This window comes from Perna viridis, chromosome 4, assembly GCF_037379345.1.
Source record: "Perna viridis isolate PV_CMFRI_1.1 ecotype Kerala chromosome 4, ASM3737934v1, whole genome shotgun sequence".
Taxonomy (NCBI): domain Eukaryota; kingdom Metazoa; phylum Mollusca; class Bivalvia; order Mytilida; family Mytilidae; genus Perna; species Perna viridis.
Window position 1 is genome coordinate 40,737,705 of NC_142448.1, and position 144,179 is coordinate 40,881,883.

Below are 144,179 nucleotides of genomic sequence, written 5' to 3' on the forward strand. Positions count from 1 at the left end.
GGTGAATTCTTATTATTCATTCTCTAACGCGCACTCTTCTTCTGGCTTTCAAACTGTGAACACTGAGATATTTCACGCTGAAACTAATTTCTTTGGTGGATAACTATTTTATAAATACAGGTTAGTTTGTTCTGTTTCTTCTTTTATAATCTGCTGAGTAATTTTTTATCCGGTATTAGTAAGTGTGCGTTTTTGTGTCGCATGACGACTGAAGGATGTGTGTTGAATGAATGGTTAAAAATGTTCAACTACTCTAGTATAAGATATATTAGCTTTCAGCTAAAACATACTATTTTTGCATATCTATTTAAATAGGCTATAAATAATTTGGCGAATGAATGAGTAGGTAATCGAGCGCACCGGGATGTATGTGTTAAATAGTTTAAAAGTTCAGAGTCTTATAACAACATTTGTGTCATTGTAGTCAATGAGATTTTTAACTATGAGTACAAATCAATTGCTATGGTGATTTCAAGGTTTCATTTACTCACAACCAATTATCTTGTTATACAGGTGTAATTAGCCAAATGTGAGGTACCCCAAGAAATATTTAGCCTTTTGAACCTTGATGCATGTAAGCTAGGTTGCTATGGTTTTAACTATTTTTTTGTTATTTTGTTTAGCTATAATGTTTACCCTTGTCTAATATTGTATGTAGTATATCTTTTGGTTAAGTAAGTTACTGATATTGCGGAGTTTTGCATTTCTATCGTGATTGTAAGTGAAGTAGCTTCCAATCAGTATTTTATTCTTATTTTAATAATATTTCATACATGTAGACAATGTACGAGTTACAGCTTCTGAAACAGGGTCATGTTGCTACAAGATTGAAGTCATCACTACAGAAGTTTAATGGTCGTCATCATGAACTCGTGGATCGTTATGGTGTATCCATCAACACCATGAAAACTGATTTATTCAACGGGTCATAGTTTTCCTTTCCTCGTTTGTCTACCCTGGACTTGACTTTTTATGAGCAACTCGGTGGGTGTTTCTAGAAAAGCAGAGGATGCTTACCCTACCGGTGCACCTGGTCCATGCTCCCAGTTTTGAGTGGAGTCCGAGTTGCTCATTTACATTTGTCACTTTGCATGTATGATTTTAGTTACTTTATGTTCTTTGTTGTGTATGTCTCTTTTCCATGTCTGGTCTTTGTCCCTGGATTACATTCTTTGATTACCGCTATAACCTTGGTTCCCTTGATTACTCTTACGAATAATCATACAGAACATGTAAACATACATACTTTGTTTTTATGTGAGCTAACTAGTATCACTTTATTATGCGAAACACAATTTGTAAACATAGTTATTAATGAAATGTAGATATTTGACATATGGTTACCAGATATCTTATGATTGTACTTATTTTATAGAGCTTTCTTCTTTGAAAAAATATTGTGAATGATTCTGTCATAAATTGTCGTCTTATGAAAAAAAGCTCTGAACTTTAGTGTGTTTGATTGATCAGCCCTCAGATGAAGTACTGCTACATATATAGAATGTGACATTCGATGACATTCCTTCAAACAAAATAAGGCATGACAAATGTTATTGTTGGACTCATACAAGTAAACAACACCTTACGTTCTTTGTTGTGATTGTCTATTTCCCATGTCTGGTCTTTGTCCCTGGATTACATTCTTTTGATTTCCGCTAGAATCTCAGTTCCTTGATTAATCTTCAATCTCAATCAAAGTTTCATTATCAATTAAATTGTAAAAATCAATCGAAGAAAAACTACTTTTTTGGGTACAGGTCCAAACGAATTGAAATATTAATCAAGGGAACCAAAGTTATAGCGGTAATCAAAAGAATGTAATCCAGGGACAAAGACCAGACATGGAAAACAGTCATACACAACAAAGAACATAAAGTAACTAATATATCTAATACCTTACAACATTGGTCGTCTTGCATTTTATGCAGAAAGATCGGAAACTCCATCGTATTCATTCTTATTTCAAAATACAGCATAATTTTGGCGTGATACAGAATCGACAAAAAAATCGAGTGAGAACAAATCTAAAGATATGTAATATAGCCGTTTGTAAGTTAGGTACATTAAAAACCTCAAAATCCCATGTTCGGTACAAATATCGCTTTCTGCATATAGACAATTTATTCAAATACGCGTCTTTTAGACTTCAAATCTTTCTTATTCTATAAATATTTCAGGGACAACATAATTATTCTACCTTTCGATTACAGCAATGATAATTTTTAAGCGTTATTTTAGCTTGTATAGATTTTTTGATTATCAATGGCAAGTCGTATGAAAATTGTCTTTTATTTTTCGGAAACTTGGCACACAGCCATTTTCACATAAGGCTAAATGAGTGACTATTTTCCACTTCAATAAATACGAATTGAAAAACTTCACATACAATTTTGTCACTTTACATAACAAAGCAAACATAAATAACCGATGAATGTGGTCCAAATTTGACCATGAAATCCGGCACATCATTAAAGAAATGCCCCTAATACTCAAAAACGGCTGCTATTAAAAATAAAATAAAGTCTGGTCATTATCAAATGCATTTATGGGAATCTCTTATGACCTTCTTTCATTAATAATATAAAATTTACGGCAATTCCAAAATGACTTTCGATTTTTTTTCAGTTTTGCATGGTTTTCTCATGGACAAGCTCTTAATTAAGGGAACTTGCTGTTAGATTATTTATCCTATAATGATGTGTGAAGGGAGTAATCGTTTACCTTTTTCCTGTTGACTCTTTTTACGACAGAGCAGAGACATATGAAGATAAAATAATGATAGAAATCTCACTTTTTAAAGTTGAACCGGGAACGAATTTTCCCATATCCAGGGGTCGACAAGCTGAGATGTTGGTTTTACGAAACTAAACAAATCTCATCTGAATTTGTGGTGATCACAAAAACTGTGCTCTGTACACAACCTATTGCCGATCTTTTTAAAAGCAAAGTGTTTTCGATTTCTCATGTTTCTCTAATATAATCGTGTGTACAATGAACTCAAAGAAGCTAAGAGTTCCTATTTTATCAGCAAGGTCTTATTTTGAAAGAATACTCAACAGAACCAAGGTTATAGCGGTAATCAAACGAATGTAATCCAGGGACATGGAAAACAGACATACACAACAAAGAACATGAAGTGACTAAAATCATACATACAAAGTAACGAAAGCAAATGAGCAACTCAGACGCCAATAAAAACTGGGAGCATGAACCAGGTGCACCAAAAGGGAAAGCGTCCTCTGCTTTTCTAGAAACACCCGCCGAGTTGCTCGAAAGAGGAGCGGAAAACTATGACACGTTGAGTAAATCAGTTTTCATGGGGCAGATGGATACAAAAAATACCAATGATGAAGCAAAATGCTTGTAGGACATAAGAAATTTTTGAAAGCTAGTTCTTTTATTTCTTCTTTTTTAATAATTATTTTGGGCGAAAGAATGACACCCACCCTTAACCACTAAAATCTGCCCCAATGTGAAAGAAAATAATCGTTTATGGCATACACGAACTTTACACAATGTATATCTGGAATTTCCTATGAGGAAACTGTAAATCGGTTATCAAATCTTGATGTCGACTGTAAAACATCCGCAGTAGTGATATTGATACTAATTAGGGGTTATGTCAGTAGGTTTGTAATGAAGGGATTTTTTTATTACCACACGAGTTTTTGTTGTTGTTCGTCCGTCTGTTTGAAATCATACGCAATATGGACAATTTACGCATATTTAGATGATTGTATTTGTATTATTGTATAATGAATGTCTTTATAACGGTTAAGACATATGTTGATGTTCTCACCCATTGCGTAATGGTTAGTCCAAAGCATTTCTCAAATTTACAGCTTTATTTATTCGTACTCAACATCTTTTTTTATTGTTGATATATTCCTGCTTAGGGATATGATTGTTATAGACTTGCTCCCCAGTTATAGCATTTTCCCCTTGATGTTAACCACGTTTATATTTGGTAGACCGGAAGTAATTAGTAAGGAAAATAAAGACTTCCGTGCAAATGCAAAGATTTCTGAAGCAATCACCGTTAAGAGGTCCACAACTTCAATACAGTATTATTAACAGAATCCCAACATACCTGAAAATGGGTATAAAATTCTAAGAAGTTGGGCAGTTACAGATAAACTGAAAGCTTCTGTCATCAAATTGATCTTTTTTAAATCATTCCAGTTATTGTCAGCAGACCACTGTGCGCCACCAGTTCGAAAGTAGACAAAAACACCCCTGGCCATCACCTGTATTTTCAGAGGTAAATATTATACTAAGACCGAACTTGGCGTAACCTATATAAACTAAGACGACAATTTTATGTTGAAAGACTTCCCTTATACTTTTGCACTCAGTGGTACTTTTTGTTTTACAGTTTGAACATTTAATATTGTATACTATATAGTGGCTGCTTGAAACACTTCCGGTTAATGGGGCCAAAAGTCGTTAAAATATACAAGTCTTGTGTGAAAACCGCCTACTTTTCAGCTCCGTTGATCGATATCCGAATATTGATCTGTAATCTTTTAGAACTTTTATTTTAACTATAAAATTACAAATTATATCTAAATTGGAAATTATGAAAATGAAATTATTATCAATCGAATGTGAAATAGAAATCAAATGAATATAAAAACGAATGTGGAATAGAAATCAAATGAATATCAAACGAATGCAAATTGAATATCAAACGAATTTTAAACGAATGTCGAATAAGTAACCAGTTTCACACTGCTGAAAATAAGCACTTTGATATACAAATCAATCGTCTCTTATTAAAACAAAATCATACAGTTCCATATAGGTGAATACGATTTGAATTACATTATTAACGATTACTTATTTCTTAAATCAATACGAAATAGTAAAATTATTGCTTAACTATCGTCTGAATATAGCCGAAATATTGCTGCTCGGACGTTAAACCCCAACAATCAATCATTCAATCAGCTTAATTCTGTCGGAAAGATTTCGGAAATGTATGTCATGTGAAATTAACTAAAACCCCGTTATCGATGGGATAACACTGTTATCTATGGGTTCACGGGCCGTTTCCTATCTGTTAACAGATTGTAGCTCTCAATATCAACTGTGATGGATAATTAAATTCCGCTATCTATGGGTTAACAATCCGCTAACCCATAGATAATGCTCGCAAACCCATAGATAACGCCTGCTAACCCATAGATAACGGAATATTGATTATAATTATCGTTTGCTTTTGATAATGAATTATATTTAATACCTTAAAAACACCGTTACATATGAACTAATTTACGAAATTTTCCTTATCTATGGGTTAGCAGGTGCTAACTATCGGATACCGAAGCTAATTCATATATAGGGCAATAAATTCATTGATAACACTTTGACAAATCAAATCAGTTGTAACATATCTATTTGGAGTGCTGAGTATTTATTATTGCTTGCTTCGCCGGACCTGATTACAAAGCAAAATCTTAGCATTCTTTAAATATTCATTTAATAAACGAAATAAAATATATATATATATAGTCGTTATTGTTTTTTTTAATTGTTATAATGTCTCTGTGAAGATGTAGATCTTCGATGTAATTTAGGATTGTTGATGCATTGCTGTCCCGTTTTGTGGGAAAGTATGGGTGGAAAGAGTAAGTTTCTTGTATTCTGGGAAAATAAAACTTGGTGAAGTACTTCACGTTTGGCCGACTTTTCTAATGGCCAATTCATCTTGTTCCTAAACCGGCTGATCAATAGGAGTGTTTTCACACATCGCTGATAAGTTCTAGATTGGCGTAGATCATGTATATTTGAGATGACGAGTACAGCGTACATATAGCTTAATCGAAAAATATAGGTATGACATTCTTTTTTTTTAGATCTTTTGTCAGATTAATGTTTACTCCTTAACGACAAGAGTGGTCATACGAAAAAGAATCCGGAAGCGTCAGAGTAGGATAAAAAGCGCTCGGAGATTTTCGGGTCACAAATTCAATAAAAGTAATGTACATTTTTTAAAAATAAACAACGAAACTTATACAGTACGATCATACAAACATTTGATAAAAAAAAATCATGACTATTTACTTGAAATAGAATAGGGACCATAATATTAAATTTGCTACTATAAATGAAAAACTCTTAGATTCTCAACCCAAATTGACCCTGTTTTCATGCTCCCCCTGATTTTGTCAACTCAAATTTTTGGAAATATTTTGTCTTGTCGTGACCCAGTTTGTTAATCGTTATTCAATAACTTCTGGTTTTTATAAAAAATAAAGAAAAAAAGGTTCTTATTTTATTATTTCTTTGAAACATTGATCCAAATTTAGGAAATGTAGCATAAGAGGCACGTATACATTGATAGAAATGTAACCAGACTTGTGGTGGTAACATCTATTATAAAGATGATGATAACAATGCTGGGGCGGACCAACGATTTCAGTATATGGGTTTGATGCCGAGTAAAGGGAGTCAATGAAATAGCGGGATATAGAATTTTGCAAGAAATCAAGATAAATGCTTACAAAAATTATGTCCCAATTTTAGCCGGTTGAACGTCCCTCAGCTCTTCACTGGAAAAAGGGATCTGGATATTTTGCCCGTCTTTCCATATTTTTTTAAGTCTTCAAAGAAGCAAGCATTAAAAAAGTTTTGTGAATGGTTTGCTTTTTCACCCAAGGCATTTACTAAGCAGGACCTAGCTTTGGGGCTGTATATTGAACATATCTGGTTTCATGATGTTTCATATCAATTTTCAAAAAAAATATTTCTTCCATCTTTCTTAATAAAGTTACCGTCATTGTAATTAAATGATATTTTTTAATGGTACTATATAAAATCGATGGTAAGGGAAAACTATTGACCAAACTTTACAACAAACGTGATGACTTTTCATTCAGAATTGTAAACTTTCCTTTCATCTGTGGCAACATCCCTTCGGCTCCTGCGTATTCCCCATACTCAGTTAAAATCCCGACTTAAAAACATTATACATCGCTGTTTTTCCAAAAAAAGATGGTACACCTAGATACAAATATGTAGTTCTTGGTAGAGATTCCTCATACTTCGTAAGAAATAATTCCAAATCATCTTCAAAATATACAGAGGAAGATGTTTACAAAATGCTTGAATTTTTAATCGACAACATATTTGTCCAGTGTGGTGGACTTGTTTTTCAACAAACGGTCGGCATTCCAATGGGAAAAAATTGTGCTCCTTTACTAGCTGACCTATTACTTCACTCTTATGAGGCTGACTTTATAGCTGATCTGATCAGAAAGAAAGAATATTGTTTGACTAGATCCTTCATTCTCAGTTTCCGCTATATAGATGACGTGTTATCTTCAAACAATCCTAATTTCAGGAATTTGATACATCGCATCTACCCAAAAAAAACTTGAGATAAAAGATACTACAGACACTGTGAAGTCAGCCTCATATCTTGACCTACACTTAGAAATCGATGGTAAAGGAAAACTATTGACCAAACTTTACGACAAACGTGATGACTTTTCATTCAGAATTCTCAACTTTCCTTTCATCTGCAGCAACATCCCTTCGGCTCCTGCATATTGAGTGTTAATATCACAACTCATACGTTATGCCAGAGCTTGCCGGGACTACGCGGACATTTTGTATCGCGCTAGAACTCTGACAAATAGGCTTCTGGATCAGGGTTATGTTGCTACAAGATTGAAGTCATCACTACAGAAGTTTTATGGTTGTCATCATGAACTCGTGGATCGTTATGGTGTATCCATCAGCACCATGAAAACTGAAAACTGATTTATTCAACGGGTCATAGTTTTCCTTTTCTCGTATGTCTACCCCGGATTTGACTTTTAATGGGCAACTCGGCGGGTGTTTCTAGAAAAGCAGAGGACGCTTACCCTACGGTGCACCTGGTCCATGCTCCCAGTTTTTTGTGGAGTCCGAGTTGCTCATTTACTTTTGTTGCTTTGTATGTATGATTTTAGTTACTTTATGTTCTTTGTTGTGTATGTCTGTTTTCCATGTCTGGTCTTTGTCCCTAGATTACATTTGATTACCGCTATAACCTTGGTTCCCTTGATTACTCTTTCTTACATTTAGGGCTCCGTAAGAGGGTTATGTTTCTACCAGATTGAGTAATCACTATATAAAATTTATGGTTGTCATCGTGAACACGAGGAGCTATACGGTGTATCCATAAGCACTATGCAAACTGATTTGTTCATTGTGTCATTGTTTTCCTTTCGTCTTTCGTCTATAATGGGCTTGACTTTTTATGAGCAACTCTGCATAAGCCAAAATTTTACAGAAACGGCAAAAATGCTCTGAATATACACTAGTTTTATGAACAAAAATATGTTCCGTGTTATCTAGTGTCCAATGCAAATTCAGTGCGTTTTACTCAAATGTGTTCATTGTTATCAGTAAAGCGTCTAGTATGTTCAGTTTTCCACTTGAAAGTCAATTCAGTGCGTTCAGTGGCTGTAAGGTAATTTTCAGTGATTGACAATTACGTGTGTTAAGTAGAAAAAATAGAGTTTGTTCAGTATGACAGAGTTTACAGTTGAAAATTAAATGATTTATCTGGCCAAGGTTTCCCCTATAGTGATCCCATGACTGAGATTGTTGGTCATTTTGTTGGTTGACCAATAAGAAAAATTGGAAGTCTGATTTTATTACTCGTGAATTTTAAACATTTTTTGTTTTGCTTATCATTTTGTATATTTATGACATCGTATGTGTTAATTGTGTGTATTTATATAGTTGATTTTATTTAGATAACCTCTCAGTCGTTACATCATTGCGTAAACGTTTTTAAATGAGTGGTTTGTCTCGAAGCGACAGCGACAGAAAAAGGACGGTGCGCAGGTGCTAAAGGTGGGGTTATGCGGATATATAATGTTTGACGATATGAAGACGTTATGTTACAATTAGAAACAAAACGAAATACACTTTGATAAATAGCAAAATCTTCTTGATTTTGTACACGTCGTTATAAGTCACTAAACTTTATATTTCCAGATGAATATTGTAGTTTCAAGGTTGCAAGAATTGAAAGCTCAACGTTAAAAAACAAATGCAATAACGTCAATCATGTTCATTGCGTCATTATTTACAATGTACAATGTACTGTTGATACCGGAAAAAATGAAAGCGATTGCGTGCTTCAAAGACAAATCAATATCAAATATTTCATATTCTATACATCACCTTTTGCAACAAAAACAACATTAAGTAGCTTTCCAGCTAAGGATCATGCAAAATGTGATTCATGGGTTAAACGCCTACATATTTTTGTTTTTTTATATTTTGTTTGTAATGTCATAGTAAACAGAAATAAGCATGTGGTTTTTCATGTAACACTGTACACTGTAGATTTCCAAATTAAGGCAGATAACTCTGTAAATGGTGCTCAAATACAATAGAATCTACTGTATTTTCAGTGTTGATTATCTCCTAAGAGCAGGCATATTGAATGAATAATTACACATTTCATAGTAAAGACCCATAGAACAACTTAATTACAAAGTTAAAAAATATGTAGCCTTTTTTGGGGTGTATCATATTTTGCATGATTCTTACAAAGATAGCTACTTAATTATTAAAGGCAGAACCTCGAGATTGAGGACGTCAAGGCTAAATTACCTGATTGTTCATGTTAAAATCTCCATTCAAATATATAACTACCGCTCAGGTCATTACCGTAGATCATTACATAATCAAAAACTAATTTCTCCGTAAGACCTTTCTAAATGTTCCAAGTACCCTGTATACATTGAAATAATAACTTTACAGTTCTTATGGATGCCGTGGTATACGTAAGAAAATGGATGAAACTAGACCAAGAAGACCCCGATGAAGCAAAATATTGTCTACTATACATGATAGATATGTTGCCGGACCAGCAATTAAACAAATATTGTTTTTGTCTGCAAAACATTTTACATTCGATGTTTATTATCAGAAGTAGACGTAGAAAATATTACCAGTAATAAGATATACACGGCCACCACACTCTCCAAAACAGAGATAGTGAACTACCATAAATCTGTGCTATCTTAATTTAGTCTCTATACCAATGACAATGATGTCTATGTACTATAATTCATACAAACATCGCTACATAGCTGGATCTGCAAAATGTACCACCAAACCTCTTTCAAACCTTTTAACGTCTATACTCACAGCTGTTAAAGATGGCCTCCAGTCCTACCTCAACACTTGTAACTCCCGTATTAGTCGTACTTGTCCAATTTGGTGGACGCGTCTTTCAACAAACGGGCCCCGTACAGGCCCGGTGTTTAAAGAATAGGCCTGTAGCAGCACTAAGCTTGTCGTAAAGGGCGACTAACTAGTGCTCAGAAACCTAGTCGGGGGCTAGGCGCTCTGCCAACAGAGCAACTGGGATGTGTGCCCCAGGTGGTGGAATGGGGTACCCCTGGCGTGTTACATGCTGGGGTTGTCAGGCTATAATACGGAAAAACTGACCTCAAACCAAAGTGGTCCACCGTGTTGGGGAAAAATGCAATGTTCCTTGTACGTTAAAGAACCCTGCTGTGGTATTCGATAGGAGTAGGAACCTTTGCGCTCCGCCACAGGAGGCTAAATTGCCCGACCATAGCCATCCCCCCTTTTTCTAGTGGCAATCTAAATTTGTCGACCCTATTATCCTTGTGTCCTATCCCTTTTTTAATCATCATTCATGTTCATTTTATTACCCATTTCAAGTTCATTGTCTGAATATAGCTGAAATATTGCTGCTCGGACATTTAACAACAACAAACAAACAGACATTCAAAAAACGGTCGGCATTCAAATGGGAACAGATTGTGCTCCCCACATGTTGACCTGTTTGGTCACTTTTGTGAGGCTGACTTTAAAGCTAATCTGATCCAAAAGTAGGAACATCGTTTATGTAGATCATTCATTCGATGGTAAAGGAAAACTATTGACCAAACTTTACGACCAATGCGATGGTTTTTTCGTTCCGTATTTTAGACTTTCCTATCATCTGTTGCAACATCCTTTCAGCACCTGCGTATGGAGTTTCATGTCACAACTCATACATTATACCAGAGCTTGCCGTAATTACGCAGATTTTTTTTATATCGCGATAGACGTCTTACAATTAGGCCTCTGTAACAGGGTTTTGTTGCTACAAAACTGAAATCATAACTACTGAAGTTTTATTGTCGTCATCATGATCTCGTGGATCGTTACGGTGTACTTTTCTGCATCATGAATGAAAATTTGTTCAGCATGTCATAGTTTTCCTCTCCTCTTTTGTTTACCCTGCACTTGACTTTTTATGAGCAATTCGGTGGATCCTTTTGAAAAGCAGGAAACGCTTACCCTACCAGTGCACCTGATCCATGCTCCTAGGTTTTTGTGGAGTTCGATTTGTTCATTTACTTTTGTTACTTTTATGTATGAATTTGTTTTATAATTTTTTTTTTTGTGTTTGTTTTTCGTCTCTGGTCTTTGTCCCTGGATTATATTCTTTGGATTTCCGCTAGCTTCTTGGTTACCTTGATTACTCTTTTTAAACTGATTTTCTTGAAACCATAGTTCACAAATGGAGCCTAAATAAAATGTTTCACATAATTGAATGCTTTAAACGGATTTCTTTTGAAATATCAAACGAAATTGATATACAAGAATGTTTTGCCTAATTTGTCTATTATGATTATGTACATAGTGGTTTATTTATACCAGTAACAACAGAAACGTGTTAAAATCAAATTCAATTAAATGTTGTTAACATCGACATGATCAATTACTTTTTGTAAGACTAGTTCAAAAAATTGTGCAGGTTTTTAAGAAATGACGAAAGGATAGAGGATGGATTGTCCGCGGAAAACCCTAATGCGGGATAGGAAGTAGCAGTTCATGTTGCGTATGGAAGTTCGAAAGGACACAGTTCACAGTTCATTTTAACTTGTAGTTCTCGAAATGCCGTTGATAACTTTTGTATCTGAAATTAAAAAATTCTCATAAATATGGCAACAAAGATATTGTAGAAATCGACGTCAAAAGTTTGCCAGAAGATGTTCAAATTATAGACTTAACGGAAACTTTTCTGTGACAAGGGTTTGAAATAGGAAAGGATAAAATCAATGAACGATTTCACAACTTTGCACAGCGCCACTCTGAAGTGTTACTCAAAGGCAATGTACCTCGTCATGATGATGAAGATCTATATGTTGAAGAGAATGAGTATGCCGATCATTGAACGTATGTGTACCCATCATTAGTATTGCTCCATTGTGACATTTGGATATTTTTTTGCAGTTTTAGATGGCGTATTGTCTATTGCCGTGCTACAGTTGTTGGCCGTGTTTTTTTTCTACACCTCATCCGATACATCTATTTTGCTGATATATTAATTCATACAATATACAAATTTGGACAAAAATTACATGTATATGTGGCTTAATCCGATTATGATTATATATTGGCTGAGGGTTATGAATAAATATTATATGTATTTTTTATTACATTAAATATATTGAAATTGAGTTCGTTCACGGCAGTTCTTTGAATTTTCTTTCATTGATAGAATCGCTGCTTATATTACAAGTGACATTTCAACCTCCAATACAAACAGGCATAAATCTTAACTTACATAATACCAAACTGACAAGTATCAATGTACATATATCTTATAAATAACATGATGTAGGCCCACATAGAAACTAAGACCACTAGCCATGTTAAGTCTTGTTTGTGCGCTGCTTTTTTGTTTTGTATTTTTTGTTTTGTTTTGTTTTTGTGTCACCGTATAGATTGTAAAGGGGGGATGTATTTGATATAGTTATTATGTAGATCGTATGCATATATGATCCGTACTTGAATTTGATAGATTATTAGTTGTTTATAATCTAGAAGGGGGATGTTTTGTTTATATGTTATCAATCACTCATCATATCATTCGTCATTCATTCATATTCATCATGACGTACATGTATTTGTAATCATCATGACGTACATTTAATCAATACGACATGAACTATATTTTGACTTTATACAGTATCGACATTCCCGCGCCACGGGCACTGCATGTCTTACTAACAAAATATTATAAAATCAATAACAATTGAAAATTTGCTCACTCCACAATAGTCGACGGAGGACGCAAGTCGCCGTTCAGGTACGAATATTTATTGATTAAGAAATTTATTTCATTTCTAAAATATTTTATTTGGAAACTTTATTATTCAATGAGATAAAGTTTAATAAGATTGATAGTAAGTAAATTGGATAAACGTTTTAGCTATTTGGAATTCATATAGTTTCAATTTGACAATAATCATTATTCTTTAGTTTAATAATATTTCATTTCAATTTCCGTAATTCATTTTCACAAATTTATGCAAAGTTAAAATTCGTATAGTTCATTCATTTCATGTTAGTTTATCATTCAATATCGGCAAATGATAGTTTTTGTGCATCGATACTCCGTAAATACACATTTATGGAATGTGTAGATCTTGTGCATTATTTTCAGGTTACGCTGTATTTGGCAAACATGTATATGTTTATTTTCAGACGAATAAAGTTAAATTACCAGGACGACTTTTTATGCAGCCATAATACAAATATTTTGCCGATGTCCCGGCCCTTGTATTTTGACCTGCGACAAATGGAGGTTCCACCTCTTGTGGGCCGGATATAACCGTTCTGGACCACGTAAACTACGACTAGCGTATGCAATGACCCTCTCTTTACCTTCTCTTCTCTGATACAATATAGCACCAAGACCAGTTCCAGATGCGTCTATATTAAGAATAAAAGGCAACGAGAAGTCTGCAAAAGCAAGAACAGGTGGATTTATAAGCTTGCTAATGATTGCATCCATCGCATTTTGCTCATTGGTACCCCACTGCCAGGGAGTTGGCTTTGCTTTCTTCTTAGGCTTAGCCCTTTTTTTGTTAGTGTGGTGACCAATTAACAAATCATTTAATGGCTTTGCAATCTTAGCATAGTCCTTGATAAACTTTCTGTAGTATGATGTAAAACCAAGAAATTTTCTAAGATCTTTGACACCACTTACTTTAGGCCAGCTTTTTACGGCGGATACTTTATCGGGATCGGTCTTAATACCGTCGGCAGATACAATAACCCCAAGGTACTTAATCTCACTCTTGAAAAACGCACATTTATCGCCGCGAAGTTTTAAACCATTCTCTTCAAGACGCTTAAACACAGATTCCAAACGTTCGAAATGTTGTTCGATCGTACTCGAGAACACGACTATATCATCTAGAAAAACTAGACATTGTCTTAAATGAGCCTCGCCCATGCATCGTTCCATTAACCTTTGAAACGTCGCACCGGAATTTGTCAATCCAAAAGGGAGACGATTCCACTCGTAAAATCCCAAAGGGCCTAAATTGAAAGCGGTCATAAATTTATCAGATTCCTTGATTCCACAATTCCAATACGCCGAACGGAGATCTAGGCGGGAAAAGAACTTAGAACCCGACAGACAATCAATCGTCTCGTCTATCCGCGGTAGAGCGTACGCGTCTTTCACGGTACGTTTGTTTAACTTTCTAAAATCGATACAGAAACGAAGACTACCGTCTTTCTTTCGTACAAGTACAACGTTACTCGAGAACGGACTATTCGATTCGCGAATACAACCCGCTTCTAGCATTTCCCGAACATGTTCGCGAACTTCATCAAACAACGCCGGTGGTATACGTCTATACGGCTCTTTAAATGGTTTATCGTCGGTCAATTTAATTTCGTGTTCTAACAATTTTGTATACCCTATATCAGAAGAACCTTTGGAAAATACTGACTTCCATTTTCCAAGCAAACCTCGCAATCTATCCTTTACCTCATAATCTAAACTATCAGATATTTTAATACCAAGTTCCTCTAAAGGCATATCTTTCGTAACATTTTTCTCATTCGAATCTAAGTCTATGTGACGCATGACCTTGACCTCGTTCAGACTACATATAGTTGTTTTAGGTTTAATGGCAACTGTTCTCGCTGTCATATTAAATATTCTGACTGGAACTCTACAAGTTTTACCCTTCAGATTAACAACTCTGGGGCAAACTGCTAAAGAATCAGAGTTATCGCCCTCTAAATTCTCTGTTACAACAGTTGTATCACATGAAACCTTGGATTTAGCTAATCCATTAATCGTCATGACTGACATGGGTTTTAGCCTTAAGGGCTTTCTGTTTGTAGATTTAACTTTACCTACAATTGATTCGGTCAGAGTACTAAATGCTAAATTCCATTCTTTCGGAATACCTTGAGTATTATCCTCAGACATACACATATGGAAAAGCTTGATTATATTTGTCCCTACTACAATGGGAACATTCTGATTGTATTCAGTCGGAGAAACAACTAATAGAGGTACATAAACCTCATCTTGTGACATAAAACTGACCTTAACTTTGGCCTCGATATAACCTTGGTATGGCAAAACAGCGCCACCTGCTACATTGACAGTTAGACATAATTCACTCAGATCCCGTAATTCAGGTACTGGTTTCAATTTATTCAACATTGAGCTTGAAATTGTTGAAATCATTGAACCACTATCGATCAATGCCCTACATTTAACATTATTGACAATGATATTTGCCTCATTAGCTTTTCCAACCATTCTATCTAACAGACTTTGTTGATCTTTATCATAACTTTCTTTAGGACTAAAGGTTTCTGAAACCTTTTGTGTAAAGTCACGTGTTCGTCCTTCAACCGAGACCTTTATCCGTTTAAATTATCGGATTTATTCTGACCTTGGTTGTTGTAACTATTATTATAGTTTCCTCTACCTCCGAAACTACCTCTCTGACCTCTATTCGTACCTCTACTATTATAACCTCTATAACTTCTATAACCCTGTCCTGACCCTTTTCCATTTTGATTTTGTTTTTCATTTCTATTCGACTCTTTCAACTTTTTAAGTTCATCTTCAATAGATTCTATTTTCTTGTTCAGAGATTTCAACGATTTCGATACTTCATCTAGTTTATCTGATTGAGTAATCGAAGCTTGTTGTTGTATCTTTTTCTCAGTACTTTTAGACCTTTGATAATTAGATAAGTCAAGTTCTATTGATCTTATTTCTTTTCTTAACTGATCAAAATCCATTACAGTATCATACTTATATCTACTAGCATTTTTCAATGATGGATCTCTCAAACCAGACCAAAATTTTGACCGAAGCATCTCATTCTTAGCTGCAGGATTTATTTGACCCTTTTCAACAGCCAATTGTATCAAACCCTCTAATTGCATACCATATTCAGCAACTGATTGATTTGGTTGTTGATTTTCACTATAAAATCTCTGCAGTAATGCTTCACTACTAAACACATTCCCATAGACCCCTTCAAGTTTATCTATAATCTGGGACGGTGTAGCGTCATCGGACAATGAAAGTAGCAAACTTCTTGCTTTCCCCTTCAAAGACCCACGTATACTCTGTCGCAAAATAATATCGCTATAATTCCCTTCTCTAATAATACATCTGACTTCGTATTTCCATACGTCAAAATTCACTTCGCTTTTCTCTTCCCCAGAAAATATTGGTATTCTAGGTTTAGCTTGAGACACACCAGGATTATCATGTGCCATTGTGGCATGAAAATCATGAATAGGGGGTGGGGTATGTGTAGGCGTTTGCCTGCTCCTTACTGCTGGGTTACTAGTTACAAATGCAGAAGGAATATGTTTCATTCTATCGAACTCTTCAGATGTAACAACTTTGTAATCTGAATGTCGATTAATAATATCGATCATAAGAGCTATTTTCTCTTCACTAATACTTTCAATACTACTCTTTTGCTCTTCCTTGTGTGTCTCTTTGCCACCCGATGCCATAATAACTAATAGAGTTACTAAACTCAAATATAAATTCAACATGCAAAATGATCAATGAAAATGAAATGAACAATGATGATACTTACCAATAATCAGTCAATGTCAGTCGAAACTGTCGCGGCAGACATGCTTGAGAGTGATTACATCTACAGTGCTCAGTGTGCAGATTAATTCATAAATCTGATAAATATAATTAAAATATCAATATTCATAAAACATCAATACATAAACACATGTACACAATATAAATGAATAAAATTGTAAATATTTATGTTTCGGCAAAATGTCCTCAGTTGACCTGTCGCTGGCGTCTATACATCATATCATGTAACGCAAATTGCTTATCGGCAAATTAAAAGGAACTGCACATCGTTCGACTCCTATTACGGTATCGGACTGACTCCAGTTGCATACTGTTTGTAATTTCTTTCAATGTTACGAAACTATGTTTTGTTGAAATAAAGTCTGCGCAAATACATAAATGGTTTGTAATTATGTTGACTTTCCCACAATTAATCTAATTTTAATACTTTAACCATGTCTTCTCATAATTATACGGACGGCTAATTTGCTGGAATTCTTGTATGGATCCCAACCATTTTACCAATACCGTTTGTCGTGGTTCCGGAACATATGTGGTTAAAGTTGAAATTTGGTAATTTTAAGTTGTACCAATAAAGTTGTACCATTAAAGTAGTACCATTAATAAAGTTGTACCATTAAAGTAGTACCATTAATAAAGTTGTACCATTATAAAGTAGTACCATTAATAAAGTTGTACCATTATTACCATGGACTATAGCTGATCTCGGTGGAACCTCCATTTGTCGCAGGTCAAAATACAAGGGCCGGGACATCGGCAAAATATTTGTATTATGGCTGCATAAAAAGTCGTCCTGGTAATTTAACTTTATTCGTCTGAAAATAAACATATACATGTTTGCCAAATACAGCGTAACCTGAAAATAATGCACAAGATCTACACATTCCATAAATGTGTATTTACGGAGTATCGATGCACAAAAACTATCATTTGCCGATATTGAATGATAAACTAACATGAAATGAATGAACTATACGAATTTTAACTTTGCATAAATTTGTGAAAATGAATTACGGAAATTGAAATGAAATATTATTAAACTAAAGAATAATGATTATTGTCAAATTGAAACTATATGAATTCCAAATAGCTAAAACGTTTATCCAATTTACTTACTATCAATCTTATTAAACTTTATCTCATTGAATAATAAAGTTTCCAAATAAAATATTTTAGAAATGAAATAAATTTCTTAATCAATAAATATTCGTACCTGAACGGCGACTTGCGTCCTCCGTCGACTATTGTGGAGTGCGCAAATTTTCAATTGTTATTGATTTTATAATATTTTGTTAGTAAGACATGCAGTGCCCGTGGCGCGGGAATGTCGATACTGTATAAAGTCAAAATATAGTTCATGTCGTATTGATTAAATGTACGTCATGATGATTACAAATACATGTACGTCATGATGAATATGAATGAATGACGAATGATATGATGAGTGATTGATAACATATAAACAAAACATCCCCCTTCTAGATTATAAACAACTAATAATCTATCAAATTCAAGTACGGATCATATATGCATACGATCTACATAATAACTATATCAAATACATCCCCCCTTTACAATCTATACGGTGACATTTGTTTTTTGTTTTGTTTTGTTTTGTTTTGTTTATGGATTTGGCCTATAAAATTGGATCATTTCGCCTTGAAGAAACCACGTATTAGAAAGTCACATTTATCTTTAACAGTTTTAACTACGTTTTGTAGTTCTATATAATTTTAAAGCTTTTCATAAAATTGAAGAAAACATGTTTTGTATTAATTACTAGAGTAATCAAGGGAACCAAAGTTATAACGGTAATCAAAAGAATGCAATCCAGGGACAAAGACCAGACATGGAAAACAGACATACACAACAAAGAACACAAGGCAACCAAAATTACACATACAAAGTAACAAAAGTAAATGAGCAACTCGGACTCAACTTCAATAAAAACTGGGAGCATGGACCAGGTGCACCGGTAGGGTAAGCGTCCTCTGCGTTCTATAATCATGAAATGATATCTATAGCTCACAAGCAAGAAGGCTAGGTGAGCTCTTGCCATCACTTGCATCCATCGTAGTCGTCGTTAACAATTTTTCAAAACTCATCTACTCTGACACTACTAGACCAATTGGAACAACAGTTAGTTTGAATGTTCCATGGAGTACAACTTAAAACTTCCATATGTTTCAAAATTAAAGACCTCACAGGCTTTACCCAATCTGACAGAGAACAAATGTCTTTTTGTTCTCGTTTTATCCAATTCTTTTTTTTCCACGCTGTTTAAATCTCTTGTAATGACGCAACTGAAACGGACTATATTTGCATGTTATAATATTATACAAATGCATCTATGCATTTGTTGACAAATGGTACTGGATGAAATGAACGTTTTTCATGACCTTTAAACCCACACTGGCCGGGGCGACGTCCAAACCAGTTTTTGTTTTTTTCTTTTACTCCTCTTGTTAAAAACATAAATTATTTTACGGGGATAAAATCCACCAGCAGAGTTATGAACACAGTTGTGTGAAAGAGTAATCAAGGAAACCAAGATTCTAGTGGAAATCAGAATAATGATTACCCGCAGGTACAAAAACAAGACAGGGAAAACGGACACACACAATAAAGAACATAAAATAACCAAAATAATACGTTCAAAGCAATAAAAGTAAATAACAGTTCGGACTCAACAAAATACTAAGAGCATGGACCAGGTGAATTGGTATGGTAAACATTAGCTGAGTTGCCCATAAAAAGCTAAGTCCGGGGTAGACGAAAGAGGAATGGATCGCGACAAAGAACTAAAATTATCTGCAGAATTTACCTTTTCATACTATGAACATCGGTATCGGATTTACGATCCGGACTTATTTTGATTAACTTTAATTACTAAACGGAAAGCAAGAGGGTCTGTAATGATGAAAGTTTAAATCTGCATCAATGTTTCTTATTTGTCATATATAAAATTTAATTATTGAATTTGTTAGTAAAACATCAGGCCTTCAAATAAAACCGAGGCCTAAACTTTAAGACCTTTAAGCACTGATTTGGTACTGAAACGACATGCCACTTAAATAAGGCAAAGCCCCTAACTTTACATCAGTAGAAGAAGTATTTACTATTAATTCTTGTCATAAGTACATTTTATTTTAATTGCACACAAATTTAGTGTACCATTTCAATTAAGTTTCTTGTAAAGGAAAAAAACTTAGAATAGTAATATGTTGTTCAATGTAACAGTGCAAATATAAGATGTGTGAACAAAAAGAAAATAAAGATAAAAAAAATAAATAATTTATCCGCAAAAATTACCTAAAACATGTAATATGAAAACCGATTTATGATCCGGACTTGTCAATAAATGATGAAATTTAAATCTGTATACAGGTTTATCAATTTCCATATATGAAGTTAAAATTTTTAATTTGTTGTTAAAATGTTCTGCCGTCTGATAAAAAGGAGGCCGTATTTTTAAGGTAAAGTAGACATTTAAACACTTGATTTGTTTGCGGAAACGCACTGCCTGGTGATGAAAGGCATTTACTTCTGTTAGTGCACAAATAAGTTTTTGTCATCGTACATCTTGTGAAAAACGATTTAATTCATTAGTCATTCTAAAGGCTTCTGTTTATCTCATTCTTGTTTTAACTAATTCATTAATGAATAGCATATTTTTTACGTTGGTGAATAAATGAACTATGTTTCATTATGTGATAATATGTTTTATTGATCAATTTCTTGTGTAAACCATTATTGATTTCAAACCGAAACTAAAACTAAAAATTTTTGTTTTTGGAAAATCGTAAGTCAACACACAGTGTAATTTCTATATGATATATAGGACTATAAACAGAAGAAGACTATTGATTTTCTTGACACTTTATAGCATTGATAAAATACAGTCATAAGTATCTTCATAATGGTTTTATTTTTCCAACATTACTGCTTTATTAGTATTTCAATTACATTTTTAAACGAAAGTGACTTTTTGATAATTCATAGTGCTTTTTATATTATGTTTTGGTTGACCAAGTTACTGTGTATGTTCGCTGTAGCTTTCCATGAAGTATTCAGAGTAACAAGTAGAGTGACCAACTGTATTTAGCAGAAAAGTGTATTCAAAGAATAATCAAGGGAATCAAGGTTATAGCGGTAACAAAAAAAATGTAATCCAGGGACAAAAAACAGATATGGAAAACAGACACACACAACAAAGTACAACGAGTAAATAAAATCATACATACAAAGTAACAAAAGCAAATGAGCAACTCGGACTCAACTAAAAACTGGGATCATGGACTATGTGCATCGGTAGGATAAGCGTCCTCTCTGTGGCAAGGAGTCCTTCTAGTTTCATTTTTACTCAGACTTAGCACCGTAAGAAAAATCTTAGTACGATACAAAGCTTTCGTATTACCTTCAGATGAAAACAAAAGGACTGTATCACATTTTCAAGTATCAGTTAAGATATTAACTTTATGAAATGTTCCGTTGTTATATGCTAACCAATATCAGAAGAAATAATTTCCATCAGCTCAAAATGTAAAACCAGAAATATAATGAACAAAATATTTGGTGTAAATGAAGCAGATGATTATTGTAATGTATATCACTAATGAATACATAGAAATATCTGTTCATGAAGTTTACTTGATGTTTCATTACTCACGTAGCAGTAAATCCCACCTCTATATGCAAATACGTACGGTAAACATTTCACAGTTTAGTATGTGTAACGATCTTTATTCTGAGTATTAGGTTTGTTTGCCACGAGGTAAAAATATGTTGTTTTTTTTTCTTTTGGAACGATGTAAAATGTATGAAGAAATTGCTATCAACATAGAAATGTTGACATCAATCAAAATGCTCATGTACTGTTACACTTAAGACAGTCGTTAACTTAATACGTAATAAAACACAGAAAATGGGCCCATAATTTCGACCTTCGAGCAAAAAGTACTGAATAAACGAGAGACACCTGTCAACCCATAATATACTGTCATCTTCAGAACGCTCTTGATCACTTATTATTTTTTATCAACGTAAGTAACATTATTAGGAGCTAAATGGGATACCATTTGCATGCATTAACTCTGTTGTTGATTTCTTTGAGTTTCAAGGATTGTCCAAGGATTTCCTGGCATTTAGGCTACATCATATTTAAATCATCAAGTAGATAGATTTCTTTCTTCGAAGACAACTTTGAACGAAAATCTTAAAGAACAAAATATATAGGGCACAGAACTTCGAGATAATTTAGCCGTAATAAAAGAGATTTTTTATAGCATATTAAATATAGATTTTGTTGGGGATTTTCACAGCTTTGCTTGCTAAAAACAACTGGAGAAATAAATTTCTTAAAGTTTTTGCAATGAATACTTATTTAACATTATTTCATATTTCAAAATAAATGGGGCTGGGGGTCACCGAACTTCTTCCTTGTATTGTAAAGAACATAAAGTAACTAAAATTCTACATTTATTTCTCTTCGCCTTGCATATTGTTTAACTTTACATCAGATCATACACGACATACACCACTTTTAAAATTGATGTGAACAAGCCATATCCCGAATTCAAATTCCTTTCTACAAACGAAATTATCATTCTGTATCCCGTATATTATATCTTACGTAGTAAAATGCCAAAAACATTATAAACTATCAATCTTCCATTGAGTGGTAATAGCTGAAATCACATTTTGTAGTATTGATTAATTCCTATGTTAACACGAATCGTGAACAAATCTAAAAGAGCATTTTTCATTGATTTTAGATACAATTTTCAAGGAGAGACAGTAGTTAAATGAGTAGATGCACATTCGTAAATCGGTGTAAGTACTCTTTTCAGTTTCGAATGCTCTTTGTATTGCTTTTTGTGTCTTTGTAAACTGGTATTTGTTTTGCCTTTTTAAGTGAGGTGTTTGATATTTAAATCTATGTGGTCAATTTGTGTTTGCTTCTTATTTCACAACAGCTTATCAAGTGGTCGAGTAAGAAAGTTGTATTGTTGAGAAATTAAAAGTGAAACATAAATTCTTTATTCGTTACATCTGTTAGAATGGATAATGTTGGTTTTGAAAGTGTATGTATATATATATCGTTTTCCTGATTAGTCTTTTTGTTAATTTCAAGATTATTTACAAGGTCAATTATCCTATGAAAGGGCAATATAATTCAAACTATTAAATCAAACAAAACAAAAAAAAGAACAACGAGTCTACTGAAATGTGGCAATAAATTGTCCCTTTCAGGCAATATACCTAGATCTATGAATCTCATTGATTTCAGTTATATGCAATAAGCAAAATCATCCACGATGACTTGAACGATTCAAGTTCTTTTTCTAATTTTTCCATGAAAATGTTGGCATCAGATGGAGCCATTTAGGTGCTCATAGCTTTGCCATTCATTTTTAAATAATTGTCTCCTTTAAAAGTAGAATTGTTTATTTAGAACCGTTGAGAACAATGTGACTAGGAGGTCACTAGGTGGACGTTTAAACTTCCGAAGATCCAACCCTTCTCTGTCATCAGAATGAGGATTATTTGTACATAGTGAGGTAACTTCAATAGTGTCTTAGGTCGTTTTTGGAGGTAGAGGATTCAAAGCCTGTATTTTATTTTATGATTATTTGTTTTAATAATCGGTTGTATATTTTATGAAGGAAGTGTATTATGCAACATGTTTGTGTGGATGGAAGTCCACGAATTCCGAACTCTTTTCTGTAGAGCATACCTAGATTGTATAGAAGTTGGGCTTTTGAAGTAGAAATAATCGTCCATGGTTTCATATAGTAAAGTTAATGTGTTCATGTTCGTACAATCAGTTTTAATTTCGTCAGCAAATATTGAGTGAGGACTATGATTTGTTTAGTATCAAAACGATCGCCTTTCAGTTAATTCTCCTCCTTCTGAAGGTCAGCCGATCTGTCTTTGCAGTGTCTTTTTCTGAAGGCTTTATTGTATTTTCTTTAGTGGTATAGGTCTGGCAAATCCGTGAGCTCACTTGTTGTCAAAATTTCATGACTGTCCATGTTCTCTCTAATAGTTCTAATCATGTCAGATTTTCAATAATCTGTATAAATTCTAAAGTTACGTTCTTGCTCTTTTGGGATACCCACCTACGTTTCCTCCTAAATCATTCTCTGAATTGCGCTCATTTTCCTCTCATTCACTCACCGTAAAGCCGACGACTTCGTGATCCTCAAATTTCTGTCAAAGTTGTCGAGTTCCTCAATCAAGTTGGTATCATTGGCAGATTTAAGGCCCTTATATAGTAAAGATGCCTCTTTCTTAGATAGTGGAAAGAAAGATTTATAACCCTATCAGATGTTTGACGTTTCAGTATGAATTATGTGTTGCATATTTTGCTTTGCTAGAGATGTTCTTTACATTTTTGTCTCAGTAGGAACAATAGGTATTTTTAACAGGGCGAAAGTGTCTGATTCACCTACGAAATATGGTATCAGAAACCTATTCAAAGTAAATTTGAATCCAAGTATATCCATTATGGTCAGTGAATCCCACATTGAATGATAATAACTCATTCCAAATGTTAATTTACGACCTGAATACAACGCGAAGGTATATTCCCAAACAATAAAACTTCGTTAAACTGGTTCGCATACCGATGGAACTTGTGAACAGTATTCATGCCATAATAACTTTTAATGTATTTCTGTCGTTTTCTGAGTGATGTCAAGTCAATTATTCTTAAGTAAATAAAAGTAATTCCTACATCAAAAGCGACTATTTGATCTTTTAATTATTCTTTAAAGCATATATGTTTGTTTGTTTGTTTGTTGGGGTTTAACGTCCGAGCAGCAATATTTCAGCTATATTCCGACAATGAACATGAAATGGATGATAAAATGAACATGAAATGGTAAAAAAAAGGATGGGTCACAAGGATAATAGAGTCGACAAATTTTGATTGCCACTAGAAAAAGGGGGGATGGGTAAGGTCGGGCAATTTAGCCTCCTGCGGCGGAGCGCAAAGGTTCATACTCCTATCGAATACCACAGCAGGGTTCTTTAACGTGCGAGGAACATGGCATCTTTCCCAACACGGTGCACCACTATCGTTTGCGGTCAGGTTTTCCGTATTATAGCCTGACAACCCCAGCATGTAACATGCCAGGGGTACCCCATTCCACCACCTGGGGCACACATCCCAGTTGCTCTGTGGGCAGAGTGCCTAGTCCCCGGCTAGGTTTCTGAGCACTATTTAGTCGCCTTTTACGACAAGCTTAGCGCTGCTGCAGGCCTATTCTTTTGACACCCGGACCTGCACGGGGTTCAAGCATATAAATCTACTCATTCAATTTGCTCAAATTTTCCCCGTTGTTCTACGTAGAATTCCACGGCTTAGACAAAGGCTGCATATGAACTTGGACAAGAATATGTTGTCAATATTGTTAAGGCAGTCATTCCTAATGTTCTTATATTGTCACAATTGATATGTATCCAGGGTTCATTTTAAATTTAACACCATCAGTCATAGATATTCTTCTTCTTCCACTGGACTTCAAATATGAATTACTAGTATCGGCCCGACGGGGTATAAAACATATTAGGAACTGCTGCATCCTCCAAGTCATCATAAACGTAATCAAACGACGGTTATCATAAATGTTTGTTTCTGTCATTTTTCTGTATACCTTTTAGTTCTTTGTGGCGTTAGTTTATTCATGTTGTTATTTGCGTATTTGGCTTTGATTTACCAGAAATTACCGCTCTGTGACATCTTCGGTTTTGGTAATGTAACGTTTCGACTAATGTGTTTAATTTTATGCTTCTCTGAAATATTTAGTTCCTTTTAAATTCACTTATTTATTGTTCTTATCATCTTTATAGTTTTGACTACTGAATTGACAGATTTTGGCTGGTGGCAATTTGATGCCACCAATTTGTGTTGAAATATACCAGAAATAATGATCCGTAATAGATGTTAAGCGCTATAAAACCTGGTTTAACCCTCCTTTTATTCTGAAATGCCTGTACCAAATCAGGACCATCGCAGTGGTTTTCCAGATGTCCAGTTTTTACCCTGATATTGCCATTTGTTATACTGATTTTAAATGTGTACATTATTGATTTTTAATATTTGAAATAAGGTATTTACCTGTTCCTCTGATCTCTCATCTAGAGAATCGTCATCTGAAAAGTTATCAGAATCTTCAGATCGGTTAACTTTATAGCTGTAAACATCATATAGATAACTGACCCGTTATCTTTTTTTTGTTTTGTTTGTTGTCACGATAGCAACATGGAAATAAGAATCGAAACAATTTAGCCATTTCGAATAAGTTAATTATTACTATAGTCCACAGGATACACGGATATATATATACGAATCCTTTATGTTTGTGCAAGAATGACTCAATTTGAAAATTTTAAAACACAACAAACACACTCTTGAATGAAATCATATATTGATGTTCTCTACAAATTATGTAATCCATACAAATATGTCTAATTTTAGACGAATGTTCTGTTCATACAGACTCTCTTATTCCATACCTATAATATTGATTGAAACCTATAGAGTATAAAGTATAGAGGGTGAATAAAATTCGATTAGAGTTATTATAGTGCACATTTTAAACATTTATCTAATTGAAAAGTATTGAAAAAAAAAATAAAAACGTATAATAGAAAAATAAGTTTCGATAACTTGCGCCTGTATTTTGAATCGTGTGTATTTATCGAGTGCAGCAGTTCATTAATTTGCTAGAAAGAGTAATCCAGGGAACCAAGGTTATAGCGGTAATCAAAAGAATGTAATCCAGGGACAAAACACAGACATGGAAACAAACATACACAACAAAGAACATAAAGTAACTAAAATCAAAGTAACAAAGCAAATGAGCAACTCGGACTCAACTAAAAACTGGAAGTATGGTCCAGGTGCGCCGGTAGGGTAATGGCCCTCTGCTTTTCTAGAAACAATCGCCGGGTTGCTCATAAAAAAAGTAAAATCCGGGGTAGATGAAATAAGAAAGGAAATCTATGACACGTTGAACAAATCAGTTTTCATGGAGCAGATGGATACACCGTAACGATTGACGAGTTCAGAGTTCATGATGACGACCATAAAACTTCTGTAGTGATGACTTCAATCTTGCAGCAACATAATCCCGATCCAGAAGCCAATTTGTTATAATTCTAGCGCGATACAAAAAGTTTCTATAAGCTCTACAAAAGGGTTCAAAACCCTATTTGATAATGGGACAATTCATGATCTAACTACACTCCTGGAAACGTTCACGTTTACCATTTTAGCGTTCTTTCATCGTTTATCGTTCGTTTATACAGCGTTTTGCATTCGTTGAAACGCACGATAAACGCACGATTGAAGCTTTTGTTTAAACGCACATGAGGCGCTTTGGTTTAAACGCATGATGTGAGGGTTCGTGTATCGCGCGATTAAACACACTCTACGAGCGTTCTTTTTTCTTGCGTTTATACGCACGCTGGGAGAGTTTGTTTATCGTGCGTTTTGGACAGCGTTTATGTATCGTGCGTGCAGGAAACCTTAACGTCTCAAGGAATTTATAATTAGAAAAGATAATTAAGAGAACCAAGATTCTAGCGGAAACACAGTTTTTAGTTTTTGGTTTACCTAAGTTCGTGAATGCTCGATGATTAGATACTCACTGATTGACTATTATTGTAAACGAAACATCCCATTTAGTTGGTAAATCGGGCCTATATATGTACCTTTATTTGGAAGAGTAATCAAGGAAACCAATATTCCAGCGAAAATCATAAGAATAATACATGTTTGAAGGTAAAAAGACAGACATGGAAAAACTCAGCGAAAAAAAATAATAATAAACAAACAAACATACATACAAAGAACGACAACAAAAAAACAAAAACAAACGAAAACAAAAAACAAAAAAAACAACACGCTATAATCAATATAATGCATACCAAGTAACAAAAGTACATGACCAACTTGGACTCCACTAAAAACTGGGAGCATGGACCAAGTGTAACAGTAGGGTCAACGTCCTCGGCTTCTCTAGAAACACCCGCCGAGTTGTTCATAAAAATTCAGTCCGGGGTAAACAAAAGAGGAAAGGAAAGTATGACACATTGAACATATCAGTTTTTATGGTGCAGAGAGATACACCATAACGATTCACGAGTTCATGTTGTCGACATTACACCCCTGTTATGGTGACGTCAATCTTCTAGCAACATAACTCTGTTCAAAAAGCCTTAGTGTAAATAGTCTAGCAGGATATAAAAGGTCTGCGTACTAACGGCATTCTCTGGCACAACGTATGGGTTGTGATACGCATGAGCTATAGGGATGTTGCCATAGATAAAAGCAAGGTTGAACAAATTTGAATGAAAATTCATTGCGTTCTCCTATAGTTTGGTATATAGTTTTCCTTTAGCACAGATCTCTAAGTGTAGGTCAAGATATGAGGCTGACTTCACTGTGTCTGTAGTATCCTTTTTCTCAAATTCGTTGGAGGCAGATGCGACGTATCAAATGCCCGAAACAACTAGGATTGTTTAAGGATAATACGTCATCTATATAGCGGAAACTTAAATTAAAAGATCTAGCTAAACGATGTTCCTTCTTTTTGATCAAATCAACTATAAAGTCAGCCTTATAAGAGTTAAGGAATAGGCCAGCAAGTAGAGAAGCACAATTTGTTCCTATTGTACCCTCGGAATCAAGTCTCTAACACACAGTGATTTTGAACCAGTCTTTGAAGATCTTGTTAAGTTAAACGAAATAACTGAATAGCATTATACGTATGATATATTTATTTATTTTGATAGGTTTTTAACATCGTTTGATAAAAAAATAACAAATATGATATTAGTACTCTGTACGGATTGTAGTACCTTAATCAAATGAATAAACAACACAGATGCTTCGTTACATTTTTTTTGAAATTTCCTATGAGGTATAGAAGAATTCGATCATTTGAATAGATCATAACATGTGCTTTACATAAAGAGAGTGTTTTAAGACAAATCCCACAAATCTTGATTTATTGCTACAAATTTTTTGTCTTCTCTTCTCGCGCATGCCTATCATTTCAGTTTCAATATTGGAGTCAATAATACGTATAAACGTGTTGAAAGTATCTCCTGAAAACATTCACTTTCCAAAAAAATATACATCAAAAACACCCTATTTTTTCCATAAAATGTTCTCAGTTTACAGGTCGAATGCAGTTTGATGGCACGGAACCTACAAGTAAAACCTCGCCAAACTGACTTGCAAAACGATGAAATTTATTAATAGTATCATAGTCATGATAATATTGAATGTGTGTCTGTCGCTTCTCACGTGATGTCAAGTCAATAAGGTCAACCGAATATGGCAATTTTCGCACATTTATCTCTACAATTTGATGCGTTCCATATCTCTGCATACTCCTCTTTTTCAAACTGAGTAGATTCTGAGCTGAGTATACATTTGTGCATGTTGAAATGTATTTAGACTCCACTCCTCTACTTCCTCTGGCGACATGGTTGACAACATCAACGCTTGAATAGGGATTTTTTGGTTGTAAGTCACTGTGTAGTGATTCATTTTCTCGCAATAATCTGTAAAGTTTTTCATATTCCAATTTTCCCTGTAAATAAAAAATTACGTATGTATGTAAATGAAATACTCTACATTAAAAAAAATACTTTGAAGAAATTTGCAAAAAAACTAAGGTATATTATACTTGAATTGTTCTGTTGTAAGCAGCTATGTATTATATTATCAAAGTGTATGTGTTTTTTGTGTATTTACCCTACCGTTGCACCAGGTTCATGTTCACCAGTTTTTAGTGGAGTCCGAGTTGTTCATTTATTTTTTGTACTTTGTATGTATTATTTTAGTTACTTTATGTTATTTGTTGTGTTTTTATTTTTTCCCTGTTTGGTCTTTGTCCCCGGATTACATTCTTTTGATTTACACTGGAATCGTGGTTCCTTGATTACTCTGTCTACTTTTTTTAATGTAAATGTGTACCGTCAAAAGCTAAAAACTAACCTATCTAGGTTGATTTTTAGGTAACAATAAACTTTAATATATTGATAACGAATAGCAGCAACGTATATTTTTATCAGAATATGTATTTGTATAGAACATATTTCGATTTGTTTCTTTTTAAGTACATTTAAAAGTGCACAAATAAAGCCATTTATTTTACCTGTCGGCTAAACTCAACTACTGCGTTTACGATTTCGTCATTATCATTGCCTAAGCTTTCATCAGAAGTCTCTTCATCATCGGATTCATAAGAGTGATATCTTTTTATGCTTGTATCAAGTGTAGCTTTATGCAATCGCTAGAAATAAATATATATATATACGTTAACATTCTTGGTCAAGATTTCTATTCAAACGTTTAAATCGCTAAGGGTTTTGTAATTTAATGTCCTTGAATTTTACAAGTACACGCCTACAAAGTGACACGAAAATGTATTAGAAATTTTCTAAAAGATAAAAATATATTAGAATAAAAAAATGTAGATTTTGAAGCTAACGGAAAACTGTTACAACATCCTTGTTATTGTTAGATGCATGTGGATAATGTTATTTATTTAGACGTTATATACCGCTAGATTACAAATTATGTACTGTATTTTAATAAGCAAGTCAATTCGTTCGTAACATTATCTTTTGTTGCTTTTTTAGGTAATGAAAAATGTTTTTTTAATACGTCTTTGGTAAAGTTGTTACAAGGTCACGCATTTGTGAACAAATCAATTTGTTTTGATTTTGTTACACAAATGATTTATTCAATCTGAAAGTACCTAAGTTATGCCAAACGTTTTTTTGTAGTTTTAAGAAGGTTCATGAGAGTCAATGCTACGCCAGTTTCCACAGATTCCGACATAGGTTAAACATTGTCTACTATACATGACAGGTATTTTGTTGTACCAGCAGATTTAGTACAAAACATTGTAGAAAAAAATGCGTAATACTTGGTAGAGATTATCGATAATTTGTAAAACGATTCTGCATCGTCTTTATCCCGAAATTGATGTTGTAAAAAAAAATAGTTTTCAGATCGACAATATATTTTTCAGTGTGGCCCGTGGGGGTCCGTGTAACAAAAAGAAAAGACCCACAGCAGCGCTTAACTTGACGTAAAAGGCGACTAAATATTCCTCAGAACCCTGGCCGGGGGTTTGGGCCCTCTGTCTACAGATCAACTGGGTTGTATGGGTGGAATAGATAACACTGGCATATTCCATGCTGCCGGTCGTCAGGCCAAATCTGAGTGCAAACCATAGTTGTGCAACGTGTTGGGACGGTTGCCACGTACGTTCCTCACACGTTAAAGAACCCTTCTTGGGTATTTTATCGGAGTAGGAACACGAGGGTAAATTGCCAACCTCTCCCTATTTCCTGTGGCAATCAAATTTGTCGACTTCATTTCCTTGTGTCCCATTCCATTTTTTTTTTAATTTCATCATCATTCCATGTTCATTTTATCACACATTCCATGTTCATCTCCAGCGTATAGCTGAAATATTGCTGCGCGGCCGTTAAATCTCAACAATCCATCAATCATATTTTTTCAGGGTAGTGTACGTTTGTCATCGGACAGACGGCATTGTTGTAGGAACAAAGTGTCTTACTTGCTGAGCTATACTTTCAAACAACATATATTTGTTCTAATAAAATAACGTTTTTTTTTCTATAAAAATTCCTACATTTTGGGATTTAATACATCACAACTACCCAGAAAAAGTTGAGATACACTACATTCACTATTTACTCAGCATCATTGCTCGATCCACTCTTAGCGATGGATTAAAAAAAAAAGATCATGAAAAATATAAATACACGACAAACGCTATGATTTGTCCTTCCGTAATGTCAACCTTCCTTTTATTAGTAGCAAAATCCTTTCAGCACTTGTGTTTGGATTTCTAAAATCACAACACATTAGTTATGTCATAGGGTAACGAAACGGTGATTTTTTTTCTGTCGTGCTGGACATTATACACTTTAATTTAGTTTCGGTTTGAAATCAATTATGTTTAACATAGAAATTGATTAAAAAACATATCGTCACATAATGAAATATAGGTCATTCAATCAGCAATGTTAAAGATATGTAATTTATTAATGAATTAGTAAGAACAAGAATGAGATAAACGGAAACCTTCATAATGATAAATCGTTTTTGACAAGGTGTATATTGACAAAACTTATATTAAAGACTTATTTGTGCACTCACGGAAGTAAAGTTAAGGCCTTTATTTTGCCGGCATTGCGTTTTGGGAAAGAGAAAACAATTGTGTAATAGTCTATTTAACTATAGTTAATGTCTTTAATTATTAAAAGGCATGACATTCTAACTTCATTAAATCAATTAAGTCCGGATCATAAATCCGGTATCGGCTTCCATAGGACAGTTTTGCGGTTATTTTGAATTTTATCTAGGTTTTATTATTATTCAAATATGTTACATTTGCACTGATATTGAACAATGCATTACTAGAAATAGTATATACAACGTCTCAGAATGTGAATATTCGCTACACTGCTCCATCGGATCAAATTGATACAGGGAAGATATGTAAACGTATAGATAGGTCTGAAAACATCCCAACGATGTTAGAACAGTCAAAATTGGCGATACAAATTATTGGTCGTTCTTTCCGCGGGACTCGAACTTGTACCGCTGTGACATCTATGGCTACATCGCGTGCACAAGTCTTTAGAGAACTAAAGAATAAATCAGATACGAAATATGTACAATCTTATTTGGAAAAAGTATGGTCAAGTGTTTTTTAACTGGGCTTAGGATATAATTTGAACGCCTTTTCAACACACCATGTCGTTACTGTTCTTTTTTTTTAAAATTTATCAGTAAAGAAAAATTACAACAGAGAGTGAGGTATCAGCAATTTCATGACACGCGAATATGTATCTTGTGGTCATTGGTACGATGCCATGTATATGTATTCGAGTTGAATGCAACCTTCGAACGTATAATGAACAAGTCTATATATGTTTTCAATGGTCTATGAAGTAACACCTACTAGTCCAATTCAGATAAACAACTCGGGAAATATGTCTTGACCAATAACGAACGTCAAAAACAATAGCTATTCTAAAGCAATACTGCTTCTGAATCGCTGCATTCATTAATTCACAGATACATGAATTTGAAGACTACATCCCTTCAACAGACATTGTAATATAGACTTGTGTATAGGTGCTAATATATAGTTGACAAAACCACCAACGGCTTAGAACTGAATGCAAATGATATATTTTTTTTCTGGGATATAATATTTATATATTATCAATCAGTTTTGTGACAAAATGTGAACATTATGTTAGCATTTTTATTTCTTTGGGTTTATTTTGTTTGATTTTTTTTGTTTTTGTCTATGTTTTGTATTGTTTTGTTTTGTCTTTTTGTATTTGTTTGGTTTTTTTTTTGTTTGTTTGTTTTCTTTTTTTGGGGGGAGAGATTCTTATGTCACACTTCTCTTACCTGTTTCAACACGGCTGTTCTTAACTTCAATATATATATAATCGTCTCAATAATAGTCAAACTAATAGTCAACATTACTCTTACGGGGTGATGGATCGTTAAAACTATGCGAAACATAACAATAAATTAAATAAACGTCTAAATATGTTTAACATCACCAGAAGATGGTAAAATGTTAATAGAATATTTCGCATAACTGATATCCTTTCTCAGCATAAAACTCATAAAACTATATGAGTTATACGGCCGAGTAGGAATATATGATTTTCCGTAAGTAAAGCTGTATCAAAGTAAAACGCGTACGTTCTTATAGGTTTCCGAACATATACCATTAAATATGAGGAAAATGACACCTTTAACGCTCCGAAGAAATACCTTTTAGAATTCTTGTCAGTCCTGTCACAAATTAACTTCCAAAATTATAAATTTGTTAAGATACACAGTTTATGTTGTCCTACATGTTACATGTTGTAATGCATTATCATAATTGTCATGGTCGGAAATACATATAGTCATGGGTTGTGATGGTCCAAAATGTACTTAAGTGGAATCGTCCGGTACCGGTAAGCTGGTTTGGTTATTTTTGTAAGCATTTGTGGTTTGACCATCCCATCTTGGGAAAACCTAACAGTCAATGTGTGTTGACTGACGATTTTAATTGTACATTTGACCTTAAATTTGATATAATCCCTATTTCGGTGCGCAGTTAACCAGGTACTAATAATAAAACTATCGACACTTTCAGGAAGAGATAATCCGATCAAAGGAAATATACATTTAGTAGGGGTATTTCGAAGTATGTACTCGATTACATGTTTGTAAGTAGTGAACATTTACTTATTATTTTACTTGCAAAAACGTACACTTTCCCTTTAGTGACCATGATTTAATTACAATACAAATGAAGCCTGAACAGAATATGGAAAATAAATACTCCAATGATAATTACGGAGATGTGTAGAAATATTCTTGTGACTTTCTTGGGTACCTGGAAAGGGGATTATGTGAACATTTCAGAGTTGTGGGAGGCTTCACTATCCAGATTAAAAGTGTTCCTATTGTAGTCTAAAGAATAAAAATAAGAAAAAAAATAATTAGATATGGAAAAAAGAAGTTAGACGACGAGAATATTGAAATGTCATAAAATCGAAGTAAAATTCCCAAACTTTCAACTGATAAAGTTTTTTTTTCACAATACCATCATTTCGGTTATAATATGAAATAAATACTATTTTTTATGTGAAAAATATTCACTTTTGTTTAATTTGGATCATTGTGAACATATTTTCCATGTTCCAGGAGAATAAGAATGTTAAAATTTAAGAAAGTATTGATAAAAAATACTATATTTTTAAGTAATTATGCTATTTTTTGCCAATGCGATTCCGTCTAATTGTCTAAAGCAGAAAAAAAAAATATTGCATTGTGATATGAAAAATGTTCATTTGTATTATACGTGGTACATTGCATTATTATTTTTACTACACTGTGATTTTATAAATTTAGGGTTAAAGATACTCAATTCTTAGATTGTACCTCATGCGATACGATCTTATTTGTGTAAAAACGTAAATTTAGCATTTGCATTATATATGGTAAATTGCATAATTAATTTTACTCGTGAAGAAGTATGAAAATATTGAAATTTCATGAATTTTGGGTAAAAGATACTTAATTCTTAAAGAATATAGAACTTTTGAATTATGCGATACCAAATTATTGCTCTGAATATGACAAGAAAGTGATATTTGTATTAAAATGTCATTATTTGTCGCATATGGATCATTGGAAACATATTTTCTTCATTGCCCGAAGACCATCTAATTGGGAAAACATTTTCACTGGTCTGGATGTATGAAAATTTTGAAATTTCATAATCTCCGTGTAAAAGATACTCAATTCTTAGATAATAGTGTACATTGTATTTGTGACTTATGCGATACCAAATATTTGCTCTGAATATGAAAGGAAAGTTTTTTTGTATGTAAAAAAATGTCCATAGTTGTTGTATAATAATTATTGGGAACACATTTTCTTCATTCTCCAAGAATGAAATACCAACATTTGATAAAGTATTTGTAAAATATTTTATTTTGAAATAATTTAACTATAATAACTAATGTGATACCATTTTATTTGTCTAAAAAATATTACATTGCTGATAAGAAAAATGTCCATTTTAATTATTCATGGTACATTGCAAAAACATTTTCTCTGATTTGGATTTTAAAGTTCATGAAATTAGGGTTATTTATGCTAAATTTTTAGACAAAAGAGAATATTTGTCTCGTGCGAGACCATTTAATTGCTCTGAATATTAAAAGAGAGTAATTTATATCTGGAAAATGACCATAGTTGTTGTATATTGATCATTTAGATTACATTTTCTTCATTCCAAGAGAACAAAAATATATCAAATTCTCAGAAAGTATTGCTTAAACATACACTATTGAGAAGTAATTTAGCCATTTTATGTAATACGACACCACTTTTTTTCTCTACAAAAGTAAATGTTGCATTTTTTTATATGGAAAATGTCCATGTTGTATTGCGTATATTATACATGGTACATTGCGAAAACATCTTCATTGATCTGGGAGTTTAAAAGTATTGAAATGTCATAATATTGGGGTAACATATACTCAATTTTAAGATAATAAAGTAATCTTGACTAATGTGACACTGCTCTGAATATGAAAAGAAAAAAAAATAAGTGAAAAATGTCCATATTTGTTGTATATGGATCACTGAGAACATTTTTTTCTCCATTCAAGAAGAATAAAAATGCCAAAATTATTGGTAAAAATACTTTATTTTGAAATAATTTTATCGGTTTTAATTGATGCGATACCATTTTATTTGTCTAAACAAACGGAAGAAAATATTGCATTGTTTATATGGAAACAATGTCCGTTTTTATCGTACATGGTAAATTGCGAAAACATTTACAGTGGTCTGGGAGTACGAAAATATTGAAATTTTATCAAAGTGGAGTAATACAGTGTATATACTCAATTTGAATTTGTTGTGGTAGGACTGCAGACCCTCTTTGACAGTTGTGGGTATAGAAGTTAAAAGTTTTGAAAGAGGTTTGAAGGTACATTTTGCAGATCCAGCTATGAAACGTTGTTTGTATGGATTCTTGTGATTTAAGGAATCCAGTACATAGACGGTAAATCATAGTCATCGTGTTTGGTAGATAGACCAAAAAAGGATAGCACAAATTTATGGTTTTCCACAATCTCTTCTTTGGAGAGTGTGGTAGCAGTATAGGTCTTATCACTGCTATTGTTTTCTACGTCTACCTCTGATAATATATATTGGATGTAAAACGTTTTGCAGACAACAACAATGTTGTTTTGGGTTTGTCTGCTGGTACGTCAACATATTTGTCATGTATAGTAGACAATGTTTTTACTACATCGAGATCTTTGAAAACTGATGTAGCCTTGGCACTCATTGACCAACTTAAAGCTTTCATTCGTTTATAAATTAAAGACTTCACGTCCTTTAGTCGCTCTGACAGAGAATCAGTGTCTTCTTGTTCTCGTTTTATCCATTTTCTTGCATAGTCGTTGACGGCATCTTTAAGAACTTGAAAGTTATAGTTCCAATTTATGGAGCGTATTTCACGGTACTTGGGACCTTCATTACACAGAGATTCGTTTTCGATGATGGTTAAATCGCCCGTAATGAATGGCCAGATGGACCATATTTGAATGGAAAGTTTTTGAAAGAACAGTAAGATGGTTCAGCCTTGAATCCTCAATCGAGAAGTTCGGCAATAGCCTTTTATATGTTTTATAACTGAAAATTTTTGATGCAATGGGTGAAATACAGGAATATGAAATAGTTGGTATGGATTTGTCTTTGAAATATGGGGGAATTTTGTTGATGACGTTTTTTTGATGGAGGATGTTAGCCAAATTAATTGCATCTATACCTTTGTTGAAAAAATGTAGTGGAAATGATCGTTTGTCTTCATCTTGACTTTTCACACAAACTGGTTTAAATAGTCTTTGGAACCCAATATAAAAAATGATGGCAACAAGTCTGTATAATGATGAGGTGGGGTCAGAAAGAGGAGTGTCAAGTCTTATTTTGTAAAGGGAATGTAGTAGTGTGAGAGGTATAGAATAAAGTTTAGTTTTAATGTGATGAAGTCCAAGAGGGTTTTTTATCAAAGGAAGGAGACCATCTATGGAGACATTATGTAACTTAGGTGACGTATAGTGGCGATGGCCATGACTCCTTTCCCGTCTTGGATTTTTGTCAAACATATTCACCATATTCATGTTATTGTTATTTTGGCTTGAAAGGTTTCCTATTCGTTTGATGTTGTCATTGCATCCGTAAGGTATTGCAGTACCTAGTCTGCGTATCCAGTACACCTCCCTTTTCCTACGATTGGTTTTACGTAGAACGGGACTGTTCGTAGGATGGTAATTTTTTTCTAAAATACGAATTGTCATAGAGAGGATTGAATGATCTTTTTGATTAAAATGTTGATAAACTGTCGGGAATTTGGTGGTGTTATTTCCCGAACGATGACCGCACATTATTTCGTTTAATCTTTCTTTCATTTCTCCGATATACACTAAACCATATAGGCTGCATTCTAATCCAATTAAATTTCGCATTACATAAAAAAGGAAAATGACTGAAATGTACTTGCATCTAAGAATTTAGAAATAATTCACAGCAATGAAGAAGTCCATATCTTAAATTCGAAATTCATTTATATAACAAGTGTTATTCAGTACTTTTTATTTGCCTTTATAATGTTTAAATGCTTTGTTGCTTTTGCAAATATTTTACACAGAAAAAAAAAAGAAAAAAAAACATTCACAAATATTCACAATACATATATTCTGATTACATAATAAAAAAGAAGAATTGTTTTTTTACAAGAAAACCTTAAAAAAGTAAATAAAGCTGAAGACTTTATGGGCGACAATTGATATTTATAAGTTTCCTCCCCGTTAAAATACCAGCGATACATATTTCTTGATAACCGAACGAAAGGAACGTATGAAATTATAACTCGATTTTCAGTGGCATGAATAAAAGGCCCAGATTGTAAAGGCATTACATTCATTTTGATTATAATTCTATTAAAATAGAAATGAGTTTAACGTTACTTTGATCATTATTTATACGGTAATTATGGTCATTCCACAAAACAAAACAGATGACCCATATCGGTACATCCATTTGTTCGTCAGTTTAGTGGGAATCTCTAGTAGGACGACTTAAAATACAAACGCTGAAATGTTTTTACTAATACTGCATGCTTACAAGGCAATATTTTATAGTTAATTTAAGCTTAGTATTGCGTTTATAGTTAACCTTTACACCTTTGAACACTTATTGTACATGTTTGAACTTTTATGCCAAGAAAATATGAATATGTGAGAACTTAACAAATACATATGTAAAGTTGTATGCACGTTTTACGATGACAAAATGAGAAACAATGTAGTTCTACTTCAAGCAGTCCATATAAATCGTCTTATTTTAAAATGCACTTTCCTTCGTATTCAAAATTCAATCGTAAATAGGAAAAGTACTTGGGAAGTAAATTTAAAAATAAACATGTTAAAAATAAGTGCAAATATCAAAACCAATGGTCATCATCGTAAGAATCACGGTCAGAATCAAAGGAAGCATCCGAATCCGAATCAGATATTGGAACAGTACCAGTGAATTTCAGTAGTGTTAGACATGAAAATGGTACATTTCCAGTCAATAAAACCTCAGAGTGACTTTGTGCATATTTATGATGAAAGTTTGTATTTATTTTCTCGTTTTTGACTTCAAATTGTTGTCTTAAGGTGGCTTCGGTTAGGTCAATGATTTTAACATCATCAGGCAAACTTCCAACGTCGATTTCCGCTATGTCTTTATTGCCATATTTATATGAACTTGTCATCTTAAGTTGCCGAAAAGTTTCAGCTGAATCACGAGAACTAAAAGTTGAAATGAATTGCGATTTCCAGCATCTGGAACTCGCCAACACAACATGATATGCAACCTCTTTTCTGGCAGTTGGGTTTTTTGCTAACAAGCCGTGTTCTATTCGTTCGCCATCTCCCAAAAGCCTATATAGCTTCGGAATCTTTTTCTAAAATAATGTCGAAAACAACCTTTTATTTTTTCTCGAATATATTAAATTTGATCTTTAATTTGAATCTACAATTTATTTTACTTTTGATGATGGTAGTCCATTTTGAATTGAACTATTTATTTACGAAACCACCAACTAGAAATTAGTAGTAGGCTGTCAAAATACACAGTGTTAGTTTTTTAAGGACTATATTAAATGACAGATTGAGATAACCAAATGTGGTGTATGATGAAATAGAAGTAATAGAAGAAATTTTTTTATCAAATAAGGCCCCGCATAACAATTTGTGGATGCAAAACTGTGCCAGGGGTCAAATTAATTAATATTTGCATTGCATCAAATTGTTTACCGAACAGTTTCCGGTTATAGCTTTGGAATATATGTGGGGATAACGTTTTAAATTGACAAGTTTGCATACTGCCTCGGTTTTTCTTCAGTTTGGTTTTGTGTTTTTTCAAACATATTTTCTTTTTCATCATTGCTTGTAAGTATGACTTCCTTTTCAGATAATTCTTCATTATCACAGTCATCACAGTCTTGATCGTCATTCTATATTCAAAGATAAAAAAGGTGATTGTTGGTTAAATAATCCAACGTCCGTCACGTCTTCTGTATGTACATCGAGTCTCGTGTCTACTGTTACCGTCAGATCACAATACATCTATAAACATTGTACCATTGTACATTTCACAGGTTGAATGAGAAAAAAACAAAACTAAAGTAAAATTCTTAGCCACTTTCGAAATTGCTGTAAGACGAAGTACCTTACGTCGCTGCGAGAGTATCATACCGCACATGGGAACAACATTCAGGACATAAACAGCACTTCAAAGCTTGGAATCATCGATACATGTATATATACCAAATTAAGTTAACGAATCGTCCGATATCAAAGTTATATCCGATCGTAGTCAGCGAGAGCACAGATTTATCATCAGTTGATCGTTTATTCAGTGTGCTTTTTCATAATATGGACATTCAGTGCAATTTTACATCAGAGATTTCTAGTGTAAAATTTAGTCAGTTTTTGACCTTCAAAATACTATTTTTTTATTTCATTTCCACTAACTTACTATTTTGTTACGGTCATGTTTTCATGACTTTGTATTCAGTTTATTCAATAGAAATGTAACCGAAAGGTCTCCTTTTTTACACCTGCGAAGTAATAACCAAGCCAGCTCTTTACTTCCTTTAAAACGGTATATATTGCATTTCATACTTGAAATTGAATAACATCTTAAAGTTATAAATAATTATTAAAAAATCATGCTTGTCTTGCTTGGTCGACTATGAAAAGACAATCTAATAATTGAGAAATCGGATTTAAAAATACATAAAAATAGAAGTTATGCAATACAATATTTACATGTTAGCATGTTAGACCGTACCCAATCGATAAAAATAACTGCCCCAATCGGACCATTTTTTCACTCATTGAGTAATAAAGGGAATCAAGGTAATTTCGGTAATCAAAAGAATGTAATCCAGGGACAAAGACCAGACATGGAAAACTGACATACACAACAAAGAATATAAAGTAGCTAAAATCATGCATGTCAGGTATCGATTTCACAACAATGTGGTCAATATAAGTGTAAAATAAGTCATAAATAATGAGGTTAGTATGTCTTTTTATGACTTCACAATGGCTTTTTTACATTTACCACATTTGCTGTTAAATTGACGTCAAGTTTCAAAAGTTAGATGCTGAATACGGTTTATTGTTTAGGTAAAGTGTTGTTCGTTTCTTTAAAAGACCTGTGACATACATGGTAAGCACAATCATTTACACAATAGTACCTAAATCACTCTTCATCATATCAAATCTATACATGCATACTGCATACTTTTTGTATCTAAAATAAGGCTTTCAAAGACCGGTCGGATTCATTATAGGTCAAATTTAGAATTGATACATCTCGCACCATATAGTGGGAGCATGACCAGGGACACCAGTAGAGTAAGCGTCCTCTGCTTTCTAAAAACACTCGCCGAGTTGCTCATAAAAAGTCAAGTCCGGGATAGACACACGAGAAAAGGAAAACTATGGCCCTTTGAATAAATCAGTTTTCATGGAGCAGATAACAACCCACGAGTTCATGATGGCGACTATAAAACGTCTGTAGTGATGACTTCAATCTTGTAGCAATTAATGGGAATGCACAGTTTGTTCCCACTAGAATGCCGATCGTTCTTTTGAAAAAAACACGTCCACCACATTTGACAAATATGTTGTCGATTAAAAATTCCATAATTTATGTATATACTGGTAAATAAGTAATTGTGTTGTTACACAATCGGTACCTTTATCATATTGTGTGGTGGTTCTGAATGTTAATGATTAAATAACCACTTACCACAGTACATACATCTGTTGCTGTTAAATTTCCATAAAAGTTATTGTTCTTTGTGTTAATGAAATCGTTAAAATTCGTATTCCCATTAATTAGTGAGGAATTGTGTTGTATAGTTAACCTTGAAACAGATCCACATGGTTGGGTCGATGATAAATCCGCCGATGTTTTCCAACGTATCATTGTAGTTGCATGACGTATTTTGAGTTATCCACTAATTGAAACAAATAAAAAAGACGGAAATGTTTTTTGTCATTTCTGCATCACTGAATATAAGGTTTTAAGTCTACTGGTAAGATATCAGTTTGAGTCTGACTGCCATATAAATTTATTATTCTACTATTTATAGATTTAAAGTCCGTTTTTAAAGATGTTTGGTGTGTTGCTAAATATTTTGACAGAAAGAAAAAAACAAATTAACAATCCTAAAACCTACATATATCATCTGATATGATTGATTATTTATATTGGAAGCGTAAATTCATTTATTGTATTTCTGCATCAATGGACGATTGTGTTTGTGATTAAATTTCATGGTAAGTTAATAAGGGAAGTTATATAAAGAAGAAACTAATCGATCAATGACACACATTTTATTTCATTTTTTATTGCGATCAAATGGTCCGTATGTACAGTTTGTGTACATGTATGTGGTCCTATCCAATGAAAGAATTTTCGTTTTGTAACAATACAAAACATATAAACTAGGTTGTTTTGAATATATTCAAACAATAATATATAGCAACCATCCGTCCCCCTCGTCAAAATCATAGTCGACAAATGAAGATGTATTGCTACAAGAGTCCCGATCGAGGGAAATCAGACTCGTATATCGAAACAGTATAAAAAAATCCTAAAAGAGTTAGACATGAAGACAACACCATGCCGGTTGTTGATACATCAGAATGACGCAATTTTATTAAACCTTGAACTTATATTCACTGCTTAAAATCATCGTATACATTTCCAAAGTATTTTTTTGCTACAAATGCCGACTGACAAAAGCAGGTTATGTTGTCTGTCACTTTTTTGAATTATAACTTAAGTTAAACCTTGTATCCTTGGATTCAAAGAATGACCATTAGCATTGACCAGTTTTCAAATAAATTGTTGTATTGTTACTCTTATGCATAGGTCGCTTCAGTGGCTGTATCAAAATTACCCACATATAGATCAGAACTTGACCTTTGGCCAAAGGTAAAATATTGAAAAAGTAGGGTATTTCTTGAAACAAGGGTGTTTTGTCTATTAGGATGATTTACATTCTGTAAAGACGAAAAATGCCGAGAAACCAATCGTCACTTTTCAGAATTAATTTTGGTTACATGCATCACCGACATCTCATAACTCATGTAACACCAATGCTATATGGTACTACAAGACAATTTAATCATTGAAAGGACAGGGTGTCGAACGTTTGATATTACTGTTTGCGTGTGTTAAATGAACGATAAAAAGAAGCTAAACAGTTTCCCTAAGAAACTATTGTTCATTTGATCTTAATTTACAAGTTTAACAATACCTACGACAAATGAAAAAAAGACAAATGGTTTTAAAATAATAAACATAAATCAAAAGTATGGACTATATTTAGTATCAATGTATTTCTTTGGGAAAACAACTGGGACACAGAACAAAATACAAATAAATTTAAATGATAAAGATGTCGAACATGTTGTCGTTTTGACAATAACCTCATTGAATGTTTTCGTAATTGCATAATATGATCTTTACGAAAGTTAAAACGTTTCAGCGAAATTTGATTTGCCATCTTTCAGTATTTCCAGCTTTGAAATCCGACATATCGGACATTGTCTGATTGTCGGACTACAATTTGTTCTGCGAAATACCAATAAAGCAATTTATACAATTCAACTTCTCATTTTTTTTCTTCTGAAGTCTTTGATGGCACTTCAATTAAAAACAAAAGATTTCCAGTAAAAAATTATTTTAGTATCTGATGAGTTCAAACAATCGTATATATAGTATGTATTTACAGTTTTTTTATGAAGTGTAAGAAATATGAATTTTCTAAGATAAATGTCGAGTCATACAGTATGTATACATTAATTTCCTGATAATTTGTATTTCATGTATTTCTTGTCTTGTTTTCCGTACAAAGAGAGATTAAAAAAAAACAAATTTTCGGTTTACAGGTTTTAGACATTCAGATGGAACATAGCCAATCAATAAAACGTCATTATACTGATGAGCAAATTGATGGAATTTATTAACCGTATCGATGTGATGATATGTATGTACATGTTTCTGACGTTTATGAGAACTAGTCAATCCAGTGATCGACACTGAATGCGGCAGTTTTTGAACATCAATCTCTACAATTTGGCGCTTTCCATACCTATATCTGCTCTTCAGTTTTAAGCTTAGCAATTTATTAACAGAGCCGACATCAGCGATTGTTGAGATAAATTTTGAAGTTAATCCTTTACTTCCTTTTGCAACATGGTTCACAACAACACACGAAGTTAGATCTTTTGCTTTTAGACCTTCACTTATAGATTCACATTCCCGAAATAATTGGTAAATTTGCTCATACTCACATCCTTCCTTCAAATTCGGACATCAAGAAAATATTTATATGGTACACTGTAAGATTAGGTTATTCATTCAGAGTTTTTATAACCTTGGTTCCATTGATTACTCTTTCTAAACTACATATACAAAATATATAATTAGTACACGGAACGGTCAGCATCTTATCAACAACACTTAATTACATGCAACTTTCACAAAGAGAGGATCTTTACAAAAAAAATATATAAAGAAATAGTATTTTAGTTTTAAGTATCCACTTGATATGGTTGATTTATGTTAACTCTTCAACAAAAAAGTAACGCAGAATGTATCTTCTTAATCGATTGACAGATTGAAGCATATAAATAATTTTTTTCTCGATAAAAAATTACATTGCCAATCTAGCATATACAAATTCCCAGTATTAACGACTACATAATTTATTTAAAACCTTTGATTGTTCGTTATTTTAGCATACCTGCCTTCTTGATGATTTACGTCCATAAAAAAAATACTTCATCTGTCAAAACAGCAGAACTTAACGGCATTTCGTCAAAACCTCTGACCGAAATCTGTACCCTTTCTATTGGGAATCTTTTTTTTTTTTTTTTTTTTGATTGTTTTAATTGACTTATTGGCTTCTTGACAGAGACAGTTTTTTGAAAAAAAATATTAGAAAATGGCTGTCGCAAAATTGTGTTCAATAATGGTCCTGTATCAGTAATGCCAATAAACGGTTTTGCAGAATACCAATATAATAGCACGTATCGTGTTGTAAACATTTAAGTTTCGATACAGAATACCAAAAAGGTCTTACAAAATGCAAAGAAAACAATATCATAAAATACATAAACGAAGAATAATAAACGGAACCAAGGTTGTAGCGGTAATCAAAAGAATGTAATCCGGAACAAAGACCAGACATGGAAAATAGACATACACATCAAAGATTGTGGAGTACATAAAATCATACATAAAAAGTAACAAAAGCAAATGATCAACTCTGATTCCACTGAAAACTGGGAGCATGGACCAGGTGCACCGGTAGAAACACCCGACGAGTTGCTCATAAAAGGTCAAGTCCGGGGTAGACAAATGAGGAAACAAATAATTGGTACACAGAGGCAATCTGCATATTATTAACAACAGCATATTACATGCAACTTTTATTTAGAGAACGATTTTTACGAAACAAAAACAATATAAGGGTAACAACAAAATTACCACACATTAATCCGATCCAAAATCAAGTCGAGTTTAAAATAAATCTGGCAAAATATATTATTACACCATCGGAGCAACATGATGACAATATCTTCGTTTTAACCATCAAAATCCATCTGACGGTGTTAATTCATTGTAACAATACACCAGCAAATATATTTGAATGAACCGTCTTCTTCGATTTCCATACTGACTATTGACTACATTTGACTATTGCATATCGTTTATCAGTTAGGTATTTTTAATTATCCTTTATACTTATAAAATGGAATTATCACCACCACATGTTAGCCAATGCTTTATTGTAGGGGCAATGACCTTTAAGATGTGTACAATCTAAATCTATACATGACAAACTAACGTTAGAAACCTTCGAAGCAATTACAGGAAAATGTAAAGCAACTCTTCCGTTCTCCTTTTTACATGAGCCTAAATTTAAAAATAGACCAACTAATGTTTAAGTTATAGCAAACAAAACTAATTGTCCACTGACACGATGACGATGGTATTTCTGTTGTCGTATAAACAATTGTGAATTAAGAATTGTACAATGGCTTTTTGTATACATTGGAGGAAAATAAACGCTGGAAACCAGAAAACCAAGTGATGCTTTCCGTTTTTCTGCTAGTAAAGTATACAGAAAGCTAGATCAATATAATTATTAAATATCAGCATAAAATGCATATGAAAAGCCAAAAAATTAAACTTGACTAAGGTATATTATGTGGTAAGAAAAATAAGAAAGGCACACTTAACTAATATATTTTGTCCAGATTTTGAAAAAAAAAAGAAATTAATCCAAAATATATTTCTAACCCAAGTGATACTGTGAAAGAGACTGGCTTTAATATTTATAGGAGGACCAATTCTCAAATTCTACAAAGACTTGCTCTCATGGAACCGGATTTAAACTGGCCTAAAAATGTTGAAAGTGTGCCTTTAACATGTCCTAATGACACATTTATGACATTCTTTTATGAAACGTTAGATAAAACAGATATTAACTTTGAGAAGAACGTATAAATGTTAGAAGTTGACCTAAATCAATAAAATTGTATATTTGTTTCATTCGTTTACTTCGTTAATGTGAATTTCAACCAGTTCTAATTATGATTGATTTTCGGAAAAGAAATGAATACTATTTTTAGCAATGAACATCTTATAATGAGCAACCAATTGAATGCAAGTTACCTTTGTTTTAAAAGACATAAACTTATATTTATTTTAAATACCAAAAACCCATTTGTAAATTTAACATTTAAAGTTACATATACCACAGTAATAGGACAGCCAGTTATACTTTTACTTTAGAGCATAATTGTGTTAACTGTCCATCGGTGTTGTCTCTTGTCATTCTTCTTCATTACGTCAAATGTTCTTACAGTGGTGAGAAACACACACACACACACACACACACACACACACACACACACACACGCACGCACGCACGCACGCACGCACACGCAAAGAAAACAAATCTAATATTTTTCATGGGATGGGAATACACTTGGGATTCCCGGAATATATTTTTAGCGTAGGAATACACATATGTCTTTCTTTTTACATATTCATGAAGAATAAATCAAAAACAAAATACTTGAGATTAGTTTATAGCGTAATGACATTCGCATCACCACTTCAATGCAAAAACTGCATGTTTTAGATTGATATTGAATCAAAACACAGTGAGCATAAATGAAATCAGAATAGAATTGAATTTCTAAAAATATATTTTTTTTCTCTAAAAAATTCCCTTTAATTGTATGGTTAATCTTTCATTTTTTAACTATGCGTTGGTAACTCATGCAGAAAGTAACCATACATATGTATATTGAATACCTTTATAAAAAGATATTAAAGGAGATAATTACTGCCAAAACTAGGAGTCCTTAGGTAATGCCAGTTAAGACAAAGATAATAGAGAAAGTAATCAATTAAAGCAGTAACATTTTTTTTAAATGAGCATTTGGTAAATGATATGGAATAGTATATACTTGTTATGTAAGTTCTACTTTAAACGCGATAACATTGTTGCATTAGTTAAACACAGTTTTATGGAAAACCAAACAACATGCCCAATTAGAAAAAAAGGCAGGCAGAATAGTAGAAAATGAAATCAACAAGAACAGCTGTCGATATTTCGATATTTGTTTCTGGTAATTAACATGTTATTGCAATGACAAGTACGCGTATTGTTTCGACTAAGAACACATTAACGTTTTATGGGCAATACGAAACGTTTGCAAATTGTTCATACTGTCATAATCTACTTTGCATTACCGAGCAACTACCATAGTAGTTTATATATTGTAGATACTGAAACCGGGGAAATCAAGTAAATCTATGTCCTTGTGTATTTAAAAGGACTGGTACAGTACCTGAACCGATCCGTGCAACACAAATTGCGATCGGTCATCGAGCATCGATCAGTTTCCGGTCAGTCATCGATCTCTCAAACCGACCAATTTAACTGGTGATAACATCAAATGACCACAGAGCGGTCAAGGTATTTTACGGTTTTGTTGTTTTCTTTGTCAATTGTACACATATTTATATAATGTAATAGATTTAAACAATAATTTATACTTTTATGTTTCTTTTATTCAAAACAGATCTTACGTCATTTTCCATATCAAAACTTCGATCAGATCGGTCACTGATCATCGATCCGTCAGCGATCAATCAGTCAACGGTCATCGATCCGTCAAATCGTTGCGTGGATAGGTTAAAGGACTGTATATGCGGTATTGAATGATTTGAATAAGTGTCTTTGTGATAATTTTTCTCTTATATTCTCAGACTCTGAAACCAAGTTTGCAGGTTAACTTAGTCTATTCAGTATAAAGTAATCATATGACGTTGCCTTTGGTTACTTCATTTTTTAAATTTTAAATATACACTACAGCTAACGACCATTTTGACGATGCCACTCGCCCACGGTGGACAAATCAAGTTGTCCACGCTTTGCCCACCCTTAATGCCCACGGTGGAAAGATGTCAACGTGCCCACCGTGTCAGATGGACAGTATAGTATCCACCCCCACGGTATCCGGTGGATGCGTGAAAACCTGTTGATTGGATTTAATCCATGATCGGCAATTTTATAACAATCTTCAAACGGTTGACAATTAAAAGAACAATGTGTCAATCATTACCTTGACCGTGAGAATCAATTTTCTTTCACGTATTATTGGCCTCAAGCCATAATTGTGACACCACCAGGTGTTTACATAGGAATTGATATAATGTTGATATAATTAGGTTTTTTATATGAATTAAATGCTTTAAAATCTTTTTTTTTTCTTTTTTTGTTTTGTTTTTGTTTTTTTCTATTTCTTACGGCCCACGTCGTACTTAAGTCTACCATTATTTAGTATCATCAAAATGTTAACCTGGATTAATCGGAAACCAAAGTTGATATAATTTTTGAAGAAATTCATAAGGCCTTAATTTTATCATTTCCAGTTGCTACATGTATCATGTAATAATATTATACACCTGACCAGTCACCAGATTGTTACAAATTGTATATTACAATGTTCAAGAAAATCGAGTATTTGCGAACTCCTTATTTTCTAAGTGAAAGAACGGATTTAAAGCAGACACGTGCAACTTTAACTTACGGTCTATAAATAACCACTTTCAATATCGTGTCATTTCAACAAAATTTGAGAGCGGGAAGCATTGTTGGAAGATAATATATGATCCAGAATAATTGAACCGCGTACTTCATGAGTTTTCAAATGGCAACGGATTTAACCGCGTTTTATCCGAGCACATGTTAGCCGACTATAGTGATGGGTGAAAAGTTCACTTCTTAAGTTGAATATGCAGTTAGTTCTTTTAGATTTAGCGCACCATAGACAATTGAACGACGTATTTCTTCCGTTTCTTTTGTTCTTCACTTAGTTCAACAATTTTGACTACGATTACTTCCGTTATTATATAATAACAGTAGCATACAAATTGTAAATTAAAATGTGCAAGAAAATCGAGTACTTGCGAACTATTCATTTTACTGACGAGTGTCTTACGCAATAATTCTAAAAAAAAAGAACAAAGGTATTTTAAACCAATAACTATTAGAATGCTTTGAGTGTGTCAATTTCTTATGCAAATTTGATAAACGCCTTTGTAATATCGTCGACCAATCAATGTGTTTAACGTTTTATCAAAAGATATGTCCCTGTGTTTTGAGCATGGTATGAGGTAAATTGACATTTCGTTGACACTGCAACAATTATCGATCGACGAACAACGTGCCGTACTTGCATAAATAATAAGAAGAGTAAAAATATTTGAAAGTATTTAAAATTCGACACCGTCATTCAAAACACATGTAACCTTAAGAGACCTATAGAAATGTAAAATTATGCTTTCTTAAATTTTTCATACCGTTGACGTTAAATCATAACTTATATTGACTTACATGTAATGAATTTCTTTTGAAGTATTTTATTTTGAAATATCGTATTTTTTTAGAATCTTCTGAAACTTTATTCCAAAAGCATTATTACTTTCATTTTCAAAATATCCATTGTTAGTTAATGAATATACAAATACGCGAATGACACAAAGGCAATCGTATTTTTATTTCAATAATTAAATGTTCAGTGTTCTTGTAAAATCATGCTGAATTCAAGTATTTTTTTCGTTTTCTAATTGTAATAATCTTGTAAAGTATTTTTGAATTCATATCATAGCCACCTAGAAATAAAATTAATTAATGTGTTTATAACGTTAACTTAATTAGTCAAATCTGTATTATCCGTGTAATGTCACTACTTAATACCTGAGCGTGTCACATTCAGCCAATATACAGGAAGTGGTAGATTAACTGCTAATTAACGAGAAGGAATCGTTTAAAAATATTTAGATTAAAGAATAAAAAGAAACCGAATTTAATGTTTTATGATTACAGAAGCGTATTAGGGACATACAAAATTTTATTTTTAAATCAAAATTTCGCTATTAAAATCCCATATAAAATAGTGTTAGAATCCCCCAGATATATATAATCTGATAAAAAAAATAAATTCTTTCAGTATGAATTTCACGACTAACTATATATAGAATAAATTAAACTAATTGGTATCTTTATTTACACTGGTGTGCCGACTTGGTAGGCCTTTTTTCCCCGAAAATCTGCAATATATTTCAATACTAAAACGGGACAAATATTTTAAATTTTAAATATTATAAGCAAAAGGAGGTTGCACTTTTTCCATCACATGGTCGTTAAAGTATTTTTCTCAGAATTCATTACAAGATTAGTTGTTGTTTCCAAATTCATATAAGTTATGTTGAACTGTTCGGTATTTCTAAAAATATTCTAATCCAACAAGTAACACTTGATTAACATTAAATCAAAAAGTTCTATAACACAATTTATTTTTTGACAAGTGATAGCGCTGCACTGTATTAAAACCTGCCGCTACCGTTAATTGATTAACTGTCACTTAAAGAGATCAAATGGCACCTATCAAAGGTTACCACGATTTCCTTTATTTATTCCATTTGATGGTAAATGCTCACGATTCTCTGCTTTAATCCCGCCCACAGGTAATTGATTACTGTCAATTATAAAGAAGCTCTATTGACACCTTTGAAATATTGTTACCTATAGTTCATACAATTAGATACGCTTCTTATAATACAACAGGACGGTAATAATTATTACGTAAGAATGAGTTTTTAACTCCGATTCCTGTTAAAACGAACCAAGATTTAAAATGGATTACAAGAATGTGTGGGCAACGTGGACAGCGACCAACCACGCGTCCACCGTGGGCCGGTGGGAACGTGTCCAAGGGTGGACACAAACTGTCCACCATTGCCCACGCCCAACGTGGGAAAAGGGAATTGTCAAAATGGTCGTTAGCCGTAGTGTAACCAACTATTTTTACGCGATTTATGATCAAGCTAAAATTGACTTAAAGATTGGTTTGCCAGCATAAGTTGGTCCAAAATTAAAAACAATCGAATATTATCACAGTTAAAAACTTTATTCTTAACCAAAAGGTAATGGATTACATTATTTGAATCCCGGATTGTGGATCCAACAACGATAATATCATCATAGCAACAAAATTGTTTATACAAGTTACCCTAATGTGCCGAAGGCAACCCGAATGAAATCAAACGTTTTGTTAAAAATCAATTCAATTCAGGCTGCGTATAACGCAAAAAGTTGTTTACTTATTTATAAACAATATAGGCCACCTCCGAAATTTTTTGAAGTCATTGACAGTGACGCGCCATCATATTCATACCAAAAAGGGTCGTTTAAATATTGCTCGAACTGTTCCACTTTGAAAAGACGAACGATATTCAATTAGATTGATACTTAAAAAGATAAACATATCAAACAATTACCAGCAGGAAATCATGAAAATTATAAAGGTGTTGGAATATTTATTATTCCACAAAAGCATTTTATGTGATGACGTACCTTAATTCAAAGTTAAAATGAGTGTTCATGAAAGAAGATTTGATGTACAAGTCCTTTAAAGAATACAATTTGTACAGAACAAGGAACAAACTTGCAGTATTTCATCTGGAACATGTAAAACAAACAAAAATAACGTAATAAGCTTTTTATACACCCTACTATGAGTCTATAGTGGCTGGAGGATTTCCAACTGATAAATATATATGATCAATCGACATTTAAAATTTAGCATGTAAGTGTACGAATACTTTGTACCATTATCATTTGTTGTATGCAATGTCCAAATTATCTTAATAAAATTGTATCAAACATAGTCGATCTAGCAATTTAAGAAAATTTAATATTTTATCCAATTCAAATATAGTAGAAATCAAAACTTGAAAACAGTAAACAAAGACATACAAGATATACAGACATAATGTAGCGAAAGAGTAATGAAGGGAACCAAGGTTATAGCGGTAATCAAAAGAATGCAATCCAGGGACAAAGACCAGACATGGTAAACAGACATACACAACAAAGAACATTAAGTGGCTAAAATCATACACGCAAAGTAACAAAAGTAAAAATGAGCAACTCGGACTCCAGTAAAAACTGGAAGCATGAACCAGGTGCACCGGTAAGCGTCTTCTGCTTTTCTAGAAACACCCGCCGAAAGAAACAAACTAGATCACATATAAAAACTGCATGAAGATAAGGGAAACAAGACTTCACACAAAACACTGGAGTACTAGCAATTTGCAGGTGCACCGGTAGGGTAAGCGTCCTCTGCTTTTCTAGAAACACCCGCCGAGTTGCTTATATAAAAAACGTCCTGGGTAGACAAACGAGGTAAGGAAACTATGATCCGTTGAATAAATCAGTTTTCATGGTGCTGATGGATACACCATAACGATCCACGAGTTCATGATAACGGCCATAAAACTTCTGTAGTGATGACTTCAATCTTTTAGCAATATAACCCTGTTCCAGAAGCCTACTTGTTAGAGTTCTAGCGCAATTCAAAAAGTCTGCGTAGTTTCGGCAAGCTCTGGTATAACGTATGGGTTGTGATATGGACACTCCATACGCTGGAGCCGACAGGATGTTGCCACAGATGAAAGGAAAGTTGACAAATCTGAATGAAAAGTCATCACGTTTGTCGAAAAGTTTGGTCAATAGTTTTCCTTTACCATCGGTTTCTAAGTGTAGGTCAAGATATGAGGCTGACTTCACAGTGTCTGTAGTATCATTTATCTCAAGTTCTTTTTGGTAGATGCGATGTATCAAATCCCCGAAATTAGGATTGTTTAAAGATAATACGTCGTCTATATAGGGGAGACTGAGATTGAATGATCTAGCCAAACGATATTCTTTCTTTCTGCCCAGATCAGCTATAAAATCAGCCTCATAAGAGGGAAGGAATAGGTCAGCAAGTAAAGGAGCACAATTTGTTCCCATTGGAATGCCGACCGTTTGTTGAAAAACACGTCCACCATACTGGACAAATATGTTGTAAATTAAAAATTCCAGCATTTTGTAAACATCTTCCTCTGTATATTTGGAAATGATTTGGAATTATTTCTTACAAAGTATGAGTAATTTCTACCAAGAACTATGTATTTGTATCTAGATGTACCATCTTTTTTGGAACAACAACGATCTTAAATGTTTTTAAGTCTTGATTTTAAGTGAGTATGGGGAATAGAAGTATACAGTGTTGAAAAATCATAGGTTTTAATGCTAATATATTCAGATAATAGTATTGAACTGATTGTCTCCAAAAGATCTTTCGAATTTGTCAGGATCCACATTGAATTAATACCACTACGTAACAAGTGTTGTGGTAGGACTGTAGACCCTCTTTGACAGTTGTGAGTATAGAAGTTAAAAGTTTTGAAAGAGGTTAGGTGGTACATTTTGCAGATCCAGCTATGAAACGCTGTTTGTATGGATACTTGTGAAGTTTAGGAATCCAGTAAATAGACGGTAAATCACAATCATCGTCCTTGGTAGAGAGACCAACAGAGGATAGCACAGATTTATGGTTTTCCACAATCTCTTCTTTGGAGAGAGTAGTAGCAGTGTAAGTCTTATCACTGCTATTATTTTCTACGTCTACCTCTGATAATAAACATTGGATATGAAACGTTTTGCAGACAAAAACAATGTTGTTTTGGGCTTTGTCTGCTGGTACGACAACATATTTGTCATGTATAGTAGACAATGTTTCTGCTACATCCAGGTCTTTGAAAACTGATGTAGCCTTGGCACTCATTGACCTACTTAAAACTCTCATTCGTTTCAAAATTAAAGACCTCACGGCCTTTAACCACTCTGACGGAGAATCAATGTCTTCTTGTTCTCGTTTTATCCATTTTCTTGCATAGTCCTCGACGGCATCCATAAGAACTTTAAAGTTATAATTCCAATTTATGGAGCGTGGTTCACGGTACTTGGGACCTTTCGAAAGGATATTACGGAGAGATTCGTTTTCGATAATGGTTAAATCTCCCGTAACGACGTGACCAGAAGGACCATATTTGAATGGAGAGGTTTTGCAAGAACAGTAAGGTGGTTTAGCCTTGAAGTCCTCAATCTCGAGGTTCTGCAATAGCCTTTTATAATTGAAAATGTTGGATGTGATGGATGAAGTATAGGAATATGAAATAATTGGTATGGATTTGTCTTTGAAATATGGGGGAATTTTGTTGGTAACGTTTTTGTGATGGAGTGTGTTAGCCAAATTAATTGCATCTATACCTTTGTTGACAAACGGTAGTGGAAGAAATGATCGTTTTTCTTCATCTTGACTTTTTCCACAAACTTGTTTAAAGAGTCTGTGGAAACCAATATCCAAAATGATGGCAACAAGTCTGTATAATGATGAGGTGGGTCAGAAACAGGAGTGTCAAGACTTGTTTTGTAAAGGCAGTGTAGTAGAATGAGAGGTATAGAATAAAGTTTGGTTCTAATGTAATGAAGTCCAAGAGGTTTTTGTATGAAAGGAAGGAGACCATCTATGGAGACATCATGTAACTTAGGTGACGTATAGTGGCGATGGCCATGACTCCTTTCCCGTCTTGGATTTTTGTCAAATAAATTCATCACATTTATGTTATTGTTATATCAACTTGAAAGCTTTCCTATACTTTTGATGTTGTCATTTCATCCGTAAGGTATTGCAGTACTCCTCTCTTTCCCTACGATAGTTTTTACCTAGAACGGGACTGTTCGTAGGATGTTAATTTTTTCCTAAATACGAACGTTCATGGAGAGGATTAAATGATCTTGTTGATTAAAGTGTTGATAAATTGTCGGGGATATGGTGGTGTTAATTCCCAAACGATGACCGCACATTCTTTTATTTAATCGTTCTTGCGTTTCTCCGACATATATTAAACCACATAAGTTGCATTCTAATCCATATATTAAGTTTTTGATTTGCAACTTAAGTCATCGTGACTTCTTGTATGGAAGGTTTTGTAATGGAACTGGAGAAGAAAGGGTCGGTTATAAGAATGTTGCATGTTTTTCAATTTTTAATACCACATTTTGATATGGTACAATGTGGTTTGTCATCGTTGTAGTCAAATATATCGTTTTAAATGATGGAACATGTTTGATAATTTTAAAATAGTCAGAATTTTTGTACTGGGTTAGATGGTCTGCAGACTGAACGTGTGATTGGGTACTTTTAGTTGAATTGGTCGGGGCGCTTTCCATACCAGATGTGAGTTGCTAAGATTACCATCTGGGGACAATACATACTTACAAGACAACAGAGTGTCCGATCTGCTGTCAGGTTCGGACCTTTCTATACTGGGCGACGTCCGAGCCAGTTTTTCTTTCATTCCTCTTGTTAAAACCATTAATTTTAAAAATTGTTTTACTGGGTTGATAATACCCTCAGGGACAAAATCCACCAGCAGAGGTATCGGCCCAGTGGTGTGAATTAATCTATCCATATCGAGCTGCGATAATTACTACTGATTTCGAATGGAAGGACGAAAGAGTGATGAGAGGAAAATGTGATTGCAACATTTTACTCACACGCTGAGTGAGGCTATACACTTCAAACGCAATTTAATTCCTCTTTTGAATGTGCCTATTTATCGACACTAAGTTTTATATATTAACAGCACCTAAAGTATATGGTCGCTCCATAATTTTCTATAAAACAGCACAAAACTAAATAGTCAACAAAGATAAATTATTTGGATGAAAAACCATATTCTTTTATCAAAACAACTGATGTTATTCATTTAAACATTGTTTCAATATCAATACGAAGCTGTTCTGAAAATGCAATATGTTTTAGACATTTGGAGAATACATACATTTGATGTTTTTTTTTTATTTGTCATTTTGCTGGTGTTACAACTCAAAATTTTCAAACATTCTTCCTTTTTGGTACTTTAAATTTTGCTTTTGAGATTTGGTTTGTTCCTACTTCCATTAGTTAATAATTATGGAAAATGTGATACATGGTTGTAAATGCTATACATTTTTATTTCTGATAATTTTTGTAACATGCTTAAGTAAAGAAAAAATAACATGTGTCTTTTCATGAATGCTGAAACCTTGTAAGAAATATAGAAAATGCATTGTAGAAATCTGTAAATGACCGTAAAATGCAGTAAAAACTACCGGATGTTTAATGTGAATCAACTCCTAAGAGCAGATTGATTAGACAGAATAATTATACATGTCATCATAAAGAGCTATCAATCAACGTAATAACAAAAACACAATTTGTGTAGACTTTCTTAGGGTGTATCACATTTTAAAGAATTTGCATGATTCTTACAAAGACTACTACTTAATTGTAGTCTAAATCTAACAAATCAAATTTGGTTTGATAACTAAAAAATTGTATTTAGTTACAAATGATAGATATGAAACAATAAGTATTCGCTTGCTGATGAAATACATTCTTTTTATTAGTTAACGCAAATAAATATCCTCCAAAATCTACTTTCATTTTGTAAGCAAATGTTTTGGATTTCAAGTTGAAACTGATAATGCGTTTATTTAAAAATTGTTAACGTGACTTACTATATCTTTTAAATAACAATTGCTTTAAATAGATCAATAAATTCATCTATACCTTTTTTTTCAGGAAAGTAAAAATGGAATATTTGAGATGATACGAAACCGAAACAACAGTGGCCTCATTTTTTGTTTAGTCGTCATATTTATTAAACATTTAAAACGCTCGACTAATGTAATGTGATATAGGTTGATATAATCGACGTTTTAAAACATTAACATAAAGTATTCTTTTTTTTTTAATATAAAAAAATGTTTGAACTTACAGAAACTTGACACAGCGTCCTTGCCACTTTTGGGTTAAATTTGATAATATTATTTACTTAGACAGGATTTTCCGCAAGTTAACAAAGCATTTGTAATTCTGTCTATCTAAAGTGGATTTTTATTTTTAGTTTAATGTTGATTCTTCCCTCAGTCTGTCTGTTTGTCTGTCACACTCACTTCAGCCACTTTTAAGCAGCGGTCGATGTTATTCAAAAGTTGTTTTTTTTTTTTTCGGGAATCAATATACAACCTTGCATTTAAATAATGTCATTTTATTTAGATTTTTGACCACTTTCTTTCAAAATCAGACACGAACAATGTTATTTCCTTTAAAATGGAATGTAGATGCTTATGTTGTATCATTACATTTCATAAACACATCACAATATTTAGTGAGTAATGGATTTATAATGTATGCGTGAATTTATTTAAGTCCGAGTGTCGGTGACATTTATTAGCAAAATAAAAATACTTAAACTTTCACACACAAAAAATCGAGGGCATCAAATTTATGAAATTATATATTTATACAATTTGTTTTATCTATATGTAAATTTAGAATAGATATAACTTAATACAGGTAATACCAAAAAATATCTGAACTCATATTTTTGCATTCAGAAGAGATTAACATAGTAAATGAACTATAATATGTGAAATTCGTGTTAAGTAAATTTCAAGTAAAAACAACGGTAATTTCAATTGAAGTTCACGTGATTTTCATGTGGAACTCGATTAACATGATTATCAGAGGAAAACATATTTACTTGTGTACTTTCATAATCTTGTAATTGCATACTATGTAGTGAATTTAAGTTGATCAGCAGATCCATTATTATGCGATTGTAAAATGTATTGGATCCTGGAGGGGTGATATATGATGATTGTTATATAATCAAAAGTTGTCGGTGGTTCTAATACGGTTCATTTAAATGTTGATAAAAATCGGCTAACAATTTCGAAGCGACAATATTGGGAAAGTAATATCAATATTTTCGCATAAGAGCAAGTCATTGTATCGTCCATTGACAACCACAGATTAGCCTAAGTAGTTATAATATATATAAAAAAAAAGAACGAAAATGTAAAAACTGCTATATAATTGACAAGGAAAGAGGCTGAAGTCATCATACTGGTAATTAATACAAATTTAACATTTTTACGTTTGCACTAAGAGCCTATCAGGAAACTATATCCTGGGCAACTTATGTAATTTCCATATTTAGTGCAGCCGAAATGACCGAAAAGTTCCGAAAGGGAAAATAACTGATGTACAGACTTAGTTAGGCATAGTTTCCAATCACCTTATATAGAGAACTTAACTTTCATATGGACTCAACAATTTGTTATGCAAGTGATGTGCCATAGGAGTATGCCTTTCTGGTTTTAAATAATACAGTTCATGGAACAGGCACAATTTAAAAGGTTTGGGAAAAGATAGACGTAATAAAGTATTATGTCATTTGCTCTTCAAGACAGAAACCGCCTGGTAAAATATATAGCTCCGATTGTTTCATTCAAAGCATAGTTTATCTTGTCTACGATCGGATAGGCAATCACTATCTTTTTTCGAATATGCCAGTGAGGTTTATTTGTTTATTTCACATTTTATGTATAATGTTCTTGCCATTCGTAGAAAATTGTTGTACTTCCAGAATCTATACAGATAATGAATCAGACCTGCCATAAAATTGCTAAAGCTAAATGTTTACGCTCAAATGGAAGCTTATATAAGCAACGCCTACCACAAGTTGCATAATACAGTTAGAAATGTATTGATACAAGACCAACGCCGCCGGTAGCAAGTCTTCAGAATCGACTAGGACATAGGAAGTCATCTAAACTATGACAGTGATATATCTAAGCTTTCTAGCTACAAGTGTCGTCCTTTTACAGTTTAAACCTGTCTCATATTATATGATATAACGTGAATTCGCAAGTCCCGACTAAAAACACATTACACATTGCTGTTACTCCAAAAAAAAGTACACCTAGATACATATATTTAATACTTATTTAGTAGAGATTATTCATATTTTGTAAAAAAAAGATTTTAAATCATTTTCCAAATTTACCGTATAAGATGTTTACAAAATGCTGGAACGTTTAATTGATAACATATTTGTAAAATATGGTGGGCGCGTTTTTCTACAGAACAAACGGTCGGCATTCCTATGGCAACAAATAATGTTTCCCTACTCGCTGACCTATTCTTTATCCTTTGTTTTTATGCGGTTGACTTTACAGTTGGTCTAATCCAGAGAAAGAGGTAGTTAGCCAGATCTATTGATATTAGGTTCCACTACATGAATGAAATATTAGGGTAAAAATCTCCTACTTTTGGGGACTTGATACATCGCATCTACCCCAAATAGTAGGTAAAAACAATTGACCAAACTTTACGACAAACGCGATGACTTTTCATTCTGTTTTGTCAACTTCCTCTCATCTTTGGTAAAATTCCTTAAGCAACTCTGCATTGAGTTTTCATATCACATCGCATACGTTATGTCACAGCTCGTCGTAATTATGCAGTTTTTTTTGTAACACAATGGACTTCTTACAATTAAGGTTCTGGAATAGGGTTATGTTGCTACAAGAGTGAAGTCATCACTTCATATCTTTAATAATGGTCGTCATCATGTACTCGTGGATCTTAATGGTGTATCCGTCTTCACCATGAAAACTGATTATAGTCATAGTCATAGTTTCCCTTTCATTTTTTGTCTACACCGGAAGCGAATTATTATGAGCAAATGGTCCATGCTCCAAATCTTCAGCTGAGTCAGAGTTGCTCATTTACTTTTATTGTTTTGTATGTACTATTTTGATTACTGTATATTCTTTTCTGTGTCTGTTTCGCCTGTCTGTTATTTGTCCCTGGATTACATTATTTTGATTTCCGCTATAACCTTGGTTTCCTTGATTATTTTTTAAACATATAGATGAAATGGAAGTAGACGTTCTAATAAAATAATGTGTTCATTTCGTTGTGCATATGCATATGTTAACATTGATGTTGAGAGTATTTCATTATTTACACAAAAACAAAAACAGGATACATTAACTTCTACAGTTCACGTGGCAATTCTGCCGGAGTTTGGTCAGAAGAACATATTAGCTACTTTTAAAAATGTGTTCCATAATGCAAAACAGGTCATGTTTGTGGGGTTTATTAGTCGAAAAGATATCTAGTTTGCCGTGTTCAACATAGGCGTACACTACTGTGAAAGTACTAGTGTTTGTAGAGTACCAATTTTTCATGGTTTTCGTGGTTAGACCAATCCACAAAATTTGGTTCCCATCGAAAAGGAGATTTACATTGATGTGTTAAAAGAATTTTTGAGTCCTTACGTTTATAAATTGTAAGACACAATAGTGGGACCCAACCTTTAAGTAGCACTTCAGAATACTTTCGTGAAAACTTGTGATGTTTTTCATTAGTTACATTATTTTTCACTTCAAGTATTTTTCTTAAAGCAGATCAGTCAAGTCGATAAGGTCAACATCACTTGGCAACTTATCAACATCTATTTCTACAATATCATTGCGACTGTCTTTGTGAGCACTGTTAAATCTATACTGTTTTAATGCTTCAACGGCCTCTTGAGAGCTGCAAGTTGAGATGAATTGTGCTTTGTTGCGTTTTGAACTTCCATAAGCAATGTTATACGCTATACTCTGATTAGCACTTTGGTCTGTGGCAGTGAGTCCGTTTTATATCTGCTCGTTATCTCTTAAAAGTCTGTACAACTTTGATATTGTGTTCTACAAAATTAATATGAATATGCTGCGTTAAAACCTCAAAGTTCGAAATTCATCATTAGTTTTCATGTTATGTTAATATCACTGTTACGTGAAATACTTTTTTATTAACAACATAGTTTAATATCATTAATAGTTAAAGGAGATGAAATAATGAGTTTTTATTAAAAGAAATGAGGATATTAAATAAATTATAGGGTTGCCTTTAGCCACTGCCAAGTGTTTATGGGATCTAATTGACTTAGCTTGAACCTCTTTGGATTGGTAAACATCACATTATACGGCTTGAGACAGCTGTCAGTGTTGACAATTTCTACCTCTCTATACCAGAGTGATGCACTATCTTACTCCGAGGGCCTTGGCTCAAGGATCCCAATTATACCTGATACCAAAGCGTTTGATTACTGAATTAGAAACACGAGCGCTTTAATTGCTTTTGAGAGTTTATCAATAGACAAAGTTTAGAATTGATCTTCTGTTCATGTCTGAATGTTAAAAGGATACCCCGTGGATGACCACGCCTCTGTCTATTATTGTAAAAATGAAATAAAGTCGACAGTATTTGAAGACATCGCATTGCTAATAGTGAAAATCTTTATTCATCACGGCGTCAAACCATCTGACGGTTTTCATAGAAAACACTCGAAACAGCGTAATATATTCATTACTTTCGTATGATTTTCTATAGAAAGAAGTGCTTTAGATTGGGTGGCTTCACATTTATAAAATTTCATAAGGATGATGGACCCGCCTTTAAAATAAATAACCACTTAAAAGAAACAATTATGAAACATTATTTTAAAAACAATAAAACAACAAGTGGTCGTTAATTTTCAATCACTTTTAAACACTTCCAGTCATGAATAAAACAAAGCCAACCATATAACTATTTAGAAATTATTTATGTACACCAGTTTTGCAAGATTATTCAATCATTGTAAGCAATAACTCGAATTTTATGCTTTTATAGAGATAATCGGATAATTAACATACATACCGAACGTTCTTACTCAAGGAAAGAGTCTCAGAAGGGTCAGTATTTTAAATTACGGTTATCTGCCTTATTTCATTTTTTTTGGTGATCCACTGTAACAGTAAAGAATCAAATTAGAAATACATTAAGTTTGCTATAAAGAAATTAAACAATTTGTTGTTTTGCTTTGTTAAATTGAATTCTATCCGTATTTGTGTAAATCTCTGGACCCGCCACCTGTTTGGATTATAATTCTTATTATAAGCATGATCTATTGTTGGCCATGAAGATAATGGGTTTAAACTTTATTTTCAAATGTTTGAGTTTCAGTTTATTTGACGAAATGTACAATTGACTATATAGGTAATAAACATCTATGTATACGTCTTAAAACTATATACTAATATTTAAGTTACGTGTAGCCCAGGTTAAGACAAATCTTTGACATTTGTATGTAAATTTTTAAAACTTTAATAACATACACATATTTTCTACGTCTGAGAACGGGTACTTTACATTAAAAGATAAAATGATCGGTTAGCATTGAACATAATGTAATATTACTCAGTCTCTGATTCAGACACGCGACTCGTTACAAATGACTATATAGGTCATAAACATCTATATATAGTTCTTTTTGTAGATATGCATATGGAAGGCCAAACTGAGAGGTGTTAATGGTGCATTGTCGTCCGCATTTAGGTCTTCTCCCTTTTGAGAACACTGAACAACCTCACAGCAGTAGACGTTGCAACGCACATTGTCAATAGGACCAAAATTAGTAATTTAAGTGAAATGCATATCTTTACAACACCCATAGCCAGGGGGGAGGGGGGGTTCATAAGTTTGTTAGGATTTTCCGCCCTATAAAACAAATACGCACTGTTTTTTTTTTTTTTTTTTTGTTTTTTTGTTTTTTGTTTTTTTGTTTGTTTTGTTTTTGGTTGATTATTGACTATTAAAGTCGATAGCACTTCGCGGTGCGAGGCATTGGACTCGTTTCGTGAGTCCACGCTTCGTGAGTCCACATAACCCCCTCTACAAACTCCTGCCTACGATCCTGTTTACATTCGTCGTCGTCTATAAATGTTACCTTAAATCAATGTGATGCATATTGTGAAAAGAATCCGCCATAGGCCCAAGGTATGAAGAAAGTGATTGCTGTGTAGTGAAGTCAATACGACATGCACGTTGACGTTTACATTACATACATATATAGTGAATACACACTATTTCCGCCAAAGACGGATAGGAAGTGTACAACGTTTTGTTGCATATTTATAAATGACATCTTACTTGAGTCTCCTTTTTTCCCGTTTTCCAGACTTGTTACTTAATTGTTGCTTAGCCAATGTGTACACACGGTTGTTGTGACGTAAATGTAGCTGCGCCACTGTTGTGGGTGACGAAAAGTATTCATGTACATGTATACCAACAACTGATATCTTAATCTCAAATTTTAATTCTTACTATACATTCGATCTAGTAGCTCATTTGCTTTTGTTACTTTGCATGTATGATATTTGTTACTTCATTTTTTTGTTGTGTGTGTCTGTTTTCCATGTCTTGTCTTTGTCCCTGGACTGCATTCCTTTGGTTACCGCTATATTCTTGGTTCCCTTGATTTTTTTCTTTAGTCTTTTTTGTAGTCAGTGTAACTTAAATTTTGTTTTTAAATATGTCGGTAATGATTATAAACATATATGCATAATATACCAATTTCAAGATGATTTTTGGAATGTTCTAAAATTCTGGTTTTAGCATGTCCAATATTTTTGTAGGCATACCTCGCAAACTAGTTAAACACAAGCAGAAAAAAAAATAAGTACTATCTTTGAAAAAAAGATAGCCGACGCATTAAAATTTTACGTCTAAGTTTTTACATTTCTTCAAGGAGTCATAGAAAATATTCTTAAAAGAAAATGACACATGACACGCAAATTCAAATTTTTGATACAGTTTTTTTCTAACGCAATTTCAAATTTTCTGTACAGTTTTTATGAACGCTACAAAGTTATAAGTATTTGGCCAATCGGGAAACATGATTGCTATCAGGTGACTTGCGTTTCCAGAAAAGAGCGTCCTTAAGGTCAAAGAGCAAGAAGCAGAACTATACCGACTGGGTCGGAAAAAACATACTTAAAAAAATAACCGAAATAAAAGTATTTCCCTTATCCGTCACGTTATCATTTGCATATATTTATGAACTCAACAATAAAATGCATTTCCATTTTCAACTAGTATGTTTTGATGCCATAGTTATAAATGTACAGGAGGTTATAATGTTTTAATTATGTTGATCTTGAATTTAATCACATACAGAAGATACGATTAGGACGGGAAAACGATTGAGTAATATCATACATCTACGTTATTGACCTGATATGGAAGTCCATCACCTAAAACATCACTGGACTGTATGGGGCGGTAATGGTTATACGTAACCTCTGCTTTTACAGTTATATAGGTTTTAAAGGTTTTTTTTGTTATAGAAACCCTCCAACTGTGTACTGTGTATTATCTGGAGAAGTACTAGTGTTTGGGTGGTATAATTTTGACCATACCATATTTTAGTTACATGCATTCGTCAACTGAGAAAATAAAACAAACATAAAAATGTTCTGTACTTGAATTACATTGACAAGAATTTGTCTATGCATTTCTCTATTATTTTCTTATATTTTTTTTCCTCTTTCTATCCCTTCTTTGACTGTTTCACACGCTTCTCTTGCCAGATCATTTGCAGACTTCCGTTTTGATGATGTTGGTTGGTCATCATCATCCGAAAAAAAAAAACATCCCCTCCTAGTTCTTTCATTTTCACTGGAAGTGCCTCCTGTCTTAACCCTCTCTCGCTCATTTAGTTTACGATTTAGACCAGGAATATTCCTCCTTATTATCTTTACGACTTCCTCTTCTGTTTTCCCGTGGTCGAATGACCTCTTTATAGCTTACCATTAAATTTAAAGTTTTAATAGTATTTCTCTCATGCATAAAACAGTTATCTGCACAAAACATGATGAAGTTTATGCACACTGTGAAATAGTTGAACCTTGTGTGTGTATGTTTAACATTTATTTTCGTTATTTATTCATGTTAGAAACGGAATTCTTTATTTTTTGATAATAATGTAAATTTGAATAAAATAAAGTAAATAATTACACTTGTGTATCAATGTTAACTGGACAAAATTTATATCTACAATAGTGTAAGTTAATTCAATGACGCGTAACTGTCGTTTTCAATAAAATATCATATTATTCGAGCATTCCACAAATAATTATGTTTTGCTGTCACATGTAAGGGATTTGTATCAGTCGAGTACACGAATGGAACTAAAGTTTATTCGATTCGGTTTTTATGAATGATTGTACTGATACAAAAAAGTATTTATTTGAAAATATATATTTTTTTTCTACGGTCAATTCTGTATTAAATAAAATACATACTTTACTGGCAATGTTTTTTTCCCTGAAGAGGATGTACCCATTTCCCTCCAGAACAACGCTGTTATAAATCTTTGATTCTGCTTACAATTTCTTTCCTTTCCTGATTAATGATAACAGCTCCTTCTTTTGTAAGCTTCCTTATTTAGTCTGCCGTTCTGCGCTTCAGACGTGGAAAGTCTCCTGTCTTGTACATTTATTGTGCATGAACTGGTAAATCATCCACATTATTTTTCACCTCTTCTAGAATAAACGGCAAGTTGCATCGATTCTTCTCGTATGCTCTTGCGGTGAGCAATTTTCCAATGAAAGAAATTTCTATGTGTGGTCTGGAAGCCATGATTAAGAAAGATAACCGCGTGGTTGGCTTTGCAAGAAAGTATAGGTACAAGGGCAAATCTTGGATTGCATTGCTTCAAAATCGTCTAACAACATGATGAAAAAATAACAACTTTTCACCATACAAAGTATGAATATACTTAACAAAAAAGTAAACCAGCATCAGTACTGATACGTAAAATTGTAATTTGTTGATTTTTTTACAGAAAAAATGTGGCAAATAAAAAATATATTTCTGCTATACAATTTCCATAGTTACATGTAGTTTAAAAAATCCATGCAGAAAACATATGCGCACATGTATACATCTTGTTATTACACCTATCCCTTTATACATGTATCACATGTAATTATAGGTTGTTACCGTATGTAGTTTAGTACATAAATATTTTAGCCACACATTGTTAAATGCTCAAAATGGATAGAAGAGAACATTTGTTTGCACTGGTCCTTATAATGTATATGCATCACAGAAGGCTGAAGTTTATAGATTAACCATTTAACAAAGAGGGGGATTTCTTGTTTATTTTGATGATAAATTTTCTCAACGAGTACAAAAGGAATAGTGCAGTTGCTCTGCCTTTTAACAACCCAACCATACGTAACAGGATACTTGAAACGTATGCTGTACCAGCAATGATAGAGACAAACAATTTATATGAATTACTGTACGAGTTTTGGATGTTACCCGGAGAGACAGTGGACTCGTTCAGGGATATGCTACTACAAATATCGCCGCGAACAGCCAAATTCAGATTTGGAGGAAAATGTACGACACTGGAGAATAGACTTTTTTATGACTTTAATGTGGCTACGTCAATATCCAACTTACTTTGGTGTTAGTATTGCCATGGTAAGTGCAGCACTAAGCAGGGTGTGGATACTTCTTTGGGACGAAATCTCCTTTTGTTTAAATACAGTAAAATTCAATTATATAACAGCTAGCTTTCAATGACGCGGACCTCTAAGAAAGCATCTTCCGTCAAGTGAATATGTTATATTTTTCAGTACCGTAATAGCTCAAAAATACGAGCAATTTAATCAATTGTTATTGAATACTGATATAATGCATCTATTCTATTTGATATTTTAAAAAACAATTTACACCCTCTCCCTAAAAATAATGGCAACAAGCCCATTTAACTACATTATATACAACTATTTTAACTATTTGACTAACGAACCAATAGTCACCCAGTAAAAACCTTTGTTTCTAATGCGGTGGTTATGGAAAATAGGGTAGACGAGTGTGGTGTGCTGTAATATCTAAACTTGAAGAGTATTAAACAAATCAACATGTTTATCAAACAAAGAAACAAATACACGAGCAACGTCGTCACTCCTTTTGCCGGAAATTTTTCAATTATAATTTGTGTTTCATTCTGGCATAGCCGAGCTAACAATGTCCGAATAACCCATTTTGTCTTGGAGTATTTAAAAAAAATTATCTATCCTCAAAAATAAACCAATATTTACTCTAAATGCAATGAAAATGCTATCTCAATTCATATCAAGCGTGTCAGAAATATGCTGCACATTGGTTTTTACAATACATATAATATTTTTCGGGACTTTAAGTATGTCATTTATACAGAAAATAATAAACAGATAATTTAAATACCATGACATTAATTTTAAATTGCATTTTACAGGTGATTAGTGACAACCAAAAACACATATGCTTCGTTCAATCAGGATTTCATGGCCATGATAATAACGCATGTGCGTACCAGCAGCTGCCATCGATCGGATCTTGGCTGGACTAACACTTTCTTGCAAATTTGTTTTTGTTAGCAAACAGCATATACCCTAACACAAGACCACTTTTTACACCTTACATGGCCAGTGAGATGGCTGGACAGGCAAGACTTGAGAAGAGACGTATGTGTAGATTCAATATTGTTCAAAGAAAGAGACGTGTGTATGTTGAGCACGTAATGAAGGAATTGAAGACTTTTAGGATAGCAGGATCTATATTTAGACGTAATATGTATATCAAAGTTACTCGGACAATAAAGCTTGTTAAGGTTGAAATATTACATTCTTCTGTCGTCCGTGTTTCACAAAATAATTGTGAAATTTTCAAATGATTATATTTTTTTCGGGAGATTCACGTAATAATTACATAACAATTATATGTAACAATATGCTATATTTATTAAAACCACTGTCATTCTAAACCTCAAACCTTTTTTTTTATTTGAATAAAAGAAGGGATTTTGTTTGTTGCTTTTGTATACCATAACACAGGTAAAGTGTGTCAAAACCACTTGTAAATGATCAATTGTGCGTTAGTATCAGTATCGTTATAATATGTATGCATTTATGAATTTAAAGTATATTTCATTAAGTAACAATTCTTATTTTGCATTAAAATGGTGCCTTTTAGATGACAAATTACATTTGTGTCGGACAGCATGGTTTATTAATAAAGTATATGTAAAACGAATGCAATTTCCACATACTCCCTTATACTTTTTTCACTAATTTTAAGATCGGTACTGTCAAAGTTTCTATGCGTTAACGACGTAATTCAGATAATGCGATAATACATACAGGTACATTGAATCTATTTGATAGATGAAAGGTTGTAAATTCACATGTTACATTAAATTGATGTTCTCATTCTTCTAACTTGAACGATATATTTGAGAATGTTTTTTTTTTATATAAAACTGACTTAGTAATACCCTACTATTCGTTATTCAACTTTTTATTTATTTTTTTTTTTGACGTTTTTCCTTCTTTTCAGGGTAATTCATTTGTTGATTTGTGTTATCTCTATAGAAAACAAGTTTTCGGATGCTTAAAGTCAAATAGGCATACGTGACTGAGGTACAGAATACATATATATAATATTAGGTCTAAAGGTACCTGTCAACAAGCAAACTTAATGGGTATCAGATCGTCGAGTCATGACGATGCAGCACCAGCAGACAAAAATATATAAGTCTGAAGAATTGCACAAAGATACTGGTGAAGATGTTAATACACTATAATAAAACATGTAATAAGCAAAATTGTCGGTCTACTAATGGTCTTCTTCGGTGCCTTGAATAAACTGTGCAAGAAAGTTAATTGTCTGTGAGCACAACTCATTACCTAACCAGGTGAATACATGTGACGACATTTTACAATTTGTTGAGAGTTAACAAAAATCTTGAACATTGTGTTAAACTACAAAACTAAAATAAATTACAGACACTGTAACCAGAAACTATTCAAATTCAGAAGAACTTTTTTTTATTATTATTAATTTCGTGTGGATGTAAAACACGGAGTTCTTTATCCTAGTTCGTGTTTTATTCCATGATAAAGATTTTGTTAAAATCAACCTGGCAGTGGTTTGGTATGCTGAAGTGTACACTCACTGGAAATAAAGACTTTTTTGCTATGTCGCTTCTGTGTCCGTTCAAGCGCTTGTGAAAAGACTGTTTAGATTTACCTACATATTGAAGGCCACAGATGGGACAATGAAGCAAATGTATAGCACTCCTTGAGACGTTCAAGTTTCCGCCACAATGGAAATGGGAACGTTTTAAAGAGTGTACATTAGATTTCCTGCAGTGTTCATTACACAATATTTTGTAGCGTTTTCCGTGACCATTCTGGTGAATAATGACAAGTGGTGCATTTAGTGGCAACATTAACACTTTTTGTCAACACAGGAGCGACTCTCACCAGCTTAGATATTTCAGCCCTCATAGTCATACTAGGCAAATTGTTTGAAAGCAATGGTAGGTGGCTCGGGAAAGATCAGGTTGAGTTTAAGTTGAGTTGAGTTTTTTTTTTCGACAGAGGCCCAGTGGTCACGAATGGTATTGTGGCTTTTTTTTAAGATAGGGATGGTACAATGTATCTTAGGTCACAAGGAGTTCTTTTACATGTTTTCTTCTTTACCTTACTGTAATAGACTACTTCTTTGAATATTGTGATTCTATGATGATTTTGCATCTATATCCACTTCTTCTTAAATGGTTCTTTGGTTGACCTAGGCGATTTTTAATGATTCGTCATTTGGAGAAATGCGCCTTAGCCTAAGACCTTGACTAAATGGTATACTCCTAGTCAGGTTAGATGGACGACAGCTCTTGGGCATAAGATATTGATGTGTGTTAGTTGGTTTGGAGAATAGGTCCATGGAGAACTGATGCCTGCTAAGATGCTAGAGGTATCGAGGAATGCGATGTTAGTAGCAGATGTTTCGTAAGTGAACTTAAATGAAGAAGTTGATTGTTTGCACTTGCGATAAAATTGTTCAGTTCTACTTCGTCAGGTATATATACAAGTATAAGTATGTGTATTTATAAGACATAAGTATTATGACGAAATTGCATGCAATGATCAAATGTTTTCATATATGATATTCCGAGCTGTTGGGCAATGTTTTCCGTTTCATGCGTACAGCATGATTTTATATTTTCATATTTGCCCCTGCATTGTTCATTTTCAGTGCATTTCAATAAAATTTTACCTCGACTGACTAAAGTGATTTTGAAAATCTTGTCATTTTCCTTTATTCTGATCGTGCAAAAAGTCAAATTAAACTGTCAAAATGATTTTTTTTTATTATTGTACACCCGCTGCCTGATTCTTTCACACACTGACACTCATTAAAATCATGCTTTTGATAAAAGAAGTCATAACAGATCATTTTATGTACAGTGAAATATGTTACTACATAAATCAATGGAGATAAAAAAATACCACGATCAAGATATATCAATTTTAAAAGCTTTCACCGAAACGATCCTGGTTTAAGCCAGGGGTTGTTGATTATACAATTGAATTTGAATGACGATACGTTTCATAGAAAAACAACAAAAAAGAAATAGAAGGCATTATTATATTTCATAAAAGAAGTAGTATACCACCTAACATTCATACAGGGTCCAATTTTCTGTCGCGAAATATGTTCCCTAAAATTCTCTAGACCATAATAAATCATCCTAACAGGAAATACGTACAATTGCAGGCATATATCAATAAAAAACAAAATGTTTCTAGATATACTTAATGCTTATTATAAAATAAATCAAGAGAACATGGTCTCGGAAACTTGACCGATCTTGTATATTGGAGGACTCTGTCTGTCAGATCCACTTTGCGATGCATTTTTTTCTGAAGCTTATTCGTAACGATTGTTTTATGTAGCAAGTACTTCTTTATCTAAGAACCAGGAAAATATGTGTATGGTATGGCACACAAAGAAAAAAAATACGCAGAGATTTTATTGCATTATGCCAGTATGAATTTCTTATAATTTCTAAATCATTTTTTAGGACCCCAAGTAGCAAAAACAGTGTCTACTATACATGACAAATATATTGTCGTACCAGGAGACAAAGCCCAAAACAATATTGATTTTCGTCTTCAAAACATGTTGCATTCAATGTTTATTATCAGAGGTAGACGTAGAAATGAATAGCAGTGATAAGACCTATACTGCTACCAAACCCCCTAAAGAAGAGATTGCGGAAAACCATAAATCTGTGGTATACTATTTTGGTCTTTCTACTAAGGACGATGATTAACACTCTATATACTGGATTCCTTAACTCTGGAAGTATCAATACAAACAGCGTTACATAGTTGGATTTGCAAAATGTACCGCCAAACTTTTTTTAAACATGAAAACTTATATACTAACAGCTGCAAGAGAGGGTCTGAAGTCCTAACACAACACTTGTTATTCCAGCAGTAGTATTAGTTCAATGTGGTACTGACAAATTCGAAAAATCTTTTGGATACACTCAGTTCAAGACTCTTATCAGAATATAATAGCATTACAATCTACTATTTTCCAACACCGTATACTTCAATTCCTCATACTCGGTTAACATCCCGACTTAAAAACATTATGCATCATTGTTTTTTGCCAAAAACAGAAGACGGTACACCTAGACACAAATATATAGTTCTTGGTAAAGATTCCTAATACTATGTAAGAAATAATTCCCAATCATCTTCCAAATATACAGAAGAAGATGTTTACAAAATGCTGGACTTTGTAATCGAAAACACATTTGTCCAGTGTGTTGGACGCGTTTCCAACAAACGGTCGGCATTCCAACGGGAACAAATCGTGCTCCTATACTTGTTGACATATTACTTCACTCTTATGTGGCTGACTTTGATAATGTCATCAGAAAGAAAAAAATATCGTTTACCTAGATCCTTTAATCTGATTTTCCGCTATATTGAGAATGTGTTATGTTTAAACAATCCCAATTTTAGGGATTTGATACATTTACCCCAAAGAATCTTTGATGAAAAATAATACAGACGCTGTGAGGTCAGGATCATATCTTGACCTCCACTTAGAAATCGATGGTAAAGAAAACATATTGACTAAACTTTACCACAAACGTAATGAATTTTCATTCAGAATTGTTAAGTTTCCTTTTATCTGTGACAACATCATTTCAGCACCTGAATATGGTTTATTCATATCAAAACTCATACTTTATGACAAAGTTTTCCGAATCTATGCAGACTTTGTGTATCGCGCTACAGTTCTAACAAATAGGCTTCTGGAACCGGGTTATGTTGCTATAAGATTTAAGTCATCACTGCAGAGGTCATCATAAAATCGTGGATCGTTACGGTGTATCGATCTGCATCATGTAAATTGATTTATTCAAGAAGTAAAGTGTCATAGTTTTCCTTTCCTCTTTTCCGGACTTGACTTTTGAGTAGTAACTCTGCGGGTGTTTCTAGAAAAGCAGAAGTCGCTTACCCTACCGGTGCCTGGTCCATGCTCCCAATTTTAGTGAGTCCGAGTTGCTTATTTGCTTTTGGTACTTTGTATGTATGATTTTAGTTATTTTATAGTCTTTGTTGTGTATGTACATTTTTTCATGTCTGGTCTTTGTCCCTGGATTACATTCTTTTAATTACCGCTATAACCTTGGTTCCCTTGATTACTCTGTTATCTATTGAGGCATAACATATAACCACGCCGCCCCAACCCTCCTGTATTTCGGAATCATTTGCTAAATTTTACCCATCATCCATTATTATATATATAATTGATATAGTATGATTTCCAGTGAGAGATTCAGCCGCCAAACAGGAATGATGGAACTTTTTATATGTCACCAATATATATATATATTCCTCGAATAGGAATTGCTAGGCATGTTTTTTTTATTGATGTGGCCCAATTCTGAAAAAAAAACTTTCACTTAAAAATTATGAAAAATGTCAATACAATACACATGATAAGTATGGTCAATACATGAAATAAAAGTCCGTCACATAATATTCCATAAAAAAAGTTTTTTTTTTAAGAATTGGGCCACATCAATAAAAAAACATGCTTAGCAATTCCTTACCGATTTGACAATGAAATTTCACTCAACGACACTTTCGCTATTTGAAAAAACCACTACACTTGTACAATTATAGATATATTTAGAATCGGGACATGGACTTGCACATGATGAAACATAACATTCCAATGTCTGTCAAAAAAAAAAAAAATTAAAATCACATTGATAGTTGTTTCACTAGTGTAAAAAAGGAAAAACATACTTTAAAGCTCTATTTAACGATATCTTTTTAAGTATTCTTATGTCAACAAGCTGGCTTCATAATGTCATGTTTGTTTTGCATCAATGTCACTTTTACAATGTATAACAAAGATCAAGACTAAGGAATTCCTAATTAATTCGAGGAGAAATCATAGTGTAAAAACAATATGTACCATGAATCCGCCTGAAACACAAGAACAAAAAAGACATAGACGTGTACCTGATAATCTGAATATCCATTTTCTGATGCAAATCAAATGCACGAAGTGTTAAATTTTACAAATCGATTAGTTTTCACGTATTCATATCTACATTTATCCTAAGAAATGTACTGTGTATAAACATTTATTCGGTGCATTTCCTTTCATGCAAACATTGTTTTTGTTCTAAGATTTTCCCTTTTATGCAAATTAATCTGCACATATTGTCTACAAGTGTATATGCATGCTTGCCATTGATTTGTTTCACAAATCTGTGTTTCAGGTAGCTAACCTGATATGGACATATAAAAGAATTTATATAAGTTCTGTGTTTGTTTTCTTTCTGGATAATGTACAACTTTGTTAGATTCATACAGATGCTATAATGTGTGATACACCTCCCCCTCCCCCCAAAAAAGGCTCCATTTTTATTTTTTTGTTATTAAGTAGCAGTCCGCCTAACAATCATGCAATTTACACTGAAATTGATTTATTGATGTCTGATATTTTATTCAAATTGACATCAAATCAGTTGATTGTAAAGAAAAACAATGAACAAAATGTGAAAATTAAAAACCATAGCAACAACCATTTCCTTAGCAACGACCAATTTTGGCCTAATAATCACAAAAATGTCACAATTTGAATGTACTTTCATATATCTCATGGTGAAAATTTTTCAAATAAAATAATTATATTAATGAAGTGTGTCTTATGGAAAACAATTTACAATAAAGTACAAAGCAGTTAAAATAGTTAAGATCTGGTTACTATAGCAACCAAAATTCTTAATTTTTGATAATTTGAAATAGACGAAAATAGGCTATGTTTAGACCCATCTTGTCAACAGGAACAAGACCATATTATCCAAATATATGCATGGGTGTCTAGTTAGTACTCTCCACTGAAACATATCAAAAACTAAAAATATGTAGCATAACTTCTTTTTTTCTTTTGCTAATCTGGACCTTAAATAAACCCCATAAAGATTTTCTTCTTGTTGACCTTTTCATACAAACTTTGTCCATTACATATTTTTTTTTTGTTTTTTGACCTATTCTTCTAATATTCGATCTGTTGGTATATCCTTTCAGGGCAGAGTGATGGATACCGGACTGGGTGACCTTTGACCTTGACCTTTAACCTCAAGGTCAAATAACATACACATTTTGGCAAAATACGATACATAATTTTGTCTGTGCGATAACCTTTTGGTTGTTTTACATAGATATCTGACCTGTTTGACATTTGAGTAAATCACATCAAGGTAGAGTGTATTTTTGGATGACTTTTGACCTAGGCTTTTGACTCCAAGGTCAATTGACATACAAAATGTTGGCCAAATATCATACAGATTTTGTCTGGGCCATTTTTTTTATCTTTTTACTTAGACATTTGATATTTGGTATGAGGTTATATTTTCTCAAAGCGAGGCCCCTCGTACTGGAGTGGTTGACATTTGAACTTAACCTTTGACCTCATGGTCAAATTACATATAAAGTTTGGACTTAGTGTTAATGAGGACAACTGTCATATGAGAGATACTTAATTGTTTGTATGAATGTCTGTATTTTGAGAGAATTCAATTAGGCCCAAAAATAATATTTCTTGTTTTTTGTTGTTCAACTCTTGACATTATATCCTATTTCTATTTTTGAGCTCATGTTTTGTTGAAATGCACATCTTCCAATCAACATGTCCAAGAATTATATTCTTTTGATTTCCGCTAGAATCTTGGTTCCCATGATTAATCTTGCAAACATGAACATGAAGGTTCTCTTTTACAGAACATTTCAAAATGTATTGTAATTTTGTTGTTTTAAATGTTACAATACTGCGACTTTCTCAACATGGAATTTGGTGAAAGATATTCAGATAAGAACAATTGGAAAATCAACATTTATAATATATCGTAGGAACATTATAAGAGAGCCTGGATCGCTCACCTGGTTTACCATTTGCTTATAAGTAAAAATTGACAATGAGACAGGCTAAGTTAAGATTAACTGAATAGTCAAATGTAGGAAATGCTTCTAACAGTATTTTAAGACCTGAACAAGAATTTTGCTGAAAGCAACAGTTTAAAAAAAAAATCCTCTGACTCCTATGTTCCATTTTTAGTGTAGGCAGTTATATACATTTTGATGGATTAAGAAAAAACACAAGTCATTTCGAGCACAATACACTAAAGAATCCATATGCTTCACTTCCATTAACTGATTTTAAATGGTTTTCAAAATTGCACATGTACATTTGAAAAATAAAGAATTATTTCAGGAGCCATAACTACTACATTAGTAGAAGAATCGTTTCGAAAATGTTGGTATTGGCCGGTCTTATGATGCTGAACTATATAACCCTACACAAATCTTTTTTAAGGCAACAATTTTTGATAATTTGCAAAAACATGCTCTCCTATGATAACTCTGCAAGAATTTGCTAAGGGCAACAACCTTTGAGTTGGTTGCAAAACAATTGCCTTCTGACCCCTATACCCCTATGTTATCTTTTATTAACAGGGGTCGTGTTTTTTTTTTTCATAGATAAAAAAAATTCAAACTTTTATTTGTGTGGTAAACCTACAGAACAATTATGCAAATTTTCAATGTAAAATTGTTTTTTTGGAGAGAATATTTTCAAAGTTGTACTTACGAAGAATGCCAAAAAAGCTATTACAGGGGGTCATAACTCCTACACCAATTGTAAATATCGTTTGCAGAATTTCGGCTTAAGTATGTCTCTTTAACCTGAACAATATTAACCCCTGACACAATTTAGCTGAAGGCAATGTTTTTTTTTGGGTTATTTGTTTAATGCCGTTAGACACCTATGTTCTATTTCTAATAACGGTGGTCATTTTTTTTTAATCTTTTTTTTTCTCATGAATCATAAATTCCTACAGTAATTTTGTGCACAATTATCTAGAGGAGAATTTCGAAAATTTGGCGATGACGACGGACGGCAAGTGATGTCAGAAGATTACTTAGCCTTTGAACAGGTAAGCTAAGAATAACAAATATTTGTTTACTGGCCTGCTACCTTACATCTATTACTTGTACCTGTCTAGAATTTATGAGAGAATCAAACATGGGTAACCTAAAATTATGCATTTCATTTTATCGTGGCATTTAAGAATGCATTGCATAATTGTAGAATGCGAACTACTTTTACAGTCAACACGTTTACATGATCTTTCTACTTTTGACTTTTATAGGCATAAGAAATGATTGCAACAAAAGAAAATGATCATTGCATCATGCAAATATAAATTTCCCATAACCTCTAGCACTAATCATTGAAAAATTGGTAGAGTTGGTTTTATTAACATAATGATAGGTCAAAATAAGTTAAAGTGAACGATGGAAACATGACAGAACAGTTTTCATGCACTTTTTTCCTATATAAGCAAGATGTCTTTACAAAATATAGAAATAATATCTACGTCACAGATGTTTAAGGTTAACTTTGAATAGCTGTTTTCAAGATGTAGTGAATACATTTGACGCAGAGACGAAATTGAGAAAAAATGATGTGCTGGTTCTTAGAAAGAATGATTTTCAATAATTATTGAAAAAGCACTGAATTATATACTGCCCGCATCGAAAGTATTATATATTCGAAAGAAATGTTCAATCAACTGATTCATGAAAGTTAAAATATTTCCTCTGATAGTATTTAACAATATAAAGAAATTAAGCCTTTTTTTTACAAAAGAATAAATAAATAATAATAATAATAAAATGTTAGTCTTTAATACTTGACATTGATTTGGATAAACCAATTTTGTTTATTTGTGAAATGTTTTTTTTAACTAGTGGCTACATTAAAGTATGAGGGTTGTGATCACACCAAAGTATTTTAACCCGGCTGCATTTATTTGCGCCTATCCCAAGTCAGGAATTTCTGGTTTCTGTATGTCTTGTTTTGTTTTCACCTTTAGTTCATTTTTTTATATTCCTTGAGTCTAAAGGAGCAACACATTTGCTCTAACTGTGTTAAAGGATGTTTTTGGGCCAGCTGCAGCTGCCTTGGCCTTCCCTATAGTATGAGGATTTTCGCAGCGCTCATCGAAGACCAATGATAGGCACAAGGTTGCGATTTTCAATCTATACCATTAAATGAATAAAGTGTAATATGTGCTTCTTTGTTTGTACATCTAAAGTGTTTTAGATGAAATGAAAAAGATTGAAAGCCTTAAATGAGTAATGGTAAACGAATCTGTTGATAGGATCAATGTCAAATGTAACTTCAACATTTAAAACGGTTGGTTTTGAGTAAAGTCGATACATAATGTTATACGATTTACCCTTTTTATACTGAATATCCCTGTCCAGCAGAATAAATCGCCAAAATCTGATCTCCAATGGTACATTTAGTAAAATAGTATTACAAACAGTAATGTCTTTCAGAAATAAGCCGTCAAACGGTATGCAATATATGTTTTTGTGTTCATGTCACATCTCATACGTTATGCCAGACATAGCAGAAACTACGCAGACTTTTTGTTTCCGCTATACTTCTAATAAATAGGCTTCTTGAACAGGGTTACGTTGATTCAAGATTGAAGTCATCACTACTCTTTTTTTCTTTTACCTACATTGTGTATAAAATATATTTATTTATCATGTTTTTCGTTGTTGGCTTTGTACAGGAAGATTATTATTTCTCTAAATATATGATAATAAATATATTGCTTAAATTTTCTACAACGAAACAAAAATATAATCTCGCAGCACATCCTGAACATTTGTTAATTCAAGGTTGGACCCCTTCCCATAAATATATTCGAAGACAATCTGAATGTGAATTTAACAGTTTCAGAACTATTCATAGCATGCACCCGTACGATGAAAAAGAAACTGCACTATTTAAAGTGGTTAGAGCCACACCAATATGGAATTTTATGTGATGGTCTTTTATTTCATGTATTTAAGTGAATTATTTTTTGTAAGAATTGGGCAAAATGGGAATAAATAAGAAACAAGCATGTCAAAACGTTATCGATCTGGCTATATAATTTCACTCACAAACACTTTTGCTACTTGAAAACACCATTACTTCATATCTGCATTATTGTCTTTGTTCAGTGATTTTTCAATAGGATTTTGAAGCTCTATTTCCCGATATGTATTAAGTATTCTAATGTCAACAAGCTGGCTTCAAAATGTCATATTTTTTTTTGTGCGTCACTTTCACTTCTATATGAAAAATCAAGACCAAGGAATACTTAAATAATGATTAAAAGCTTATCAAGATAATTTGAGAAGAAAACATTGAAGATTCGTATGCATAATAAAGAAACTTACCTCCATTTCCTTCCATATGTAACCAAGTCATTTCTTCAAATTTCATTGATTGAAATTTGTGTACACGATACTACTTACATACAGCATATGGTGTTCAAATCAATCTTTAAGTGCGAAAAAAGGAAAGAGAAATAAAAATACCTATTGACGCATGGGGTAACAACGTATGAGCTATATCAGACAAGCATACCGAGCTTCTTCCAAACAGTTTTATACAGTAAAAGTTAATAGCATTTAACTATCTTGAAAATGTTATATAGTGAAACTTTTCTCTACCGAAACTCGGATAAACTAAAAATCTATGTATACAAAAAAGAAATAAAACAAATATTCTTTTGCGCCTGTTCCAAGCAAGGAATTCCTGGCTTCTGTATGTATTGATTTGTTTTTACATTTGGATTATTTCCATGTAACTTGAGTATATAGGGGTATTTATTTCGCTTCACCTGTATATAATGATGTTTTGGGGCCAGATGTAGCCTTCCTGTTGTGTGGGGGTTTCCTCGTCGTTATTTGAAGATCAATTGTTTGCCTTGGGTTTTCACTTTAGGCTAAAAACTACTAATTCCACTTCCCATAGGCTTCTATGCTAATTTCACAATATTCAATGGCTTCTCTGGACTTTACCTTAACTTTAACCTGCCTAGGACTATATATCAGCATGATTCTACATATGTCAGCTCACAATCCTCAGATTGGCATGTGGGGTTAGCAGAATTGCAGTGCAGTACTGGTCACCGGAAGTGAAGTGTCTATAAATAGCATGGGACATCCCAGTGTTTTCACAACATAGGCGTATATTTAGAAATCATTATGGAGACTAGGCTTCACATCACAAGAAGCAAAATGCACCTATAAAATGTACAGAAATGTGTTTCCTTTCAGAAACTGTTTAATTTTTTTTTAAATGAGATGAGAACCTTTTTCACAGCACTATGAGGAACAGGGGTAATTTCTGCGTAGGACTATTTTTGCGTACGTTCCAAATGCTCATTGGTTGAATAGGTGGTCTGTAACCTAAATTTAATCCCGATCGGTTGTTTTTCTTTCATATATATACCATACCTATTATTGTTTTACCTTCTGAAGTACCTTTATATTCGCTTCAATATTGCTTAACTCGTTAAAACCGATTTTTTGCTTTAGACAAACAAATCTCGCAGTTCATAAGGTGTTTGGTTTAGACACGTTTCATTTATTTGTCTATTAGTGAATGATATAATCTATATTCCGTATAATACATTTGGAAGAAAAGAACGCATTTGTATTCTATCCAATGGTACTTTTGATTTTGATTTTGTGTGTAAGGTGTATTTTGTCAAATGTAGATACATGACGGGATAATCCTATAAAGAACATCATTGATTGCTGAAAAAGGTACTCTGAATATAGAAGAATAAAATATGAAATAATGTTAATGCAGATGATTAGCATGCACCGGATGTCGTAACTTGGATATTTTTTTCTATTTCTTGAAAACCATATAACTTTTTAAAATAAAAATCGTGATATATGGACGGCAAATCATATATATAATTTGAAGGGGATACCAAGAATAGAATTGATGTAATTTTTTTTTATTACTATTATTTAATATGTATGTGGCCCGGCGTGAGTACAGTTCGGCGCGGTAAACAGCTCAATAAGCGATGTAAAACTCAGACGTAAACAATAGTCAATGTATCTATCGGTCAATTATTTCGTACAAGTCAAGTTTTACACCAGGAAATTACGTAAAATTGTATTCTCATCCCTTATATCCCAATAGAACATCATCATAGTGTAAAATAGTCTGTACTATGAATCTGTATAAAACACAATAACAAAAAGACATCCACGTAATCATTCATTCAAAGCTGTCTTCTCTGAGTAGCTGATTACCAATTAGTTACCAATCCCATCAGCACCTACATATGGAGTTTACTTATCACAACTCATGCCAGACATTTTGTATTGCGCTAGACTTCTTAAAATTGGGCCTCAGAAACAGGGTTTTGTTGCTACGATATTAAAGTTATTACAGATGTGTTATGGTCGTCATCATGAATTCGTGGATCGTTACGGTGTATCGATCTGCACCATAGAAACTGATTTATTCAAGAAGTAAAGTGTCATAGTTTTCCTTTCCTCTTTTCTGGACTTGACTTGTTTGGGGGCAACTCGGCCGGTGTTTCTATAAAACCAAAGGACGCTTACCATACCGGTACACATGTTCCGTGTTTTCAGGTTTTTGTGAAGAAGAGTTGATGCGATGTATCAAATCCCCGAAATAAGGATTGTTTAAAGATAATACGTCATCTATACAGCGGGAACTGAGATTAGTGGATCTAACTAAACGATGTTCTTTCTTTCGGATCAGATCAGCTATAAAGTCGGCATCATAATAGAGAAGGAATAGGTCAGCAAGTAGAGGAGAACAATTTGTTCCTATTGGAATGTCGACTATTTGTTGAAAAACGCGTTCACCAAACTAGACAAATATGTTGTCGATTAAAAAATTCAGCATTTTTTTAAACATCTTTTGAATATTTTGAAGATGATTCGTAATTATGTCTTACGAAGTATGAGGATTCTCTGAGCTAGCTTTCACTAAATTGGAGCGTTTCGCATTTTATCTATATGGCGCATGTTGTGGTGTTCTTAGGAGAAAATTTGACGTATTATTGGACAAATGTTTATTCATTTGTTCAATTCATTTCTATCCTAACATTAATGGGGGTGGTCCCAACTTTACAAATCTAATTCAACACACTGCATATTTCATACGCCTGTCCACAGTCATAAAGTATTGGTCATTAATGTTTTTTGTGTTGTTATATTAGTCGAGTACTTCAAAGTTGTGTATACAGATATTGAAGACTTTTTTGGGGAGCTCTGCAAGTATTTACAATTTAGTATTTTTTTGTATTCATAAGCGTTGCATATGTTACGTTTTATCATATTATTTTTTTCTATAAGGATTGTTTTAATGCTAAAGGTATGAATGTGAAATCCACAATATAATACAGCAATTGCTCAAATAAAAAAGTTCCCCGTTTGGTTGAATAGGGCAAATTAGTAACTGTTTACATTTTAGATATAAAATTCAGTCCCTGTATGAGATCAACTTCCCACTTGCCCCATTCTCTATTGCCCCATGTCACATTCATTATTGCCCAATACCCCATAGCCCCATTCCCTATTGCCCAATCCCCATTGCATTGCTATAACCCCATTTTCAAACAATCATTTCCCCATTGCGAAAAGATCAATGTTTTATCATAGACATGAATTGCATTATGAATTGCACAATACACTAATCTAAGAATCGTGCAGGCGGGTTATAAGGAATTACCGTTTTGTCAATTATCGCCAATTCAATAATCAAAATATTGATAAATATTATAAAAAACTAAAGATATATGAATGAATTGTTGCAAGACAAATATTTAAGTCCATCTCTACAAAATGAAGGATTTCTGCAGATTGAATTGGTGCAGACGCTTTAAATTTTGATGTCGTTGTGATTTTATTTTTTACAATTACAAATTGTCCATTTTAGTGTCATCTGGGTCTACATTTTGGCCCAGTTTCCCAAAAAGGAATCGGGTTTTTTTTTGCAATTTTTACGGGTGTGAACGTTTTTAGTTTCAATACTGGTCCAAAATGATTATGTAAAATATGTTTATATATTACGTGGAAAAGTGATTGTACTTATATTATGATATGCGTACTATCATGTTGGTGATTGCGACACTTATCTTTTTGTACAAAAGCATAAGAAATGACATATTTGTTGTCACCTGAAAGGGACCGACCACTTCAGATATTAGAAATTGCCAAAGTTAATTGTTCAATATATTAAATAAGTCAATATTAAAATCATGCAAGCGTCAAATATAAAAGCGCGAAATTATAATGTTCATATATCAATTATATTACTAAATATTAAAAATGTTAATGAATCATGACTTGTGTTTCTTTCTTCTTTAACATGTTTAAAATTGTCTTTTTTTTTCAACTCTTCCAGCATAGAAATATAATAGGTACGTTGCGTGCAAATAAAAGAGAGGAGCACTATTCCCGTTCATCCCACTCATAGTCACTGTTGTCCATGCCACATTCCCGGATCACCTACCCCCATTTCCCCATCACCCCATTACCCATTGCCCCATACCCCATTATATGGGAAGTTTGTCCCTCACAGGTACTTTAATTCATAACATGATACGATTGTCTTTTCATGCAACTGGTTTTTACCTCTTCGGATTAAAAACTATTTAGTGTGGAACCATAATTAATGAAAACTGCTTTTTATTAATGAAAAAGGATGGAAGGTAATCGGTAAACGAATTCCACTTACTCACAAATTGTACGTAAAGCTTATTGAACTTTTCATAGATCATACTCCGTTGAACTCGTTAAATTAAACTATTTTTACTCTTTTATGAAAGAAGGTAGGAGTATAGAACCAGTATGGGTGTTCATAATAATATACAAACAGTAAAACAAAACATAATAGACAAATAAAGAATGATTGAAGCAAAGATAGAATTCATAATAATAAAACATTTATAATTTAATCTATTCCATATAATATTTCATAAATGTGCTGTCGTAACTGGTGATATTTTACATAAATTCCACAACTGTGCGTATTAAGTGTCAGTTTCTGCAAGAATCAGGCCATCGGTGAAACATAGTATGAACAAACTAACATTTTGATCATTTTTGCATCATCAGAATCAATGGTAAACATATAAGATTTTCAATATCATGCGTGAACATTGAGTTCCAATTGTATTGAAATGCACTGAATATTTAAAGGGCAGATAATTCTGTCAAAAACCTAATTTTGTAAGATTCTAGGTAAACATTTCTGAGCAAATCCAATGATGCAGAAACCAAATAATGGTCTTATAAAGCATCGTTGTACAATGCATGTTTTGGATATTTCCCTCTTTGCCTAATTGTGACAAACACTCTTAATTGTTTCTCGCCTTTAATGTGTATCACTTTTCACTTCGTAATTACATGTAGTCCAGGATTTTGAGCTCTCACAAGAGTGTCTTGCACCAACATAAAACAAGCTGCCATCAAGTAATCACACGAGAATCACACCGACGTGTGTACACCCTTGGCAAAGATAAAGTGTACTTACTGATGTTAAACAGAGAAAAAAAAAACAGGTAGAAGGAAACATTTGTTTTTTAACATTGCTTATCGATGACGATAAAGATAAACAAACACTTTTAAGGTGCCTTTCCCTCAAATACTACCCTTGCCTGCTTTTAGATTACCCTTCGATTCAAATAGATATATAACTTATGTCTATTTCTATATGCAAATAATTCTTTTTTTAAGAACCTGTTTTTGATATAAAAAAGAGGGCTTTCAAAATATATATATTTACATATTTGCTCAAAGATATATATTTTAACAAACTTATTTTCTTTAGTGTATTTCCCGAAACTACAAAATGTGTCTTACAGTTTTTTAGATTTCCCTTCCACGCCTATTAAAATACGTTTTCCGTATGTCATCAATTTTTGCTTACGTGGAAGTTTTTACTTACAAACTTGAGGTCTGTTCAAAAGTATAAATTCATTATTTGGACGCTCGTTGTTAGTACGACGGCGGTTTTGCAACTGGAAAGGTAAGATGTATAATTTCAATATTTGTTATCGTCCATGTATCTGTTTCGATATGTTTATAGCTTCGGAAAGGGTATCGAAATAAGAGATCTGTTCTTTAATCTGATTTTGTTGTTGTTGAGTAAACGACAAAACTACCCTCGAACATTCCATCAATATAAAGAACTTCATAGGAGTCTACTGTTTGTGGCATTAATGCATCAGACACTTGAATTTTAAAGCTATCCATAAACTTATTATGATTGTATTTATTTGCTATTCAAGTCATTTTAATTTGAATCCTAACAATGTACACTTTTTTTCTTATTTTGCTTAATAACTAGATGTTAGAGACCCTTTAGAAACTCAATCACAAACACGTCAGGAATAGCATTCCACCGTATCTCAAAGACAAGTCAATACCGATTCTTTCATATTTTAATACTTCACCTATTGAATCCAAAGTTTTCAATTGTAAAAGGTTATTGCAGTACCTCAAGATTGAGGACTTCAAGGCTAAACCCCCTGACATCGAAAGGGCGTCTCTCCCTAAGGTCCCTTCTAACGGTCAAAAGTACCACGAACCACGCTTAATATATTGGAAATACAAATCTTATGGATGCCGTGAAAGACTACACAACAAAATGGATAAGAATGCAAGTTTAAAGTATGTCAATGAGTGTCAATGCTATATCAGTTTTTAAAGACCCTGATGTAGCAAACAGATTATCTACTATGCATTACACATATGTTGTCGTACCAGCAGACAAAACAACAAACGTCTTACATCCAATTTTTATGTTTAGAGATAGACGACGCAAATGAAAGCAATGATACGACTTATACTGCTACCAGACTATCTAATAAAGAGATAGCGGAAAAATAAACATAAATCTGTGGTATCCTCTTGGTCTCTCTACCAAAGACAATGGTTGTGATCTGCAGCCTATGAACTGGATTTTCACACTCCACGCAATCAACACTTTATAACTGGAACTGCAAAAATTTCAACCAAACTTCATTTAAATATATTATCTAAGAACTGTTTAAGAAGGTATCCAGTCCTATTACAAGATTTGCTTGAAACCCTCAATTGAAGATTATAATCACAAAACAAAATACTTTATACTTCTATTTCCCCTACTCACGTTGTTACTCCACAAAATGGCACATCTAGATAAAAAATAGTTCTAAGTATAGATTACTCATACTTTGTAAAAAAAAATAATTCAGCATCATCTTCCAAACATATCAAAGAAAATGTGTGTTTTTTTTTCTTCTTAATGCTGAAATTTGTTATCGACAACATATTGTTCCGGTGTGATAAAGGTGTTTTGTCAGCAATCAGTCGGCATTCCAATGGGAACAAATTGTGTTTCACTACTTGCTGACCTATTCTTTACTCTTATCATGCTGTCTTGATATCATTAAAAAGAGGGAACTTCGTCTAGCTACATGTTTCAATATCTGTGTCCGCTGTATAGATGACATATTATGGTAAAACAATCCCAGTTTTTGGGATTTAATACATCGATTCAATCCTAAATAACTTACCTCCACTCAAATCAATGATCAAGGCAATCTATTGACCAAACTTTACGATAAAAGCTGTGACTTTTTTGTATTGTTTTTTTTTGTTTCGAATTGTCAACATTCCTTTCATCTGTGGCAACATCCTTTCAACGCATGGAGTTTTTATTTCACAACTCATACGTTCCGCCAGATTTTGTTGTACCAAGGTAGAATGTTTGTACTTCGATAGACTTCTTACAATTAGGCTTCTTGAATAGGTTTATGTTGCTACAAGATTGAAAAAAAATCACTACAGATGTTTAGCTTGTCAAATTTTCCGCACATCATTGCTTTCATCCTCTGTCCTGTTTATCTGTCAATGCCCAGACTTTCAGACGTGAAATTGCCCGACGAATAAACTGTTCGCCTGTCACAACTGGATGACTGGATGGCTTCATTCATCTTCAGCATACCAGGGACCGCCGGCATCAATGGTACACGCATGGAGCCAATACCGTACGGCGCCATTCACGGAATTAAGTAGGCAATTTCGTGGAAACTTGTTGACTCCTCAACAATGTCGAAATAACTTTTTATGGGCATAGCAGCGCAAACGGTGGGCTCACAGGCAATGGGCATCCGTCCTGTTCATGGACAAATCCAGATTTAATCTTCGCCATTGTATTGAACGTATTCGTATTTGGAGACGGAAGGCTGATCTCTATGCAGGTCTGTGTGTACAGGAGACTGATCTTCAGGGTAGTCGTAGTGTCATAGTGTGGGATGGCATTTCCTTAAACCAAAGAACCACTTTTGTATTCGTTAATGGCAATTTAGTTCTTTAGTATACATAATGATGTGGACATTTTACTGCAGGGCAATAAACTTGCGCATAAGGCACGCATCACAAGCACTTTCTGAATAGGAATACTGTACGAGCACTTCCGTGGTCAGCGTTTTCACCATCGAAACATTGTGGAAGTAGCTTGGACGTGCTGTAAGTTGCCTTTCAGCCACAGTCAATCACGTCGCACCAACTTGAAGCCGCACTATTGATTTTGATATTGACACTGCGAGTTGCACCTGTAAAGTGCCTACGACAATAGTGTGTGACCACCTTCCGTCATTTGTTTTCAAGTGTGATAAGTTGCTAAAGACGTTTAATTTTCAATATGTATTGTCTGTTAAATTGTTAAGTTTTTGAATGAATATACATTTAAAGAAATGAAAGTTTTGAGTTTTCATTTGCCCTCAGTATATTTTGGTTCTTTTATGTTCTTTGTTGTGTTTGTCAGTTGTCTGTGTCTGTTTTCTATTTTTTTTTGTCCCTGGATTACATTCTTGTGATTTTCGCTAAAATTTTGGATTCCATGATTATTATTTGTGTTCAGTGTTAACAAGTAAAATGGCCCATTCACTGTTGTTCAAGTTAATCAAACATGAGTCAGGTTGTAGGAATATATGCATGCGAAATACTTTTGTGCTCACATTGGGCTGATTTTCTCCTCCCGTTGGAGTTGTTTGATATACTTACATTTCCTATTCTCCTTATATTTTAACAAAAACTAAATGGGAAATTAAATCCGTGCATAATTCCTTTAAACATGCCACTTCATAAGTGCCGAAAAGGTATATCAACCCCTTTTCAACACTTTCTGAAACTTATCTTAGAACCCGACTCCCCGAACTTGTTTTCTGTTGATTTCGTGTTTTTAGTTTCTTTTTTTTTTTAACGTTCAATCGTTTTTGCAAAAATGTTCTATACTACAGTACATTTGATTTAATTACAAGGGCATGGTTTATTGAAGTTAAAACTATAAAAAAAAAAAACCTTTCCAACCTGACCAACGTACAATTTATCGATTGATCTTTTTAAATAGGTTTCTTCTGCATGCACGACTTAGAAAAAACAAGCGAGAACTAGCGTTCGTACAAATGCATACATGATTTACTTCAATCGTGTATGACACAGCTTTAAGCGAAAAATTTCGGAATTAAACAATTTTGTTTAAATATCTCAGCAGAAATTTCGTTAAGCTTAAAAACGGCAATAATTTGTCCTAATTTCTATTGGAAAATAGTGATGAGGGTCAGTTTCCCATAAAATACAATCAAACAGTTGATAAATGATATGGTGTAAAGAAACATTGTACAATGAAGGTATGGATTGTGGTCTTTTGTAAAAATTACATATTGCGATGGGAAGTAGAAAGTTAGAATGACTAGTATGGATCTTGTCATACATTTAATAGAAAGTGTTAGTCTATAATAAGACCATAATTACTTATGTACACATGTTTATTTAGTTTACTTTTGCACATCAAATATACCCTATTTTCAAAATCAAAAATGGTTTGACAGTTTTTTAACATATAATCAAATAAAGTCTCGAAATTTCCCTTGGTTTTATTGAATTAAAATTTAACTGATGCATTGTTACATGTTAACTTATACTTAATATCAATCAGACCATTAGAGTAAAATAACAGCAGTGCTTGATAATTCATTAGATACGGTACAGCTAAAATCAAATTAGCAACTTTAGTCATAAATATTTTCTTGATAATTGCAGGTCCATCGAGATTTTTTTTAGTTTTTCCAACAGAAACAATAACTATTGATTTCGATAATATTGAAGGCATGATTAAGTTTTATAGGCATATCACGCCTATATTTGCGATCAAAGTCATAGCAAAACCGTCTCGATTCTTTGGTATTTTACACAAATGATGTTTTGGGTCAAAGTTCAACCTTTTTCTGCGAATGGTAAATATTTTGTTTAAATTCATGATATTTATATAAAATGGTTTTAAAAAAATTTAAGGCAATTTTTGGAAAGGTATAATAATGTTAGAGCCTGGAATTAATAAAACATTTTGGGTATCAGCACAATTTGTCCAATCACAGTGTCCGGAAGTATTTACTGACGTAGGATATACAAAAGGCCAACCTAAAATAAGAAATAGTACCGTTTTACCTATACCAACAGCTTGAAATCTAACTTCTTCAATCAAAGTCATATAATGAGTGGCAAATTATTATTGAGATTTTCTGCAATGATATCAGTTACTTTCTTTCATTTGTCTTATCCTCACAAGCATTTTTCTATACCTACCCCCACTTGCATAAAGTATGGTTTTTGACACGACTGTATTAATATATGATATTTTAAGTTTATGCTTTGGAATCATCATAAGTTTGTTGTCAGAACCTATTTTGAATCTATATTTACTTAGATTAGTGCATAAATATGCATATTTTCATCTAAATGAGGCTACAAAAGCTTTTATTAATAGTAGTACCATTTTCTAAAACCACATCACCGACTCCATTCCACACGTTAGTACAAACCAAGAAAATACCAGAAATTATTATTGATGACTGGATTTACATTGTAAAATGTTAAAGCATGACTAAAAGAGGAAACATAAAGTATAAAGTCTTAAAAACTAGAAAATATAGAAATAAAACTACTCTCATAGAACTTAAACGTATTTCCTAGATTGCTCAATCACACATGTAGGTATTATAAAAATGACTTCTGTTTTTCATAAATGTGGTTTAAATGAAAGCAAAACTTTAAACTGTATCAGTTGAGGCCTATTTTACCCCCAAAGTCGCCAATATTTTAGGAAGGATCACCATGAAAGGCTGATAAAAGGTTCTTAATATACTTTGTTCCACATTTTTCCTGTAAATTTGGCCACCTGGAGCCTCTTGTTTACCTAGTATTTCACAATAAACAAACAGCAAATTAAACAAAAAAATATTTTCTTAAGCAGAGTACACATAAGGCCAACCTGAAAAATGAACAATAGTACCGGTCTACCTATAAGACATTTCACTCTTTCGAGTATACATATAAACAATGTCTATAAAGTTCTCGTACCCATATGACATGCTTTTTGACAATGCAATGAATTAAGAGCTAGGAGCGTCCGTTTTAACGCACGATATTAACGTTTGTTGAATGTTTACTTTGATTATGATTATTTCCTTGATTTAAATGTTATTTTTTATATTTTTTGCTATAATAAATTCATATTATTTTATTAATTTTATTTTTTATTGAAACGCACAATATGAGCGTTTATATAAACGCATGATAGAAGCCCTCGTTTATCGTGCGTCTGTTGAGCGTTTAGCGTGCGTTTGGGTATCGTGTGTGCGGACAACCTAAGTGTCTCAAGGAGTGTACATCAGTTCTAACATAAACTTCCTTTATTTATCTGTACAGATATAAAATGAAATCAATGCAACCCCTGAGTTGTTTGGTTTTAACTTCAATAGTTCTTGGATACAGTGCTACCGGAACAACTCAAGATGCTGATGATATTATAATCGAAGTTCAACCAGGTGTGACAGAAAACGAAGTCCAACATATCGTGGCAAAGTATCCAAGGTTTAAGATTGGGCATCGGGTTAAGTACAAACTATCATAAATCAGTAAATGCATATATTATTCATTGAAACTAGGAATCCCTTCGCTTTATGAAATTACTACAAGTTAAAAAGTCAAATGCGAACAGAGAACGGAACGCTGACATTTCTACAATAGAACTGTTATACTTGAAGTACCAAATGACCCGGACTATGTGTTTGTATTATTTTAGTTATTGTATGTTCTATGGTGTATGTCTGTTTTCCTTGGCTAGTGTTTGTGGTTTTGCGTTCTTTTAATTTTCAATAAAATATTGCTTCTCTTAAGGTTGATTACTCTTTTAATAATCTTTTCCGATGATATAAATAAAAAAAAATAATAATTCATTAACTAATTCTTGCATTTTAGTTTGATCTTATCGGAAAAACCATCTATGAATTATTATTAGACATATCTAAAGGAAAAACAACTATATCATACAATGATTGGGATGTAATTGACATAGGAAACAATAAAAAGGTAAGATTTATATAAAGGTAATCGTCAAAAACATTACAGTAGCAATTTAGTCATAATATAGAGAAGTTTTACACTGTAAAACGACGAAATCATAGCAAAGAAAGGTCATGTTGATGGTAACACCACTAAAATTTTATAACGTCCTATCTTATATTCTAACAGATTAGGGGCGAATTATCTGCGGGTCTATTCGTGTCATATGGTGAACGTCTCTCTGATGAAAATTAACCTGTAGTTTTTATCAAATATTATAATAATCCTTTTTAAAATGGAATTTATATCTGTACGCCATCACTGTATTAGCTATATGCATCCGAAACATCGTTTTTTTTCTGCGAATTTACATCACAGCTGTTCGATGAACTGCATTGCCCAGTATTTATTTTTAGACCTTCATTTCGTTTTCCTTTGCAGATAAAACATGTAACAGTAGATTATAAATGGAATGTAGAACTACGTGCGCCAAAAACAAATGCAAAATTTCGTTCGACAAAGAAAACTAAAAAACCAACATCATCCACAAAAAGAGGAAGAACACGTGCGCCAAGACTAAGACAACACATAGATAGGGAAATGAACCGAAGTTGGCAATTGGTAAGTATTTGCATAATTTTAAAGACACACAATTACTCTGGTTGACAAATCATCTGCTATTTTTGTTGTTGTTAAGTAGCAGTCCAGCTAAGAATCATGCAAAATGTGATTTATGGTTGGAAAGCCTACATATTTTTATTTTTTGATATTGTGTTTAAAATGTCATAGCAAACCGAAATGAACATTTGGTTCTACATATAACCCTTGTTCATAGGGTATAACATTATATAGAATGCACTGTATCTTTCAAAATTAAGAGAGATTAATATATATATATGACACTCAAATACAATAGAACCTATTGGATTTTCAATGTTGATTATCTCCTAAGAGCACGCAGATATGAATGAATTATTATACATTTCACAATACAGACCCATTAAACAACTTCATTACAAAAATTAGAAATATGTAGCATTGTTCAGATGTTGCATGATTCTTGCAAAAACATATACTTAAAAACAACAAAAACAACGACAACAGTATAGTACTCGTATGTGGAAAACTTCAAATTATATGGAGTGGGAAATGGGAAATAGGGATGGAAGATGGGGATTGCAAATGTGAAGGAAATGGGAATAGTTTTTAGTATTTATTGATATAACACTTGTATCAAATTTAACTAAGTATACTAGTTTAAATGTTTAGGAATTTTAAAATGTAAAGTTAAGTTTGATTACTGCATGTACTATGACAGTAGTTTAATTTGCGTATACCCATTTTTGTGGATCAGGGGAGAAACACAAATTCGTGGATTCTTGTATTCGTGGTTTTTAAGTTTTCAATTTAAACATCAATGGGAATCTTATGTTCGTTGGGAACCAAAGTTCGTGGTTTCACATACTTACGAAAACCACGAAAATCGGCCCCCGCGAACAATAGTGTTCTCACTGTATGTAAATATCAGATAAGACATGTGCAATATCAAAATGAAATATGGTGACGTTTATTTGACGGCAATTTTTGCAGTTCAAAGCAAACTTGTACCTAGATTTCTACTATCGAATGCAGTGGTTTGAAAAAAGGAGTTTTCACAATTTCTCTTTTCGTAATAGTCATTTTTTTTCAACGTGAAAAAATATTTTTCATCCTTGTATGTTCGCTAAAAATACTCTAGATGTGAAAATTGAAGTCTAAATTTATCATTCTGATTGCATTTTTAACAGTTTAAGATATTTACTATTTTATAATCAAATTCCGATTTGAAAATCTTGACTTGCTTACTCAATTAAATGATTTGTTTTGTCTTTTTGTCTGATACACATTTAATTTCAGACCGATGATCATCCTGGGTATTCGATGAATATTGACAGGGCGTGGGCACTGGGATACACTGGACGGGGGATTGTAGTGGGTGTTGTTGATGGACCAGTCCAACTCAATCATTCAGATCTTACAAATATAGTAAGTGATAATGTTTTATAAACGTGGGATGCTGACAATCGATGAGTCTATACGTTTTTTTTTTTCAGGAAATAAATTGAAGTAGACAAAAAGTAGAAAAGATATTATGATATTTCAATTAACGATTCATAATTCGGTTTTTCTCTGACAAGTCTTGTTATGTTGGGAGACAAGAGTACAATTTATATTAACGTATTCACAATTATGTTGATCTAATGATTCATGAACGACTATCCCATTTCATCATTTAGAAACATATCTGTTCTTTTTTTTTCAAATTAGATGATGGATTTTTGATATTTAATTTTATCTATTTCAGGACAAGGCAAACTCAAAACAATATGCCAATTTCGATCCTAGGCTAACTGACTTCATCATGTAAAGTACCCCGTTTATGCAATATCAATAGCATTTATATTAACGTTGTAAGAAAAAACAATTACTCCAGAATAATTGAAAAAATATTAATTGTATATGTTTAGTATTAGGCTAAAAAGTAACACGTAAATGCATTTCTATTATTTGAACAATAGCAAGAAATAATTTACATATCTTAGTCGTTGATGCTGGTTACTAGCGAACATCGCAGCTTGTTATGCAAGTGTTCCTTCATATATTTGGCTTCAAATGTTTGTGATTTCTCATTATTTCATCAAATCGTTATATTTGATTTCATGGATATCAGACCAGCTTTTAGTTCTGAAAAAGTTATTCCGTTGGTACATTTTCCCAATCCAATGTTGTATCTAACTTATTTGCTTAAAAATGAGTACCTGAGTGCACAACATGACTAAATGTCAAGATAATTTAAGGCATACAATGTTGCATTTAAGAAATAAATCACGAAAACTACATTTAATCATTGTTTTACCACTGGCTGACCATTTTTGTCGCATTATTTTACCACGAGCGAAAGTTACCGTGTTAAAACAATGATGCACTTGAGTTTCAGTGATTAATTTGAATTCTAGGACAATAATGGTACTCTTTAACATTTTCGTGACCAATTACGGAAACCTTATGCCAACCATACTTTTCCATGTTTGGATGTACATTTTACGTTATGTCAGTTGAAATGGTCTGTAGTGAATCTTAATTTTTTGTATTATTATTTATAATAAAAAAAAGGTCGAAGTAAGTAAAATGATGTTAGATATGACACTAGTTTTCATTATAAGGTCACACATGGGAATGTACAATGCCTGGACTGAAACGTTTCATTCATTGAAAATTGTCATTGCTTGTTTTCATACATGATCGTGCATATGGCGATTGCTACCATGTACGTGTGTGAGTGATTTCTACGGAATACAAAATATAACTTTTCTAAAACATAACTTGTAATATTGTTTTTCAAATACAAATGTAATGTTCATTCACGGTACTGTAATGTATGAAAACAGCTAGTACACATCTGAAAGTACGTGTGCTTGTTTATATCTTTTAAGGTGGGCAGTAATTTACACACATACATGCCAGGACCAATAAGTCGCGTGCTGCTTATATAGCAATGGAAAATATACCACAGTTATAGATTACTAGAATATTAGATTTACTTTTAATTTTATATCTGATAAATATACATGAGGCCACACAAGTCAATACTAGTTAGTCCGTTTTGATTCAATAATACATTAACTCCAACAACATTACTAAAAGCATCCAAATTTTATTTTACATCGCTGTACAATTTTAGGCATGGTACATTTGTTGCTGGATTAGTTGGAGCTACAAAAGGAAACGACATATGTTCCGTAGGTGTGGCATATGAAGTGTCAATGCAAGGTAATCTCATAAATTATTGTCTAACGTGCAAATACTTGCCTAAATGATGTTTAAACTGCCAACACGATACACAATACAAAATGGCCTAATACAGGATTAAGCCGTCCAATGAGGCTTTTACCTGCTCAATATGTCATTTATGTTTTTTATTAAAATCCATATTGGCCTAATCCATTATGACTTGTTGGACTAGTTAGTAAATAAAGGTATAATTGCGTATTTTTTTTCATACTGACAGTTATTTTTCCTCGGACAGCAATAGTGGACTTGGGCAACATCTCAGTCCAATATGGCTGCCCTTTGACCAATTACAGGATAAACATGGACACACTTACTCAGTGATACTATTTTTATTTACGGAATGTTGAATATAACGCATAGCTTTCTGACAATCACTGTTAAGGAAATTGCCCTTTCTGCTTTTCTTTTTGTTTTATCTGTTTCATTTTTTTTTAAATCTCATGTTTAACTTTAGTTTATACTTAAGTAATTATTTTGATAAACGTAGGACAATTTTAGGATTTTCCCTTGTGGACACGTGATCATTTCCTGACATCTTTCAACTCAACAATAAAATGTTTTACCGATCTGTTAACCGCGACCAAATTTGTGAAAATTTGGAAAGTTTGTTTTGTATTAATGAATTATGTATACAAGTGTCCGGAATGAAAGACAACTTCTGTTTTGTAAAAAGGTATAGTATGCTCTGAGTTACAAAACTGCGTAAAGAGGAGATAATCATGTACATTATTGTTATCCTAAGGTAGATTTTGTTATTCATTTTAACTTTTGGTGCTATGAAGTTCTAAATATTAAACGCGGATACTTATTTCATAAATATTAAACATGCAAGTAACATAATTTGTGAAAAGAGCCAACAAAAAAACCTTATATAAAGGAATCTGTCAAATAGTAAACTTAATGGGTATCGGATCGTCGACTTATGACGATGCAGCACAAACAAAAAAGATTATGTAAGTCTTAAGGATTGTACAACAATACCGATAAAGATGTTAATAGACTATAATAAAATATATAAAGAGCACAATTTTCAGTCAATAAATGGCCTTCTTTAGTGCCTTAAATAACCTTATATATATATATATATATATATATATATACAACGTCTCAGAATGTGACGACTCTATTTACTACACTGAACCATCGGATCAAATGGATACAGGGATGATGTGTAAACGTATATAGTTTTTTTTAAATGTTTTAATGATGGGTCAACAACGGTCCAACTTAGTATCGCAGTTTAGATGTAACATAACATTTGCTTCAATAAGTCCGGATTTTCTTCTTTGTTTTACGTCGTCTTGCCAACGCCAACTGAAAGCCAACGAACCAACCACCAGCCAACGTTGGCCCAACTGAGGCATGCTGTCTAGTGTACGGATATACGTTTTGAAGGAGATGCATTTTTTTTTGCATTTACACGCCTTTGTTAATAATTTTATGGATGTTTTTAATGTTATAATTGTTTAGACTGTTATGAGCATTCGGGTAATATTCAATTAAAAATGAAACACTGAGTAAATACACTAAAGGCGGGGGGGAAGGGGGGGGGTGCCGTGAAATTTCCAAACTTGTTGACAACGCCGTATTATATATATGGAAAAATAGCCACGCCTACTGAAATCGTATGAAATGTGAAATAGGCAAAATTATCAAGGTTATTCAATCTGAAAACTGAAGTGATGATTGAAACCCTTCATTTATTCCAATATCCCTAGATAGTACTTCCGAAAAACGTCTGTTTAATGGAAAATAATAACCGCCAGCATACGTTGACGTAAACATTACTTATGATATTGTGGTATTTTATGACTTTTATTTTTTGTAGTAGAAATACACTTGAAGTGCTTGAAATATCATGCATGAAATTCAAGGTTTTTTCACATCATGTTTAACACAATCACAGGAAAACGTACACGTCTTTCAATGCGAAGCGACACAGCCATGTTAACTTACACTGACATCGACTACCGAAAATATAGTACGCTCATTTATATCTGAAACGCAAACTGCTAGAAAAAGGACTGCAATTGAATTTAAATATTGTTTTTATATACGTATTAATGTTACGTAAAACGTATGTCAAGTGGGTTAGCAACGAAATGCAACTTCGTCGAGCTTTCTAACAATACAAAACGATGTGGATTGAAAGGTCAAATGAAGTGATGAAAAGAACTTTACAGCATATGGATGGTAAATCTACGTCGATTCTTACTCATATGATACGAATTTTTAAAACTCTACCGATGTATATGATATAATTCGTATTTGTTTCTATGGTACTGATTGTTTCGCTGCTTTATCTGTCATTGATTTTTTTTTCGCATATACCATATTAACTCAATCGCTCCAAAGAGTAATCAAGAGAACCAAGATACTAGCGGAAATCAAACTAATGTAATCCAGAAACAAGGACAATACTTAAAACGGACAAACACGACAAATAACATAGAATAACTAGGATACATACAAAGCAACAAAAGTAAATGAGCAACTTGGACAACACTAAAAACTAGAAGCATTGACCAGGTGAATCGGTAGATTAAGCGTCCTCAGCTTTTCTAGAAACACCCGCCGAGTTGCTTATAAAAAGACATGTCCGGGGTAGACGAAAGGAAAACGTTGAACATTAGATTTCATGGTGCAGATGTATATACTGTAAAGATCTACGAGTTTATCATAACGACCATAAACCTTCTGTAGTGATGACTTCAATTTTCTAGCAACATAATCCTATTCCAAAAAAGTGCATAGTTAAGGTAAGCTCTGGCATTACGTATGAGTTGTGACGTGAAAATATATACACAGGTGCTGATGGAATGTTGCCACAGAATGAAAAGTCATCGCGTTTGTCGTAAAGTTTGGTCAATAACTTTCCTCTACCATTGATCCCTTAGTATTGATCATGATATGCGGCTGCGTTTACAGTATCTGTAGTATGCATCTAATCGCCAAAACTAAGATTGTTTAACGATAATACGTAAACAATATAGTGGAAACTGAGATTAACAGATCTAGTTAAACAATGTTCTTTATTTCGGATCAGATTAATTATAAAGTCAGCCTCATAAAAGTGAAGGATTAGGTCAGCAAGTAGTGGAGGTCAATTTTTCTAATTGAAATGTCGACGGTTTGTTTAAAAACGCGTCCACCACACTGGACAAATATGTTGTCGCTAAAGAATTCTAGCATTTTGAAAATATCTTCTTCTGTATATTTGAAAAATGATGTTTATTTCTTATTCCATTTGCAACATGCCCTGTTAATCTTTATTAAATGCCAGAATATTTCATTCCACACGGCTATGTTATGTATCCATATCAACAATCCTTTATTGCACAATAGAGACAAAGATAGTAAAAATTGTAACTCATTCAAACGTTTTGTATTATTGAAAAAAATGTAAGAATGAAAGGATGTGGACAAAAATAATACATCTTTTGCATTTTTTTCAAAATGCTTCACATTTCGATTATTGTAGCAATTGGTTTTCTTGGTATTATTGGCAAGGAATCTATAACCAACGCCGTGCGTGCTTACACCCACAATTTAGACATGGTTGATGTTTACACCAATAGTTATGGTTTGGCAACAGACAAAGATTTTCGACCGATGGATCAATATGTAGTCGATGCTATCAAAAAGGGAATTCAAGAGGTTTGTTACCGTTAATATAGGCTACTTCATATTTTCCAAAATAGAACTTGAGTCTTTACAACATCAAACGTCGCAATGATAAATAAACTCAATGATTTGTTTTATTATTTTCGCTACGGCAATTTTTTGAAACGTGAACTAGACGTATTAAATCGTAACTGTACATGTACACGTACTGTATTCGAAATGTCCGAATTGAATTACTTAATGTCAATTTATTTTGCGTATTGAATTTATGGCGTCGATTTTGTTTTTAACATGTGACTGCCGAACCGTGCAAAGATAAAGAAGCCGCCCACTCTACTATGATAAAAAATTTCACCAGATCTGCAATACAAATGTTACAATATTACCAAGATTAATCAGTTATAATTTTGTGTTAAGCCCACTTTAATTTAAAAATATTTAACTGTTTGCGGTTGTCCGAGGAACCCTGCCACCCAGTACATTTATCAAATAATTGCGTTTTAGTTTAAGTTACCTGAACTGGTTCTATCAAGTATCCGTTTAAGATACTAATTGTGATTATTTAATTTTGTTCAAATATTACGGTCACATTATATTTTTATATAGACCGAGACATAAATATACAGGCGCGGATCCAAGGACCGGCTTGCCGGATATACCCCCCACACCCCCCCCCCCCGAAAAAAAAAACGTCTTTGCATAAAATTTTGATTTATCATAAATGTTACCTACTAAATTTTCTTTAATTCTATATAGCCCAAACCTGAGATCATGTATCCGGTCCTGATATATATATGTACATTTAAGACTTCACATCTCTTCGTCACCTAAAATTTGCCTTCCGTGGTCGTATTTAAATATCAAGTCTATAAGGTACATGTTATAAGATATACATTTGTACAATCACACATCTTTCAGAACTTAAATGAAAACCAAGCTGTCCACATGGTTGATATAAAATTAGAATGAGCAAAATTAAAAGGCGTAAGTCATAAAACGGGGGAGGGTTGCAAACCTTTTACGAAGCAAAAAATAGGAGCACTATCAGGTCGAAATTATAAATACATTTTAAAACTGAGACTTTAACTTCGAACTTGAATACATGTTTTGTAAGAGTGTTACGTTTTCAACTTAAAATTATCAAAAATAAATAGATGAATTATCAAGAGATTACAGCTATTATGCAATAACTGTTTGTGATGAAATTTGTCACACGTTTGCACTGCTTATATAAGTTACGGTTAGATAGAAGCTCAAATATTTTTTTTCAGTGTCAGATATATCACGGAAAGTCACTCGAATATCATCAAAAAGTGTGTTCTGTTTGAGTATTGGACAATGAATAAGGACATAAATCTCGTTCTCAACTGATCGTGTGTCGCACAGCTTAAAAGTTCTTTGCTCGACTGGAATATTTCGACTTTTACATAATTCAGTGCTGATCTATCGGGATTGAGTCATATTTCAATATCAAGCAAAATAAAAAAAACAAGCTACCAATCTGGGTTTTCTGATGTATGTATACCCCTCGGGAAAATACAAGCCGACCCCACTCAGACTGATTTAATATGTGGCTAGTGCACGAATCAGTAAATATATGTCAATATGGCATATATCAAACTCCTATGTACAACCATAAATATTAATGCATACTTTTGGGGGTTTTTTTATGGCCAGTACATTCTTTTGTAAAATAAAGTAAATTTAATAATTAAAAGCGGTCGTAAAAAAACTACTTGTATACTAAAATGATCAAAAACGAAGTCTTTTCAGACAATTGTCTGTCTTCTTTTTTATTAATGAAAGGCTTGCAAGAATATAGAGTAATAACGTGTACAATCGGTTAAAATATTCCGGTACACTTATATATATGCATTTTACTAAACGTAATCATGCCGTGTGATGTCACTATCGAAAATATACCCTAATACATTCACCAGTCATGGTTTAAATTCATGTCCCGTCGCTCACCTGTGTTATAAAAATATACTAGACAAAAATTTGAAAAGATTTAAGATTTAACATTGTCGTACATGTATAAAACCAAATTGAAATTTGGGGTCTAGAATTTCCACACTTCAAATGTGGTTTTAATTCTTGCATACTTACCATACTCAATATGTAGATATATAATCACCGTTTGAAATTTTACTTTTTTTTATTGAAGATTGATTTTAAAATCACTTCTTGTTCTTGATCTTTATTAGAGTTTGAACTGCATGTGAAACCAGATTGGATTTATACTAACACCCTTTTACAAAGTACACCGTTGCATGTACATGTAGTATATACAGATTTCAAACTTTTTGTTAACCCTGAACGTCTTTTCGGATCTCGCACGTCCACCCCTTACCTGGGTTAGGGGGTATTTCTGGCTGTTAGTAGATACCCAACGGATGTTGGTGGCTGATCCAGCCTTTGAAACAACTGGTTTCGGAGATACATCACATGTATCGTTCACATGCATAATTAATTAGCGCTTGGGTTTGTATGTAGTGCATTCTTTTATATGTCCGAAGAGTATGATTCCCGTAATATTGCCGTCGACCTAATCCCAGACCCATCGTGTTCTCCACTTCATCGGTTTGAGAGTAGATAGACCGATGATCGTGATTAGGATGTAATTTCCTTACGTTTACATATAGCTCATCAACTGAGACATTTAGCTAGTTGAGAAAGACAAGTATCTAAGGGCATGCTTTATTTCTATGCTTGTGGCTGAAGTTCGAATGATTCGACAAATAGCTTCGACCTGGAGATCTTTATGTTGAATTTCAACTTGAAAATTTATAAACACAGAAAGGCCAACTGGAAGTTTGTAGTTCAATTGTGCAGTATGTCAAATGTGTTGTGTGAATCCATATAGGTGTAAACCATCATCAAACCCAAATATTTTTTTTCAAACTTGCGCACTGCTAAGATGCATCACGATTTTTTTTTTTTTTTGGTGTTTATTAAATGTCCGTCGTACATGTAATCAGAATTGGGAATCGAAAAATAACTCAAAGAGTTCAATATTAACTATTTACAACATAGACTTGTGTTTAGTTAAACGTTTGAATTCGATTCCTGAACTTTCTTTTTATCCCTGCTATTATCCAATATTTGTTGCAATTTGACTATTATGTGAGGCGTAAAAATTCAAACGATCGATATAAATTGACTCAATACATGAGTACTTGGATTATAATATGTTGACAAAATCTTTAAATGACCGCCTTAAATTTAGAAATAACACATACGTATAATATGATAAAGACTAATATATAGAAACACAGTTTAATAAAAAAAAAGTGTGCATCAGCGTCACGTTGTTAATTCATTCCACAGGTATATGTACGAAGTCCCTTTTAATTCATTAAAAGGTCAATAACTATACTATGTAAGAAAATACATCTTTAACCTCTTTAATCCGGTGTTACTAAATCCTTAATGACACCAATAAACACAAAAGGCATGCTCATTTAAAATCTTAGTAGTTCACCTAAACTACCGTTTTAAATATGAAAAGTTTATAAACCATAGAAGCAATCTGCTTACATTTCAGAGGTGTTGCTGTTAACGAGGTCAAATATCGATTCAACATTTTCTTACTAGACAAACGTGATATATTTCAGAAACCTTTAGTATAGGCAAATGTCAAACATGTAACCGCGGAGGCGTATTAGCGTCAACTACACAGTTTATGGTATTAAGTTTTGCGTTATTATCCACAGTTTTGCATCTAAACATCACACGTGATGAAACATCCGCTACAGATTTTGAATGCGCGTCCCGTAAAACTTGTATGTTACATATCTTTACAAATACCTAGCCAGGCATAATATTGTTTTCGGTGCAAACGATAGTGTCAACTTATTTATTTTGACTGTACGACTAGTTCAGAGCAGGGTCTGTTCGATTGGTAAAGTCGTTCTCGTTCTTTTTGGTATGGGAAGTTAAACCATATCAGTAAATGGTCAGATGTCTATAGATCGTTTTTATACCCTTGCAAATACAGTGGGGAAATACAGTGATGAGGTGTCCGTCCGTACTTCCTTTCTTCTGCTACGTTGGGGTCGCATCTCCCATCTCTCATATCTTTTTTGAAGGCCTGAATTATCTCTTTTGTTTCTCTACCGGAGTTGATAGTATTGGTTAACTTTAAACATATGATTAATCTGGATAAAAACCTACTAATTTCTTTTTTTACTTTTTTTATTAGTTTAAAATAAATGAATAAAACACACACAACATAAAAACACAAAAATAAGAGAAAAGAAAAAAAGTAATATTTTATTAAATCAAACTTTCATAGGAACATAATATATCACCATAGATCTGTAACAAAATTGAAAGTCTATGGTATAACATTATCATTTTATTCGTTACCATTTTAATCTCTTGTGAGATTAAAGTAATAGGTATACTGTGATTTCGCATATCGTAAGAACTCTGCCATGTACCGGGGCGGTTGTGCGGTACATGTATATTGTATAAATAGCGTACTACTCGTATATAATTTTCCAGTATAATGATGAACGTCAGTTGATTGTTTTCATCTGCTTCTGTGTGTACCCAGAACTCCTCACTGGTGTTTATATTCACATTCTTTTTTAAAAATACCTTCCGGGGCGGAACGGTTGTATTTGAAAAAAATAGAGCTCAGAGGTTTCCATGGGAAAGTATTACAGCTAGAATCTGCACATTTTGTCCGAACATTATCACGAAATTAGAAGAGATAAAGACAGTGCCCCACAACATACATGTAGTTAAATCTCCAATTATAATAAAATAATGATTGATTTAATTCTACATTTTGAGAACTTATTTTCGTTTGAAAAATGACACATAACTTCACACTCAGACTTCACTTGGGGAATGTATTAAATTAACTAAATGGATGCCTTCACACCTTTATTTTAAAGTGATTTTTATGTAGATGAAACATTCGAAAGTAACCCATCGTTTTATTACTACATTGTACATGTACCTTAGGGAAATAGATCAACGAAAAAAGTATGTATTGTCATTGTCATTGTCAATGTCTTATTTTAATGATTAATACGGGGGTGAATCGCGTTTTGAAATAAAGAACATCTAAATAACACATTTTCCCTAACGTTACTATATATGACAAAGATTACTGTCTAAGTTTTGCTGAGTATCCCACATTTTTTTCACATTCATAGAAGACAAACAAGCAGATTTACCTTAAATTCATATTTATGCTTGGAGGGCGATAACAACTAAATATATGTTCTATAAATTATTCTATGTTATTCTATAATTTTCTATTATAATAATCATTTTCATATTTATTATTATTTTTTCCATAAATAATCTATGTTTATCCCTAAATTATAATTTTAATCATTTTATTACTAATAAATAATAATAAGTTTTCCCTCATTTATTAATTAATTTGTTAGTTTATTTATTTAAACATGCATATATTTTAGTGGCATAGGTTTCCACAAGTCTACGGAGCTGTTGGCATGTTCAAATTATTCATTTAGCTCATTTTTTTTTAGCAAATATTCTCTATTTATCCCTAAATTAAAATTTTAATCATTTTCTTACTAATAAATAGTAATTAGTTTTTCCTCATTCATTGATTAATTTCTTAGTGTATTTATTTATATATTTATTTATCTTACTGTGATAAAGAAAATAAGAAAAAAATGATTTAGAGCCCACCAAATTTAGCCGTCCCCACGAAACCCTTAGTAACTACCCTTTAAATTTGCACTTTAAAATTAATCTAATTTAAGGGAAGTAACTCAATCTGATTAAATGTATAATTCTAGTATAAATATAGTGTCAGCTTGTTGAAATTGTGTGCACTTAACAATACTAGACATATACTTGTTTTCCCTTGACGGAAAGTACTGAACACTCTTTATACACTCTTAACACTACTGAATCGGTCTTGAGTAAAGCTACTGAATTTACTGAAATTGCTCTAGACAACTCTTAACGACAGATACTGAATTGACACTGAATTTCCACTGAAAAGGCACTGAAACTCTTAAAATTACTGAAATTAAATTTTTCAAGAGCTTACAGTAGATGTTAAGTAGGAAATGACCGATTTAGTAAAAAATTCGGCTACTAATAATTGATTGTTTTGTTTTGTTTTGTTTTTTGTTTTTTGTTTTTTGTTTTTGTTTTTTTGTTTTTGTTTTGTTTTGTTTTGTTTTTGTCTTTGTCATATTTATGAGATAATAATAAATAAAATAAATATTTTCCATTTTTGTCATAAAAGGCAATTTCACGTTAAATCCCGCGGCTAATCATGAGTTTAGTCTTTGTCTTTAAAGTACAGTGAAAAAGCAATTATTGTTACAGGGTCGAAAAGGCAAAGGGAGTATTTATGTGTTTGCAGCTGGTAACGATGGATCGGAAGCTAATTCGGCAGCAGAAGAAATATTAAATATAATTTACACGATTGCCATAAGTAGTGTAGGACTTGACAGAGTCACTAATTATGGACAGATAGGGTCGAATATAATGGCTGTAACACAAGGGGGATATAAACATGATCGTGTACTAGTGAGTTTTTCCTTATGAATTTAATTAAAGTTCAAAATAATTTAAATATTTCTGTGCAGTTCTTTGTCTCAGGTATGCCGTTTTCCTATTCATAAATGTTATTTTCTCTGTTTGACATGACCAAACGTGGATATGCCTTCCTTTATAAAAATAAAAAAGAAGTTGAAATAAATACACAGTTGCCATTTTTTTTTAAATTTGCCTCTATAATGTTTTTTTTTTTCATGATTATCTGGAACTTAAGTCAGTTATACAACTGTTCATTTTGGTCGAATATTCAGGTTGTATAGGAAATATGCAAAATATTATATTTGAACGTTTACAATTTCATGTTTAGGTTTCAACTTTTCCGTTTGATACATGTTCGGATGTTGCTAGATCAGGCAGCGATTATAATACCGGAACTTCTAATGCCTGTCCAATAGCATCCGGTGTAATTGCTTTAGCATTACAGGCAAAGTAAGTTTGCAATATGATAAAGCTTCCATGTTTGTGATAATACGGTGCATACAGGTGAATATTTTTTGATACGTTAAAAAGCAGACTATAAGAAGACAATTAAAATTCCAACAGATTCTCATACAGATTGTTTAAATGGTAAACTGCTGACTGATTTTTGTTAATGCACCCTTATGGTCAATAAAATAATTTCAAATATCGTCAAAAACAACAAATTATCCAACCATATACAACAGATTTATTTTTTTGAAATGATACTTTATAAACACCGAAATGAGTATTATACTTGAATTTATCTCAGTTGTTTTACGTTGTGTTTAAATTATTGTTGTTTTACTTATAAATTTCTTTTGAAAACATGTCATTTTTTAACTGAAGAACAAGTGTATCATGGTTCCCCGTAATAAATCTGGTTCTTTTAAAATCTAATACTACTAACGGGAAAAATGTAATAGAATAATAGAACGGAACAATACGAATTAAATGGCAGGTTATCTAAAGGAACTTCAGAACACCTAAAACAGCAGAGATCAAATCGAGTATACATGTACAAAAGTATGACTTCGTTTTCAACTACACATATTTATATATCACAAGGTTTTAATATCGGAACGAAATAAAAATAAAATAAAATCAAGATGAAGTGCTACATGTAACTTTTATTTTATTTAGAAGTTTTGTATATAGCAGTAATTAATGTGTGATAGTTATCTCTTATTGTGAATATATACATTTTCTATAATGTTATTCCAAATAAATATTTCAGTGAAGACCTCACATGGCGTGATGTGCAACATCTCCTAGTAAGAACATCCAAGGCCCACCGTCTTCAAGATACTTATTCCCCAACTTATGAATGGAAAAGGAACGGTGCTGGTTTGCAATGTGAGTATATGCAATTCAAAAGTAAAAATAAGATTTGTTATTCTTATAAGATTACTTTTACATAATGTTTCATCTTTTGTATTCTTATTAAATTCTCCATTCGGTCACCACCTTTATTTGTACAAGTAATACACAATATCAGCCTAATTGTGATGTTTTTTTCAAAAGAATATACGTACGGTTGTTGTCAGTTTCATACATCATTTGCACATAGGTCAGCGTAAATACCATCTCTTAAGACATTTATGCAAGCATTGATTTGAGACAAACACAACTAAATATAAATTCATACACGTAAGTGGTGTGATTTGATTTACGTTGTGCATGCACATTCTGGTTGTTTGATTCCCTTTAGCATAAACCATTTTACTAAGTTGAAACTACCAAAAGTACTCAATTTCGATGGGTTCACTGATTCACGAAGTTACACCTACACTCCAACAAAGTAGTGGTTCCAGATCTCAATCATATTATACAAATTAACCCGTTTTAGTTCAGGATATACTTATACTTATATATCACTGATAACTAGTAACTGATTCTGCGTTGTCCTATAAAGATGACTTATACAAGGAAGAATCGTAGCTACATTTAAACAATTAAATTAAGAAAAAGTTTTTGATAGAAGATATACTCTTTTTTTACTTTGTAGACCACCCAAAGATGGGGTTTGGACTGGTAGATGCATTGGCGATGGTAAGATTGGCAAGAAGATGGAGTCCTGTTCCTGAACTCTTAAATTGTACAATAAACGCAACACGCGTCAGTGGGTATGTACATGCTCCAAATTAACAGTAACATTATAAACACAATGTCTAATATGAATAAAATATGGGTTGTTTCTTATTAAAAGACCCAACTGTACACAGCCTATTCCTACGTTAAGAAAATAATATCGTTGATTCAATTTCAATATTATTAAAAAATATTGTAACTTGCAATTTACTGCACTGCACCATTCGGTTTAATTAAAAGAAATTGTTATTTTAGAACTGCTACAAATAGCGAACCATTAGTTGGTGCACTGCGAATACGGAAAGGGGATTGCGCCATTCGGAGTTTAGAGAGTGTACTTGTTGATGTAAATGTTGGTTTTTTAAAGAAAAGAGGTGATATGAAAATTGATATTACATCACCGAGGCGAACAACAAGTCATCTTCTCACAGTAAGACCTGCTGATAGTACTTCAGGCCCACGGAACATTACATGGACTTTCAGATCAATACATTTCTGGGACGAAAACCCACGTGGTACGTGGCAGTTATCGGCGATTTCAACATCAAAGAAGGAAACAGGTAAGACTTAGTGACTTAATGAATTATCATTAGTACATGAGTACATTCTTACTTTACAAAAGTTTACAGATAAGTTTGGAACTACAGATTAATATATTAAAGATACTTACATACTATATTTTTTGGTTAAACCGATTTCTATATGCCTTTAGATTAACATATGTCTTAACATATCGCGATTTGTTTTGGTATCTTTTCAAGCGCGAATGTAGTCAATTTGATTTCCACGATAGGACAAGGGTTACACGTCACTTTTAACTGAAGAGGAATCCATAGATTAACAAAAATGTACTCTAATTAGTACATACGATACGATACGATGACAGAATTGGATGTCATGAGAAAGTGAATTCATAACTTTTTATTGAAACCAAGCATCTGATGATTTGTTGTATAGGTAACACAAATCGTATACATGGAATAGGGACGAAACTTGTGACCATGGTACCATCTCTTTTCTTAGAATGTAGATCTGAACGTAAGAGATTAAAATCTTATGCGGTGCATAGTGTAAAAGGGAGATAAATCTTATTATTGCAATCTATAGTAAAAAAATATGGTATGTATACATATGTACATTTAATTTATTTCCGAAGACATGAAAATATTGATTTTACTATTCCAACAATGCATTTAAATGACGAATGGAAAATATACACCTTAGATAAACCACTCTTTAAGGTCACCTATCTGGCTTTTTCAAATCCTTGTTTTTCAATCCTCATTATTTTTCTTTTTTCAGTTGGACCAATGACCTGGTCAATTACCCTGTATGGGACATCATGATTCCAGATTATCTACGTATATGATTTCTACAGAAAACGGACAAATGGAAGATGAATAAAATTTTATTAGCAAATAAAACAAGTTTGGTCTAGAACAACCAATGCGTAGTCATTTTGTTATTATGTCACTTATACAACTATACCATGTATACGTACTACCATACACCACGTACTAAGTTACAACCCTAGATTAATCATACGAAGAGGAATGACCAGGCCAACTAAAGCTAGATTTTATATAGCCTAACTGGTCGAGTGGTATGGGGCGCTGAACTTTGTGCAGCGGTGTTAATACAGATATCACAGCTGTACTAGTTCGAGTTCCACGGAAGGAGCAACCAAAAATTGGCTTCGCAAATATAAAAGCTCTAACATCTTTGGAAATTTTCGGACCCTTCTATATTTAAAAATGTACGGAACAAAAAGGCTATACTAATATTTACACAATTGCTGCATTAGTTTAAACATAAATACGTATATGCATATGACAACCCTGTACGTGTCAATACTCAACCAAATCGGCAAACGTCTTAAATCTAACAAGTTGTGTTTCAGCAAAATCATTAACTAAAAACTATCAAATGCATCTAATATTCTATCAAATCCTAAACAATTTTTCTTCTGTATGTCTTACATCAGAAAGTTGGGATCTTTGGGAGGGTCCCGCAGTATAGAAACTAACCTAATTCAGGTCAATATTGAAGGCATGTGGAAATCTTATGCATGAAGATTATGACAAGCTTTAGTGATAGTAATGACTCACAAATATAGGAAATTTGTAATACGAAGAAAACAAATTTGGAACATGGTCGCTAAGGTGGTTTCTAGATGTAGCCTTAACATATAAATGAGGATAGCGTTTTACATTAACATATTTACATACTGTCTCGGTTATTCCCGGTTTTTCTTCAATTGGTTGTTTTCGTGTTGTTTCCAAAATATTTTCCTTTTCACCGTTACACATATCTATGACTTCTTTATCAGATAATTCTCAATTATCAAAAGTTTGGTCATCATTATATATTCAAATACAAAAAAAAAGTGATTGTAGTTTAAATGATTATTAATTTACATTATTTTGTGAAAGACAGAGGCCAAGAGGTCGTATTTGGGATTAAGAATGGTAAGATGAGAAACTTACACCAACCGACAATTAGTGCAATGGACATCTTGATACGTTTTTAATTAGCAATTTTAGTACGTACAAATTAGAACAAAGTTTTAACCAGTATTTTTAACATTTTTTTTTACATGCAAAAATATCTCAAAAAACCTTTCATAGATAGTGTTTTTTGATCGAGTACACATGACCCATTTGCAAAACATGAATACATATCCGATAATTCCATTGGCACTTGTTGATAATACACATTGACAAATGACAAATAATAAACTGACGAAAATAAAATAAGCATTCGAGGGCGAAGACAACGTATGAACACAAATGAATCTTACACAAATGAATTCCTAAAGAATGTTTGGAAAGTTAAAGTGAAAATTGATAACTAATTGATCTATAAATAATAGGCGTGTCTCGTGTATCAGCAATACATTAGTAAAAAAATTACATTGCTTCCAATGCAAAGCTATATTTTCAGTGATGCCCCTTGCAAATAAACCTTTAGAAATCAAGCAGTTTTATATTTTAGTCTTTACGGTTCATAAGCCAAGTAATATTTTGCAACATTCAAAGCATAGGGCCGTGCGGCATGTTTTGGCCATTTCCACGGCTTCTTAAATACATGTAAATGTGAAAATTTGCTAAATGTTGACCCTAGCCACTATCAATGTTTATAGTGCTGTGAAAAAAAATGAACAGTAATATAAAGAACAGGCATATTCTGAAGTGCAAAAATGAAATATCTTTGAAAATATATTAAATTGAACAAAATATTATTCAACCCCTTGGCCACTGGCCTTCTCTTCATGACAGATTGTTCTGCCCAAAAGGGGCGAACCTTGTGACGTCATGAATATTTACTACATTTTTACCTATAACATTGTACGTTCAATGCTCGATATTTAAACACAAATGGACATGCTATATGTATATATATTTAGGTCGATACCTTGTTTAAACATTTAAGTAACACTCAAGGTAAGACTAATGCAAAATGTAATTCATAGTTGGAAAGCCTATACTTGAATTTTTATACTTTGTTTAAAATGTTATAGTAAACAAAAATTGAAATGTTGCTTTTTCACATTACCCTGTTCTTAGTAGATAAAAATATATATAAAATACTGTAGAATTCAGAATTAAGGGAGATAACTCTGCAAATGACATTTAAATACAATAGATACTGTCGGTTGTTCAATGCTGGTTATCTCCGAAGAGCAGACAATTTTTAATGGATAGTCATCATATAGACCTATAAAGCAGGTTAAAATAAATACAAAAATAAAATAAAATAAACATTTGTTATTCTTTCCGGTGTGTATCACATATTACAGAATTTGCTTGACTCTTACAACGACTACTACTTTATGGTATTGTAATAAAAGTCCACGGCTTCGACGTGTATACTATATGCGCCTACGTAGTGCATTACAATCATATGTATTTAAATTCTTCTTCTAAAAAAATAATACAATAAAAACAAATTGTAACTTAATTGACCTTACAGAATATTTATAAATACAAAAAAAAAAAAAAAGAAATACCAGTTTTATATGTTGTAAATTTCAATATGCAGTATACATGATTCAAGGAGTTACTTCTCATAAGTACATTAAAATCAAATATGTAGGAAGATCATAATTAAAATATTAGGATGCAAGAATTCATAACTAGGATAGATAAAATATGATATCATTCGGAGTCAGACAAGTCTGACTACTGGGTTGGTTAATACCCTCGGAGGACCTCAGGTCCACAAGCAGTGGTATCGACCCAGTGGTTCTTAAATACAAAAAAAATTATTAGTTTTAAATATTGTAAATTTCAAAATGCTTCACACGTATTCCAACAGGTTACCTCACCATCGGTATCACTGTTAGATAAATGTTGATAATGTTATTTAGTTATTTGAAAAGGTTATCTTACTGTTTATTTGAATCTTCATTTACTTTCATTAAAATGTATATTTACCCAACTGTATTTTTATCTGCCACATTAACTTGGTTGTCCCTTAAAAAACGATAGTTATCATATACATGTAATAAAGCTTTAAGAGAGTGACTTTTAAGATCAAGGATATGTGTACAAGTCCTTTTAATCTGGTTTTTAAAAGTTAATTCTTCCATATATATACACGGACAATGTCGTCCACTCTAATATTTTATCTCGATGCTTCTTTTGAATCATCAGGTCTCATGAACCTCAGAACAAGCCATAGGTAAATACTCACTGAGTGAGTATTAGTTGATGTCATTCTGCATCTATCTTATGAAATGTAATCCGAAATTGAGGATTATTATGGAATACACCTTGACATCCATACATGCAATCACTCAATTTATAACTTAATGGCAATTCGAAGTTATCATATACTGAAATAGTAATCAAGGGAACCAAGGTTCTAGCCGGATAATACATGTCAAAATCAGTATCATATGCGATATCGATCCGAAACTTCTGTTTGACAACAAAAGGCCACTGGCCTGTGGGGTGATATGGGTCAATGGTTGATACAACCTGTGATACAGATTTTGACATGCCATGTTCATTTTATCATATGTTCTAACTATACTTTAAGTTTGACTAGTGAAAGTATGTGATATAGGGTATACTATACAGGTCTAGGGGTGTAATAAAGTGTATGCGATATAGGTCATCAATATAGGGTTTTAGCTAACACTTATAATGCATATACAGAAGGCATGTTTTATTCTAAATATATGATATAATTTAATAAAGTAGTAACAAAATAGTTGACCTCATAATTATAAATCGAGCAGTGAGAAACGTAGTTAATTGACTGATAAAATAAAAAAGGAAGCGCGAAAAAATAAATTAGCGAATACATAAGCAGTAAGAATGGACGATTAGCTAGGTTTTATGATAGCAAAACTTCAAGATTTAAAAAAGTAGTATTAAGCAATTCCAGATCGGAAATTCAAGAGTCAAAATAAGAAAAAAAAATAGATTTCAACTTATTGTGACACTAGTATAGACTAGAAGACTGGTATAGTAAGGAACACGTATTTGATGTTATGTCAGGTTGGCCTTGAATTTTTTGAGATACGATCGCAATAACGGTAAGAAATTTGTTTAAGAGAGTGGATAAGGCACATGTTTTAGTAAACGTGTCTAATTAGTCGTGTGATGAGATTATGTTGTTCTTTTTTTTTTATCAACATAACTATACTCCAAGTCACCGCAGATAGTTTGCGGTTTTTTGCGTTTATTTTTGTAATTATTCGACGGTTCCTTTCAAAAACATGCCATTTTATTCATGTCGTTGTTCTGTACTACGATTCCCTTACAATTATTTTTCGTTCTTACCTCCGAGATTGAAAAAAATTCAAAATTTATTTTTCCTACGAGAATTTTACACTGAACGTATTGTTTACCCGCCATCTTGTTTCTATGGATATTTTGAAATGTTGCCTATTATCCCACAATTAAGGAGCTGAAATACGATGATTTCCCGCATCACATAACGCACGGAGTCTTTCATCTAAGGGTTTACTAATATAACGTCCAGTTTCGACACGAAGAGGCAGTATTCCACATCTAAACTGTGCCAACGTTGATCGTTTACGTTTGTCAGATTCATTTCAACATATGTTTCTATTTTGTAGGAAAACTTAAACGTTGTAGAAGTTCTCAATTTAGCAGTGTTGTCAACCTGGATTTTCCACTCATGTGTATAGTTTTCTAACAGTTTGTCATTAACACTAGGAAGATCACATTTATATTTATTGGTAAAATGTTCTGCAAGTCCAATGTTATTCATAATAGCTTTGATTTCCGACGACCAATTATTCAAGCATTGTTCCTGGTCCCAGTTGAAAACTTGTTTACAGAGTCCTGTATCAGGCATGAGTTTGAGTCTATTCCAATATCTAATCATGTTGTAATGTCGTCTCTGGCGTGATGGAAGACAACTCATATCGCCTGTAATTGCAAGTTTCAGAGCGAACTTGTGAACACATAAAAAGTATCTACTTGCCTTATTTTGCACATTGTCAACATATGGGTAGTCCTTAAATCCCGACACTGAAGAGATGTAATCCAATATTGGTACGACGCAAGAGTGAAACAGTTTTTGGAAAGTTTTGAAACCACATCCCTTCCTACACTGAATTTTCGTAATTAGAGCACCAAGGGCCCTCCACGCAGCCTTCGACAGATTCTCGGCATTTGTATCAAATTTCTTTTTTTCGTGAAATATTACACCAAGATACTTGTATTGTTCTGTGATGTTCAAGATGTTATCACCAATTTTGACTTCAAAGGCTGTTCCACGTTTTCGGCTTGGTCGAAAATGCATCACCTTTGATGTGTCAGTGTTAATCAACACTCTTCACTTCTTGCACCATTTGTGAAGCTTATCAAGCATCTTTTGCATATTGTCCTTATTATCGGCAAGCAACACAATGTCATCAGCGTATAACATCAACGATATTTTTCGTATTCCAATGTCAACACCAAGATCCAATAGAGTCATCTCTTGTACTAAATCATTAATAACAATTGAAAATAATGTGGGTGATAAGTTATCTCCTTGCTTCACTCCTAATTGACAAGAAAACCACTCGGTCATCATCTGGTTAATTCGAATACTAGCTGAGTTATACGAGTATATGTTTTTCACTGACTGGTACATTTTGCCATCGATGTTGTTTAAAAGTAATTTGTATAGTGGCATATCGCGATCTACAAAGTCAAAGACCTTTTTAAGGTCAACAAATGTTCCAATAATTTTGTCATTGTTCTGAATAATGCTGTTGAGAGTAAAGACATGATCTTCACACGATCGGTGCTTGCGGAATCCATTTTCCTCATCAGCAAGTAGGTCGTTTCCTCTAGATACGATGTCAATCGATTGTTTATAAAAGCACTATATAATTTAGAGATGCATGACTGTAAATATAGTCCACGATAGTTCATCGGAATCCGTTTGTCTGAAGATTGATCTTTTAAGATTGGGAACAGTATTGCCTTCCTCCAAATAGAAGGTATAATGCTAGCGTCAAATACGAGCTGAAACAAACTTTGTATTGTTGCAATCACAGTATCGGATCGTAAAACATTATAAGGAATTCTGTAGATTTCAGCGGATTTTCCGTTTTTTGATGCCTTTCTAATTTCGTCGACTGTTATCACGGTTTCTCGATATTTTGATACAAGGGATCTAACATACCACTTTCAAGAAGGGTCTTATGGTTCAGAGCGTAACTATGAAATTCGTTATCGAAATCCCTTTCGGAATTGTCACTGTTGTACATCTTTTCAAATGCTGACCTCCATTTTGTACGTACACTTTCTTTATCCTATTGAACGTTTCCGTAGTTTCTATATACCTCCATCGGAATATCTGATCGTTTACGTGGTCCTATCTTTTGGTATTTTCGTCCAGAACTGGTTTTGGTTAGTAGTTGTCATATTTTCAATTTCCTCACAGAATGAATGTCGATATTGTCGATCATAAAATCTGAGCCTACAACATCACTGGACTGGTTATACGTAACCTCTGCTTTTACAGTTAGATAGTTTGGGTGGTATAATTTTGACCATACCATATTTTTATTACATGCATTCGTCAACTGAGAAAATAAAACACATATGAAAAAGTTCTGTATTTGAATTGAATTGAAAATAATTTGTCCATGCATTTCTCCATTTTTTTCTTATACTTTTTTCCTCTTTCTATCCCTTCTTTGACTGTTTCACATGCTTATCTCGCCAGATCATTTGCAGACTTCCGTTTTGATGGTGTTGGTTGGTCATCATCATCTGAAAAAAAAAATAAAAAAATAAAAAAACATCCTCTCCTTGTTCTTTCATATTCACTGGAATTGCCTCTTGCGTTAATTCCCCCTCTGGCTCATTTTGTTCACGATTTAGACCAGGAATGTCCCTCGTTATTATCTCTACGACTTCCTCTTCTATTTTCCCGTGGTCGAATGACCTCTCTATACTTACCATTAGATTTATACTTTTATTAGTATTTCTTTCATGCATAAAACAGTTATCTGCACAAAACATGATAAAGTTAATGCAGACTGTGAAAGAGTTGCACCTTGTGTGTGTATGTTTAACATTTATTTTCGTTGCTCATTCGTGTTAGAAACGGAGTTCTATATTTAGTTGATAATAATGTAAATTTGAGTAAAATAAAGTAAATAAATAAACTTGTGTATCAATGTTAACTGGACAAAATTTATATCTACAGTAGTATAAGTTAATTCACTGACGCGTAACTGTCGTTTTCAATAAAATATCATACTTTTTGAGCAGTCCGCAAATAATTATGCTTTGCTGTCACATGTAATGAATTTGTACCTGTTGAGTACACGAATGGAACAAAATTTTATTCGATTCGGTTTTTTCATCTTGCGATGGGCAATTTTTCAATAAAAGAAACCTCTATGTGTGGTTTGGAAGCCATGGTTAAGAAAGATTACCGCGTGGTTTTGCTTTGCAAGAAAGTATAGGTACAAGGGCAAAACTTGGATTTCATTGGTTCAAAATCATCAAAAAACATGATGAAAAAAACTTTTAACCATACAAATTATGAATATAATTAACAAAAAAGTAAAGCAGCTTCAGTACTGATACGTGAAATTGTAATTTGTTGGTTTTTTTAATAGAAAAGATGTGGGGAATAAAAGATATACAATTTCCATAGTTACATGTAGTTTAAAATATCTATGCAGAAAACATATGCGTACATGTACACATCTTTGTATTACACCTATTCCGTTATACATGTACCACATCTAATTATATATTATTATCGTATGTAGTTTAGTATATAAATACTTTAGCAACACATTGTTAAATACTCAAAATGGTTAGAAGAGAACAGTTGTTTGCACTGGTCCTTATAATGTATTTGCAATGCAGAAGACTGAAGTTTATATATTTACCATTTAACAGAGGAAGATTTCTTCCTTATTTTGATGATGAATTTTTTCAACGAGTACAAAAGGAATAGTGCAGTTGCTCTGCCTTTTAACAACCCAACCATACGTAACAGAATACTCGAAACGCATGCTGTACCAGCAATGATGGAGACCAACAATTTATATGAATTTCTGCTTACAAGACCGTACGAGTTTTGGATGTTATCCGGAGAGACAGCGGACTCGTTCAGGGATATGCTACTACAAATATCGCCGCGAACAGCCAAATTCAGATTTGGAGGAAGATGTATGAACCTGGAGAATAGACTTTTTCTGACTTTAATGTGGCTACGTCAATATCCAACTTACGCAGTACTTTGGTGTTAGTATGATAATAACGCATGCGCGTACCAGCAGCTGCCATAGATCGGATCTGGGCTGGACTTGGACTTTCCGGCAAATTTGTTTTTGTTAGCAAACAGCATATACCCTAACACAAGACCACTTTTTACACCTTACATGGCCAGTGAGATAGCTGGACAGGCAAGACTTGAGAAGAGACGTATGTGTAGATTCAATATTGTTCATAGCAAAAAGACGTGTGTATGTTGAGCACGTAATGAAGGAATTGAAGACTTTTAGGATAGTAGGATCTATATTTAGACATCCAAGATGGGAGCTACCTTGTATTATGGCGTTATGTGCAGGACTATTAAAGAAAGGGGCAAATTTGACTAAAACTATGTTTTAATAAGTATAATTTGCGTTGTTCTTATATTTATCAGCACCCACATTTAATGACGCCCAACATTCCCATTAAATAATTACATTTAACAATAAACATTTAAATGTTGAAAACTTGAGGTACAGTCATATTATAAACGAATTTGTTAACGATAGCCATGTTTAAAAGATATAAATGGAACTAAGTACAAATGAAATATAAATGAAAGGTAAACGGAAATTGATAAATGTGAGCTTAATTGTTTTGGCCTTACAGTCTTCGCCATGGACAAAGTGTATTGAAGATAAAACAAATTATATTTATGTAATTTCTAGTCGTAGCCTAAACTTTATACATTCATTTTCATTGACATACGACAATGCAAATTTTGACTGTATCTCAGTGATCACACACAGCTAAGAAAAAATCAATGTACTCATGTACTGAATCAATTTTTATCAATCGTTTGAATTTTTACGCCTTGAAGCATCCGAAGCGCTATTATCTTTACACATGGCCGAAAAAGACCATAAGAATGATTATTACAAAAAGCAATGTCACCAGATCTAGACAACAGATCAAAATCATTCCGGAGATATGCATTATCGAAATTCCTATTCTATCATCTAAACATAGTTTCATTTTTATTTGTCATCCATTCCCGGGTTTCCGATGTCACGAGGCGGTAACCGTACTAAAATACACGACACAGTGAGTGATGCATGGAGATGTTTCGGGGGCTATATGCTACCTTTCTGTACAACGTTTTGCCCAAAATATGTGTGGCAAATGATACCTTGGAACCCCTTTCTCTGTATAAGTGTCTTGTTCGGATGCACTGCCACCTGTTTGAATATATTTGGATCCGCTAGGGTTTGCATGAAATATCAGAACACAGCTTCAGCATTCCTCTTGATGTTTCATTTCTGTTATCAATGAATATTTATAGCATTGAAGGTTTTTCATTTTTAGTTCAACTTTAAATAGTGTATTATGCGTCGACAGTGAACGACTAAACAGGTTGTACAGTCACTTGTGAGTACATGCCTAATTGATCAGCATATTTAGTTAATAGTAAAGTTGTTAATTGGGTTTGCTTATTGGCGTAAATGACATAGAATTAAAGTTGGTATATTAAAATATCTATAAAATCTGTATTTGAACCTGAATGGTGTATATGTCCTATTTTACTGCAGTAGTGTAAGATAATTGCAGATGCTACCATATATTATAAATCTCAAGGTTCTGGCTACTGCTTTATGTATTACAATTCTGATTTTCCATCAAAATTGATAAAAAATACTGTAAGTAGAATTAACATGTAACATGAAAACTATAAAGTATGCCCAAACTGAATATGATTGGCGAAGTAAATGATATAAGACGGTTATCTTATTTTTTTCTATTATTTCAAAACGGTTATTTCATTGATTTCATGAGCATTTCAAAAAGGGAAAGACATGCTCTTTTCATAATTCGGGAAAACATTTGACTTTGAGATAATGGAACATTTTGAAATTTGACAAAAGGTGCCATACCGTATAAAGAAGTCCGATTTGTGGTTATGCATTGAACCATCAATGAGTGGGACTGCAAAAGTGTATATCGGCTGAATTTCTTAAATTGGTAAATGACATATCAGTAATATGTTTTGCATTGTACTCGGAATTAACGCAATATGCAATCTACATCGTAACTTATTCGAAAAGAGTAACGAAGGGGGAATCTAATGTAAATTTGAGACTTGTAGCGTCAAGAAGGTTTGTATCCAGATCAAAAACTTGTGTATTTCTGGACATTTCTATGAACAGAAATATAACTGGAATTAATTTTTGTTACTATTCACATTACGTCCGTAGGTTAAGTTTGTTATCCGATTATCTCTATTAGGTGATAAAAACCAACTGCTGCATTTTGTATCATTAGTTCTACAGAAAGATAAATGGAAATTCATTGTACTATTTAGTTAGTATTTGTGTATTTTACGCCGATTCGCTCTTGATCCGTGCTTTTTTTAGGTTTGTTTGGCATTTTTGATAACACCGGATGCATATAAAGTTATCATTCCGTGATTTTGAAAATCTTTTCATTTTCCTTTATTCTGATCGTGCAAAAAGTCAAATTAAACTGTCAAAATGATTTTTTTTTATTACTTTACACCCGTTGCCTGAATCTTTCACACACTGACACTCATTAAAATCATGCTTTTGATAAAAGAAGTCATAACAGATCATTTTATGTACAGTGAAATAAGTTACTACATAAATCAATGGAGATTAAAAATACCGCGATAAAGATATATCAATTTCAAAAGCTTTCACCAAAACGATCCTGGTTTAAGCCAGGGATTTTGATTATATAATTGAATTTGAATGCATTATCTCCCGGGACGATACGTTACATAGAAAAACAACAAAAAAGAAATAAAAGGCATTATTATATTTCATTAAGGAAGTAGTATACCACCTAACATTCATGCAGGGTCCAATTTTCTGTCGCGAAATATGTTCCCTAAAATTCTCTAGACCATAATAAATCATCCTAACAGGAAGTACGTACAATTGCAGGTATATATCCATAAAAAAAATGTTCCTAGATATACTTAATGCTTTTTATAAAATAAATCAAGAGAACATGGTCTCGGAAACTTGACCGATCTTGTATATTGGAGGACTCTATCTGTCAGATCCGCTTTTCGATGCATTTTTTCTGAAGCTTATTCGTAACGATTGTTTTATGTAGCAAGTACTTCTCTGTCCAAGAACCAGGAAAATGTGTATATGGTATGGCACACAAAGAAAAAAAAATACGCAGAGATTTTATTGCATTATGCCAGTATGAATATCTTATAACTTCTAAATCATTTTTTAGGACCCCTAGAAGCAAAAACAGTGTCTACTATACACGAAAAATACATTGTCGTACCAGGAGACAAAGCCGAAAACAATATTGATTTGCGTTTTCAAAACATGTTACTTTCAATGTTTATTATCAGAGGTAGACGTAGAAATGAATATCAGTGATAAGACCTCTACTGCTACCAAACCCCCTAAAGAAGAGAAAACCATAAATCTGTGCTATACTATTTTGGTCTTTCTACCAAGGACGATGATTAACCTTCTATGTACTGGATTCCTTAACTCTGGAAGTATCCATACAAACAGCGTTACATGGTTGGATTTGCAAAATGTACCGCCAAACTTTTTTTTAAACTTGAAAACTGATATCCTAACAGCTGCAAGAGAGGGTCTGAAGTCCTACCACAACACTTGTTATTCCCGTAGTAGTATTAATTCAATGTGGTACTGACAAATTCGAAAAATCTTTTAGAGACACTCAGTTCAAGACTATTATCAGAATATAATAGCATTAAAATGTACTAGTTTCCAACACCGTATACTTCAATTCCCCATATTCGGTTAACATCCCGATTTAAAAACATTATGCATCGTTGCTTTTTGCCACAAACAAAAGACGGTACACCTAGACACAAATATATAGTTCTTGGTAAAGATTCCTAATACTTTGTACGAAATAATTCCAAATCATCTTCCAAATGTACAGAAGAAGATGTTTACAAAATGCTGGACTTTGTAATCGACAACATATTTGTCCAGGGTGTTGGACGCGTTTCCAACAAACGGTCGGCATTCCAACGGGAACAAATCGTGGTCCTATACTTGTTGACCTATTACTTCACTCTTATGTGGCTGACTTTGATGATCTCATCCGAAAGAAAAAATATCGTTTACCTAGATCCTTTAATCTGAATTTCCGCTATATTGAGAATGTTTTATGTTTAAACAATCCTAATTTTAAGGAATTTGATACATTTACCCCAAAGAATATTAGATGAAAGATAATACAGACACTGCGAGGTCAGGTTCATATCTTGACCTCCACTTATAAATCGATGGTAAAGAAAAAATATTGACTAAACTTTACCACAAACGTAATGAATTTTCATTCAGAATTGTTAACTTTCCTTTTATCTGTTACAACATCCTTTCAGCACCTGAATATGGTTTATTCATATCACAACTCATACGATATGACAGAGTTTTCCAAATCTATGCAGTCTTTGTGTATCGCGCTACAGTTTTAACAAATAGGCTTCTGGAACCGGGTTATGTTGTTATAAGATTTAAGTCATCACTACAGAGCTTTCATTGTCGTCATCATGAACTGGTGGATCGTTACGGTGTATCGATCTGCACCATGTAAATTGATTTATTCAATAAGTAAAGTGTCATAGTTTCCATTTCTTCTTTTCCGGACTTAACTTTTGAGTAGCAACTCGGCGGGTGTTTCTAGAAAAGCAGAAGACGCTTACCCTACCGGTGCCTGGTCCATGCTCCTAATTGTAGTGAGTCCGAGTTGCTTATTTGCTTTTAGTACTTTGTATGCATGATTTTAGTTACTTTATAATCTTTGTTGTGTATGTTCATTTTTTCATGTCTGATCTTTGTTCCTGGATTACATTCTTTTAATTACCGCTATAACCTTAGTTCCCTTGATTACTGTGTCATCTATTGAGGCATAACATATAACCACGCCGCCCCCCTCCCTGTATGTCTAGAATCATTTGCTAAATTTTACCCATCATCCATCATTATATATATAATTAATATGGTATTATTTCCAATGAGAGAGTCAGCCGCCAAACAGGAATGATGGAACCTTTTATATGTCACCAAACAGTGACTATGTTCATATCATTCTTGTTTTCTTTTAGCTACTTTGTGTATGTATGATATTTGTATATCTTTTTTTCGCTGTTGGCTATGTACAGAAAGAATACTGTCTCCTTAAATATATGGTTATACAAATATTGCCTCATCGCTCAACAGCGAAACCAATATATATATATATATATATGTATAATCTCGCAGCACATCGTGACCATCTGTTAATTCATGTGAACCCATTCCCATAATTATATTCGAAGACAATCTGAATGTGAATTTAACAGATTCCGAACTATTCATAGCATTCACTAGTACAATGACAAAGAAGCTGCACTCTTTAGAGGCCACAGAGCCACACAAATATGGAATATTATGTGACGGACTTTTATTTCATGTATTGACCATACTTATCACGTGTATTGTATTGACATTTTTCATAATTTTTAAGTGAAAGGTTTTTTTTTAAGAATTGGGCCACATAAATAAAAAAAAAACATGCCTAGCAATGCCTTGCCGATTTGACAATGAAATTTCACTCAACACCTCTACACTTGTACAATTATAGATATATTTAGAATCGGGACATGGACTTGCACACGATGAAACATAACATTCCAATGTCTGTCAAAAAAATGATAAAATTAAAATCACATTGATAGTAGTTTCACTAGTGTAAAATAGGCAAAACATACTTTAAAGCTCTATTAAACAATATGTTTTAAGTATTCTTATGTCAACAAGCTGGCTTCATAATGTCATGTTTGTTTTGCATCAATGACACTTTTACAATGTATAAGAAAGATCAAGACTAAGGAATTCCAAATTAATTCGAGGAGAAATCATAGTGTAAAAACAATATGTACCATGAATCCGCCTGAACACAAGAACAAAAAAGACATAGACGTGTACCTGATAATCTGAATATCCATTTGTTGATGCAAATCAAATGCACGAAGTGTTAAATTTTACAAATCGATTAGTTTTCACGTATTCATATCTACATTTATCCTAAGAAATGTACTGTGTATAAACATTTATTCGGTGCATTTCCTTTCATGCAAACATTGTTTTTGTTCTAAGATTTTCCCTTTTATGCAAATTAATCTGCACATATTGTCTACAAGTGTATATGCATGCTTGCCATTGATTTGTTTCACAAATCTGTGTTTCAGGTAGCTAACCTGATATGGACATATAAAAAGTATTTATATAAGTTCTGTGTTTGTTTTCTTTTTGGATAATGTACAACTTTGTTACATTCATACAAATGCTATAATATGTAATACACCTCCTCCTCCCCCCCCCCAAAAAAAAAGGCACCATTTTTATTTTTTGTTATTAAGTAGCAGTTCGCCTAATAATCATGGAATTTACACTGAAATTGTTTTATTGATGTCTGATATTTTATTCAAATTGATCTCAAATCAGTTGAATTTAAAGAAAAACAATGAACAAAATGTGGAAAATAAAAACTGTTTTCACGGTTACCATAGCAACAACCATTTCCTTAGCAACGACAAATTTTGGCCTAATAATCACAAAAATGTCACAATTTGAATGTAATTTCATATATCTCATGGTTACCATAGCAACAACCATTTCCTTAGCAACGACAAATTTTGGCCTAATAATCACAAAAATGTCACAATTTGAATGTAATTTCATATATCTCATGGTGAAATTTTTGAAATTAAATAATTATATTAATGAAGTGTGTCTTAGGGAAAACAATTTACAATAAAGTACAAAGAAGTCTGATTGGTTAAGATCTGGTTACTATAGCAACCAAAATTCTTAAGTTTTGATAATTTGAAATAGACGAAAATAGGCTATGTTTAGAACCATCTTGCCAACAAGAGCAAGACGATATTATCCAAATGTATGCATGAATGTCTAGTTAGTACTCTCCACTGAAACATATCAAAAACTAAAAATATGTAGCATAACTTTGTTTTTTTTTTTTTTGTGCTAATCTGGACCTTAAATAAACCCCATAAAGACTTTTCTTCTTCTTGGCGCTTTTCACAAAAATTTTGTCCATTACATATTTTTTTGTCTTTTGACCTATACTTCTAATATTCGATCTGTTGGTATATCCTCTCAGGGCAGAGTGATGTATACCGGACTGGGTGACCTTTCACCTTGACCTTTAACCTCAAGGTCAAATAACATACACATTTTGGCAAAATACGTTACATAATTTTGTCTGTGCGATAACCTTTTGGTTGTTTTACTTAGGTATCTGACCTGTTTTACATTTAAGTAAATCACATCGAAGTATAGTGTAATTTTGGATGACTTTTGACCTAGGCTTTTGACGCCAAGGTCAATTGGCATACAAAATGGTATTGGGTTATATTTTCTCAAAGAGAGGCGCCTCGTACTAGAGTGGTTGACATTTGAACTTAACCTCTGACCTCATGGTCAAATAGCATATGAAGTTTTGACTTAGTGTTAATGAGCACAAATGTCATATGACAGATACTTACTTGTTTTTATTAATATATGAATTTTGAGAGAATTCAATTAGGCCCAAAAATAATATTTCTTGTTTTTTGCTGATCAACTCTTGGCATTATATCCCATTTCTATTTTTTGAGCTCATGTTTTATTGAAATGCACATTTTCCTATCCAACATGTCCAAGAATTATATTCTTTCGATTTCCGCTAGAATCTTGGTTCCCATGATTACTCTTGCAAACATGAAAATGTAGGTTCTGTTTTACAGAACATTTCAAAATGTATTATAATTTTGTTGTTTAAACATAATTTTACAATACTGCGACTTACTCAACATGGAATTTGGTGCAAGATATTCAGATAAGAACAATTGGAAAATCAACATTTATAATATATCGTAGGAACATTATAGGAGAGCCTGGATCGCTCACCTTGTTTACCATTAGCTTATAAGCAATGAGACAGGCTAAGTTAAGATTAACTGAATAGTCAAATGTAGGAAATGTTTCTAACAGCATTTTAAGACCTGAACAAGAATTTTGCTGAAAGCAACAGTTAAAAAAAAAATTTAAAAATCCTCTGACTCCTATGTTCCAATTTTAGTATAGGTAGTTATATACATTTTGGTGGATTAAGATAAAACACAAGTTATTTCGAGCACAATACACTAAAGAATCAATATGCTTTACTTCCATTAACTGGGCTTAAATGGTTTTCAAAATTGCAGATGTACATTTGAAAAATTAAGAATTATATCAGGAGCCATAACTACTAAATTAATAGAAGAATCGTTTTGAAAATGTCGGTATTGGCCGGTCTTATGATGCTGAACTATATTACCCTACAACTCTGCAAGAATTTGCTAAGGTCAACAACCTTTTATTAACAGGGGTCGTGTTTTTTTTTCATGGATCAAAAATTCCAACTTTTATTTGTCTGGAAAACCTACAAAACAATTATGCAAATTTTCAATGAATTCCGTAATATTGTTTTTTGGAGAGAATATTTTCAAAGTTGTACGTACGAAGAATGCCAAAAAAGCTATTACAGGGGGTCATAATTCCTACATCAATTGTAAATATCGTTTGCAGAATTTCGGCTTAAGTCTCTCTTTAACCTGAACATAATTATCCCCTGACACAATTTAGCCGAAGGCAATGTTTTTTGGGGTTATTTTTTTAATGCCGTTAGACATCTATGTTCTATTTCTAATAACGGTGGTCATGTTTTGTACAACAGTAATTTTGTGCTCAATTATCTAGAGAAGAATTTCGAAAATTTGGCGATGACGACGGGCGCCAAGTGATGCCATAAGCTTACTTAGCCTTTGCCCAGGTGAGCTAAGAATAACAAATGTTTGTTTATTGGCCTGTTACCTTACAACTATTACTTGTACCTGTCTAGAACTTATGAGAGAACCAAACATGGGTAACCTAAAATTATATATTACATTTTACCGTGGCATTTAAGAATAAATTGCATAATTGCAGAATGCGCACTACTTTTACAGTCAACACGTTTACATAATCATTCTACTTTTGATTTTTAGAAGCATTTGAAAAGATTGCAACAAAAGAAAATGATCATTGCATGATGCAAATATAAATTTCCCATAACCTCTAGCAATAATCATTGAAAAGTTGGTAGAGTTCGTTTTATTAACATAATGATAGGTCAAATTAAGTTAAAGTGCACGATGGAAACATGACAAAACAGTTTTCATGCACTTTTTTCCTATATAAGCAAAATGTCTTTACAAAATATATAAATAATATCTACGTCACAGATGTTTAAGGTTAACTTGGAATAGATGTTTTCAAGATGTAGTGAATACATTTGACGCAGAGACCAAATTGAAAAAAAAAATGATGTGTTTGTTCTTAGAAAGAATGATTTTCAATAATTATTGATAAAGCATTGAATTATAAACTGCCCGCATCGAAAGTATTATATATTCGAAAGAAATGTTCAATCAACTGATTCATAAAAGTGGGATTAAAATATTTCCTCTAATAATATTTAACAAGATAAAGAAAATAAGCCTTTTTTTACAAAAGAATGAATAATAATAATACTAATAATAAAATGTTAGTCTTTAATACTCGACATTGATTTTGATAAACCAATTTTGTCTATTTGTGAAATGTTTTTTTTTACCTAGTGGCTACATTAAAGTATGAGGGTTATGATCACACCAAAGTATTTCTACCCGGCTGCATTTGTTTGCTCCTATCCCAAGTCAGGAATTTCTGGTTTCTGTATGTCTTGTTTTGTTTTCACTTTTAGTTATTTTTTTTATATTTCTTGAGTCTAAAGGAGCAACACATTTTCCGCCTTGGCCTTCCCTATAGTATGAGGATTTTCGCGGCGCTCATCGAAGACCAATGATAAGCACAATGTTGCGATTTTCAATCTATACTATTAACTGAATAAGGTGTAATATGTGCTTCTTTGTGTGTACATCTAGAGTGTTTTAGATGAAAAGAAAAAAATTGAAAGCCTTAAATGAATCTGTTGATAGGATCAATGTCAAATGTAACATCAACATTTAAAAGGGTTGATTTTGAGTAAAGTCGATACATAATTTTATACGATTTACCTCTTTTTTTACTGAATATCCCTATCCAGCAGATTAAATCACCAAACTCTGATCTCCAATATTACATTTAGTAAAATAGTATTACAAACAGTAATGTCTTTCAGAAATAAGCCGTCAAACGGTATGCAAGATATATTTTTGTGTTCATGTCACATCTCATACGTTATGCCAGACATAGCAGAAACTACGCAGACTTTTTTGTTTCCAGCTATACTTCTAATAAATAGGATTCTCGAACAGGGTTACGTTGCTACAAGATTGAAGTCATCACTACAGAAGTTTTATGGTCGTCATCATGAACTCGTGGATCCTTACGGTTTATCCATCAGCGCCATGAAAACCTTTTTGTTTAACGTGTCATAGTTTTACTTTCCTCTTTCGTCTACCCTGGACTTTACTTCACCCTGGAGAAACTCGGCGGGTGTTTCTAGAAAAGCAGCAGAGAACGCTTACCCAACCGGGCCAATCGGTCCATGCTCTGAGTTTTTAGTGGAGTCCGTGTTGCTCATTTGCTTTTGTTACTTTGTATGTATGATTTTAGTTACTTTATGTTCTTTGTTGTGTATGTCTGTTTTCCATGTCTGGGTCTGTCCCTGGGTTACATTCTTTTGGTTACCACTTTAACCTTGGTTCCTTTAATTACTCTTTTATATATTGAGGCATAACATAATCACGCCGCATTTTTTAACCCTGTATGTCTTGAATCATTTCGCAAATTTTACTCATCATTCTTCATTATATAGAGAATAGATGTATTATGATTGCCAGCGGGACAGTCACACGCCAAAATCCATACAGGACTAATTAAACTACTATAGGTCACCAAAAAGTGGGCTTGTTCATATTCTTTTTTCTTTTACCTACATTGTGTATAAAATATATTTGTTTATAATTTTCTCGTTGTTGGCTTTGTACAGGAAGAATATTGTTTCTCTAAATATATGGTAATAAATATATTGCTTAAATTTTCTACAACGAAACAAAAATATAATCTCGTCGCACATCCTCAGCATTTGTTAATTCAAGGTTGAACCCCTTCCCATAATAATATTCGAAGACAATCTGAATGTGAATTTAACAGTTTCAGAAATATTCATAGCATGCACCCGTACGATGACAAAGAAACTGCACTTTTTAAAGTGGTTAGAGCCACACCAATATGGAATTTTATGTGATGGTCTTTTATTTCATGTATTGACAAGCCTCATCATTTGTATTGTATTGACATTTTTTTCATTATTTTAAGTGAATTATTTTTTTGTAAGAATTGGGCAAAATGGGAATAAATAAGAAACAAGCATGTCAAAACCTTATCGATCTGACAATATAATTTCACTCACAAACACTTTTGCTACTTGAAAACACCATTACTTCATATCTGCATTACTGTCTTTGTTCAGTGATTTTTCAATAGGATTTTGAAGCTCTATTTCCCGATATGTATTAAGTATTCTAATGTCAACAGGCTGGCTTCAAAATGTCATATTTTTTTTGCGTCACTTTCACTTCTATATGAAAAATCAAAACCAAGGAATACTTAAATAATGATTAAAAGCTTCAAGTTTATCAAGATAATTTGAGAAGAAAATATTGACGATTCGTATGCACAATAAAGAAACATACTTCCATTTCCTTCCATATGCAACCAAGACATTTATTCAAATTACATTGATTGAAATTTGTGTACACGATACTACTTACATACAGCATATGGTGTTCAAATCAATCTTTAAGTGCGAAAAGAGGAAAGAAAAAAATAAAAATACCCTTTTGACGCATGGGGTAACAACGTATGAGCTATATCAGACAAACATACCGAGCTTCTTTCAAACAGTTTTATACGGTAAAAGTTAATAGCATTTAACTATCTTGAAAATGTTATATAGTGAAACTTGTCTCTACCGAAACTCAGATAAACTACAAATCTATGTATGCAAAAAAGAAATAAAAAAAACATTCGTTTGCGCCTGTTCCAAGCAAGGAATTCCTGGCCTCTGTATGTATTGATTTGTTTTTACATTTGGATTATTTCCATGTAAATTGAGTATATAAGGGTATTTCTTTCGTTTCACCTGTATATAATGATGTTTTGGGGCCAGATGTAGCCTGTCCTGTGGTGTGGGGTTTTCCTAGTCGTTATTTGAAGATCCATTGTTTGCCTTGGGGTTTCACTTTAATCCCGATCGGTTGTGTTTCTTTGATATATTCACCATACCTATTATTGTTATACCTTCTGGAGTACCTTTATATCTGGTTCAATATTGCTTAACTTTTTAAAACCGATTTTTTGCCTTAGACTCTTAGACAAAAAAATCTCGCAGTTCATAAGGGGTTTGGTTTAGACACTTTTTATTTATTTGTCTATTAGTGAATGATATAATCTATATTCCGTATAATATATTTGAAAAAAGAACGCATTTGTATTCTATCCAATGGTACTTCTGATTTTGATTTTGTGTGTAAGGTGTATTTTGTCAAATGTAGATACATGACGGGATAATCCTATCTAACTAAACGATGTTCTTTCTTTCGGATCAGATCAGCTATAAAGTCGGCATCATAATAGAGAAGGAATAGGTCAGCAAGTAGAGGAGCACAATTTGTTCCTATTGAAATGTCGACTATTTGTTGTAAAACGCGTTCACCAAACTGGACAAATATGTTGTCGATTAAAACTTTCAGCATTTTTTTAAACATCTTTTGAATATTTGGAAGATGATTCGTAATTATTTCTTACGAGGTATGAGGATTCTCTGAGCTAGCTTTCACTAAATTCGAGCGTTTCGCATTTTGTCTATATGGTGCATGTTGTGGTGTTCTTAGGAGAAAATTTGACGTATTGTTGGACAAATGTTTATTCATTTGTTCAATTCATTTCTATCCTAACATTATAGGGGGTGGTCACAACTTTACAAATCTAGCTCAACACACTGCGTATTACATACGCCTGTCCACAGTCATAAAGTATTGGTCATTAATGTTTTTTGTGTTGTTATATTAGTCGTGTACTTCAAAGGTGTGTATACAGATATTGAAGAACTTTTTGGGGAGCTCTGCAAGTATTTACAATTTAGTATTTTTTGTATTCATAAGCATTGCATATGTTACCTTTTATCATATTATTTTTTCTATGAGTATTGTCTTAATGCTAAAGGTATAAATGTGAAATCCACAATATAGTACAGCAATTGTTCAAATAAAAAAATTCCCGGTTTGGCTGAATAGAGCAAATTAGTAATTATTTACATTTTAGATATAGAATTCAGTCCCTGTATGAGATCAACTTGCCCTATTCTCTATTGCCCCATGTCACATTCATTATTGCCCAATTCCCCATAGCCCCATTCCCTATTGCCCAATCCCCATTGCATTGCTATAACCCCATTTTCAAATGAGCATTTCCCCATTGCGAAAAGATCAATGTTTTATCAAAGACATGTAAGGCATTCCGAATTGCACAATACATCCTTGTCTGCTTTTAGATTACCCTTCGATTCAAATAGATATAGAACTTATGTCTATTTCTATATGCAAATAATTCTCTTTTTAAGAACCTGTTTTTGATATAAAAAAGAGGGCTTTCAAAATATATATATTTACATATTTGCTCAAAGATATTATAACAAACGTATTTTCTTTAGTGTATTTCCCGAAACTACAAAATGTGTCTTACAGTTTTTTTAGATTTCCCTTCCACGCCTATTAAAATACGTTTTCCGTCTATGTCATCAAGTTTTGCTTACGTGGAAGTTTTTACTTACACACTTGAGGTCTGTTCAAAAGTATAAATTCATTATTTGGACGCTAGTTGTTAGTACGACGGCGGTTTTGCAACTGGAAAGGTAAGATGTATAATTTCAATATTTGTTATCGTCCATGTATCTGTTTAGATATGTTTATAGCTTCGGAAAGGGTATCAAAATAAGAGATCTGTTTTTTAATCTGATTTTGTTGTTGTTGAGGAAACGACAAAACTACCCTCGAACATTCCATCAATATAAAGAACTTCATAGGAGTCTACTGTTTGTGGCATTAATGCATCAGACACTTGAACTTAAAAGCTATCCATAAACTTATTATGATTGTATTTATTTGCTATACAAGTCATTTTAATTTGAATCCTAACAATGTACACTTTTTTTCTTATTTGGCTTAATAACTAGATGTTAGAGACCCTTTAGAAACTCAATCACAAACACGTCAGGAATAACATTCCACCGTATCTCAAAGACAAGTCAATACCGATTCTTTCATATTTTAATACTTCACCTATTGAATCCAAAGTTTTCAATTTTAAAAGGTTATTCCAGTACCTCAAGATTGAGGACTTCAAGGCTAAACCCCCTGACATCGAAAAGGCGTCTCTCCCTAAGGTCCCTTCTAACGGTCAAAAGTACCACGAACCACGCTTAATATATTGGAAATACAAATCTTATGGATGCCGTGAAAGACAACACAACAAAATGGATAAGAATGCAAGTTTAAAGTATGTCAATGAGTATCAATGCTATATCAGTTTTTAAAGACCCTGATGTAGCAAAAAGATTATCTACTATACATGACACATATGTTGTCGTACCAGCAGACAAAACAACAAACGTCTTACATCCAATGTTTATGTTTAGAGAAAATGAAAAGCAATGATACGACTTAAACTGCGACCAGACTATCTAATAAAGAGATAGCGGAAAAATAAACATAAATCTGTGGTATCCTCTTGGTCAAAGACAATGGTTGTGATCTGCAGCCTATGAACTGGATTTTCACACTCCACGCAATCAACACTTTATAACTGGAACTGCAAAATGTTCAACCAAACTTCATTTAAATATATTATCTAAGAACTGTTTAAGAAGGTATCCAGTCCTATTACAAGATTTGCTGGAAACCCTCAATTGAAGATTATAATCACAAAACAAAATACTTTATACTTCTATTTCCCGTACTCACGTTGTTATTCCACAAAATGGCACACCTAGATAAAAATAGTTCTAAGTATAGATTACTCATACTTTGTAAAAAAAAATAATTCAGCATCATCTTCCAAACATATTATAGAAAGTGTGTTTTTTTTTTACTTCTTAATGCTGAAATTTGTTATCGACAACATATTGTTCCGGTGTGATAAAGGTGTTTTGTCAGCAATCAGTCGGTATTCCAATGGGAACAAATTGTGTTTCACTACTTGCTGGCCTATTCTTCACTCTTATCAGGCTGTCTTGATATCATTAAAAAGAGGGAACTTCGTCTAGCTACATGTTTCAATATCTGTGTCCGCTGTATAGATGACATATTATGGTAAAACAATCCCAGTTTTTGGGATTTAATACATCGATTCAATCATAAATAAATTACCTCCACTCAAATCAATGATCAAGGCAAACTATTGACCAAACTTTACGATAAACGCTGTGACTTTTATGTTTTGTTTTTTTGTTTTTTTTGTTTCGAATTGTCGACATTCCGTTCATCTGTGGCAACATCCTTTCAACGCATGGAGTTTTTATATCACAACTCATACGTTCCGCCAGATTTTGTTGTACCAATGTAGAATGTTTGTACTTCGATAGACTTCTTACAATTAGGCTTCTTGAATAGGTTTATGTTGCTACAAGATTGAAAAAAATCACTACAGATGTTTAGCTTGTTGTCAAATTTTCCGCACATCATTGCTTTCATCCTCTCTCCTGTTTATCTGTCAATGCCCAGACTTTCAGACGTGAAATTGCCCGACGAATAAACTGCTCGCCTGTCACAACTGGATGCCTGAATGGCTTCATTCATCTTCAGCATACCAGGGACCGCCGGCATCAATGGCACACGCATGGAGCCAATACCGAACGGCGCCATTCACGGAATTAAGTAGGCAATTTCGTGGAAACTTGTTGACTCCTCAACAATGTCGAAATAGCCTTTTATGGGCATAGCAGCGCAAACGGTGGCTCACAGGCAATGGGCATCCGTCCTGTTTATGGACGAATCCAGATTTCATCTTCGCCATTGTATTGAACGTATTCGTATTTGGAGACGGAAGGCTGGTCTCTATGCAGGTCTGTGTGTACAGGAGACTGATCTTTAGGGTAGTCGTAGTGTCATAGTGTGGGATGGCATTTCCTTAAACCAAAGAACGACTTTTGTATTCATTAATGGCAATTTAACAACTCAGCGCTAGACTGTACGAGCACTTCCGTGGTCAACATTGTGGAAGTAGCTTGGACGTGCTGTAAGTTGCCTTTCAGCCACAGTCAATCACGTCGCACAAACTTGAAGCCGCACTATTGATTTTGATATTGACACTGCGAGTTGCACCTGTAATGTGCCTACGACAATAGTGTGTGACCACCTTCCATCATTTGTTTTCAAGTGTGATAAGTTGCTAAAGACGTTTAATTTTCAATATGTATTGTCTGTTAAATTGTTAAGTTTTTGAATGAATATACATTTAAAGAAATGAAAGGTTTGAGTTTTCATTTGCCCTCAGTATATTTTGGTTATTTTATGTTCTTTGTTGTGTTTATCAGTTGTCTGTGTCTGTTTTCTATTTTTTGTCCCTGGATTACATTCTTGTGATTTTCGCTAAAATTTTGGTTTCCATGATTATTATTTGTGTTCAGTGTTAACAAGTAAAATGGCCCATTCACTGTTGTTCAAGTTAATCAAACATGAGTCAGGTTGTAGGAATATATGCATGCGAAATACTTTTGTGCTCACATTGGGCTGAATTTCTCCTCTTAATATCAATCAGATCATTAGAGTAAAATAACAGCAGTGCTTGATAATTCATTAGACACGGTGCAGCTAAAATCAAATTAGCAACTTTAGTCATGAGTATTTTCTTGATAATTGCAGGTCCATCGAGATTTTTTTTAGTTTTTCCAACAGAAACAATAACTATTGATTTCGATAATATTGAAGGCATGATTAAGTTTTATAGGCATATCACACCTATATTTGCGATCAAAGTCATAGCAAAACCGTCTCGATTCTTTGGTATTTTACACAAATGATGTTTTGGGTCAAAGTTCAACCTTTTTCTGCGAATGGTAAATATTTTGTTTAAATTCATGATATTTATATAAAATGGTTTAAAAAAAAAATATAAGGCAATTTTTGGAAAGGTATAATAATGTTAGAGCCTGGAATTAATAAAACATTTTGGGTATCAGCACAATTTGTCCAATCACAGTGTCCGGAAGTATTTACTGACGTAGGATATACAAAAGGCCAACCTAAAATAAGAAATAGTACGGTTTTACCTATACCGACAGCTTGAAATCTAACTTCTTCAATCAAAGTCATATAATGAGTGGCAAATTATTATTGAGATTTTCTGCAATGATATCAGTTACTTTCTTTCATTTGTCTTATCCTCACAAGCATTTTTCTATACCTACCCCCACTTGCATAAAGTATGGTTTTTGACACGACTGTATTAATATATGATATTTTAAGTTTATGCTTTGGAATCATCATAAGTTTGTTGTCAGAACCTATTTTGAATCTAGATTTACTTAGATTAGTGCATAAATATGCATATTTTATTCTAAATGAGGCTACAAAAGCTTTTATTAATAGTAGTACCATTTTCTAAAACCACATCACCGACTCCATTCCACACGTTAGTACAAACCAAGAAAATACCAGAAATTATTATTGATGACTGGATTTACATTGTAAAATAATAAAGCATGACTAAAAGAGGAAACATAAAGTATAAAGTCTTAAAAACTAGAAAATATAGAAATAAAACTACTCTCATAGAACTTAAACATATTTCCTAGATTGCTCAATCACACATGTAGGTATTATAAAAATGACTTCTGTTTTTCATAAAAGTGGTTTAAATGAAAGCAAAACTTTAAACTATATCAGTTGAGGCCTATTTTACCCCCAAAATTGCCAATATTTTAAGAAGGATCACCATGAAAGGCTGATAAAAGGTTCTTAATATACTTTGTTCCACATTTTTCCTGTAAATTTGGTCACCTGGAGCCTCTTGTTTACCTAGTATTTCACAATAGACAAACAGCAAATAGAACAAAAAAATAATAATTCAATTCCTTACAGGTTGTTATATTATAGAATATTTCACCCATGAAATTTGGTACTGCCTCAAATGATGCAATTTTAAATTGAATTTGCATGATGGACCATATACCGACCGAAATTATGAATTGTTGGGTGGTGCAAGAAGCACCATTACATGAACGGTTGAAGAAATATCATTGTTTAAGTTCTACAATATAAAAAAAATAGCATGAAACTATAAGAAATGGAGCAAACAATAGACAAAACCTAATTTCAGAGCATTTTTTATATCTTCACTTGTCGAATAATGCGAGAAATCAAGAAATGCTAAAATTTCATGAACCTGCTCAACATATAATTTTAATATAATTTTAATATTTGTGTATTTCAACTATCTTGGCTGATTTCTTCAATTTCAGGTACCAGAAGATTTAGAAAAAGAAACCTGGAACATTCACTTTTTAAGTTATGCAAAAAAAAATCAGTATAGGTAGAACCGTACTATTTATTTCCCATAGGCGACCATAGTCAAACTTTTGAAAAATTCACACCTTTAAAACAATGACGAAGCTATGAACTGACTTTTTTCAGTAATGTCTTCATTACCCTAACTACAATTGAGATCAAAGTCGTAGCAAAACCGTCTCGATTCTTTGGTATTCTAAGAAGCTGATGCTCCTTTTTCTGAGAATGGCACATAAATTTAAAAAAAATCATAATGTTTATATAAAATGGTTTTCAAAAACATAAGACATTTTCTTAACAGTATAATAATGTTAGAGCCTGGAATTATTAAGACATTTTGGGTATCAACACAATATGTCCAATCACAGTGTCCGGAAATATTTTCTTAAGCAGAGTACACATAAGGTCAACCTGAAAAATGAACAATAGTACCGGTCTACCTATAAAACATTTCACTCTTTCGGGTATACATATAAACAATGTCTATAAAGTTCTCGTACCCATATGACATGCTTTTTGACAATGCAATTAATTAAGAGCTAGGAGCTTTCGTTTAAATGCACGATAGGAGCGTCCGTTTTAACGCACGATATTAACGTTCGTTGAATGTTTACTTTGATTATTTCCTTGATTTAAGTGTTATTTTTTATATTTTTTGCTATAATAAATTGATATAATATCATTAATTTTATTTTTTATTGAAACGCACAATAGGAGCGTTTGTTTAAACGCATGATAGAAGCCCTCGTTTATCGTGCGTCTGTTGAGCGTTTAGCGTGCGTTTGGGTATCGTGTGTGCGGAAAACCTAAATGTCTCAAGGAGTGTACATCAGTTCTAAAATAAACTTCCTTTATTTATCTGTACAGATATAAAATGAAATCAATGCAACCCCTGAGTTGTTTGGTTTTAACTTCAATAGTTCTTGGATACAGTGCTACCGGAACAACTCAAGATGCTGATGATATTATAATCGAAATTCAACCAGGTGTGACAGAAAAAGAAGTCCAACATATCGTGGCAAAGTATCCAAGGTTTAAGATTGGGCATCGGGTTAAGTATCAAACTATCATAAATCAGTAAATGCATTTATTATTCATTGAAACTAGGAATCCCTTCGCTTTATGAAATTACTACAAGTTAAAAAGTCAAATGCGAACAGAGAACGGAACGCTGACATTTCTACAATAGAACTGTTATACTTGAAGTACCAAATGACTCGGACTATGTGTTTTTATTATTTTAGTTATTGTATGTTCTATGGTGTGTGTCTGTTTTCCTTGGCTAGTGTTTGTGGTTTTGCGTTCTTTTAATTTTCAATGAAATATTGATTCGCTTAATGTTGATTACTCTTTTAATAATCTTTTCGGATGATATAAATAAAAAAATAATAATTCATTAACTAATTCTTGCATTTTAGTTTGATCTTATCGGAAAAACCCTCTATGAATTATTATTAGACACATCTAAAGGAAAAACAACTATATCATACAATGATTGGGATGTAATTGACATCGGAAACAATAAAAAGGTAAGATTTATATAAAGGTAATCGTAGAAAACATTACAGTAGCAATTTAGTCATAATATAGAGAGGTTTTACACTGTAAAACGACGAAATCATAGCAAAGAAAGGTCATGTTAATGGTAACACCACTAAAATTTTATAACGTCCTATCTTATATTCTAACAGATTAGGGGCGAATTATCTGCGGGTCTATTCGTGTCATTTGGTGAACGTCTCTCTGATGAAAATTAACCTGTAGTTTTTATCAAATATTATAATAATCCTTTTTAAAAAGGAATTTATATCTGTACGCCATCATTGTATTAGCTATATGCATCCGAAACATCTTTTTTTTTCCGCGAATTTACATCACAGCTGTTCGATGAACTGCGTTGCCCAGTATTTATTTTTAGACCTTTGTTTCGTTTTCCTTTGCAGATAAAACGTGTAACAGTAGATTATAAATGGAATGTAGAACTACGTGCGCCAAAAACAAATGCAAAATTTCGTTCGACAAAGAAAACTAAAAAACCAATATCATCCACAAGGAGAGGAAGAACACGTGCGCCAAGACTAAGACAACACATTGATAGGGAAATGAACCGAAGTTGGCAATTGGTCAGTATTTGCATAATTTGAAAGACACACAATTATTCTGGTTGACAAATCATCTGCTATTTTTGTTGTTCTTAAGTAGCAGTCCAGCTAAGAATCATGCAAAATGTGATTTATGGTTGGAAAGTCTACATATTTTTAGTTTTTGATATAGTGTTTAAAATGTCATAGCAAACCGAAATGAACATTTGGTTCTTCATATAACCCTTGTTCATAGGATATAACATTATATAGAATGCACTGTATCTTTCAAAATTAAGAGAGATTAATATATGTGTATGACACTCAAATACAATAGAATCTATTGGATTTTCAATGTTGATTATCTCCTAAGAGCACGCAGATATGAATGAATTAGTACACATTTCACAATACAGACCCATTAAACAACTTCATTACAAAAAATAGAAATATGTAGCATTGTTCAGATTTTGCATGATTCTTGCAAAAACATATACTTAAAAACAACAAAAACCACGACAACAGTATAGTACTCGTATGTGGAAAACTTCAAATTATATGGAGTGGGAAATGGGAAATAGGGATGGAAGATGGGGATTGCAAATGTGAAGGAAATGGGAATAGTTTTTAGTATTTATTGATATAATAATTGTATCAAATTTAACTAAGTATACTAGTTTAAATGTTGAGGAATTTTAAATTGTTAAGTTTGATTACTGCATGTACTATGACAGTAGTTTAATTCGAGTATACCCATTTTCGTGGATCAGGGGAGAAACACAAATTCGTGGATTCTTGTATTCGTGGTTTTTAAGTTTTCAATTTAAACATCAATGGTAATCTTATGTTCGTTGGGAACCAAAGTTTGTGGTTTCACATACCCACGAAAACCACGAAAATCGGCCCCCACGAACAATAGTGTTCTAACTGTATGTAAATATCAGATAAGACATGTGCAATATCAAAATGAAATATGGTGATGTTTATTTGACGGCAATTTTTGCAGTTCAAAGCAAACTTGTAATTAGATTTCTACTATCGAATGCAGTGGTTTGAAAAAGGGAGTTTTCACAATTTTTCTTTTCGTAATAGTCATTTTTTTTTAACGTGAAAAAATATTTTTCATCCTTGTATGTTCGCTAAAAATACTCTAGATGTGAAAATTGAAGTCTAAATTTATTATTCTGATAGCATTTTTAACAGTTTAAGATGTTTACTATTTTATAATCAAATTCCTATTTGAAAATCTTGACTTGCTTACTCAATTAAATGATTTGTTTTGTCTTTTTGTCTGATACACATTTAATTACAGACCGATGATCATCCTGGGTATTCGATGAATATTGACAGGGCTTGGGCACTGGGATACACTGGACGGGGGATTGTAGTGGGTGTTGTTGATGGACCAGTCCAACTCAATCATTCAGATCTTAGAAATATAGTAAGTGATAATGTTTTATAAATGTAGGATGCTAACAGTCGATGAGTCTATACGTTTTTTTTTCAGGAAATAAATTGAAGTAGACAAAAAGTAGAGAAGATATTACGACATTTCAATTAACGATTCATAATTCGGTTTTTCTCTGACAAGTCTTGTTATGTTGGGAGACATGAGTACAATTTATATTAACGTATTCACAATGATGTTGATCTAATTATTCATGAACGACTATCCCATTTCATCATTTAGAAACATATCTGTTCTTTTTTTTTCAAATTAGATGATAGATTTTTGATATTTAATTTTATCTATTTCAGGACAAGGCGAACTCAAAACTATATACAAATTTCAGTCCTAAGCTAACTGACTTCATCAGGTAAAGTACCCCGTTTATGCAATATCAATAGCATTTATATTAACTTTGTAAGAAAGAAACAATTACTCCAGAATAATTGAAAAAATATTTATGGTATATGTTTGGTATTAAGCTAAAAAGTAATACGTAAATGCATTTCTATTATTTGAACAATAGCAAGAAATAATTTAGAGATCTTAGTCGTTGATGCTGGTTACTAGCGAACATCGCAGCTTGTTACGCAAGTGTTCCTTCATATATTTGGCTTCAAATGTTTGTGATTTCTCATTATTTCATCAAATCGTTATATTTGATTTCATGGATATCAGACCAGCTTTTAGTTCTGAAAAAGTTATTCCGTTGGTACATTTTCCCAATCCAATGTTGTATCTAACTTATTTGCTTAAAATGAGTACCTGAGTGCACAACATGACTAAATGTCAAGATAATTTAAGGCATACAATGTTGCATTTAAGAAATAAATCACGAAAACTACATTTAATCATTGTTTTACCACTGGTTGACCATTTTTGTCGCATTATTTTACCACGAGCGAAAGTTACCGTGTTAAAACAATGATACACTTGAGTTTCAGTGATTAATTTGAATTCTAGGACAATAATGGTACTCTTTAACATTTTCGTGACCTATTACGGAAACCTTATGCCAACCATACTTTTCCATGTTTGGATGTACATTTTACGTTATGTCAGTTGAAATGGTCTGTAGTGAATCTTAATTTTTTGTATTATTATTTACAATAAAAAAAAAAGGCCGAAGTAAGTAAAATGATGTTAGATATGACACTAGTTTGCATTATAAGGTCACACATGGGAATGTACAATGCCTGGACTGAAACGTTTCATTCATTGAAAATTGTCATTGCTTGTTTTCATACATGATAGTGCATATGGCGATTGCTACCATGTACGTGTGTGAGTGATATCTACGGAATACAAAATATAACTTTTCTAAAACATAACTTGTAATATTGTTTTTCAAATACAAATGTAATGTTCATTCACGGTACTGTAATGTATGAAAACAGCTAGTACACATCTGAAAGTACGTGTGCTTGTTTATATCTTTTAAGGTGGGCAGTATTTTACACACATACATGCCAGGACCAATAAGTCGCGTGCTGCTTATATAGCAATGGAAAATATACCACAGTTATAGATTACTAGAATATTAGATTTACTTTTAATTTTATATCTGATAAATATACATGAGGCCACACAAGTCAATACTAGTTAGTCCGTTTTGATTCAATCATACATTAACTCCAACAACATTACTTAAAGCATCCAAATTGTATTTTACATCGCTGTACAATTGTAGGCATGGTACGTTTGTTGCTGGATTAGTTGGAGCTACAAAAGGAAACGACATATGTTCCGTAGGTGTGGCATATGAAGTGTCAATGCAAGGTAATCTCATAAATTATTGTCTAACGTTCAAATACTAGCCTAAATAATGTTAAAACACGATACACAATACAAAATGGGCTAATACAGGTTTAAGCCGTCCAATGAGGCTTTTACCCGCTCAATATGTCATTTATGATTTTTTTTTAAATCCATATTGGCCTAATCCAATATGACTTGTTGGACTAGTTAGTAAATAAAGGTATAACTGCGTTTTTTTTTCATACTGACAATTATTGTTCCTCGGACAGCAATATTGGACTTGGGCAACATCTCAGTCCAATATGGCTGCCCTTTGACCAATTACAGGATAAACATGGACACACTTACTCAGTGATACTATTTTTATTTAAAGTATGTTGAATACAACGCATAGCTTTCTGACAATCACTGTTAAGCAAATTGCCTTTTCTGCTTTTCTTTTTGTTTTATCTGTTTCATTTTTTTTAAATCTTATGTTTTACTCTAGTTTATACTTAAGTAATTATTTTGATAAACGTAGGACAATTTTAGGATTTTCCCTCGTGGACACGTGATCATTTCCGGACATCTTTCAACTCAACAATAAAATGTTTTACCGATCTGTTAACCGCGACCAAATTTGTGAAAATTTGGAAAGTTTGTTTTGTATTAATGAATTATGTATACAAGTGTCCGGAATGAAAGACAGCTTCTGTTTTGTAAAAAAGTATAGTATGCTCTGAGTTACAAAACTACGTAAAGAGGAGATAATCATGTACATTATTGTTATCCTAAGGTAGATTTTGTTATTCATTTTAACTTCTGGTGCTATGAAGTTCTAAATATTAAACGCGGATACTTATTTCATAAATATTAAACATGCAAGTAACATAATTTGTGAAAAGAGCCAACAAAAAAACCTTATATAGAGGAATCTGCCAAATAGTAAACTTAATGGGTATCGGATCGTCGAGTTATGACGATGCAGCACAAACAAAAAAGATTATATAAGTCTTAAGGATTGTACAACAATACCGATAAAGATGTTAATAGACTATAATAAGATATATAAAGAGCACAATTTTCAGTCAATAAATGGCCTTTTTCAGTGCCTTAAATAACCTTATATATATATAAACAATGTCTGAGAATGTGACGACTCTATTCACTACACTGCACCATCCGATCAAATGGATACAGTGATGATGTGTAAACGTATATAGTTTTTTTTAATGTTTTAATGATGGGTCAACATCGGTCCAACTTAGTATCGCAGTTTAGATGTAACATAACATTTGCTTCAATAAGTCCGGATTTTCTTCTTTGTTTTACGTCGTCTTGCCAACGCCAACTAAAAGCCAAGGAACCAACCACCAGCCAACGTTGGCCCAACGGAGGCATGCTGTCTGGTGTACAGATATACGTTTTGAAGGGGATGCATTTTTTTGCATTTACACGCCTTTGTTAATAATTTTATGGATGTTTTTAATGTTGTAAATGTTTAGACTGTTATGAGCATTCGGGTAATATTCAATTAAAAATGAAACACTGAGTAAATACACTAAAGGCGGGAGGGAATGGGGGGGGGGGTGGGGGGCGGTGCCGTGAAATTTCCAAACTTGTTGACAACGCCGTATTATATATATATGGAAAAAATAGCCACGCCTACTGAAATCGTATGAAATGTGAAATAGGCAAAATTATCAAGGTTATTTAATCTGAAAACTGAAGTGATGATTGAAACCCTTCATTTATTCCAATATCCCTAGATAGTACTTCCGAAAAACGTCTGTTTAATGGATAATAATAACCGCCAGCATACGTTGACGTAAACATTACTTATGATATTGTGGTATTTTATGACTTTTATTTTTTGTAGTAAAAATACACTTGAATTGCTTTAAATATCATGCATGAAATTCAAAGTTTTTTTTCACATCATGTTTAATACAATCACAGGAAAACGTTCCCGTCTTTCAATGCGAAGCGACACAGCAATGTTAACGTACACTGATATCGACTACCGAAAATGTAGTACGCTCATTTATATCTGAAACGCAAACTGCTAGAAAAAGGACTGCAATTGAATTTAAATATTGTTTTTATATACGTATTAATGTTACGTTAAACGTATGTCAAGTGAGTTAGCAACGAAATGCAACTTCGTTGAGCTTTCTTATAATACAAAACGTCGATTCTTACTCATATGATACGAATTTTTAAAACTCTACCGATGTATATGATATAGTTCGTATTTGTTTCTATGGTACTGATTGTTTCGCTGCTTTATCTGTCATTGATTTTTTTTTCGCATATACCATATTAACTCAATCGCTCCAAAGAGTAATCAAGAAAACCAAGATACTAGCGGAAATCAACCTAATGTAATCCAGAAACAAGGACCATACTTAAAACGGACAAACACAACAAATAACATAGAATAACTAGGATACATACAAAGCAACAAAAGTAAATGAGCAACTTGGACAACACTAAAAACTAGAAGCATGGACCAGGTGAATCGGCAGAGTAAGCGTCCTCAGCTTTTCCAGAAACACCCGCCGAGTTGCTTATAAAAAGACATGTCCGGGGTAGACGAAAGGAAAACGTTGAACACATTAGTTTTCATGGTGCAGATCTATATACTGTAACGATCTACGAGTTTATCATAACGACCATAAACCTTCTGTAGTGATGACTTCAATTTTGTAGCGACATAATCCTATTCCAAAACAGTGCATAGTTAAGGTAAGCTCTGGCACTACGTATGAGTTGTGACATGAAAATATATACACATGTGCTGATGGAATGTTGCCACAGAATGAAAAGTCATCGCGTTTGTCGTAAAGTTTGGTCAATAATTTTCCTCTACCATTGATCCCTTAGTATTGATCAAGATATGCGGCTGCGTTTACAGTATCTGTAGTACGCATCTAATCGCCAAAACTAAGATTGTTTAACGATAATACGTAAACAATATAGTGGAAACTTAGATTAACAGATCTAGTTAAACAATGTTCTTTATTTCGGATCAGATTAGCTATAAAGTCAGCCTCATAAAAGTGAAGGATTAGGTCAGCAAGTAGTGGAGGTCAATTTTTCCAATTGAAATGTCGACGGTTTGTTTAAAAACGCGTCCACCACACTGGACAAATATGTTGTCGCTAAAGAATTCTAGCATTTTGAAAATATCTTCTTCTGTATATTTGAAAGATGATATGGAATTATTTGTACATGTGTTAAACATTGTTTGGATATTCATTAAATTCACAATAAAAATCGTAATTTTATCATTGTAAGTCTGATTAAAATGTATTTCTTATTCCATTTGCAACATGCCCTGTCAATCTTTATTAAATGCCAGAATATTTCATTCCACACGGTTATATTATGTATCCATATCAACAATTCTTCATTGCACAATAGAGACAAAGATAGCAAAAATTGTAAATCATTCAAACGTTTTGTATTATTGAAAAAAATGTAAGAATGAAAGGATGTGGACAAAAATCATACATCTTTTGCTTTTTTTTCAAAATGCTTCACAT

General features: G+C 32.9%; 4 protein-coding genes and 2 long non-coding RNA genes across 7 annotated transcripts in view; 3 read left to right on the forward strand and 3 right to left on the reverse strand.

Moving 5' to 3' along the window:
• Positions 1-15,711: 15,711 nt before the first annotated feature.
• LOC148620091 (uncharacterized) lies at positions 15,712-18,529 on the reverse strand. Of its 2 annotated transcripts, none has more exons than XM_088580672.1 (2): positions 17,392-18,529; positions 15,712-17,010 (listed from the first exon to the last, which is right to left on the reverse strand). In XM_088580672.1, the coding sequence occupies exon 2, from the start codon at positions 16,870-16,872 to the stop codon at positions 15,712-15,714; it is 1,161 nt and encodes a 386-aa protein (XP_088436798.1). In that variant the 5' UTR covers positions 16,873-17,010; positions 17,392-18,529. The 2 variants fall into 2 exon arrangements, with proteins under 2 accessions (XP_088436798.1, XP_088436797.1); XM_088580671.1 differs by having other exon boundaries at positions 17,361-18,529.
• A 1,690-nt stretch (positions 18,530-20,219) lies between these two features.
• LOC148620092 (uncharacterized) lies at positions 20,220-68,086 on the forward strand. The gene is made up of 3 exons (XR_015921721.1): positions 20,220-20,409; positions 22,708-22,765; positions 67,587-68,086. It is a non-coding gene; the product is annotated as an uncharacterized LOC148620092 (long non-coding RNA).
• Positions 28,706-42,259, reverse strand: LOC148620093 (uncharacterized). The gene is made up of 3 exons (XM_088580673.1): positions 41,907-42,259; positions 30,112-30,249; positions 28,706-29,544 (listed from the first exon to the last, which is right to left on the reverse strand). Exons 1-3 carry the CDS (start codon positions 42,084-42,086, stop codon positions 29,119-29,121), a joined length of 744 nt encoding a protein of 247 aa, XP_088436799.1. The 5' UTR covers positions 42,087-42,259; the 3' UTR covers positions 28,706-29,118.
• On the reverse strand, positions 60,937-79,008 carry LOC148620094 (uncharacterized). The gene is made up of 3 exons (XR_015921722.1): positions 78,976-79,008; positions 62,174-62,262; positions 60,937-61,179 (listed from the first exon to the last, which is right to left on the reverse strand). It is a non-coding gene; the product is annotated as an uncharacterized LOC148620094 (long non-coding RNA).
• A 5,497-nt stretch (positions 79,009-84,505) lies between these two features.
• Positions 84,506-108,483, forward strand: LOC148620095 (neuroendocrine convertase 2-like). Its single transcript, XM_088580706.1, has 14 exons — positions 84,506-84,610; positions 90,337-90,520; positions 90,889-90,999; positions 91,414-91,593; positions 92,869-92,997; positions 93,317-93,375; positions 94,694-94,782; positions 98,285-98,460; positions 104,758-104,961; positions 105,299-105,420; positions 106,187-106,305; positions 106,958-107,075; positions 107,296-107,600; positions 108,343-108,483. Exons 2-14 carry the CDS (start codon positions 90,344-90,346, stop codon positions 108,384-108,386), a joined length of 1,833 nt encoding a protein of 610 aa, XP_088436832.1. The 5' UTR covers positions 84,506-84,610; positions 90,337-90,343; the 3' UTR covers positions 108,387-108,483.
• Positions 108,484-131,321: 22,838 nt separating this feature from the next.
• Positions 131,322-144,179, forward strand: part of LOC148620096 (neuroendocrine convertase 2-like) — a 21,437-nt gene continuing 8,579 nt past the window's right edge. Inside the window, exons 1-7 of the mRNA XM_088580704.1 lie at positions 131,322-131,359; positions 136,234-136,417; positions 136,785-136,895; positions 137,310-137,489; positions 138,760-138,888; positions 139,206-139,264; positions 140,585-140,673. Coding sequence (XP_088436830.1) covers positions 131,337-131,359; positions 136,234-136,417; positions 136,785-136,895; positions 137,310-137,489; positions 138,760-138,888; positions 139,206-139,264; positions 140,585-140,673 — 775 coding nt within the window. The 5' untranslated portion in view covers positions 131,322-131,336. The remainder of the gene's footprint in view (positions 131,360-136,233; positions 136,418-136,784; positions 136,896-137,309; positions 137,490-138,759; positions 138,889-139,205; positions 139,265-140,584; positions 140,674-144,179) is intronic.

Excerpts from the sequence above, each read along its gene's own strand:
- LOC148620095 (XM_088580706.1), top strand. The coding sequence starts at position 90,344 with ATGAAATCAATGCAACCCCTGAGTTGTTTGGTTTTAACTTCAATAGTT. Across the intron at positions 93,376-94,693 it reads AGGCTAACTGACTTCATCAT|GCATGGTACATTTGTTGCTG; the intron begins GTAAAGTACCCC and ends GTACAATTTTAG. Across the intron at positions 106,306-106,957 it reads GAACGGTGCTGGTTTGCAAT|ACCACCCAAAGATGGGGTTT; the intron begins GTGAGTATATGC and ends TTTACTTTGTAG.
- LOC148620091 (XM_088580672.1), bottom strand. The coding sequence starts at position 16,872 with ATGTTGAATTTATATTTGAGTTTAGTAACTCTATTAGTTATTATGGCA.
- LOC148620093 (XM_088580673.1), bottom strand. The coding sequence starts at position 42,086 with ATGATACGTTGGAAAACATCGGCGGATTTATCATCGACCCAACCATGT. Across the intron at positions 30,250-41,906 it reads CAACAGATGTATGTACTGTG|CGATTGCATAAAGCTACACT; the intron begins GTAAGTGGTTAT and ends ATTTATTTCTAG. Across the intron at positions 29,545-30,111 it reads TAGTTGAGTTTAGCCGACAG|GGAAAATTGGAATATGAAAA; the intron begins GTAAAATAAATG and ends TTTTATTTACAG.